The 141,777-nt window shown below is 38.0% G+C and overlaps 3 protein-coding genes across 4 annotated transcripts; all 3 read right to left on the bottom strand.

The window, feature by feature from the left end:
* Positions 1-22,306: 22,306 nt before the first annotated feature.
* Positions 22,307-49,550, bottom strand: dpysl2a (dihydropyrimidinase like 2a). The gene is made up of 14 exons (XM_081348266.1): positions 49,372-49,550; positions 34,948-35,042; positions 34,660-34,844; positions 32,787-32,951; positions 32,296-32,357; positions 31,960-32,040; positions 31,436-31,504; positions 30,872-30,992; positions 28,404-28,560; positions 26,704-26,845; positions 25,715-25,885; positions 23,627-23,806; positions 23,344-23,509; positions 22,307-22,413 (listed from the first exon to the last, which is right to left on the bottom strand). Exons 1-14 carry the CDS (start codon positions 49,411-49,413, stop codon positions 22,322-22,324), a joined length of 1,728 nt encoding a protein of 575 aa, XP_081204392.1. The 5' UTR covers positions 49,414-49,550; the 3' UTR covers positions 22,307-22,321.
* Positions 49,551-54,571: 5,021 nt separating this feature from the next.
* Positions 54,572-65,572, bottom strand: bnip3la (BCL2 interacting protein 3 like a). The gene is made up of 6 exons (XM_081348098.1): positions 65,490-65,572; positions 61,220-61,478; positions 59,792-59,873; positions 59,570-59,676; positions 58,272-58,427; positions 54,572-57,179 (listed from the first exon to the last, which is right to left on the bottom strand). Exons 1-6 carry the CDS (start codon positions 65,542-65,544, stop codon positions 57,131-57,133), a joined length of 708 nt encoding a protein of 235 aa, XP_081204224.1. The 5' UTR covers positions 65,545-65,572; the 3' UTR covers positions 54,572-57,130.
* Positions 65,573-68,000: 2,428 nt separating this feature from the next.
* On the bottom strand, positions 68,001-86,267 carry ppp2r2aa (protein phosphatase 2, regulatory subunit B, alpha a; the record flags this gene model as incomplete). 2 transcript variants are annotated; one of them, XM_081350073.1, is made up of 10 exons in its annotated part: positions 68,001-69,302; positions 70,339-70,430; positions 72,758-72,927; positions 73,010-73,174; positions 74,289-74,466; positions 74,548-74,660; positions 75,010-75,175; positions 84,081-84,178; positions 85,462-85,533; positions 85,983-86,267. In XM_081350073.1, the coding sequence occupies 10 exons, from the start codon at positions 85,987-85,989 to the stop codon at positions 69,023-69,025; spliced, it is 1,341 nt and encodes a 446-aa protein (XP_081206199.1). In that variant the 3' UTR covers positions 68,001-69,022. The 2 variants fall into 2 exon arrangements, with proteins under 2 accessions (XP_081206199.1, XP_081206198.1); XM_081350072.1 differs by lacking the exon at positions 85,983-86,267 and having other exon boundaries at positions 85,462-85,582.
* Between the last annotated feature and the right edge of the window lie 55,510 nt (positions 86,268-141,777).

The following is a 141,777-nucleotide window of genomic DNA, read 5'->3' on the forward strand; positions in this document are numbered from 1 at the left end:
GTTTATATGCCTGTGAAAGTACACGAGAAATGAGATGATTGGGATGTTCGGGAAACGATGCAGTCTGGGTTCAAACCTGGATCTCATGGGACGCTACAGCCTTATATCAAGACCATGTGTTTTACAGTTATGACTGTACTTTTTGTGTTTGTTTTTTTCACAATATGTATTTTTTCCCTTAAGTCCACATATAATTTTAGCAAGCATGTGATTTTTCCATGTGTATACACATTTATTTCCTGAGTCATTTATAATGAGTATTTGGAAACGTGACACACACAAAATGTGTGATGAAAACAGTTTGTAAATATTTTGTCGTTGCAATTTTTTACCAAAATAAAAGCTGTATGATTTAATGTTTGAAGGCAAAGAAATTAAGACAGTTATAAATATCAGTATTGTAATTTTACTGTTGATTTGTAAAATAAGATTCAAATAAATAATTTTTATTTTACGATGTTACAATTATTTTTAATTGAATTTGTACATTTGTTTTGCAAATTTAATTAGTTTTTTTATACACTGTAAAACCCAACAAGTTAACTCAACTCAAACCGATTGAGGAATCTGATTGTGGCAAACCATTTAAGTTTAAAAATAAATACATATGAGTATTGTGAACTTATATTGAGTCATCAATATATATAAGTTCACAATACAAATATGTATTTATTTTTAAACTTAAATGGTTTGCCGCAATCAGTTTCCTCAATCGGTTTGAGTTGAGTTAACTTGTTGGGTTTTACAGTGAATTCAATTAATTTAAAATAATATAAATATTTGAATAATTATTATTATTAATAATAATCATTATTATTAAATACTAATTTTTATTTTACAGAACAACTAAGATTTTATTAAATAAAAAACATATTTTGATTATTATTATTATTATTATTATAGTATAGTCAACAGGAAGTACAGGTCTTGCTTCTTTTTTTGGTCTTTAGCTGAAAACATGCCTGATTAGTCAAGGATTGTTGCATCAAAAACATCTGTAATTTAGTGTTTTTTTTAGTCAAATTCTAAATCAGCATAATATGTATTCTTTACAAACACAATACCGTAGATTTTGTGGTTGTTAAGGTCTTCTGGGTGGTTGCTATGTGGTTATTTAGTCAAAAGTCCATCCACAAGTCAGTTTGATATTCTGGTCGATAGATATGGCTCGGGTCCTTGCCGTTTCATTTTATTGTTAGCCAGCTTTATTGTCTGAAAATCACAAGTAAGCCTTGAGATGTAATATACTTCTCAACAAGCTGCACAATTTGAAGTGTCATTCATGTCTGAATTCAGGACGAACTCTGATTTTCAGCGATAGCAATCATGAGGCTTGTCTCAGCACTAATATGGTGAGCACATTGTGGTCTTGTGGCATCTCAGAATGGCTGTTTTTGATTTATGGCAGTGCTCAAAAAAAGCCTGTCTACGGAAGCATAAACCGAGTCAGGCTATTTTTGTAGAAGTATAATTGTGACTAGTTCAAACACCCCTATCTTCAACATCTTATCAGCACCGTTTACAGCATTTCTAAAGATGAAGAGACACAGAGAGCATCTCAGATCACTTCGAGTGGTGTCTCGTACTGCTAATGGCGCCTCATATTTGACCACTTACTCTCAAGCAGACGTTTATTGTACTATTCACCGTCTCCCGAGCTCTTTATCCCTGTGTTGCTATGTGGCATCAGGCCAACATTTAACGTCGGAATGTAAATTCAGTTTAGTTCACTCTAATATATTACCAAGGCATAAAAGGTCAAACGCAGTCGGGACGCTACTATTAATACAATCACTGTGGAACTCAGCATCAAATGTGAGAGCAGATTTATCAGACAAAATGTTCATACCTTGAACCTCTGTCATAGGAGATCTCAGTGTCTTAAAGAAATAATTCATGCTAAAATGAATCATTGTCAACTTCATGATATTAAAGGTCATATGACTTTCTTTCTTCCGTGAAATGAAAGAGAAGTTTTATAGAATTTCCAATTGTTTCTTTATTTTAATTGAGTTTTTTATAAAGCACATTTCTACTGCCTCGAGTGCAGCCCAAAGTGCTGTACAAAGCCATCGATAAAACCAAACACAGAGAATACAAAACACAACAACATAAAATGAATATTTAGTTCTCTCCTGGGTCAGAGTCAAACTCCAAGCTATAAAAGGCGCAATCACCTTTTCGCTTGAATCGGGACCGCGGTACCTGGAGCAATAATTTATCTGCCGATCTCATATTCTTTACTGGCTGGTGCGGAATACTAAGATCTGACAGATAGGAGGCCGTGAGACCATTTAAAATTTAAAAATGATTCGAAATCTGATAGGCAGCCATTGAATGGATGTTAGAATCAGGGTAATTCTGTCCCTCTTTCTCATACCGGTCAATAGTCTAGCAGCGGCATTTTGAACCAGCTGCAATCGATTCTAATGACTGAGAGAGTCCTAAATACACCACATTACAATAGTCCAGTCTGGATGATATAAAAGCATGGATGATCATCTCTAAATCTCTAAATGAGAGCATAGGTTTCATTTTAGCTATTAAAGGTGCTCTAAGGGATGCAACGCGTTTTTTAGGCCAAAACATTTTTTGTCACATACAGCAAACATCTCCTCACTATCCGCTAGCTGCCTGTCCCCTGAACACACTGTAAAAAAAGCGCGGTCTCTCTAGACACCACAGGCTCCACAAACGGCAACAAAAACAAACTGGGCTCACCCGCACCACGAAACATAATAAACAGAATTCCAGCCAATCACCGACAAGAAGTATTGGAGGGTGGGGTTTGGTGGGTTAGTGCGCGTGCATGTGAAGGGGGTGTGGAGGAGAGAGAACAGAGAAGCATGAAGAGGGAAGTTTGAATTATGGCGACAGCCGCGACACACGACCAAAGAGACGATGTTCCGATGAACAAATTGCAAAGAAGAGGGACAAGGATAAGGAACGCACGAAGTCCCGAATTTACATCGGAAAAACCTTCGAAAGGTGGCGAGAACTCCGCCGGCAGAAGGGCTTCCAATCCGACATAGTTGCTCTGTTTTTGCAGAATATGTAAATCCGTTTTTCTTTCTAAACTGACGTTCATGTTCGCCAAACCAACACAAGGATGTAATTAGCTAGATCTATGCAGTCAGCGTTAACTTTGGTGAATGCAACATGTATGTTTCTAGCAGCGATCAATCTCTATTGTAAATGAACAAGCAAATTCACAGTAGGACGGCAATTTGTGTGAATGATTGTTTTCACCCACTGTTTGAATTTGAATGTTCAAATAGGCTATTAACAACTTTGACTAAATTTGTTTACGCCGCCGCCGTTGTTTATGCTCACTGGGAAATGCGAAGCTAACGTTATCTTGCTATTATTGCGTCCTTGTATGGGAGCTATAGTTATAACCTCAGGTGGCGAGACGATTTTAAGATAATGTTTCTCTTTTTCTGCTTTCTGTTCTGCAATATATAAAAGCATTTATCTAACTTGGTGACATTACACATTGAATGAAGTATCAGTAAAACTAGTTTTGACCACAGCACTAACTTGTTTTACAAAATTCAATTCAGAGTCAAAAAATACACCCAGATTTTTTGTGCATGGGTGAAGTATCTAGAGATAAGTGGGGAAGAGCTAAGAGGACCAAAAACAACAACATCAGTTTTGCTCTCATTTAAGTGGAGAAAATTCTTAGCCATCCAGCACTTTACATCATCGAGACACTTAACAAGGTTGGAACAGGACTTATCAAGTGGATGGACCGTAGCATCTGGATGTGAAGAAGGCTTAGGGTTAACCACTTTATCCAAAGTATTAAACAGTACTTTTGGATTATGTGAATTTTTAGTTGAAATCTGAGAGATATTCAATTTTTGATAGGTAGACAGACGGTTCTTGAAAATCTCCAAGGAGACAGCCTATCTTTTTTCCATTTATGTTCTACTTTACGGCACTCCTGCCTGAGAGCCCGGGTATGGGGGTTGAACCATGGACGTGAGCTACGTTTAGAAACCTTTGATTTTAGTGGTGCAAGTGAGTCTAGAATATTTGTACGTCTCATTAAACAACATAGTAATTTCCTCAGTGTTGAGGCTATGCGATGGAGCTTCAAAAACAGACCTCGTTAAAGTGCATAGGCATTAGAAAACTCCTTTACAGTTGAGGGAATTATCACACGAGAATAATGCACATCCTTCTGATCGTTAGGACTGAGGTAGATATGGAACTATTATATTAAACATGACAGACATATGATCCGACAGGCAGCTTTGCTTAATATCAACGTTACATACTGAAAGGCCGTAAGTTAGAACAAAATCAATGGTATGTCCGTGTTCGTGTGTAGGGCCGTTGATATGTTTAAGGAGGTCAAATGAGTCAATGAGTTGTAGAAATTGCTTCACAAAGTGATGGCAAGGGCAACAGACATGGATATTAAAATCACCCTATTTATCCACAGTAGGGACTATATTAGACAGAAAAGTCCCGAATTCCTGCATAAAGTCCTTATTATATTTTTGTGGTCTATAAATAAGGGCACAAGTCACTGGGCCGGGCAGTTGAATTGTAAATAATTGTAATTCAAATGTACGATATTGTGTGGAAGGCAAGAGTCTACACTTAAAGCGTTTTTTGAAAACCGTAGCCACGCCTCCACCACGGCCCACTAATCTGGGAAAGTTGAAATAGTCACAATCAACTGGAGATAAGTCTGTCAATGAATCCAACTCACCAGCATTTAACCAGGTTTCCGTCAAAAATAAGAAGTCCAAGTCATGAGATGTAAAAAAATCCTTTTAAAACAAACGATTTGTTACAGATGGATCTCACGTTTACCAGCGCCAGTTTCACATGTCGTGGACCGGTGTCCGTGAGCATACACTGTAAAAATAAAAGGTGCCTGGAGGAACCTTTTGGGGTTCTTCACTTCGCCACACCGGCGGAACCGTCTGTAGATCCTCTAGGCACCCTTTAAAAAGGGCCGGTTCTCTGAGGAACCACACAGGTTTCCTGAGGAACTCTTATATTAGGCACTGTGTGGAACCACTTTGGGTGCCTCCAGGAACCAAATTTCATTTTTTTTTTTAATATTTAATTTCATGTTGTTACTATGGTTACCTTTGACTTCTATTATAATAAACAAATTGAACCAAATACAAAATAAGAATTGTTTATTACATATTTGATATTCATTTTTATACATACACTTCCATGCACATGGGGAAAAAAGCTAACTACAGATTAATATCAATGACTACACAAAAAAATAGTATAATACATAAGCAACATGAATAATCAACCATGTATATACAATAGATAAACAAGAAAAGACATCTCAACAAAATGCATGGAAACACATATGTTCCACTAAATAAATCAATGTAAAAAAATTACATTTGAACTAATTAAAAATGAACTAATTTAAAACATTTGTGTTTCAGTACGATGGTTAGTCTGACATCACTGTTTCCAAGTCCAAAAGCTCTATCAGATGCCAAAAACAAACAACAGTGCTAATATACACTCATTGTGCTGTAACCTTTATCTCTATACTGAAATCTCTGATGGTTAGTTATTCAGCTATTTTGAATCATAAAATGTTTAAGTCTGGGATGCCATTAGACTGGAGACTGTAATGTACACTATGGCTTTTGAAAAGCTTAAATGTGTGACTTGAATCAACAGTGTTCATAAATGGTTGTTGAGTATTCTCATGAAACAAGATAGAGGAAGTAGAAGTAGAGGCTTCGACCCGAAACAGAGTTAAGGTGCAGTAAAATGATCTGTTGTTCTGTGAATGTTCACTGGTGAATTCAGTCATTTCAATATGAATTCACACGATCAGCAATTTTGTTTGTGGTCAAAAATGTCACTATGGGACCAAGTTGGTGTGAGATACTTAATGAGTTAGAAAAGTGAAAAGGTACAGCATCGTTTTCCGTTTGTTTTTCCTCTTTTCTGGTGGATGGTCCAGGCACTTCGATGATTTTCAGGTCTACAGGAGGATTTTTATTCTTGGTCAAACTTGTATTTCAGCTTACCGAGATCCCTGCAAAGTACAAAATTTACTGTTAGTAATGTTATTAAAGTGATAGTTGTGAAATTTAAATAATTTCCTCAGCCTTGTGACGTTCCAAACCTGTTTGACTTTCTGTCTGTGGAACCCAAAAGCAGATCTCAGGCATAATGCAACCCCAGTCACCGATCGCTTACACTGCATGAAACACAAGCAGAAAACAAATGTGTAAATCATTCATGAAACCATTCTTATGTACTCTTGTCTAGTTCAATTCAATGCAACAATTTATATAAAAATGGTTAAGCTCCAAAAATGTCCCAGAAAAGATCCTAAAAATAATCAATGAGTTCACAACTCATGTGTTATGGGTTGTGTTGCAAGTCTTCTGAAGCCTAATTGCTTTTTCCTATTTATTTATTTTTTTGTCAAAAAAGACTAAACTTGAAGTTATAATTCAGAGTTAAAATGTCTATAGCATTTTTTGTGAATCAAACCTGTGATATTATTTTTCTGAGTAACATGAATGAGATTTGAGATCATGAGAAAAGATTTTCAGAGAATAACTGATTAAAAAACACAAGTACACAGTCAAACAATACAATTTCACACAGAGAAAGTTCATAGTAATAAAGTACTTGCATGTGGTGCAGGTAACTTACTGTAATTCAATGTTGCCACTGAAATGTTCAGATTATTTTAGAAATGTAATGGTTGTTCTGGGGAAACAAAAGAACAAAGCTGATTATTCACAACATAATATTTATTGACCAGTAAATGGCTTTAAAATGGTATTTGAGAGAATGAGGGCACCTGTAGTAAGTAAAGTTAGGCTAAACAAAAACAGAGCAAACTATAACCTGTTTTTGTTATTCATAACAAACGCCAAGAATCAGAGAATTTTCTAAATTAGTTAGGCTATATCAGCAATTTGAAGACACAGTTGTACAAAATATGTTGAATTGAATGACTAAATCAATCTAAGACAATAAGTCAATCATTTCCATTTGTTCATTAGATCAACATAAGTTAGTTAGCATCGCGGCTAAAACCTTCATACCAGATACTGTGCAATAAACGAGTGGTAAACACTGTAAAAACGTAGTAATGTATAATAAATTTAGTTTATATAACGTTATATGTGTGTTTAAATATATAGTGAGTAGACTCTGTATTTATATTTATTTGGCGAGTTTACAAACCTTGTAATGGAGAGCCGAATAAACGGCGGAAGCTTTGATGAGGAGAGCCGTTACTTTCCTGATGACGATCAGCTGAGCTTTGGTGCGCGCGAGCAGCGCGAGGATCACTGAAGTGACGACAGCAGAGGAATAGCAGCAGTTTTGTGACAGAATAATACTTTTCTCCTCCTGCTTTTTCTTCTTCATATAATATTATTATTATTTAGTGTTGTTGTTTAAGGTTTAAATGACTTAATAAAATAGGCCTATACTAAATATATGTAAGCTACCCAAGTGAAAAAGACTATAGTTACTGTTAAATGTATTAAAAATGCATTAAAGTATATTTGTATTGTAGGTCTACTAAAAACACACTCAAGTACATTTTTAATACATATAATAGTACATCTTTTTCACCTGGGTATGTATACTGAATCAAACTTGCCTATAATAATAATAATAATAATAATAAAAATGCATTAAAGTAGGCTATATTTGTATTGTAGGTCTACTAAAAACACACTCAAGTACATTTTTAATACATTTAATAGTACGTCTTTTTCACCTGGGTATACTGAATCAAACTTAAGTAGCCTATAATAATAATAGGATAATAATAATAATAATAGAATAATAATCTAATTCGGGCCTCACTGAACCATTGGGTTCCTCCAGATGCTGGCTTTAACATAAGAGATCTTCCAGGAACCACTTAAATGTTAAAAGATCTTCCAATAACCCTTTTATCGCATTTAAGTTCCTCTATTTTCCCCCAAAGCACTTCGAGGTCTCATGGTAATGAAAAGGTGACTCCAGAACCTCTGAAGTAAATACAAAGTGCTTAAAGGATCCCATAAGTTCCAGCAAGAACCTCAAAGATTGTCAATGCTCCTCCAGTAACCCTACTATAGGAAAAAGAGCTTTGAGGCACCAAAATTACATTTTGAAGTTCCTTGAGTATCCAACAGGATACTTGAGGCTCCTTTAGTTTTTACAGTGTAGCAGGTGGTTTGACGTATCCAAAGTGCAAAGGTTTCGAAAGTCGACATCTCTCTTGACGCAGCGTTGTCTTGATGATTGGCGAAAGGGGGTCGTCGAGTCTGGAAAGACTGGAACAAGACCGGTATAACTCCGACACATGGTTATGTTTAGGCAGCCAATAGCTTTCGGGCCAGGCGCGTATAAACCGTGGCAATGAAGCCCCGCATCTCTTTAGCCTAACAAGAAGTCCACTGCGCTTTCCTCATTTTCTGACACGCTTTTTACGTTGAAGACAGCAGCCCGTCGAGTAACAGTTGATCACAGGAAAGATAGAGGAAGCCTGTGAGTTAAAGAAGTGATCCTCAATAGGGATGCGTCTGCAGCAGTCCGCCGAAGAGAGACGTAAATCGAGAAGGGCTTGACGATCGTAGGCGAGTACAGCGGTGGTTTCTAACACCCCCCCCCTAAATCGCCCATATAGAACAAATGGCATGGATGAAATCCGACGGCCAGCCAGCAAACAGCCCGGCGCCATCTTGATTACAGACAGAGACTTTCTAATCCATGTCATACTATCCCTGTCAACTCCTCTTTCAGTGGTGGCCATCTATGATTACTCCATTGCATTCGATAAAAGTCCAAAGGCACCAAAGTCAACAATAAATGTCATTCGAGACCCTTTCAAATTCCTTAACAACTTATGAGTAAAACACAACATTCAATGAAAGGATATATAGGCCTACTCAGACAGCAACATAGTGTTGGCCCAGATCCGGCCCACATCTACACGTGGATTCCACAAGGCCTAGATGTGGGTTGGATCTGGGTCAACATGTTGCTGTCTGGGTATATTTTAAATTTGGAATAATGTGCATGGAAGATCCATCCACAATGAGACCAGAAATGTTTATTAAGAGTGTAAATTTGCTCATTTGACTTCTTGTTGACTTCAAGTTCAAGCATCATAAAAGTAGGTCTACAATCTTAAAAATAAAACTGCTTTTGGAAATTTTTTCATAGAGCTATTGCATCTCTGCAAAAAAAAAAAGTAGTTTTATTTTTAAGATTTATTTTTAAGATTAAAGCTTTTTAAGATTTTAAGATCAACCATTTTTACTTGCATAAAGAGAATTTCAGTTAAAGGGGTGGTATAATGCCCTTTTCACAAGATGTAAAATGTGTCTTTGATGTCCCCAGAGTGTGTATGTGAAGTTTTAGCTCAAAATACCCCACATATATTTTTACATAGCATGTTAAAGTTGTCACTTTTTTAGGGTGAGCAAAAACACACAGTTTTTGTGTCCCTTTAAATGCAAATGAGCTGCTGCTCCCGGCACAGGGGGCGGAGCTTCAACAGCTTGTGTCATTTTACCTCACACAGACATGCACTGAAAATTTCAAAAACTTTTAGCCTTATATGTTCAACCCGGAGTCAGATGATGTCAACGGAGTCAATGATGGAGAGACTCAAGAAGAAGTGACAACATGTAGAATGCAACAAGACATCTCTGAATGGTTAGTTGATGAATGTATGTAGCTGATGTATAACGTTAGTTATCTTAGTCACTGATTAGCATATTCTGTCTTGATAATCTATAAATCGTGTTCAGTTTCGCTGAACCCAATCGGGGTTTATGTAAATTCTAGGGTTGGTGATGTCACTAACCCGGGAGAAATGTCCTTAAAAAGCAATTTCTTTAAAAGCAAATATCTCCCTTTGCTTTGAACTTTGAGCATTGTAACTTTGCAGATGTTGTTTATGCTCAAACAGCAACATTACTAAAGTTAGGAAGTTTTCTTAGAGAGAAGAACAGTCTGAATAACCTTTTTATTTAATCACAAAGAACCTTCCAGGTTCCATAGACGTTAAAGAGGCTATATGTAAATGTTTTCATGTATTAATCTTTTTAGCCTATTGCCAATGTGCGAACAGCTTGTAAAGAACTTAAAAAACGAGACCTTCACCAACGTCCTATGTTGTCAATGAAAGCCTGTAGCACAACCTAAGAAGTTGTGGTATCAGGCCCTGTAGAACTCAGAACGTTTTTGCCGGGAAAATCAAAATATTGTGACAGTTGGGAGCGCTCCCGCGAGAATCAATTCCGTTCAATGGCGCGTGAAATGAATGTTGTTCATTATGACAAAAGAGCTGTGCTGTACTGTCATGTGTCGTGCAAAGAAAAAATATTCATTCAAACTGTAGTTTCACACAGCCAGATCTATATATTCTATTTATAATCAATCTATCATAACAGAGTAATTTTAATTACCTCATCTCTCGACATGATGCCGGTGCAGAGCTGGTGCAAACATCCACATCGCTACGATCAAATGTTTTCTTCACTGCTGTTATATTTGTCCTGTGATTATGTTATTGAGAGGAAAGCCTGTGCAGCACATTTACATATTCATCTAAACGTCACTGTCAGCAGCGCGGGCGCCGTCTGGATGTTCGTTAAATGTATATCGCCGCACAGGTAGGCTATTTATTTCCAACTTCTTTTTACTCTTAGCGAAAAAAAAAAAAGTCTTCACCGTGGACACGTTTCAGTCTCTTGTACGTTACGTGTGGACGAGTGCGAAACTGCGAGCACGCCACGAGTAGTGAGTTGTTGACTGCAGTTCACTTAACGGCCAACGGTGTCGCTAATAACAAGTGCATGGGACATACACATATGACTTATGGTCTTCTGAAATCTTTGTGTGATTTTTATTTATTTATTTATTTAATTATTATTTTTTAAAATCAGCACATTAACTAGTTCACGGAAAATCCACTTTGTATATGTGGACATGCAAAAGAAATTGAATTCTAATCTACGTGTTTTGGATTAATTAAATAAACGTTTTATAAAAATTAACCATGGCTTTATTATGGTAAAATTGTAGTAATCATGTTTTTTTTTTTTGGGGGGGGGGGGGGCAGATTGATTACCCACAGTTTTAATAGGTTAAACTATTGTTAATTTGTGGTTACCATGGTTAAACTCTGCCTTATGTTTTTGATTTGTTTTATTTGTAGTAAAACCGGTTAACTTTCGTAAGGGTAATAAAAAGTCTCTTAAGAAGGGGACCAATAAAACAGCCCAATATAAATCTGTCTGCATATCTTAAGGGAAAGCAGGGAATTTTTTTCTTATCTTTTCCCTCATGCAAGTCTGTCTTGAATTTGTCATTGGTCTGACACACCAAGGTTGCACATTTCCTGGGTCTGGGTAACGCGGCATTCTCACGGGACTGAGATACGCTTCATTCAGGCCTTCGTGAGATCCGCTCCAAACATAGAGCACATGAGAAAGCCATCGCCCACAGAAACATGGCAACATGACAATCTCTGCCTAAAATTCCAGCCCTCGCTCGAGGGATTGTGTGTTTAGACCCCAGAGCACCATTTACCTCCATGATGATGATCATGGGCTCTGCGAATGGTGTGATTTATGTGTAGGCTACAAATCTATGTTTGTATATATCAACCTCAACATGCACATTACTGAAGTCAAAGATTTATCCTTGCAAATGATTGTTCGGCCACACATGTGGTGGTTACCATACACCAGATTTCTTATGGAAAATGCAAATCTAAATCAGCGTTACTCTCTCTTCTCAGCTGTGGTCTATAGAAAATGTTGAACAATTATTATCATTATTTATCATTATAATGCATCTGCCTCACAACTAGCCTATATAAAACCCACTTACTAATATGGTGCATTATTATTTAAAATAGATAAAAAAAGTTTTGGATTTACTTTGAAACAATTTTCTCTTTCACAGCGCAAATAATTCCGAAATGTAGAACTTTTGAGTGAAAGTTTTTTTTTTTTTTTTAAGAACTACAATAAATACTACAAAAATCTTTGATTTATTTATATAATTCAGAAAAATCACAAATAATTACAAAGAAACAGCTAGTAGACTAACACACTAAATTAAACGTAAAAGTTTGAAGTAGAAAGACTTTTAGTTTGCAAAATATACTCCAATATAAAAATCTCTTTTATTTACAAATTTGATAAATCATTTACAGTGTAGGCTAATTAACAGTCAGACATGGTTCACATTCAGAATTTAATGAATTGCAATTCAGTATGAAATGGACAACATGAATGTTAGAAAAATGGCTCAAGGACAAAACGATCCTCATTAAAGGTAAAAAAAGCTCTTAAACATCAGTTCTGGGGGCAAACGCGGCCCCTCGTTTTGAAGAAAAGTTCCTGGCTTACACCCACCTCCACTGCTAATAAATGAGTATTGTATGCAGAAGATCAGACAATAGCCCATCATGTAATGATCTATAGCGGCTTTTGCCGCAGGACAGCGGAGGAGAATTTAAAGACCTGTCAGGGTCATTAGTGTTGTAGTCCTGGAGCTGCGGGGGAAGACAGCGCCTGCTCAACATCACCCGACAGGAACTTTAAATGGGAGCTCATGTACATTTGCATCACTTTTCTGATGCCCTCTTATGTGGGAGGCTGAAATCCCCTCGTGCCCCTTCACTCTCCCTTTGCAAAGTGCCTTCAATTGAGCACACAAGAGCAAAATGTACCAAAAGTACTCATTATCACAATTTTAAAGACAACTTTGTCTAACAAGTGGTCATTTTGTACATGTAGGCTACTATGTTAAAATCATAGCTTTTTGAACAATGGTAATATGTTATTTGGACATGTGCTGTGACAATGCAATGGTTTTTAGAAAATGATAATACCATATTCTTTGAAGTAGCATGTGAATATCATGATTTATGAATATGGTATTCATTTGATACATGCATTGTCAAAATTGGCAGCCTGTAATTGTTTCCTTCAAAGAGCTATTTCTACCTGATTTAATACAAATTAGTTTTGTAGGTGTAAATGTATTTAGGTTGAATTGATTTGACTATTTTTTAAGTGTTGATTGTTTATCCACTCATAATTGGTTGTGTATTTTTATAATGATCCACACGCCAGATGTGAAGGAAGTGTATGGCTCTTTTTCTGACATACCACACCTCCTACTGTTCTAATGCGAGTATAACACACAGAGTGTCAACACTTTGGCTGTCATTTTTTGTATTATATATGCTCTGAATATCCAGACTATAGAAGACATTGTAATGTTGACTTGACAGCATTGTCAGTGTGCTGTAGATCAGTATTCTCAACCCTGTTACAGGAGGCACACCAACACTACAGGTTCTCTTTCATCATCTCGTTTCGAGATCCACCTATGGGAAGGGCATCCGTACCTGACCTCTGCAGAAGCATCCAATTGCACCAAGTCTGGCTAGACAGACAGAAGCGCGCAGCCAATGCCCGGTAAGGCCACACCCCTTACCTAGGCATATAACTTCTCCGCGCGCTGCTATTCCTCAGTTGACATTTGCTTCTCGCGATCTCTGCACTGACACAGTTCGGTTGGATTAACGTTACGCTGCTCACTTTCGAGTCTTCAGGAGGACATATCGCCTGATCAGCCTCCGCCAGACGTGAGTGACAGTCGTTTCTTCAGCCTATCCGCTGTGTTTTTTTTTGCATCCGGAGCCGCCCGCGCTCTCGCTGTCCTTCACCTGCTCCTCCTTACATGGCTGCCCGCCACAGATTTTTCAGAGTTCTTCACCGCTGGCCCACCCATGGCTATGTGACCGTCTAACCGCCGCTTCTCCGGGGAACAGCCTATCACGACGAGCCTGCCTGGCCGCGTGTGGTTCTCTCATCGCCGCTAAGGACCCTCTCCTTCTGCGCCGTCTGCTTGGGCTTTACACGCTCAAGAAGCTTTGAAGAACCCGGAGAATTGCGGTCATTGTAATTGCTGTCCATGTAACGTTAGCTTTTACTAAGCCGGCTTTTAGTTGCACGACCCAGCGCGCCGTGCTCGGCCTTTCTGACTCGGATGGAGGACACGGTGATGATGACGCGCTACCGGGGGACTCCCGGAGCGCCACCTCTCTAATAAAATATTTGAGCTGACATCAGCCCAATCCGCATTCCCTGAAGAGGACATATTCGCGGGAAAACCTCACTCTCGTTGACGAACCGGCCGGTTCCGATGACGGGGATGACGCGGTCCTTTTAACGTTCACTAGGCTAGCGCTCACGCGGCTTTGCCTCAGTAAAGTTACATCCTCCTGTAGTTGTGAGCGAGTGGCCGTTCGTCTCAACATTGTGTGGCCAGCCCCAGAGGTGGAAACAACTCTTAAAAACGTTTTTTCCAGCGTTCGCGAAGCTCATAGCACGGCTGTTAACACGGTCTTACGGGCCTTTATGTGTTACGACTACGTGTTGAGGCTTTCAATTTATGCCTTCCTAGGAAGGCGGCCCCGAACGCAAGCGGCCTGCCTGTTGTTCGACCGTTGGGAGTATCGAGCCCGCTTTCACGGGCCACGAGCCCTCCGGATTCTCTCCCGGTCCCGGAACCCCTGTCCAAAAGACACAGGGTCTCCCGCGGACGGTCGGTTAATCCCGTCTCGTGGCTGCCCAGCCCGTGTGTTTAGTGATGCTGTCGTGAGGAAAGTACAGTGTAACCACACCGCACGCACTTGGTTCCCCTCACCCAGTTATTAAAGGCTTCGGCCCCAGTGTTTTCCCAACACAAAACACACACATTACTAAACAACATATTTAACAAACGAATCAAATGAAGTCGTGCAGATTTATATATCTGCCAACATAGAGAGCAAATCTCTCTGATCCCATGCATGTCGCCCTGAGTCTGTCCACAGGAGGGCGCCATTGCCTCACAAATCAACCAGCTCGGCTCACACAGCTCAGTTGTGGCTGCCCAGCTCATGTGTTTTAGTGGACGTTACGTGTGGAAGGCTTCTGCCCCTGTGTTACCCAACACAAAACACACACATTACTAAACAACACATTTAACAAACGAATCAAATGAATTCGTGCAGATTTATATATCTGCCAACATAGAGAACAAATCTCTCTGATCCCATGCATGTCGCCCTGAGTCTGTCCACAAGAGGGCGCCATTGCCTCACAAATCAACCAGCTCGGCTCACACAGCTCAGTTGTGGCTGCCCAGCTCATGTGTTTTTAGTGGGCGTTGTGTGTGGAAGGCTTCGGCCCCTGTGTTCCCCAACACAAAACACACACATAACTAAATAACACTTTAAAACAAACAAATTAAATAAATCCGTTACAGAGAGAGTATCTCTCTCCGCGGATATTATTTTTCTGCCTGCACTTGAGACTGCCCAGTTCATGTGTTCAGGTGATGTGTGTTTTCCCCCCACTTAAAAATCAGGGGGCACTTTGTGAGGGAAAGTTTAGCACAGTGGACACCACACTATGTCCCCTTCACTCTGTCAATAAAGGCTTTCAGCCCCAGTGTTTGCCCAACACAAAACACACAAAGTTACAAATCAAATGAATACGTTTTGGAAAGAAGACCTCTCTCTGCAGAGAAAACGTCTCACTGCAGAGAGAGGAAATCCCTCTAAACCCCTGCATGTCGCCTCTAGTGTGCCCACTAGATGGCGCCTTTGCATCACAAATGAACCAGCGGGGCCCATGCAGCCCCGCTCCGGTCCGAGCGGGGGCGCTCTCGAGTCACGAAGCGGCTTGGCAAGCCGCTTCAGCGCACAAGTGGGTTTTGCGTACCGTAACCCAGGGATACAGGCTGCAGTTTGCAATATAACCTCCGCTTTTCACCGGTGTTCTCTCTTCTCACACAGAAGAAAACGCCTCACACATTCTGAAAGAGGAAATTTCCTCCCTCCTAAACAAGGGAGCGATTCAGATGGTGCCACCCAATCTGATAAACCATGGTTTTTATTCCTGGTATTTTCATTATCTAAAAGGCGTGGCGCCCCCCGCCCTATATTGGACCTTCAAGTGTTGAACAAACATTTGTCTAAATACAATTTCAGAATGTGACACAAGGCTCTCTCGCCCGTGCCATAAAGCAGAACGACTGGTTCACATCAGTCGATCAGAAAGATGCTTTCTTTCACATAAGCATCTACCCTCCACACAGGAAATATCTTCGTTTCGCCTACCAAGGCATTTGTTACGAATTCACAGTTCTTCCGTTCGGGCGCAATTTGAGTCCCCGAACTTTCTGTCTGTGTGCGGAGGCGGGCGTGGCGCCCCTGAGACTATCAGGGCTGAGAATTCTGATTTACATATACGATTGGCTCATCATAGCCAAATCGAAGGAGAAGGTGTCGCTGGACACCGGCCGGGTGCTCGCGCACATCACATCCCTCGGGTTCAAGGTGAATGCGAGCAAAAGCAATCTGACTCCCAGTCAGAATGTCATTTTCCTGGGCTTGGAATTGAACTCAGTCTCCATGCGAGCGCGTCTCTCTCAAGAGTGCGTTCGCTCACTGATGGACTGTCTGTCTCAGTTCAGAGAAGGGGCGAGAGTACAATATCGCACATGCCTCAGGCTGCAGGGTCTCATGGCTTCATCTATCCAAGTTGTGCCAATGGGTCTCCTGAGAATGAGAGCGTTCACGAAATGGGTTTTGTCACTACATTTCAGCCCGATTCACAATCTCTGCCGCTCTGTAACGGTGAGCCGTGCCTGCTCGGCGGCCCTGCGCCATTGGGAGAGCGAGAACTTTTATGCACGGGGAACCCCCCTTGGGACAGTTACGATGCGTAAAGTTGTGACGACAGATAATACCTTAACAGGCTGGGGAACCACCCAGGATGGCAGAATGCTGAACGGTCTGTGGCTGAGCAGACTACGTTCAGCGCACATTTACTATTTAGAGCTTTTACCATTTGGAAAGCTCTGAATCATTTTCTGCCTCGCCTGCAGGGACATCCCGTTCTAGTACGGTGCGATAATACCATGGCAGTGGCTTATACCAACCGTCAGGGTGGCATGCGCTCGTCGAAACTCCACGCTCTAGCTTACAGGCTTTTGATGTGGAGCAGACGGGTTTTTCTGTCATTACGCGTGACTCATGTTCTGGGCATTCTGAACAGAGGCGCGGATCTGCTATAGAGGGGAAACCCAATCTACGGGATTGGCGTCTTCACCCGCAGATAGTGAAGATGCTATGGATGAGATTTGGACAGGCAGCCATAGATCTTTTCGCCTTGCGCGAAAACCACCATTGTCCTATGTGCTTCTCGCTAAAGGACATGGACGCGCCCCTCGGGGCAGACACACTGGCCCACCCATGGCCCAAAGTGCAGCTGTATACTTTTTCTCCCCTGTGCCTGATAATTTCACACTGGCCAGGGTGAGAGAGCACAGCCTGTCTCTCATTCTGATAGCACCCAGGTGGCCCAAAGCCCCGTGGCTGGCAGAGATAATCCCTCTGTTATACGCCGAGCCATGGCGCCTCCCCCCTCGCACGGACATACTGTCCCAAGCTAAAGGTGAGATTTACCACCCCCACCCGGATAGGGTGGCCCTCTGGGCCTGGCCCGTGAGAGGACGAACCTAAATGCACTGGGGCTCCCGCCTTGTGTAATCGCCACTACTCAGAATGCCAGGGCCGTTTCCACACGATCCCTAAATGGCTGTAAGTGGTAAGTGTTCAAAGGGTGGTGTGATGGGCGTGGTCTCACATTTTATCAGTGCTCGGTGCCTGATATTTTGTGTTTCATGCAAGACCTTATGGAAAGAGGCAGGTTCTTTTCCACCATTAAGGTCTACCTGGCTGCGATTTCAGCCTATCATGTGGGTTTTGTGGGCTCCACCGTCACACCCTCTAACCCGCAGTTTTATGAAGGGTGCACGCCGCTCTTTGCTGGTCATCAGGAGATCTGTTCCAGAGTGGGACCTCTCCATGGTGCTGGAAGCACGGCCTCTGTATTTTTTGAGCCTCTGGGGAGTATTTCCCTTAAGCTGCTGTCCCTCAAGACAGCTTTGCTCTTGGCCTTGGCATCTGCTAAACGGGTCAGTGAGCTATATGCACTCTTGGTTCACCCCTCGTGCCAAATTCTCCCTAAGTGGAGATAGGGTTTCCCTTAAGCCTAACCCGGCCGTCATGCCGAAATGCTTCCCTGCGTTCACTTCAGAGGTTTTGGAGCTATCCGCTTTTCACCCTCCACCTTTTTGCCTCCCCGGAGGATCAGGGGCTGAATGCTCTGTGTCTCGTCCGTGCTCTGCAAGCATATGACCAGGACCAGTGCTTTCCGCAAGAGCTCTTTGTTTCAAGGGCTCCCCCCGCACAAAGGGGAGTCCCATTTCAAAGCAGTGCCTCTAACATTGGCTTGTGGACGCTATACTATGGCTTATGAAGCAAAGGGAGTGCAGCCCCTAGGGGGCATCAGAGCTCATTCCACAAGGGGCTTAGCCCCCTCTTGGGCTTTGTTCAGGGGAGTGCCACTGCAGGACATCTGCTCCGCGGCCAGTTGGGCCTCTCCTCATACCTTTGAGCGTTACTACCGGTTGGATGTCACCAGAACCTCGGTGGCACACTCGGTCCTAGGGGTAGGGTCCTCTTAGCCCTTTCCCACAGCCCCGTTGGGTTAACCAACAAGGAGTGAATAGGCCGGCTGGCCATGTTCATTCCTGTTACCAAGCATTCGCATTCCTTCTTGGGTTTAGCCATGTGCATTGGTGGTGTGGGGGCCATTATCATGTATGTGTCTCATGCATGTTTCATGCCCTGCTTGTCCACAGCAGTTTAGCGTGGCATCACCCTTGCAGGGTCATGTTTGTGGGACGTGTCAGGCACTGCCTCTCTGAGGTGACCGTCCTTCTCTGGCCTTCAGAACCTCACTGTGAGTGTATTGGGCAATCGGGGAGCTGTCCATGTCTCTCCCATAGGTGGATCTCGAAACGAGATGATGAAAGAGAACAATAGGTTACTGTCGTAACCCCGGTTCTCTGAAACATCGAGTGGAGAGATCCACCAGCGTTGCCCCGCTTGCCGCACGAGAAGCGAATATACTTACTGAGGAATAGCAGCGCGCGGAGAAGTTATATGCCTAGGTAAGGGGTGTGGCCTTACCGGGCATTGGCTGCGCGCTTCTGTCTGTCTAGCCAGACTTGGTGCAATTGGATGCTTCTGCAGAGGTCAGGTACGGATGCCCTTCCCATAGGTGGATCTCTCCACTCGATGTTTCAGAGAACCGGGGTTACGACAGTAACCTATTGTTTTCCAACTCTTCCCAACCAAACACACCTGATTCAACTCATCAGATCGTTAGTAAAGAGTTCAAGACCAGAAATCGACGCATCCAAAATGTGCACTGTTGGTGAGCCTACGGGGTTGAGAAAGACTGTGAAAGTGGAGAAAAAGGTGAAACAAGACCAACTAAAGAGGCCTAATAATAAATAAAGTAAAATAAAAAATAAAATGACAGGAGAGTTGGTTATAGAGCTGCTGACTTGTTCCCTCGCTCGCTGCCTTATCAGGTAATGACTTTGCAGGCAGTGTTTGCGCACAGAGGTTCCTCTCGAAAATGATTGCAGAGTGTAATGGTTTAATATCTAGGCTACAGCAAAATAGAGCGAGCTGGTGAATGTTTAATTACTATAATTCATTTTGCGCAAATGACATCATAAGTGGAAAACGTTGATCAAAAATGTACTTACACACAAACCGACCACCAGCCGCAACTTTCAGACGCCATCTTTATTTTTCTAGCTAAACTCTAACAGAATGGAAAGCACTAGATCGTGGGATATCAAAGGCAGTGATGGAGACTTTGCTGCCTTCAAAAATCGATCAGATGAAGGCATCTCAGGAGACTGGAAGTGAAATGAACAGGTGAGTGATCAGGTGGCCAATAATGTCGATACTTGAAGGCTGCATTCAAAATCGCATACTTCCCTACTATATTGTAGGCGAAAAACAGTATGTGACAAAAGAAGTAAGAGTAGTCAAACAGCCCTCGGATGACCTACTACTTTGGCTAGATTCTGAAGTGCGCATAGCCTACAATGATTTGTGAATGGCACTGAAGTGACGCAACTGATGCTGGTAAATCACATGATAATGACAACATGGCGTATCTAGTAAACATTCATACTACATAGAACACTTTTTATTATCGGTCATGAAGGAACTACCTACTCAAGAGAGTATGCGATTTAACTGGTATCTATCTATCTATCTATCTATCTATCTATCTATCTATCTATCTATCTATCTATCTATCTATCATCTATCAGCATAATTGTAAAATATGGAGTGAAAACAGTATCAAAACATCTCACAAATGCGAGATCACAACATGACTTTTCTTAATTAAAACCCCAGGCACAGGGTAATTCATAAAAATCAGTATGCGTATGATATGAAAGCTGTCTCAAAACAAAGATTTAAAAAAACTGAAGTACAAATACTTCATGTATGTAAATAATGTGTTAGACAATGGACAAGCTGTACAGGTTTTGTTCAACAACTGCATTTTATTGTAACAATCAAAGACATGAAGAATGATGAATTCTGTACATATCTTCCATGAGAAATGTTCAGCTTGTCATAACACTCACAGACATTAATCAAGAACTGTATCACTTGGTGAATAGGCAGGCAAGACGATTTATAAAAACAAAGCAGAACTGCAACGTAAGAAAATCATTGTGACCAAACGTTTAACTCAGACTAACACTGATCAACCTTACGCATGCCGGACGATCCGTTTGAGAGACAGAGTCACTGCAACCTTCAAAATGTCCTCACGGTAAAGGGGTTGTGGCTGTGACGTCACAAGAAACGGGTACGAATTAAACCCCCGGTGAGAAGAGGCTACCAGGGCAATGCTCCAACACGGCATGGCTGTCGTATCGAATCAGCATCCATGCCGAGCGATCGGGACCATTGCTATGGTGACCGCCTTCATCCTAAACTCAAATGAAAGGGTGAAAAACAGCAGCTCTCTCTCGATCTACTGTTCGCCCAGGGGGTTTTCTATTATTTTCCACTTGTATTGTTGTAGGGCCTATTCTTTCTGGTGAGACCCCCTTTGTGTAAACAGTGGGACAAAGTAGGAACGGACAGTTTGACATTTACAGAGAAAAATGAGTGAATTCAAATCACACCAAAACCCCACATGACTGCGCACCACGGCCAAGAACACCACTGTTAGGCTTTTCTCTCTTTTTTTTTTTTTGTTTGTTGTTGCTCTAAAACGTCTCAAGAACTGCAGTTACATAACGAGAAAATAAAGAAGTGCAAAGAACGTGAGGAAGACAAACATCAGGGATTTCAGGGAGCGGTGTAACACTGACCTGAAACCAAATCATGACATACATACAAAAAGAATCAAACTATTGAGTTCATTTTAAAACAACATTTCTAAAAACGTTTAACAAATCAGGCTTTTGTGGAAAAGTTGACACTTTTGCAAAAAATGTAAAATACAAATGTGGTTTGCATCCTAAACAATAAATAACTCATCGACTCTTCCTACAAGGAAAAACAACAAATCATCAAAATGGCGACAGCACGTTTAATACTAAACGATACAGAGTTTTGTGCCGTTCTTTTCCAGAATGCAAACGAATAAAAACATTTAAGTATGGAGGCAAATGACGGATACAGTACTAGTTCCTGTTCTTTGAACGCAGCTTACTTGGTTAGCCGGAAAAGTTTCAGAAACACTTGGCAAAAAAAACACAAATTTTCTTTCTTCGAAGCATGCATTGCATGTTTACGTCATTTATCAAGGCGGAAATAAATAATTCATTTTGCATTTTAATCTAATTGCATGTAAAACAAAAAAAAAATCCTAATTTAGTCACTGATCAAAGAAGAAAATTACAAAACAAATGCTATTATTTCCAGTTCATTCGTCACATGTGAAATGGAAGGTTGCATTGCATTATGGGATACAGTACACAGTGCAATATGCTCTGTTGCATACTGCACATTTTGCAAAATGTAGTAGGTCGTTCGGCGCACACAGAAAACTCTCATACTATGAACAGTATACATACTGAAAAATTAGTATGCTAGTATAGTGTTTTCCGAACATTGCAACATATGCCAACTATTCCAGAGCATAAGGCCAAGTCATCCTGAAACGTATTCATCAAAGTAGCACACACTCAAAGAACAGGACGCTAGAATGATGAGGTTTGGGGGTGGATGAACGGAAGTGGAGGTGTGCTTGTTGGGACGCATGTCCAGATGACTGGATCAGTCCCGGAGAAAAAGCCCAAGTTTCTTTTACCCCCCCCCCCCCCCCCCCCCCCATCCCACCCCTTCTTTTTTTTCTCTGTGGAGTAAATGATTTTATCCCAGGTTGGTAATGTTGGCCCTGCCACCGGGGGGCGCCACTATGCGCTGAGTGGGACGACGAGGGACGTTGTCGTCAATTTGAGCCCCTGTGAAACAGAGCAAGAAAAAACACAGGGCTTAGATGGAGCACACATAAAACAAAGAGTATGCAACAATAAAAATTGAGTGTTGAACAGTTATCAAATGTCAATATTATTTGTATAGCGCTTTTCACAAAACATTGTTTCAAAGCAGCTTTACAGAAAATCATGATGTTAATGTATATAATGTCTTCATGCCTTACTGTTGCATTCAGCAGCTGGGCGGTAATATAGTTTACATTTTGTGACGGTACTGGCAATCAAGCATTTAAAATATACAGTATAGTACAGTATATATCACCCTACGTGAGTTTTCTGTATGCATGCGGATAAAGTTGGACGTACAGTACTTTTATATCCAACTTTATATAATGAGCCGGGCGATATTATAGTTGCATTTTGCAGTGAAATTAAAAAAATTGAGATTTTGAGTTGAGATTTGCTATATTGTACAAAATGCTTTATCTGACTGCACTGTGTTGGATCATATATATCCAACTTTATATATAGAGAGCTGGGCGATAATACAGTTTACATTTTGCAAGGATATAAACAATCAGAGATTTGCTATATAGTGCTTTATGTGAGCACACTAATTACTAAGTTTGTATCTTATAAATGAAAATAAGATGCATTTTTAATCTAATTTAATGTAAAAATGTCAAATTAATCGGCAGTGTGATCAAATATTGAGCCAAAAAGAAATGCAAAAAATCCTGACTACTAATGCTTTATTCGTCACACTGGAAATGAATGGAAGATCATGTTGAGCGCAATGCATTGTGGGATACAGTGTGATCTGGTTGTACTGTATATTGCACATGACAGGAAATGCTATATATACTGCACATTACAAAAATAGTAGTATGGCAGTATGCCATTATGAAAAGTCCCTTTGTTGTAAATTAAGTGTAGGACATTTAGTTGTATTCTCACCAGACAGGCTGAATCCAGACTGGTGCAGGTTGCGAACTGGTTGAGGAGCAGTTTTGATTGGAGAAGTCTTACCAGAAGTGACAGGGGTCATGACCTTAGGTGTCACAGTGACCTCACACACGGGGCCGTCATATAGACCTCGCGGGACTCCGCGCAGCTCAGCAAGCTGTGAAGAGAGACGCCTTAAATACTCCAAATCATGATCTCTAATCACTTGTGATGAGTTCATCTGGGAGTTTTATGTGTGTATATGCATCTCTCTTTATATATAATGTGTATGTACCCTGCTGCGGGCCTTTATCCTCTTGTAGACGTAGTCTGGGAAGGGTTTACGGGCGATGTAGCGTCCAGAACCCTCAGTAGTGTGCAGATTCCCGTCCTCTAGGACGATCTTCCCCTGGCTGATCACCACCAGAGGAGCTCCACGCACCTCAGTCCCCTCAAAGATGTTGTATTCCACCGCCTGAGAACGACAGAACACGGGTAAAGCGCTCAGATCTTTATCCACTACGTTCTACAAATGTCTGTCTAGTCTGTGTACTTTCAACAGAATCTGTAGCACACCCCTTAAGCAATTACATATTAAAACATTATGGGATTACACTTCATTTTAAGGTGTCATTGTTACAGTGTAATTATATATTTAAGTACTGAGAATTATTAATTAACTACATGTACTTACTTAGGATTAGGGTTTGGTTGAGGGTTAGCTGCATGTAATTATGCATACTTTACTGTTATTACTATGGTAAGTACATGTAAAATATGTAACAAGGACAGTGTAAAATAAAGTGTTGCTGCTGCATTTATTCTGTCTGGCATCATAACATTATATTTTCATGAATAAATCACACTCAACATGACAGAGTTTATCAAAATTATGTTCAAATTATATATAATGGATTATGTACTGTACATTTTCTCATTTCAGATATTTTCAAGTGATTTTTTTGAGCAAAACTATTTAAATGTTGTATAAAAACAATTATAAATGTAAAAACTACTTTTTCCTAAATCTGTAATATTGATTCATATTATATTGACCAATACTAAATATATTTTCAGTCACATTCAGTCATTTCTATAAAAAATTGGTTGGTTGGGTTGGTAAGATTTTTAAATGTTTTTGAAAGAAGTCTCTTCTGCTCACCAAAGCTGCTTTTATTTGATCAAAAATACAGTAAAAACAGTAATATTGTGAAATAACTATGTGAATATATTGTAAACTGTAATATATTCCTGTCATCAAAGCTGAATTTTCAGCATCATTACTCCAGTCTTCAGTGTCACATGATCCTTCAGAAATCATTCTAATATGATGATTTTGCGGCTCAAGAAACATTTTTGATTATTATCAATGTTGAAAATAGTTAATACGTTTGCGGAAACCGTGAACCATTTTGTTCAGGATTTTTTGATCGGTCGAATTTATTTTAATTTGAAATCCTTTGTAACATTTATTAATGTCGCTTTTGATCAATTTAATGCATCCTTGCTGAGTAAACGTATTCATTTCTTTCCAAAAATAATCCCACCGACCGTAAACTGTTCAGAGGTCACCAGCGCTCAGTGACAGCGAGTGTGACCTCATGATAGTTCACTCTCTCCATATTTGACCGCATCAGCATCCCATTCCAGTCAAATTAAATCAGTGTAGACCGCAGGATCGGCCTCGCTGACAAACATGAGCGGACAGAGCGAGCGAGTCAGCAGAATATTAAAACAGCTCAGAGCAGGGGATCATGGGAGTCAGAGCTGGTCCAGAACTAATGGTGTCGCCCACATTACGGTTCATTTAAAGAGCCCTCAGACAGACAAACAGCCTGTGATGATGTAACTAATGTAACATTCAGACAAGGGCTGCACAATATATCGAAATTTCGCAAATGTATATATCGCAATATGCATATCGCAACAGCTTACAATAATTTGGGTCATGAACAAAAGACAAAGAGAAAATCACTCGCTGCTCTTGGCTGAATACTTTTGTAGCTTTAATAAGAATCAGTATATATTTAATTCATACAGTGAAAACTAAGAAGTGTTTATTTTTACATTTGATTATTAAGTTTCTGTTGTTCTGTATAACCCTAATGTAGGCCAACCTGAAACCCTTAACGATGTGCTTTCAGAAGTTGTAGGGATGTTTGCTTGTCAAAAAAATAATGTGAAACACGTATGTAGGTTATATAATTTTAAATATATTTTAAAGATAATTTAAGTTTATTTTACACACTTTAAGCATTATCGTATCGCATTATTTAATGAGTTATCACATATCGCATTTTTCTTCAATATCGTGCAGCCCTAATTCAGACCCCAAAAGCTTTCTTCTCAGTCCACCAACATTATCCACCCAAACTCTTCTCACCAGGTGGTGACTCTTAGCAGAGATGATTTTGGTGGAGTCGGGGTCCCAGAGCACCAGATCGGCGTCAGAGCCCACGGCGATACGGCCCTTCCGTGGGTACAGGTTAAAGATCTTGGCAGCGTTGGTGCTCGTCACAGACACAAACTGGTTTTCATCCATCTTACCTGTCACCTGTGAAGCAGAACATTCATCTTAAGGACAAGGTCAGAAACGAGTTACGGGAATGATACAGTAATGAAAGTTACATTGATTTTTTTTTTTTTTTATAAAGTATAGGTATAGTGTGTTGTGCACGCCATGAAACAGAATATCACTTCAATAAATGCAATAAAAAGTACCTTTTATTAATATAAATAATGCTGACATGTATTATTGTTTATAATGATAATATTTATTTATACAAATAATAATTATAATAATCAAAATAATGCAACATGGCGCATCCAATCGGATTTTAGAGAATAAACTACTAATTGCTAAATAACTTTTTTTAAATGTACCATATAATAATAATAATGTATTATTTATAAAAATATTGATTATAATAATTTTTTAAATAATGTCACATGGCTTATCCAATCAGATTTTAGAGAATAAACTATTGATTGATAGGTAACATGAATACAAAAACAATTTATGTACCTTATAATAATAATAGTAATTTATTATTTATAAAAATATTGATTATAATAATGAAAAAATGCAACATGGCTTATCTTATCTAATTTTACAGATTAAACTATTGTAAATACCCTGCTACCTTATAATAATAACAATAATTATTATTATATTTATAATAATCAAAACAATGCAACATGGCTCATCTAATCAGATGAAACTATTGATTATTAAATACACATTTTGGCTGCAATAAATCAAAAAAGATAAGCCCATAAAAAGTAACAAATGATTTTGAACAGCAAATTCTCGTTTAATCTGGATCTGTAACAAACCATATGAGCACATAAAGCAGATAAAGCGTCTCTCACCACACACTTGTCCCAGATGATGGACATTCTCTCCTCAGTGCCGTTAGTTCCCTCTGGGATGAGGGTGAAATTATCCTTGCCGACGGCCCTTTGAGAGGTGTTGAAGGTGCAGTGGGCGCTGCCAGTCACCTGCAGATCCCCACTGCACAGAGAACAGCCGGTTAAAACAACCACAAACATGGCAATATAAGGTTTTTTTGACAATGTATTACCAAGGTATTCTTTGAAGAACCTTTGAATACCATGCAAATACTATGGTATTTAAAGGGGGGGTACAATAGTGTTTCATGTATTCAGAGTTGTTTACAGTGTTAAAGAGATGGATTCTCATGCTTAACATGGCCAAAGTTTTTTAAAAATATTTTGGACGAATAACGGAGAATTTCTGTGCCGAAAATCTTACTTCCGGGTTGGTACAAGTTTCGGCTGTTTTTTTTTTTTGACCGTGGATCTAATGACGTAGACCAGAGTGGAACTCCTTATATGAGCATTTCTCCCGGAAAAGCGCGACCGCGCACCTCAACGCGCTTCAACAGGAAATCATCGGCAGCGCTGCATAGTGTCTCCAAAGTGTTTTTGGTGAGGGAAAGCTTACCAAAGAACCCAGCGTTAGGAACAGTGGATGCAGAAACGAGTTGTGTAGACTGTTTGTTCCCTGCATTTCGACGATGAATGTTTTATAAACAAAGCCCAGATCGACGGATTCTCTCTATGGCTCTGGCTTCGCCCACACGGCCCGCCTCCAGACGCTCGTTTTTTTTCCGGAAAGACTCGGTACAGCCTATTTTCTCTTAGAAATATAATAAAACTAAAAGACTTTTTGGAGATATGAAGGATGCAATACTACTCTATAGGTACTCAAGATTAACAGGAGATTGAGTGAAAATGAGCATTTCACCCCCCCTTTAAATATGTTCTGTTGTGTGTTGCTAAACTCCATGTGAACTTTTGTTAGTAAAAAAACATGCATCAACTTATTTTATAATAATACATGCAATTTTATGACTGCATATTAATTGAGAAATATAATTTCCTGTCACAACACAACCGTTTAAAATGAACTAGTAAAGGCAACAAGTTGTTTAAGAAATACACTTTCCATTATAAATCATATACATTTGATTATATTTGTTAGTTAAAACACATCAGCGGAATTATATCGAAAACCCATTTGATTTAACCATCAGATACCTTTGCTGTACCATGTTATCCCGTGTTATTTTAATATAATTAAGATAATATTATAACTTTTTAATCATATTTTGAATTTAATTTGATTTTCATTTTAGTTTTTTTTTAAATGTCTATAAAATGTTTATACATTTTAATAACAATTTCTGTTTTAGTTATTTTAGTACATCAAGTTAAAATGAAGATAACTAGCTGAAATAAAATAAGTTTGTTTTTTATATGTACATTTTTTATTTGAGTTAACTTTTATTTTAATTAAAGACGATGCTTTTTGTGTTTTTTTTTTGCTTTAATTTTAGTTAACTACTCTGAAACTTCTCCCACAGTGTTTTTGTAAGGAAAGTAATTTCTTTCATAATCATTTGTATTTTATCTTCGTTTGTGTAGAGAAAAGCTCACAGTCGGCCGTTCTTTGTATAATGGTGCCCTCTAGAGATCAGCCTTCACACATTCACTGTGATCCAAATACCCCCTGTAATCTATGTCCCATAATGCACTAGGACACACACCAGGCCAGCAGGGAGTTGAGATAGTCCGGGGTGGTGGGGTCGGGGCTCAGGGGTGGAGATGTGATGTAGGCTGCAGCTTTGGCCCAGTTCTTGCTCCAGTAGTGAGTGCCGTCTGTCCCCAGGCTGGCTGAGATGGGCTCTCCGTACACCACGGTACCTGAGCAGGGAAAGCACAGGGTCAAGGTCGCTACAATGGTTTGAAGAGCTGTTTGCTGCTCAGTGAGCACACTAGATTTAAAGGTGCTCTAAGCGATGTTGGGTGATGCCACTTCTTGTTGACGTTCGAAGTATTGTCAGTCGTTGTCGTTGTCTAGGACATCTCTCCTCTAGCTAACTTCCCTCTTCAAGCTTCTCTCGCCAATACCCCCCCCCCCCCCTTCATGTTCACGCGCACTAACCCCCCCCCCCAAATAATTCTTGTCGGTTATTGGCTGGAACACTGTTTGTTATGTTTCGTGGTCCAGGCTTGGCCAGTTTGTTTTTCTTGCCGTGTGTGGAGCCTGGGCTGTCTACAGAGACCGTGTTTTTTTACAGTGTGTTCAGGGGACAGGCAGCTAGCAGATAGTGATGAGATGTTTGCTTTATGTGACAAAAAATGTTTCGGCCTTTAAGAGCTACTTCGTTCTTCATACTTAAGTGCTCATAAGCAGACGATGCTCTGTTTCAAAGTCTTAAGAGTTGTTTTGCTGTATAACGTCTGCTGGAAAAACAGCTAAAACCAGTCAATGCATGATGGCTGGACGTGGACGTAGCTGGTTTAAGCTCTTCTCTCTGGTTTTAGATGGTTGGTCAGCTAGTCACCCAGCCTTACCTGCTAAAGAAGTGTGAAAACCCCTTTAATACCAGCAATGACCAGACTGGAAAACCATCTTAGTCTGGTTTTAGCTGTTGTTGTTTTATTTTTCAGCATTGTCATTATCCCTTACTGGAAACCAAGTCAAAAAAGGCTAATAAAAACTCCCTTCTAACAGACATTAGCATAATGCTAAGCTAACAGTTAGTTTAACAGTTAATTGTTCATTGCACTTATTATAGATACTGATTAAAATATTTTTAAAGTCCCCGTGAACCGGAAGTTGCAAACGACTTTTCTCCAGTGTTATGACGTATTTCCCAGTGAAAAGGAATATTGAACAGAGGGCAGGGTTTTACTCTAGCGCTCCTCCTCTCCATCTCTGCTCATAGCAGACTAACGGTTTGAGGGGAGTGGTTAAGCGTTGCCCAAACCAATTCCTCAAACCTACGTCATCAGAGAAGGTCCTCCAATGCAGAGGGGAGGGCCATTTTCAGATTTTGATTAAAGATTACCATGGTAAAAAAATTTTTTTTAAAATATTTTCTTGCACGGATTAATTGTTCACCACAAGACTAGTAATATGCGCTAACAAAGTAAATAGGGTCAATTTTGCTTTCATGGGGACTTTAAAATGACATTTTCATTAAAAAAAAATATGTGAAAAGGTACATCATAAGGCAATGTACTTGCTCTGCTGAAAAAAACAAAAAAACAAAAAAAAAAAACTACAAAACCTAAAGCTAAAACGCTGGTTTAACAGGGTTATTTTAGAGGGGTTTTGGCCAATTAATTCAGACTGGGAGACCCTATCTAATCCCTAATGAAAAAAAACCTATAACAAAATGTATTTAAAATACATTTATTTCATACTAAGTAGGCCTATACTACAAATCCATTAACATATACTGACATATTGCTTGAGACTTACTGATGTAATTATAATTCAACTTTATGTGGAGTACTTCTTTATTGCACAATGCACATTTCTTAATATTAAGCCTAAAATGTGTTTTTTTTTAAATATCACTATGAGTAAGGATAGTATGATCTCTGTATAATATCAATCTTTAAATGCAAGATATTTAAAGTGTACCTAAAGTATACTCTCAATAGTTCCACTTTAGCACAATCAAATATACTTAAGTATATCTTTAGTTGGACCTCAGCACTATTTCCGGATAACTAAAGTGCATTAAGTTAAAATTAGTTGTTCCAATTCAGCAGACTTTTAAGTATATCAATTTAGTATACCGCAATTATAATTGCAGGGTATTTACAATAAGTACATAAATATTTAAATGTGTTTGTAGTATACATAGCATGAAATGAATGCATTTCAAATACATTTGAGTATATTTAAGGAAACCATCTAGATAGAGCTTAAACCAGCTAAGGCTAAGCTTAGGCTGATATATTATTCTGATATTTTTCAGGAGAGGCTTACTAGTATTACTATTTGGCACAGCATCTGTGTTGGAAATTGCTTAAAAATGTTGTCTGGGTTGGCAGGTCAATAGTGTTTGGAACATCGTCAGTGTCAAATGGCCTCTAGGTAGGAGTCTATTGATAATGTGAGAATAAAACCCATGTGACAGCTTTTTCCAAGCTCATCCAAGGGTTGAGTCGGATGTCGATCAATTCATAGGACTTTTATATTAAACATCTGATGTACCTTTTTTTCTAGCCTGGGCGATGACATCGGCAGCACTCTTGCTCATCACTTTGGTGATGTAGAGCGGGCAGTTGGTCTGGTTGGCGATGGTCACAGCCCGGTTGATGGCCTCGGCCTCCACCTATAAAACATCGGCCGACACTCACTGACCTTCAGCTGAAATTACAGACGCAGCCGAGGTAAAGTGCTGCTCAGCACCTCCTGAACGCTGACTGCACTTTATGTGCGCCAACGGACTCGGCTAAAGGTTTCTGGAAGGCTGATACCAATGATCAATGACTTTGGCAGCAAAAACTGTGGGAAAGTGGAAAGTCTGAACTCCCCTGATCCCTAAAGGGAAACAAACCATAAATGTGTTTTAGTGCAGCATGTTTGAAGGTTATTTTGGAAGCGTTTCTCGGGTCTCGATGTACGTGTAAGGCCAATGATGTGCTAAAAACCTCCATCCATGTGGTGCACAGCTGTAATTTTGTAGTATGAGTGTTCTGATGGTGTATTTGGTGTGGTGTGATGTGCTCTGGATTATAGCTAAACTATAGTCAAGGTGCATTTGAAGCGTTTTACCTCCTCTGGGCGGCTCAGAACGTGTCCCTCTGGACCAGTGATACCCAATCCCAGAATCCTCTTCTGCTCCTAAAAGCAAAAAGACAGTAAAAGAGATTTATATTGACTTCACGTCAAAAAACAAAACAAAAAATAAAACCCAATTTATCAATACAGCAATGCAGACCTTTTACTTTTTACAAATACTACATTTAATATTCTATAATCTCTTTTCATCTGCATGTGTGGAAGGGAGGATGATAAATGTCACAATTCAAAAAATCTTAATTATCCCAAAAATATACATATTTTTTCCTTCTTTTGAGGTGATATACAGTACTGTAGATCAAATTCAATATAAAAATCAGCATTGCCATCACAGGAATACATTACATTTTAAAAATATTCATATAGAAAACAGTCATTTAAAATAGTAATAATATTTCACAATATCACTGTTTTTACTCTATTTTTGATCGAATAAATGCAGCCTTGGTGAGCAGAAGTGACCGTTAGTATATTTCGTACATATATGTTGAGCTCACCTCAGCAATGATGTCACCGTTCTCTGCGTGCACCTGGGCGATGGCTCCAGTGTCCCTGATCCCACTGAGTACTTCATACATCTATAACAGACAGGAGAAACAACGTTCGGTGTGTTTTCTGTGTTTTTCGTCTGCTCTGGATCTACGGCTTCAGGAAACGTGGTGAACATGCTCTCTCAAATCACATCAGTGCATGTAAAACTCATCATTACTGCATTCTCAATGCACCGAAAACACAGAGATTTAGGCTTTATCAATTAAATAAACCGTGTTTAATCCAACATTATAAGCATAATTAAAGGCATATGCATGAGAGACCATGCTTTACAGTCATACCTGGGAGTCATTTAGCTGAAAAATATCCTTGTAAGCCAAGTAGACCAGGAAAGAGTTGACACCTGGGAGAAAAAAGACCAGGATGTTAGACATCATCAAACATGGACACACATGCAGAGTGGAGTCTTGTAATGATTCTTCCTTTCGAAAATGTGTGTAATTTGAGCCATAAAGTGCCTAAATCATCACTTACATGTGGGAATACTGTAGCCTACTAGGTGGATAAACCTAATCACTGATGTAACTGATGCATTATTTTCATAATTAACCCATTTGGGCCAAATGCAATAGGAGGGTTAATTGTCATGAAAATAATGGCAAAACATTTCCCAAAACATTGCAAATGGATTTACACTATCAAAAAGAACAACAACACCAACAACAAAACAAAACCCTCTCCCAACTCAAACAATCTCTTGGCAAAGTAACTGGTGTAGCTTCCGTGATTCAACCATAACGGGGAAAGCCTGATTTTTCAAATCTACACATACCGTGATCTTTGACCAGCGCCTCGACCTCCTCTTGCATACCCTTGTGCCACTCCGTGATGTCCACATGGAGAGAGTAATCACAGCAGGACTTGTGGTCGGCCCACTCCCTCCACTGGTTAAAGGCAGCGATCAGACTAACGCCCGGCTCCGGAACCACATGATCCACTGAAAATACACATCAAAATATAAATATATTGATCCTATATACTTAAAGCGAGGGAACTTGTGTATATACCATAGAGTTAAATGGAAGGATATTAAACTTCAACATTTAACTCGTCCCACACATTTTGGGGTTTAAAAGACTTAATACTCAGTGATATTATCAACTTGTCCAGACTGTACTGACACTATTGGATGAGAACAAAACTGGAGCTGGATAATGAGAACAGTCTTCAGTAGAGCTGCTTTATAGCTGAATCGAATTTGTTTCATAATTGAGGCAACTGACTGTTATTGAAATGAACTGAATCAACACTGAACTGACACTATTGGCTTTACACTATTCTGTAAAGGTGCTGTCTGTAATAATGACAGCTAGTGGTGGAAATAGGTACTGTAGTCCAAATTCAAAATATCAGAGATCGTTGTTTCCCCCGTCCCCTCCTCCTCAGACTCGACGATCACGCGGGTTGCCAGTTTGAGGACACGCAACAGGAACGAGCGTAACTGACAATGAATGATTTATCCGCATTTTAATATGCTCTCGTTCATAGAGATTCTTAAATGGATATCGAGGCTTTTTAGGTTGCGTGGAATCTGCAATCTCTGACTCAAAGTTGAGTTTGAGTTTGTTTGCTTGTTTCTAAGGCTGCAATGCACTGCGTTTCTGCCGACTGGGAACCAGGCGTGTCGAAATACTATTGGGTAAACTGGCAATGGGCGAGATCACACAGACCAAAACAAAAAACGACTGACAACACGGAACGAGTAAAATAATAAGTCAAATAACTGGCTGTAGAAGTGTTTTTCAGAAAAACGAGTATGTGAACTTAGCATGTTTCCTGAATATCTGCAAACATATTATGGCATTTTTATGCTTTAGTAGAGTAAAAAAGTTACATACAGCACCTTTAAAGCTGAATTAAGCATTTTTCATGATTTGATTATTTTTCATATTACTTTTCATAATTTAATGAACTTTGCATTGTAATTGAATCAGTTTATAAAGCAATATGATCAGTTTATAAAGCTGATATGTCTAATTTATTCATAAATAAAATCCAGATAAAATGTACATTCTTTATATGTAGAAATTTGACTATCATCCAAAACATATTAGATATGAATTATTTTGTGTTACATTTTGAAAATAAAACTATAATTATGGGCAAATTACTGAAATTAGAAAAAAAAAGAAAAAAAAAAGAAATTAATCCTATTAAATACAAAATATCATGAGATTACGATTCATAATTTTAATAACTAAATTGAATATAAATCATTATTTTATAATTATTTTTGTTATTATATATTTAAACAATTATATATAAATATATATAATATATTGTGTATATACAGTATATAAATATAATATTGTACACAATATTCTGTGCATATATTTATATATATATATATATATATATATATATATATATATATACATAAATGCAAACAATTTATATGTAATAATACAATTTCATATATTTTTTATAAATTGCATATTTACATTTATGCATTTGGCAGACGCTTTTATCCACAGCGACTTACATTGCATTTCAAGATACACATTTTAAATTCTTATCAGTTCTGGCTTTCTCTGGGAATCAAACCCATGACCTTGGCGTTGCAAGCGCAGGCACTCTACTGTTTGAGCTGCAGGAAAGCACATATAAATTATTTTATGGTCTTGTTATAATTTTTTTAGACGTACTGATCATAGTGGTGCCGCCAGCGAGAGCAGCTCGTGTGCCCTGGTAGAAGTCATCAGCCGCTGTCATGCCCCGGTCGGGCATCTGGAAGCGGGTATGAACGTCAATGCCACCTGGGATCAACATCCTGCCGTGGGCGTCGATGATCTTCACACCACCAGGAACTATGAGGTTTTCACCGATTTGCCTGGAGAGAGAAAATAAGCATCACAAAGGTCAACAGAGGTCATCTCTACTGTCAGTCAATACTTCAGACTAGAAAAACAATGACATTAAATAATAATTAAGACACTTGCTTGATGACTCCATCCTCCATATAGATGTCGGCGTGGAAAGACTGATCATCGTTCACTATCTTCGCACCTTTGATTAGAAGACGGTCACTCTGTGAGAAAGGGAGACAGAGAGTCATTTATTCCCAGCAGCTGTATGCTAACTATTTATACAATAATTTGACTGCAACTCAATAGGTCTCGCATGCTCTCAGTTTAAGCACAGAGACACTTTGTTTTTGCATAGTATGAACAATAAACCAAAAATGCATATGCATATTTCACAGTAACATCTCCTTCACTGGCGGTTCTTAAAGGCCACATACCCACTCATCTCTGTTTCACTCATTTACCGAGTTTAATATACAGTATATACAGTATATCTCAAAACAACTGTAAGTTCAGGAGTGACTCCTGCATTTCATACACACATGGATAACTTAGGGGATTCACCTTTGCATTTAAAGTGCCCCTATTATGTTATTTTAAAGGTTCCTCATTTTGTTTCAAAGGTCTCCTACAATAGGTTTACCTGCATCCAAGGTCAAAAAACACTTTAATTCTCTCATAATATACATTGCAGCTTCACCTCTTTTCTCACAGTGTCTGAAACCGTTCAATCAAGGATTCAGTCTCTCTAAACCCCGCCTATCTGAAATCCTGCTCTGTTCTGATTGGTCAGATGCCCAGTCTGTTGTGATTGGTCTACTCTGCTCTGATTGGTCAGATGTCCAGTCTGTTGTGATTGGTCAACTCTGCTCTGATTGGTCAAATGCACAGTCTGTTGTGATTGGTCGATTGCTTACAACGACTGGTCAAAGTAGACATTCACGCTGGCATTATGCAAATTTGTTACAAACCTATGTAGGTTTGAGTAGGAAGTAAGACTGGAGTTACCGACGACTTGTTTCAGGCAGTTCAGAATCGATTCTTTCTTTTGGAAGACAATAACTCCATTTATCTGCACTTTGATCTTTAAAACATTGCAGACCTTTTAGATTCACAAACAGCTCTATTACACACTATATGAAAGGTAATATTGGAAAAAGCATAATGGGTCACTTTAAGGCAATTGACTATAAACCTTGCAGGGTGTGTGTGGCTATAAAAAGTCACCACTGTTGTTGACAATGAAGTGATTTGATAAATGCTTTTGCATGACAAGGTCACTGTAGGAAAAATCCAAATGAGATGCAGATCTCTTCAACTGGAGACTATAGCTATGTTTCCATCCACACGTTTTTATCTGAATTGAGTGATATCGAATGAAAAATGCCTTGTGGAAACAGTAAAATTCGATTGAATTTCATGAATATCGACTCAAATGAAATACGGTCGGTCTCATCGGATTTTATCTTGATCGATATACGGCTTATGCGATAAACGCTGATGGAAGCGATAGATGACGCGATTCATTTTGTCTAGCAAAACTTTGTTCGCAAATGTATGCTTGAATGTTGTGCGATTCAGTGCGAAAATGAAATGGAAACACCTTAAAATGTCTCAAATCAATTCGATATACCAATTTGATCGCAAAACAGCATGTGACGTCATTACGCACAGGTTTTTATTCGCTTTAAAGCCGTTGGATGGAAACACACATTCACCAGCTTTATTCGCATGAGCTTTTTTACCGAACTTCAGATAATTCGATTGACAAGTGGATGGAAACATAGCTATAAACAATCCTGTTATAAACCACTCCGTGCACTAATTTATTTTACAGACAAGCACTGGACATTGGGTTCAATCACAGATGAAGCATAAAGATCGCTTAGGCACATCAGAAAAACACAGTGATTCTTATCATGCTAAATGGATTGTGACACGCGATCATGGGCACAAATGTTATTTAAGGACACCGTGATTGACTGCAGCCCACATGCTTTCCTTCTGTTCAGACACACAGTTCAATTATTTTTCAATCAATATTAAATGATTGAATGCCACAGTATTGCCACTTTAACCCATCGTGATGGTGACTTCCAAAGGCATGATGGGAACTGTAGGGGGTTTAAGAAGATCTCAGCTGCATTGTGCTCTGTAATTAATGACCTGAAGAGATAATTGTCATAGAAGTCCTATTCTGTAACTGGTTGACTGCTAATGAGTAGCTATCGTTGAGCCGTGGTTCAAGATTCTACTGTAAGAAAAGAGCCTGTGCTGTGGAGAACAAGACAATGCGGGAAAGACAGCTAAAAAGATAAGTATTTATAGATAAAATATATTTATGATTGACCACACTAAAAACTTAATATGCTTTACAATCATATCAGAATGATTTTATTTTACGAAACAAGCACAAATTAATGTTGACTTTACAATTTAGTACAGTATGTCACATTTTTAGTGCTGTTGATGACTAGCAATGAAGTTTGATAGAAAATACTACTTACTAACCAACTATTAGAGGTACAACAAACTACATTTCCCATCATTCTCTGTAGCAACACAGTTAAAATGATAAACAATAAAATACACAACATCTGGTTTAAGACATGCTTTTTTGGGGGCGTTAAATAATGGTGCAAATACCAGTAAATAGACTAGCGCAAACGTAAATCACCTCATGTGGTTCATTTAAATACTCTCCTCTCATACATTTTGCATCTGAAAGGGAAACTCCTACAAATGCATGCACGCCTTTTCAGCGCTTATTTTTCACTATGTGTCTTTAGTGAACCCTAACAGTAGTTTTTTAACACCAAAAGAGGGTTTGCGCTGGATCAAGCAGTGAGTAAATCTGGCCCATAATGTGCATCATTTGCTCTTATATGTTCCATTACGGGTGGTTGAAATGACCAAAATCTTATATCACGATATGAATAATTTTATTTCATTAAAACAATATATTATGAGAAAAGTGAAAGTAAGGGTTTTACAAGAAAAAAAAAATGCTGTAGAGTTTACTTTGAAACCTTTTTCACTCAGAAATTGCAAGTAAATTACACAAAAAACAAAGAAATGGGAAGTAAAATAAGACATTTTGAAGTTGAAAAACTGAAATAGTATTTTCTTGTAAAACATACTCTATATTAATTTGACAAAATAGATATCAGATATCATTGATATTTCACCACTTTTGACACCAATTTCTGTATCAAATGAAAAAATGAATACTAGCCTAATCTAAGTAAACAAGAAAAAAACTATTACTGAGATAAAAAATAATTAAAACGAATTACAAGCAACAGCACAAATAAATATAACAGAAAAAAAATTCAAAACCTCTACCGGATGACAAATCTCTTCCGGTTCATCCTGTCTACCGGTATATCGCCCAACCATTATTGCTAAAATATAGCCAATGTATTTTGGATTGTTGTTAGTAAGTGGAAAAGAGAGAATCGTTTTATTCAGACCAAAGTACCCTGAGCACACCTTGCAAATGCCCCCCCCCCAAAAGTTTTCCACATCAGCTATAGCTAACATAATCCATGTATACAGTATATCAACTACGGTTCGAGAAAGAATGATCATTTTACTTAAACATGTAAACGGAAATGAGGCCTCATCTGTCTCTGAGACAAAGCCTCTCTGTTCACGGCTTTACTATGACACACACAGTAGCTCAGACATGTATCCTCATAGTCGGCTGTGCCACAAAGCGCTCGCTCATGCTGTTAGCTGAAAACATCTCGCAGACATCAAAACAATCTTAACTTTGTTAGTCACAGTGGAAGGACTCCAGCGATCACGTGGGCTATTTGTGATGTTTACACAGAGCTTGAGATCAAGATGCACTCGTTTTATTCAACCGTGACAGGACTTGTGCTCTGTAGTTGTTTGTTGGTCACTCTTCTCTACACAAATCCATCACACTAGTGCTGTCTAGACAAACGCTGGCTCATTCTGCAGCCTAAAGGCTCATTAAAACAGACCTTTACACATCAGCTGACCTGCTGAGCTCTCGGCTTATTCAGCAGTAGTTTAATGTTCTAATGCATTCAGGAAAACTGACCAGTTACACGATTAAACACAAAATTTAAAGGCAGCATTTCAAATTTAACTAAATGGATGGTTATGCTCCTGGATTCTCAATCAAAAGATATAATTGGCACAGCTGAAGCATCAACAACATCAGGAAAACTTGAAATCCAGTGAAGCCCAGCTAACAAAAATATGTTCCAAGAACGTTTTGCTAAGGTTCACATTGTAATAAATGCGTTATTTATGAATGTTCTCTGAACGTTCAAAATGTTGTTTTTTTCTTGGTTATGTGAACGTTAAAGAAACGTTCCGTTTTATCATTCTTCAAACATTTTTTTAAATGTTACTTTTGAATGTTCTCTGAACATTCTAAAACAAGTAACATTTAAAAAATGTCAGACGAATGTCCAATTAAAACATTTCAGAAAAAAGAACACTCCATGTATAAATAATGTTTTGGGATCATTATTAAAGACCAGATAACTTTAAATGAACATTCTATTAATGTTACTGGAAGAACGCTTGCCTTTAACTTTGAGAGAACGTTGGCAGAACATTAGCTTAAGTTCTGAGAAGGTTCCCTGTCAGCTGGAGAGCTGCTGTCCATCCGGTTACCATGTCATGACCTTTATGACCCTAGATCTGATCTGGATAAGCCTTGTGTCCAAAATACCCTCCGCTGATACATATGACACACTGAACTGACTGCACCTTTACTAAAAAGAATCAGAGCTTTACATGAGTGAAATATGAAGCTATTTGCTTTTAATAGTAAAGTAGATCAGTAGGAACAAACAGACGTATAGTGTATAAACCAGACCCTGTGCTAGATGACTCGTCCATTGATTCTTTACTGTCAGGTTTCGACCTCACTAATGGCAGCTATTTCAGCTCTAATGACCATATTTGTGGCACAGTTTTAAAAACACAATTAAGTAAACATACACCTTACGTTTTGAGGTGCAAATTAATAGTATAAATATGTAAGAAGGAAAAATATGCATAATTGTAATATTGTAAAAAATTTTTTTTAATTATTCACCAATATTTTAGCCTCAGAGTTTTTCGAGGTGTAATGGAGGACAGATATAAATATTGTATTGTATAAATAATATCTGAAATACCATGCCTTAAGATTCGAGATGCTTAAAATGCTTTTAAATCATATCAGAATCTTGTATTTTAAGAGGCAAGCACACAACAATGACGTATTTACCATTGGATATGGTGTATTTAAGAGATATTAGTAAAAGAACAGTGGAAGAAACAAATTGTTATTGTTAATGTTGACTTTACAATTTAGTATGTACACATTTTGAGTACTGTTGATGACTAGCAATAAAGTTTGATAGAAAATATCACTTATTTATCAGGTTTATGAGGCGTCAGAATGGCATGACGATTTCCCAGCATTCTCTGTGGCAACAAATGCAAAGATGAAGCATCTTTATTATGATCCTTATTATGTTTCATTATATTGCCAAAATAAGTTTTGTTTTGTAGTAATTGGGAAAAATCTATTGAATAAAATATAAAAAACTACAGTTCACATATTAACCCTTAAAGGAGTAAATGGCTTGGGGAAGAATCAGATCATGCAATTATCATGAGGCATATCTGAGACAATCATCATCTCAATCAAACATTTTTTAAGGTATTCTTTCATGAAATGGAGGACAGATATAAATATTGTACAAATAAATAGATATGTAACTAAATAAAATGTCTACAACACAATATAGTTCTACCCATCTCTAATAATTTTTTTTTTAAAAACACAGTTATGGTAAGGCATGGACAGTGTACAATGTAGTGAAAAAATAGAAACATTAAAATACACACAGTATACGGCCGCTAGTTAATACGAGACTATGTGATCTTGTCTGTGTAAAATTCCAAAATTCCAAAGCCGCTAATCCTGATACATTTTGCATGAGGTCTGCGCAAGAATACCAAGAAGAAAGGTTACGCAACTTTGTTGTAAGAATGTTGTCTTGAATCCGCAGAAGAACGTAAACTCGTCTCTACATGTACTTACATGTTTATGACGTTTGACAACAAAAAAAACAGCCACAAAAAACAAAAGCTGACACCAATCTATACAGCAGACTCACCAAAAATAACTTTACAAGCTCAAATAACATTTTAATGCAAGTGCTCAAATTTCAATTCATAATTCCTGAGGATTCTGACACTGCTGACACTACTATAGTGTATTACTCAAACTGCAAAAATTTTCTGTGGTTAGAAATACTGTTGATGGCACTGAACTCGTCCTGAACCCAGAATATTCCTTTAATCCATTGTAAAGCCTGCGAATGGGCTTAATTGGTCATTATGTAACAGCAAAAAGATCCCTACTCTAGTAGATCAAGCAGTGCAAATAGTGCTTGTACTTAAAACGTTGAACTAAACGTTTGTTATGGTTATATTTCCGACAGCTAAGAGTGCATAGTGCCGCTCTGTTTAGAGTAAAGAGACAAATGCAGCACTTAGTCATTTTCTCTTCTTTTCCCCCACGTAGTGTGTAGTGCAGTGAGCGTGAGAGGTCGTTAATGATGGCTTCCAGAGAGCCCATCCATACCAGACCAAATCCCTGCGACCCACTTACAGCAAATCCAGTGCATACTTTTATCCTAAAGACACACTACTCAAATTGACAACCAGGGGGGCTCCCAGAAAAACTGCCTTTCCGAAAGTAATGTGCACTGAGAACTAAGAGAAGTGGGTCAAACACACTCAGATTGGTGAAGGTATACGGTCACATCTAGCAGTAGTGGAAGTGTTTACGTGGCTGATCAGGTTTGTGTTTCACACAAGACCATAGACATTGTAGAATTATTTTAGTAATGCCTCACAAATGTCCACTGACAAATGATTTAATCATGTTAAAGCTGGTTTGCCAATCATGCTCATATAATCATAACCTGAAAGCTGTATAAATAAGCTTTTCATTGATGTATGGTTTGTTATGACAGGACAATATTTGGCCAAGATACAACTATTTGAACATCTGGAATCTGAGGGTGCAAAAAATCAAAACATTGAGAAAATCTCCTTTAAAGTTGTCCATTTATGTTGGCGATTGTGCGGCATTCACTCACAAAAATAAATGTTTCACATATTTACAGTAGGAAATGTACAAAATATCTTCATGGAACATGATCTTTACTTAATATCCTAATGATTTCTGGCATAAAAGAAAAATCGCTAATTTTGACTCATACAATGTATTGTTGGCTATTGCCACAAATATAACCGTGCGACTCGTGACTGGTTTTGTGATCCAGAGTCACGTATGTGGTTGAAATTATATACAGTATTTTGAGTGGTAATAATCATACTTTACGCAATTACATGAATGCAGAACATTGTGTTTGAAATAACAAAACATATAACATAAAATGCAAGTATGCACTGCACTCTCAGCATTGTCACATTAGATAACGAGCAATAGTATAAACTGTTTTCTTCTACATTTGATGTTTATAGCTTGCACATATGGTTTAAAGGGGTCTCTATATCCTTATTCAGCACTGAGATGGCAAGAGCTTCATGCAAACAACAAAATTGACTCCATACGTGATTATTTACACTAGAAAAATGGTTAATGTGGCCTTTTTCTGTTCATCTCAGTCACAGAAAAAGAATATCACCCAAACTAGCCACGGCAGATTATTTCCAGGTCAAGAAGTTCTTCCTAAATAACAGCAAGTTGACTATCACTGTTGAATCACTGATTATTGGAGCACAGATTATTCAGTCTGTGCACTTTTAATTCAATGTGGAATTTGCAATTTCTTTGTAATTATTTGTGAAATGTACTTGCAATTTCACAGTTTGCTGTGTTCCAGGAGCTCAACTTCTCTGCGCTATAGCTGGAAATCTGGAGTCTTTCTGATCCAGAGGGTTAATCGTGAGTTCAGCTGCAAATCAGAATGACGTTCCCGGGTTCTGAACTAACAATCAGTGTAATCAGGATCAGCGTGCTGTCAGAGGTTAATTATCTTTATCATGACAATTGAGGCCATAACAATGTCACAGTTTTAACCAAACGCGTGTCAAATTAAAGCGAGCAGTTTGTCGACACCTGCCAGCAATCAAAAGCACATTGGTGTTGAAACCAAGTTTATTGGCACCGACATTGTTCTCAGGAAGACGTATCATTATGTGCTATTACTCAACAATTCACTTCAGTGATTTTTCTAACCACACATTTGAAGCACACACACCAGGGGCCCTATTTTAACGATCTGAAACGCAAGTATCAAGCGCGAAACGCAAGTAACTTTGTGGGCGGATCTCGGGCGCTGTTGCTATTATACCGGCGGGATAAATGACTCTTGCGCCCCACGCAAATCTAAAATGGGTTGGTCTGAAGTAGCTTCATTATTCATAGGTGTGGTTTGGGCATAACGTGAAATAAACCAATCAGAGCGACATCTCACATTCCCTTTAAAGGCACAATATGTAACTTTTTGGCTTTAAAAATAGCAAAAATCACTATATCTATGTTATATTTTTTTTTAGTTGTGTACTTACATTATCCCGACTGTTTCCAAAAACTTTCAAACCAGGAGAAATTTGTAATTTAATTCGAAGACACGTCCCGTTTCTTTATTTCCGTTTTGTCGCCGTCAATGACGTCATATCCGCGTTGTCCCTGGTTTCCGCTCGTGCTGCCATGGCAACCAGAGCTATGAACCAGAGCCGTCTGATAGTAACCAAAGCGACAGACGTGGACAAATGTGTAGTTCGCAATGTCTATCTGCACGCTGTTGTTGTTTCGTTCAAACATTATGGACCATGGCAAGCAGAAAAAAGGAGAACTAAAACGAGAATCAATATCAGCGCGGTGTTTTCGAGATGCCTAGAGCTCCCATAGACAGTATATAAACGAGAGCTCCACGTCCGAGACTTCGACCGCTCCTACATGTACTTTATTAAACAGGTGAGCACATTTACATAAAACTAATCAATGTTATATAGTTCAACAATGATAAAATGTTAGAATATGATCTGTATGTTATTCTAATGTTGATCTAGCTTACTGCTAGTCTCATACAGACAAACACATACATTTCAACACATTCAAATGCAGTTTAGTGTGATAGTGTAATGTTAGACCAAGTGAAACAGCGCTGCATTACCTCACAAGTTTAATTTGTCTAATAAACTGACCTGTGAGTAGTAATTCTGCGTGTAGTTCGGTAGAATGAAATGTCAATATTCCTTTTATATCCGCGGGACTCGCGTCGCGTTTGGAGCTGATAGCTGTCTCTTAGCAATCCCGAACTGCTTCATATCACAGTCATGATAAAAGCATCGATGTATTCAGTCATCCATAAACATTATTAGATCGGTCAGCTTGACGTTGACGACAAGATCCATAATTCTTAGCAAATGTTGCGTCATCAATCTATGCCTTTGTTATTGTAAATAGGTTAGCGACCCCTAGTGGCGAAAAATGCCATACTGTCCGTTTAAGAGCAGGCGCGCTTGTTCCATGGCGGATTGCTATTATAACGGCGGATTTGCCAGGAGCACACCAGGAGCGGTTCACAGCCGAGGAGACCGACGTTCTCGTCAGGGCCGTAAAAGACAGAGAAGTGACACTGTATCGGGATGGAGAAACCCACCCAAATTAGCTTCGGTTAAACAGGCGTATAATAATTTGGGTAAATGTGTAAGCTAGATTTATGCCTATTTTTTCACATCTTCGTGGACACAACAATGATTTCCCTCATGTGGAATATTTTTCCTTGTAATTATGTATAGTTTACAAAAATGGGAACTGCTGCGTCTGTGTAGATGAGAGAAGCAAAGTGTATGCGCGTTGTGCACACGCTACATTATGGCCAAGCATGCGCCCTTAAAATAGCATCTGAATAACGCGCCACTGACTTTAGACGAGGTTTTTCCTGGTCAGTGGCGGAATTGTTTTCTGAAACTGCAAAATAGCACCAGGGAACGTTTGCTCCGGAACACGCCTCCTCTTTTCGCTGAACAATTTCCTAATTTCCTAAGTTCATTTCCTAATTTACCAACGCGTGTCTGTGGAGGGAAAATGCCATGTCATGATTACCGTCATTTCGAGATGACAACACATGATGTTCTACTGTTTAGCTTTTTTATGACAACACATCAACGCCTAAATGAATCTGCAGCAGTCAGGTGGTACAGCGGTCACATGGTACAAGTAGGAGCTCTCTGAATATTCCCAGCTTACAAGTTGTAAATACTAGGGCGTGAATGCTTTAACCTGATTGAAATCTCGAAATTACGACATGGTGTGAATGCACCTAAAGTTTCAGAGCATCTGTCATGATGGGTTGATGACACACATCTGAGTTTTTTAAGGTGAGCTTCACTGCTGTCACCAGTTCAAACGGGGGTCAAAGGGAATGAACGACTGCACTTTTATCAAATCAATGAGAGCATGAGAGAGAACAACATAAAACCAGCGGCAGGGTTCTCAAGTCTCACGCATTGGCCGTGAGACACACGCAATTAAACCAGTTCACACTCTCACACGCCACACCGTGTATTTCTCACGCTGAAAAGGCAATGCCAACCAAGTTGTCCTACAAGCTTTATATATAACGTTGTATACGAGGCGCAGGCACACAAAGTGAAGGTTCCTGCCGCCAGCACGTATCTCGGCCAGATTGCGTTCGTTAATAGGCAACATAGATGCGCGAACACACGGAAGTTGACGGAACATTCTCGGCCACCGTACGTTCATTACTAGGTAACCAACAACATCGCGCAAACACACGTCGTGATGATGGAGAAGGTAAGTTGGAAGAAAGCTCGTCTAACATTTTAAGGCTAGAACATCTAATATATAGCCCATCGTATACATTATTATTGATGCAGTCAAAAACTCTACAACTACTTTGCAACCAGGCCAGAAGCTTTGGCTCAGTTTGGCTAGCTTACGTTATCTGAAACTAAGGGAAATGTTAGTGGGTATGGGAAGGAATGAAGATGTATTTCTTTTTATTTCATTTTATTTTAAATCAATTTAAATGTATTTATTTTATTTTATTTTAAATTATATATTATACTGTATTAATAGTATTTCTAGTTACATTAAGGCTACATACGTATTAAAGCAGAGTGCTCTGGGTAATATATATCCTGTCAAAACATACATTAATCATTGCCATTGCATTTGTATTTTTCAAACACTTACAACACAAAACACATTTCATAAGCTGGAGTGTGTACTCTTGTGTACACACACACACACACACACACACACACGCACACACACACACACACACACACACACACACACACACACACACACCTTAATAATACACTAATATGTAATTTGTTCACAATGTCCCACCACACAATAAATCATTATGCCGTTTCAACAAGACACATTCAAAATGCAAAAATATTTGTTTTTCCAAACTGTTTGGAGCAATTTGTTATATTTTTTGTAATTTTTGTATAACTTATTTGTAATTTTGAAATATAACATTAAGGAGTATATTTGATGTGATGAATTGCTCTGTCATTTATTAGATTTACCAATTGTTATAATTTCAATTTGTGCTGGTTGATTATGAACAATGGGTAAAATTGGGGGGCGGGGACAGGTGGGGGCAGGGCTCCATTAGGCTCCTCCCCCAACCACATGTGATCTCACTCCAAGCTTTTGATAAAACTTCAGAACCCTGCAGCGGATCTCTCAGACATTCGATATGCTGCGGATGATGAAGTCAGGCGAAGCAGAACATTGTCTGGGGTGTGGGAATGTGATTACTGCAGAAAACATGCCTAGAAAGTGGGCCGTGTGTGTGTGTGTGTGTGTGTGTGTGTGTGTGTGTTTCAGAGGGAAAGGATCGAGTGCTCAGGCCATGTTTGTCATGAGTGATGTGGCGATGTGACACTGTAAAACAATGATAAAATGAGAAAGAAGAATAAGATGTATAATTTTAGTATAATTGTAAAAACGTCCCTCTTCAGCCCTTGTCTTTTTGCTTTGAAATCATTTTTTATAGAGGAAACATAAGAATAACTTTTAAATAGTAAGTAATATTTCAGGATAAACACTGGACAGAAGCAACTGAGGTTTACTTGATTATACATCTTTTTTTTTTTTGAAAAATCATGTGAGTATCAAACATGATCCAACAGGCTTTTAATGAAGGTTTATTTGTTCATCTCTCAATCATCTTTATATTGTATTGCATTATTTGTTCAAAACTACAGAGCGTTGATCATAAAACTAAGCATTTAAATATCATCTTACAAAGACTGGCAGATATAGAGTGAGATCTGATATATGCATTTTATGTAAGTATCTGCTGTACTGTTATAAATATCTCACTGATTTACATTACAAGCATCAGAATGTCATCTTATTTTTTGCCCTTATAAATATCAGCAGCATTTGCACCAAATTGCATATTTTTGCTCAGTTAGGGCCAACACAATTTATGTGTTTTTTACTCCTCGAGTATGAGCTTCATATTTCCACTATATCATCATATATGACCCATAAAAGCCTGATGTATCAGATATGACACAAAACATAAAACACATATGCAAACTTTTTATATATAGATATATTGTCTAAAGGTTCACTAAAGTTCTCTGTTTCAAAACATTTGATTTTTCTCTGCCTATTATTTCATAAATCAGGCTTTACATGATTAAGAATCTTCATGCAGATCGTTCCCATACAATCTCATTCACATTTCCACATATATTAACTGGGGTGCCATTCACATTCGGCTTTAATTTACAATAGCGCATTGCAGCTTTTGATTCTAAACACATGGATGCAAATGAGATTTAAAATCTTTGCGAAGAAAAAATGTGAGTCTGTTCCTCATCAAACTTGATAAACAATATCATAAGATATAGTACATCAGTCATATGGACTAGTTGTAGGTTATTGTATTGTGCTTTTTTGCTCCTGTTAGAGCTTGACAGTTGATTTCAGTATAAACTGTCATTGTATGCAAAAGAGCTGTATTAATATTCAAACACTCCGCAGAAAACGAACAGCATACAGATTTGGAACAATGACATAACGTGATCTTGATCTAGTCCTTTAAGTCTTTGAGTGTGTAGTATAGTGCAGTATAGTATCAGCGTTTGCCACCCACTGGCAGTCTTATCACCATCCCTTAAGATGGCTGAAGCTTAGCTGACGTTTAAGAGCTAAAGGCAAGATCTACCGGCAAAGGCAGAGTTTTCCTCTTTCTCCCTCCTGTCCCAGATCTGTCCGTTCCTGCAGGCCTTCTGCAACCAGATCACCGCCTCTAAAACAATCCCAGAGAATATCGAATGCAGTGCACACAGTCTTTGCACGGTGATAGGCCAGTGGTGGACGGATCATGTATTACAGGCAAGTGTCACCACATACCATGACATACACTTTACATTCACTGACCTACTTTTCAGAAGAGGATTTTCATCCATTTCCTCTGGAGACGGTTTTCTGCATTTGCCACGGCCGTCAAACCAGCGGGGGTGTACGAGGAGGCCATTGCTTCGGCATTTAAACCGAAGCTGCTTTTTACATTAATGAATTGCACTTTTGAAGGTGGATTTTGTCAAAGCCATCATTCACTGAAGATATAGCCTGTCTTGTAAGATACATTTCTGCAATAGATATATACATTTGAAGGCTCAGTTGGAATAGTGAATAATTCTTGATTGGATTCTCTGATTTGAGGCTATGATATATCCTGAAGGATGTATGCATGCTTTTCACAAGCTAGTTTTTCAAGTTTTCAGTGCATGCGAAACCATAATTCACAAAGATTTCCAAAGAACTGCAATGATGCAACGCTTCACTGAAGACAAGATATTCCTAGGAAGATGAGACATATTCCTAGGATCTTAAAATAATACATGTATGCATGAATGCTGAACAGCTTTCCATACAGTCGTTTTTAATGTTGAAAAAAATACTTTTGATGGCGGATGATTTCAATGCATACAGAGACACTAGTCACAAAAAATCACCAGTGATGAATTACTGTATATTCATTTGTGACATGATATAGCAACATTATAAGACACAATTTAGCAACAAAATAGGATGGAATGTAATAAATTGTAGCATTGCAATGTTTATGGCTAGGAATAATGCATTAAATTCTATTTAAACGAGGCTGTTTTATAATGCATGCACGACAGCTTTCCATAAGGTAAAATATTCATCCAGTGGGACCCAGCGGAGCTTCAATGGATCTGACCCACAAAGAACCCCGTTTGATAAGTGGGTCTGAATGTGTGTGTGACACTGAAATGAGAGGTGACAGTAATCCAACATCTGATGTAAAGGTATTGGCATAACTGGACCACCGTGAAAGCACAAAACCGCACACTGCATATATAAGGCTTAACTTGATCGTTTCAGCACTGAAATGCCATTATAGGAATCTCCGCTCCTGTTAGGAGTCGCTGTCATCATTTCATCACCTCACATTCATAATCGCGAGTGCTTTCAGACCATCATTCGTGTTGATCTGTACTCACAGTGATGCGAGGGATGTTCTTTTTGCCCTGGTATCCGGACATCTCTGCGCTGATGGCTGGAGATCCTCACGCGTAATGGTTCCCGATGCGCGTTTGGAGAAGCTCAATGACACCCGCCGCTGTCGGCACTAAACAACCCGGATGCGATGGTGGGATGTTTCCAGACAATCCTGCAGAGATTCTAAAGGCGGATGATGAAGTTTCCCCTCGGTTTCAGGAGACGGGCTCTTCTCTCTTGTTCCGGCGCAGCGGCAGGACGTTCCAGACAGACACTGATGGAGATTTACGCGGCCAAAGCCACCGTGCATGCGCAGCGCAACACCCCACCCTGATCCACGCACGCACACACGCGCACGCACGCACACACACGCACGTTAAGGAATCAATTCTATTTCTATAGATTTTCTATGTATTCCTATACAATCACAAACTTATTTTTGATGATACACTTGTGTGTGAAACAAAAGCATTCAGAAGTGTTACATTTTCTGTATAAAATGAACTGATAAAAATGTAGTCTTTTTTGGTATCTTTTTTTGGGGGATAATAGCCTATACATTTTGTATAAAAACTATACAAATTTTGTATAGTTTTGTTTGCTGTTCAGATAAACAATTCAAGACAATTTCAAAGTAAAATAAAATAAAACTATTAGCATTTATACAAATCAGTCTCCTTGCCTGGTCTATCCCTAATTACCTAATTAAATTTATGAAATAAAATAAAAGCTTTTGGGAAATATATTGTGTCGACAAGTTTTAATATAGCTGTTTTTTTATGTTTAGCAGCTTAATTTATTGATTTATTTATGAATATAGTGGGATAAAGTAAGTTATGGGTCTGATGTTTTAAATGATGAAACCATTGAACAATATAATATTTTTGATTAGGACTAATAATAATATTATTGTATAATACAGATGAAGATTATTTCATTTTTTTGTGACTTGTTGTATTAAACACAATGTGACTTTATATGTCAATGAAAATAAATTGAGGAATTTGAAAGTGTCAGGCCTGCTGGTCAATAAGTCAGATTTTTAAGGATTTCTCTTTTGAGAGATCTCATATTTAAATAGCCTATAATGGGGAAAATGATAACAAGGGAATATGTTGACAAATAATGAATTACTGGAAAGCATTTCTCCTTCACACACACTCAGCCCCTCCACTTCAGCATATGCAACCTCAGAACACCTGCCAGCAGCCAATCACGTGAATGGAAGCCCACAGGCTCCTCCCACTGAGTTTCTATGGTTGCCGTGGGTAACTGGGCATAGGCTGGCCCTCTACGCCTGTCATCCATAAATGAAGACCACCGGCAGCACAATGGATCCTGCTCTTGTGTGAGATCATTTGGTATTTCATGGCCTGGTTCTCACTGCATGGCTAATCGTTCTTTATTAATGTGAGCAAAAGGAGTGTTCACACTATTTGGAAGCATCTCATATTGTTGAATAGAATAAGACAATGTGATTGTGTATTAGGAACAACCAGTGAGCTGCTTTACAAGCTGAAACCAGCTCCAGCATGCAAACTACAAGCATGTTAGAAACCTCCACTTGCTCTTCTGAGTGTCTAAAATCACAGTGTGCATCTTGTAGTATCTGTGGATCTGGAAGGATGTTTGTTTACTGCCAATGGCAGTTGTCAGGCATTAGGAGGCAGTAATGTGCAAATTATCACTGACTAAATTTAGAATAGCATACTAACATACTGTTCCTGCACTATGTATACAAGGCACAATTTATCTAAATTATGCACCTCTAGTTTAAAAAAATCCAGTATAAATTTCATTTTATCCAATAGAATCTTTTATACTAATTAAATATTTGATTCCTAGAATCAGTGTAAATAATGTTCATTATTTACTCTTCTTTATTGATTTATCATACGATTAGGCGACAATTCAGATTAAAAATACAAAATAACTTTTTATTTTATGGGCGTGATTCAAATTAAATAGCCTATGCATGTCATGTGACCAGTTCTTGGGGTAACGCAAGTTACGTAATCTGATTACTTTTTCAAGTAACGTGTAAAGTAATGCATTACTGATACATTTACAACAAAATATCAGAGTTGCTTTTTCAAAATAAGTAACGCAAGTTACTCATCATTCATTTCACTTTTGTTGTGAAATGGCCTTTACATAAGCCAAAAACAGAACTGTTTTTTTGTTTTGTTTTGCTTACACTTTATTTTAAGGTGATGTAGTTACATTGTACTTACTCAAATAAGTATTGAGTAATATTAATTAACTACATGCACTTAATATAGAGTTAGGGTTAGGGGTTGGTTTAGGGTTATTTACTTGTAATTATGCATAATTCACTGTTATTACTATAAGTACATGCAGTAACGTGTATCTATGTCACCTTAGAATTATTTTTATTTATTTATTAAAAAACAAACAAGCAAACCCAGCCTAGGAGAGAAAAAGTAATGCAAAAGTAACATAATATAACTTTTTACAAAAAGTAGCCTAAGTAACGCAATTAGTTACTTTTTAGGGAGCAACGCAATAATGTAACACATTCTTTTAAAAGTACCTTTCCCCAACACTGCATGTGACAATGTAGCCCACTAAGTTCATTGTTACATAGTGTATAATATGCATTATTCTAATATTCCATATCAGACATGTTACACAAATGTTAAAGTGAGAATAAATTACTTCGAAATGCTCTTTTAGCAGATGAGATTCAGTTGCATTTTAAGAAATATAAACACGTTCGGAAATCACATGAAACTCTGTTCATCATTTTTTTATCTACTTTTAATGCAAACAAAACACGAGACATGATATACACAAGTGTCGTGAATTTATATTTTACAAAGGCAGGCAAAAATGCTTTGGCAAAAGAAAGCTTACAGCTCTGTCCATCTATGAACAGATTTTAGGAGAAAAAAAAAACAGGTTCAGAACACATGGAAAGATCACAGTAATCACTAAACAGACTTAAGTAAAGCTAATCAGCAGATACAGATCTAAATGTTACTGAATCTGTTGTGAAAATGATTCACAGTGAGTGACTTGAGTGACCAACTAACTAACTAACGCTGGTTGTGTTTTGACCAACCATCCAAATAAACAAAATAAAAGTTCAGCATGCATCAATTAAGGCAAGTGAAGGAAACATGGGGGAGAGGTTTTCTTTTGGCAGTGGCATAAAAGAGAACCATAAAAATAAGACAAAAATGAGCTAAATTCAGATTTTTCTGTAGGCTAATTTTTGTGAGGAACAGACCCACATTTAAACCATCTTCGCTTTAATTATTATTTTTATTTTTTTGCATGTGGTCACTGAGCTGTCTTATAGAAAAGAGCTTTGTGAAGACTTTAATGTTTCACAGAAGAAAGTCAAACAATTCTCAAAGTCATGAGAGCGAGTGACAGATTTCTCATTTTTGGGTGCACTATCTCTTTAAAAATAACGCCATTTTGATTGCATCTCTCACTGAAGCATTTGTTAACTTTTCATATTTAAAGTTTGCACATAACAGTATACCATGCGGTTTTCTGTACCTGTAACACATGCATCAGGACAGGAGAGACCACCAATCAGAGCGCAGGTCGCATGCTTGCCTGTCTGTGGAGACTTTTCACCAAATAAGACACAAAACCCCACATTCATAGTGCTCAACAATCGCATGCATTCACAGTTCACGCGCGAGTCATTCCATCAAACACACACACTCGTGCACCAGTAAATTAGCTCTCAGTCCATCGAGAACTTTCATGATGGCGGTAGCCTACTATCTTACCTTCAGAAATGGCAAGAAATATGGATGAATATAAACGTCAGATGAATGGAATATGCTTGAATGTGTTGATTTATTAAGAATTGCATGCAGGGACAAATGCATCAATGCCACATGTTGAGTGGATTGGTTACAGCCCTCCAAGTTGTAACATAGTTATAGGAAAAGTAGTTCAAAGGCCAAGTGTAGATTTTCAATTATTAACAACTTTATAGCATTTGACAAGAACTCAGAACTGTAATCAAATTAATTACTAGGACACCATTTCTGATACTTCCTAATTTGCCGTTTTGTGCCTTCACCGACAAATTCATTAAGGTGTTTTTTGGAGAATCGTACTGAACACCTAACGTTAATTTGGTGTCTTTTATGAGGCTTGATCTGAACAGGATTTGAGCCAATTTTGGCATAGATTGGGCAAATTTAGAAGGGTTATCCGTGAACAAAAAGGTGCAAAAATCCATTTAATAGCCAAGGGTGAAATCTGAGAAATTGTTCACCATAGTCTTCAAATTTGACTTGTATGCATCAAGTCATTGATCCATTACATGGTTTGACCAACATGCAAAGTTGTCGAGAGACAACTAAAATCTAGAAAATCTGGAAAATCTAGTTTGGCGGAAATTAAACCACTAGGATAAGTTCTTCTGGGCCATTAGGTTTAAATGATAAAGCTAAAGACACATGCTGGTCTTTCACATTTATCTATTTGGCAGATGCTTTTATATACATTGCATTTAAGGTACATTTTATTAGTGCATGTGTTCCCAGGAAATCAAACCCATGATCGCCATGGTTTACTGTTTGAACTGTAGAAATCCTGGAACAGCATTCTAACAAACCAATCACAATTTAAGAAAAAAAAAGAGTGTGTTTCAGTTAGGGGGCAATCATCATTTTCCCTTTTGATTTGAATGGTATTTGGTTAGAATTTGGACTACAGTACATGAAGCTTTTGAGACTGTCAACAATTCCTGGTTTATTAAAGCACTCTTAAGGTGAAACTGGTAGTTAAGAAACCGCAGAGGTTTCGTGAATTGATATAAAGCTAAAAATGAATTAAATCCTAGAAGTTTAAAATTAAAATAACATAAAAAATAAAAACAAACAATTACTATAAAAGAATAAATATTTAGTTTACTTGCATTTTACGAGAACATTTACTGATATCAGAGAACTGCGGTCATGCAAATGTGTTGTTACATTATTGAAATATTAACAAAAAAAAAAAAGTTGGGAATCTCTGCAGTATCAAACTGACTATTTGTTTAGTTCCACATGTAGATTAGTGCAAGAATTTTTGATGAATGAATATTGTAGGAAAAGTTAATGGGTTTCATATCACTTCCTAACTTGTCACATGGCAAAAGCAAAACAAATGAGAAATGTTCAACATGGACACAAACCAACAATGGAGAGACAACAAAAGAAAATATGAATGTCAGGGTTATATTTTAATATCAGTTCAGTTTTCCTCCAATACCAGCGAAATACAAGAAACTACATGTTCTTTGCTTCATCACTTCAGTCACGATTGGAATTCAAACGAAACACATTGTAGAGCTGTCAATCACGAGGGCCCCGCCCTCCAGTATCCATACTCATGATTAAAGCAAAAATTCAAAACAACAAGAGAAATAACAGAGAAAGAAAACATAATAATGTGCGTAAAACATCTCGTATGGTGATCCCACCCAACAGACCAGGCAGGGCTAGCTTATGGTATCTGACATGAGCTACATGAGCTATTCCATTCACAGTCGTCATGTCCGCCCCACGCAGGGGAAAACTAACTTGACCTCCGCCGCTGGTCCTGATGTGGATTCTCTGAACACACGCATGCAATGGGGCTCAGAAAAGGTGCAAACAACAAAACTCGAGGCACGGCTGAAGTGACACTAAATTGGCCTCTTGTGTTTCCACTCCCCCTCCGAGACAGCATGAAAAGCATGAAAACAGAGTAAAGAAGTAAAGTGTGGCACAATGACACAGACGGCCTCAATGCAAAGGGTGAGCTGTTATCTGGTTAAAGTAGCAGAGCTCTCACTGGACTATTCAACTATGAGGTTTCAAGGTCTTTTAAACACACTTTGCTTAGTAGAAGTGCTACTAGATAATGTGAGGGTGAAAAAAAATGTCCAGGTTATCTTTTTCCCCTAATTGGGGATAAATATATATATATATATATGTGTGTGATTATTATTATTGTTTTAATTATGACATTATTTCCATGACATTTTACTGTATTACAATAAATTAGTGTAATACATAGTTATGTATTTTATTAAAACAGCATTAATTTAAGGGCATAAATGTGTATAAATATTTTACAATTTTTTTTATTCACAATATGATAATGAGAACATTTGCTTAATTGTCATGCAAATAATACCTCAATATCTTAAACCTGGCTTAGGTCTCTTTATAAATTAGAACATAATCATGGGATGAAATATGAGCCGGACGTGTTCACAACAGATTTCATCTGTATATCGGCAAGTAAGTCTTCTAAACGAGTGGTTTCATCTGTAAAACGACACCACGTCACTTAAAAATATGTAGACGGAGTGTGGATCTGTTGTTTTGATATAAGTACGTAGAACAGCGTATTATACACAACCTTAAAAACACTATGACTAATATCAACAGGGTGTTCACAGTAAAATCAAAGGCCTTGTAAGGTGTTGTCAAAATGAAGACAAATAATCCACTCAAACCAGGCAGAGTCTGCGAGAAGTGCGAGGGACTCGTGTTGGGTTTGGCGGCGGAAACCCTTTGGCACGGAGATACACAGTCAGAAACTGCTGCGAGAAGGATCAAGGCAAAGAAGAGAGTGTAAGTGTGTGTAGCTTTCCTAGAAACTCTAAAAACAACTATAACCGGACCAGTTTGGCTCTTAAACAGATGTACGTCCATGCTGATCTCTTTAGCTTAAGGTCTTTTGATTAGAAAAACATGTAAATTTGTGATTTTCTTATGTTTTTATACTCTGCTGGGCTACACTTTATTTTAAGGTGTCCGTGTTACACTGTAATTATACATTGAAGTACTGAGTATTAATAATTAACCACATGTACTTACTATAGGGTTAGAAATAGGGGTTGGTTTAAGGTTAGTTGCATGTAATTGTGCATAATTTATAGTTATTACAACAGTAACTACATGTAACGAGTAACAATGACACTGTGAAATAAAGTCTGCTTGAGTTTTGTATCTGTCATACTGGATCTTAACTGAATATTCAGAAACTCCCAAAAACAGAACTGAGAGAAACCTATAAAGGTTTACATTCTACATAAAATAAGTCTTGAAAATAACTGTAACAGTCCAACATAATGCAGCAAGCGCACATTATGTAAAGAATGACTTCAAACAGTCTCATGAAGCGGTCGTTCTCCTATAGAAGTCATCGAAATGACTCTAACATGTGTTTATGATTCTGTCGCACATGAAGGGAAGTAATTCAAATGCACAGAAGTATCTCTCTAGAATGATTTCTCTAGTGTGAAACCTCACTACATTTCCTATTAGGAGTCAATGAACTCGATATAAAGATGGCACTATACTGTGTATCAGTCCAGTGGTACCTACAATTTCCCAAGATTCCTGGCCACACACCGGAGCACACAGAGACTCCATATTAGTTGCATATGTAATGCGTCATGCAGAAATAAAAGATAATATGCCGTGGTTTTAGTGATGGAGTAACAACTGGGGCTCTAGCTTGCGTCAGTGAATAAATCAGAACATGTCCAAATAAAAACATATAAAACATGTCAGTAAGCCACGGCGTTAGAGGGCAAGGAATTGCGACACTGATAAAGGTCAGAGGGGGTGATGGGAAACCAGGGAGAGAGAGAGAGAGAGAGATAGAGAGAGAGAGAGAGAGAGAGAGAGAGAGAGAGAGAGAGAGAGAGGAATCATCACGCGATTGGCCACCGCTGTGCCACGACTGCTCATGATGGGGCGTCCAGGCACTGGGGTCTGATCCGGTTTAAAATGAGCTGGTGGAGGGCGTAGTCAACCTCTTCCCAATGTAGACCCTAGAAAAAGAACATAATATTTGTATAATATAATATCAATACAGTAAATATTTAATACAAACAAACTAATGTTCAAAAGTTGGAGGTCGGTAAGATTTCTGCTCACCAAAGCTGCATTTATTTAATCAGAAATACAGTAAAAACAAACATTTTGTGAAATATTATTGCACTTTTAAATAGCTGTTTTCTATTTGAATATATTATAAAATGTAATTTATTCCTTTGATGCAAAGCTGAATTTTCAGCATCATTTATTCCAGTCTTCAGTGCCAAGTAATATTGTTAATTCATCAGCTTTTAGTTGGATATAAATGTATTGTACATGTATAGTTATACATACTGGAATAAATATAATAGATACATATACTAAATATATTACTATGAAGCAGCACAATTGTTTTCACCATTGATAATAATATGATATGTTTTTTTAGATGAGCAAATTAGAATCACATTAGAATGATTTCTGAAGGATCATGTGACACGGAAGACTGGAGTAATGATGCTGAAAATACACAGGAATAAATTACATTATAAAAAGAAAAAGTTATTTTAAATTGTAATAATATTTCAAAATATTTCTAATTTTTACTGTATTTTTTTTTAATCAAATAAATACAATCTTGGTAAGCAGAAGAGGCTTCTTTGAAAAACATCTTACCGCCCCAAACTTTTGAAAGGTAGTGTATGCCCACCTACATTTACATAATAACGCATATTCAATATTTGGCATCTTGGTGGGGATGTTGTTGCTCGTTTCAGATTGGTTTACAAGTAAAAGTCATACAGGTGCAGTAGCCGAAACAGAGGGTCAGGGCATGTAAAACTAAATTACGACTTTCTGGTGCAGGAAACCTTGATTAACATTATAAGTGCAATATACAAATGCACAAATAAATACATTTTACCTGCCAAAACGGTTTTAGTCCTTAAATTACTTGTACATGTAAGACCATGTCATTATATCATTTCTTAATAGTCTCAGCATGCATCAACTTCACTGCAGCTATGTTCATATGTTGCTCTGAAGTGATTATTGTGAGACGCACAGGTTGAGCTGGTACAGTATATGGTGTTTGTGTTAGCACTCACCCCAGTCCCAGAGCCAGGATGTGGGTGAGCAGCAGCGAGGGCATAAACATTTTGAGGAACTCAGCGGAGAACACGCCCCCTTTCTTCATAGCACCCGTCTTTCTCATGCTCAGAGACACCGATCCAGAACGCTTCGGGTGGCGGAAGTGGAATTCCCTGTGAGCGGATAAAGAGAACCATTATGCTAATGTCTCACTTAAACTGCAGAACACTTTTGTTAGCACCTTACTGAGGGCTAATAATTTTTTTTATAAAATAAAAATCTAAATAAAAACATAAATAATTCAAAAAATTACTTTAATTAAATATCAAAATAAAATATAATACATTTTAAATAAGTAAAAACAATTATTTTAATTAATATATAATATAAAACAAATAATATAAAAAAATTAAGAAAATAAGAAAAAGGTTGAATTCCCTTTGAGCGGTCAATCTAAACTGCAGAAAACTTCTGTTGTGAGCTTGGTACATTACTGAGGGAATAAAATAAAATAAATAAATGTAAAAAAAAAAAAAAAAAAAAAAAAATATATATTATATATATATATATATATATATATATATATATATATATATATATATATATATATATATATATATATATATTTTTTTTTTTTACATTTATTTATTTTATTTTATTCCCTCCAATAATATTTAAAATAAAAAATAAATAAAATAAAAAATATTTTTCTGAATTAAAAATATGTTTAAAATAAATAACAAATATTTAAATATATAATATATATAACATTATAATATTATAATATTTAACATTATGTTTAAAATAAATAAAATAAAACTAAATATTTATTGAGAATTTTTTTAAGTCATCATGAAATCAAAATTGACCCTATTTAATTCTTAGCGCACATTATTAGTCTTGAGGTGAACAATTAATCCATGCAAGATACACATAAAATTTTTTTTGTTGTGATAATCATTAATCAAAGTCTGAAAATTTGCTTCCAAGTAAAACCCCGGCCTCTATTCAATACTCTGTTTCACTTGGAGATACGTCACAAAACGGAAGTTTTCTGGTTCACGGGGACTTACGGGGGCTATTTTTAAGAAATACATAATATTTAAAATCAATCAATCAATCAAATATTTTAAATTGAAAATGATCAAATAAAAGAGAAAAAAACATTTCATTTTCAAAGAAAATAGAATGTTTTATGAATATAAAATAAGTATATTGGATTTGTTTAGAAATGAATACATTTTCCATGTGGCAATATGTCACATATGATGAAACTGTGAACATACACACAAAATGGTTTAATATTAGTTCTTACTTCGGGGGAATGTTCTCTGGTCGACTGGACCAGTCTGCCACCCAACTCTCCCCTTTATTCATGAGGATATCATCCTCCTTGTCCCTCTCCAGACTATCATCATCTGACTGAAAGAGATGAGAAAAGACGGCACTCGTTAAGGTGTGCTCCTTAAATAACAGTACTATGACGCTAGATCACTGTTAAACAGTAGTTCAGTAATGACTCTAGATTACGGAGTACCTGACAGTCTCTCTCGCTGGGCATCTCCACATCAAACATGATCTGCCCCTCATCCTGGTCAGGACTGTGTGGTCGTGGTGGGCTGTAAACACACATCAAAGAAAACTAAAATACAGATCAGAGAAAACAAACCAAATCAGACGTCTGAATCATGTGTGGAGTGAATTACACCGTATTGAAAGCTGCAGATCTAAGAATAAAAGTGCTCAATCAAACCTCTGCACATGTGGAAACTCACAGACCTTTTAAAAATATATATATTTTAGTTTTAGTGAACTATAATAAAGTGCAAAAAGTCCGGTTTCAGAAATAAAAATTTCATTAATTTTCTTCATAGGGAAATGGATTTTGAATGATAACTTCTAAACCTTCAAAGACAGCCCTACTGTGAGCGAAGGGGTTGTTAATCGATAGCATTTGCTTCAGAAGAAGACGTCAGCCTGCATTATTTCAACTTAGTTTTAAAATCATTGCGTTTAACAGCAGAATTCGTGGTTGGTCTCCCAACACTCTCAAAATATTTAAATATTTCAATATATATGCATATTTTGCATGTATATTATGGCTTATAACGCTTTAACAAAGACTCTATAAAATCCCTATGGGAGAAATGAATGGAAAAAAAACTTCCGGAACCAGAGCTGCTAAAAAGGGGGCGGGTGCTATTGCACTATAGAGCTGGTAAGTCCCGCCCCTTCCGTAAAACCCCGCTGGACCTCAAAGTTGAAAAATCGTCAATGCACGTGAATGGGAGAAAATAATTATTTTCTGGTCCCGTTTGAATTGTGCCATGAATGTGAACATATGTTGTCTGTTGTCTTTCATGCTACAATTTAGTGGGTAGAAGTTTGATACGGTTAGACTTCGTGTGAGAGCACTTTGTGGACTACAACTCTTCGCTGCTTTCGATGCGTTTGAAACGTCAACACCACTAGCACACGGACACTAGCTCATGGATCCCGCTAAACATGGCTGTGTCTTTGGTGCACTTCACCGCCTTCTTTCAGGGAGAGGATAAAATCGTTGAGGTTGGCGAAAACCCCGGGTAAGTCAACTTTATGGGGTGACGTCACATAGGCAACATGTAGTCTTTCTCGTTGTGTCTCTTCCACAACTGCTAGCCGAAGAATCATACCATATACTGTCAAACTCGTAACATGAAAGATTATATAAAAAATTCACAGACAACATGTTCACATTCATGACACAATTCAAACGGGACCAGAAAATAATTATTTTCTCCCATTCACTTGCATTGACGGTTTTTCAACCTAGAGGCCCAGCGGGGTTTTACGGAAGGGGCGGGACTTACCAGCTATATAATAACCCTGGTTTGGTGAGTAGCCCACTCATTTTTAGCCAATCAGAAACATTCTCTTCCTGTCAATCATTTTGAGTGTTTGAGTTTGAAGAGCAAACCTGTCATACCTATTGCAGGATGAACTGCTGGGGCTGGACTCGTGTTGGGCATCCAGCAGGATTTTCTCCATGTCTCCGTTATGGATGGAGGAGGAGGAAGGCACGTGCTCCAGTCCTCCTGTTAGGACCTCCTCTTCCTCCTGTACGGCCTCCAGGGCCTGTGGAGCCTGGGACTCGCCTTGGTTCCCATTCCCCAGCAGAAGCAGCGAGGGCAAGCTGGCGTTCTGCTGCTGAGTGTTTCCGTTCATCTCCAGCTCCACCCAGGACCCTAAAAAGACAAAACAGTCATTAGCATCAGCTCCTGCTCCTCCACAGTTCCTGCATTTAAATGGGCGTAGTTTGATTTTAATCCAGTGAAATAATTGAGTCTTTCATGAGAGTTTCTAACCTCTCTCTAACCCTTAGTGTACGTGTTCGCTGGTGTGGAGCTGAGCGGGCGTTTTCAATTCATTCTCTAGGCAGACTCATTCAGGGGATTGTGGGATTGACATCAGTACGCTATGAGAGAATGCCTTCATTTTAAGCAAATGGGAGCCAAAAACACACACATTTTGCTCAAAAGTGAATATGAGACTGGCTTCTAAGAACACACATCCTCTGTTGACCTGGTGCAAACATGAGACACGTATGCGTCCCACTTGAACCCCACTGTTGCTAGGCAACACAGAGATCCACAGACGGGTCCCATGATGCTTTAATAACATGATGGAGTGATGGGATGTTGCTAGGCATTGTTTTGTGGCTGCTATGGTGTTCTGGGTGGTTGGTTTCAAGTTTCTGCTGTTGCCCCAAACAAAATAGGTGTTTTTAAGTAAACTCTATTAAAGGGATAGTTCACCTACTCACCCTCATGTTGTTACAAACCCGTAAGACTTTCGTTCATCTTTGGAACACAAATTAAGATATTTTTAATGAAATCTGAGAGATTTCTGTCCCTCCATTGACAGCGCAAGTCAAGCCCCAAAAATGTAGTAAAACCATCATAAAAGTAATTCATGTGACTCCAGTGGATTAACACCAATTTTATGAAGTGACGCGAGTGCTTTGTTTGCACAAAAAACATAATTTATTAAAACCACATTAAACCACTTTATTTACAAAATATTTACTTACAATATGATGTTTTTTTACTATGTCTCTTTACATCCTGATAGCAATCACTAAGTTAAGTGGTCTAAATGTATTCATAAGTATATATAGCCTATAATTTGTGGAAGGCAAATGACCATAAAATGGTCGTCTAAATTGAATGGTATGATGTCGTTTCATGCTATGCAAAGTTAGACAGACGTCAGTCACCGAGTGCCACAAACGAAACAGCAGCCGCCTTATACAGTTCCTCCAGACAACCAGCTTATGCTGCGTTCACGGCGTCAATATAGAAATGAACATCAACATCGAAATGAATCTGCAGCAGTCAGGTGGTACAGGCCAGTGCTCTTTAAGTTGTTTATGTTTATCATTATTGTAATGTTATGTGCTTTGAGGCATGAGGTAGTTTAACACCGTCTCTCGTCTCATGACGCTTTGCAAACTCTGCTGTGCGCGTTCATGTTTTGAAGGAGGCATGGTTTATGCTTTCTTGTGCTTTCAAAGCTATTGCTAGCCTCTCCGAAAATTGCCTAGATGCCTACCCTACCTTTAAAAAGGTCTTAATTTGTGTTTCGAAGATGAACGAAAGTCTTACGGGTTTGGATGACATGAGGGTGAGCAATTAATGACAGAATGTTAATTTTTAGGTGAACTAACCCTTTAATTTAATCATTATCACAACTAGCCTTTTAAAACATCAAGGGAAATAATCAACAACATTGCAGCACTAATAAGCCAGCATCCTGTTTAAATGAGCATGTCTGATCATCTTATTATGGCAAAATCCTTCACTAGAGGCCAGCCCGCAACAATGAACTCTCGTATTTGCCCACAGTTATGGGCACATTGCCATGGGAGGCTATTTTCCACCGGCTCTTGTTGTCACACTGCATCACAACAAACCTCAGACTTCCCACAGACTTGCATTGAAGAAGGGACCCAAGCCATATCTGGAACCACGTAGTAACCACCATAACAACTGCATAGCAACACCTTGACAACATGCTGACGAGTTCCAACTCACATTCTAAAAAAAATATATAAAAAGGCCACTAACTTGGCCACATCCTAGGCCAAAACGTGATGAATGACTGACTATCGATGTGGTAAAATATTCAAATGAATGCACAGATATTATAACACACCAGCTCTAGTTGCACTGATCCTGGAGCAGCTCTAATGGAATTCACTGCAGGGCAGGAGCGGGAGGAAGGGAGGGATTATGTAATCTCTGGCACATCAAACCACTCGCTGCTTTTCCTCTCCCATCCCCCCGCTGTGTCTGTAACCCAGATCTGTCTGTGTGCCACAGACGCTGAGAAACCTACTATTCACCACCACTGAATGATAACTAGTAAACAGAAGGACTCATTTTAATGAGTTTGCACCATCTGAAAGCTCTCTAGAAGACAGAGTGCACCTCAAAAGCTATCTGATTGCCTATCTAGACAGCATTTTGGGCATCATAGGATGTATACATGCTGTTTAGGTAGGCAGGCAAAACACTAGGTTTATGATTGTAAACCGGGTAGGTAAACAAAGCCAGAATCATTTTACCACTGTAATGTGACAAATTTCCGAGTGCAATAGAATATTCAAGAATGATTGTAGGATGGGACTTGATTTTATACATCAGGAATTGATTGGATGGTGAAAAGTGAGATTTTATATGAGGAGCTGAAAAATAAGAGGGCTTGATGAGACAAGCTGAAAAGAAAAAGCTGAAAAGATCACAAAATATATATATATTTTTCTTCAGAATAACGTGCATTGGTGAATTTACACGACAAGAACATGAAGGTGTATTAAAGGTGTAATAAAATTGCATTTTCTTTTTTTTTTTTTTTTTTTACACATCATGTTGACTTGTTTGGACATGTTCCTTGGGGCTTCTTGAAAGATTCCAGATGGTTTCAGAGATACTGTCACCTGTCAAATCACATGATGGACCTTAAATTACTTACGTCACTTTACAACTAGTGCAACCAGTATATGCATTAAATATGAATTTGAATATGCGTTCGTTCAGCTAACTAATAGCATCTAACAATAGCATTCTTCCAAAGAAATTACCCCAAAAATAAGCACTTAAGCCTGAGCACACTTATACATTCTCCACGTTCTATAACATTTGCAGAAATATGCATAAATGCATTATGAAGATTCATCTACTTTATATTAAAATCTACAATGCTTGTGCAAGAATTAAGAGTAATAGTTAATATTTGATTCTAGAGGATGCAACTATATGCACTCCAAACCATATATTGTTATGCACAAACAAACAAAATAAGGAAATATGGGTTGCACTTCACTTCGTATGTGCAAGTGCAACCAATGCAATTGTTCAGAGGTACAGAATGAATGCGAAAAATGAAGAAAATGTGCTGAGGTTTGAGGTCATCTGACCAGTAAATCTGGCCGCTTTGAATACACAAAGATGAAAAAAGAGGGGGAAACAACACAGGAAAATGTCTCAATATAAGACTGCCATTTTCAGGACAGGGCGGGCAAACACAACATTTACTAAATTATTTCAAATTAACCTTTGTGTTGACTTAATTGTGGTATTCTGATAAAATAAACCAACTAATGAGATTTCAGTTTTTAAAAAAGATAAAAATATAATTTATTCAATATGGGGGGGGGGGGGGGGGGGTTGCTGGGTATGAAGTAATGCTTAACTGGAATAACCCAGCTACTAAAACAGAATGGAGCATACAATGAACAGTAAAATATTAAGGCCATAGCCAGTTAAATTAAGCCGAAATAAATTAAGCTCTCCTACAGTTTCATTAGTTATTTACACGCCCCCGCCTCCATTTTTCTCAGTACCCCTCTTCGCTTTGTTTTGATATCAACGTAGCCCCGCCTCCACGGCGCTCGAACTTAAAATCAACCTAACGGTTGGCTAACGTTCCATCAATCATTAAGAGTCGCCAAGCAACGCCAAATCATTAATTCTCATTCGCTCTCGCGTTATGACGCCATCTTAATCTCCCGCCCTTTAACCCCTCCCCTAAGAGAAAGGAGGAAATTCCAGCCATTGAGCCAAGTGAGACAATAGATGTTGCATAACAGCGTTTTAAAGCTCCATAGAAAAATAAAACGTGCACATACAACAGATTTAAAGCGACATTAGGATCCCTCCCGACTTTTCCCTGCAGAAACATGGACGGGGTTTTACCGTTGAGTCCCTGTTCTTCATTGTTGTTGAGCTGCGCGGCGGCTGTGGTGGACATGTTGCCTCTCCAGTCACTCGCGTCCCCTGCTCGTGAACGCGCGCGTGCTCATTCATCTGCGGCCCCTGAATGGCTCCACCTGAACGCAGGCGCGACGTCATCATTCAGAACATTAATTTCAATAACATTTACTAAATAAATTAAAAATGCACAAAACAGAAGTATAGGCAACAGAAAATTATACTTCTGTTTTGTGCATTTTTAATTTATTTAGTAGATGTAGACATAGATGGACAGACAGATAAATATAAAAGATAGATACATAAATAGACAGAGAGATCAATACAGTTAAATAGACAGACAGACAGATTCAAATATAATGATGGATACAGACAGACATATATAGTTTAACAAATATATACAGTGAGGAAAATAAGTATTTGAACACCCTGCTATTTTGCACGTTCTCCCACTTAGAAATCATGGAGGGGTCTGAAATTGTCATCGTAGGTTCATGTCCACTGTGAGAGACATAATCTAAAAAAAAAAATCCAGAAATCACAATGTATGATTTTTTAACTATTTATTTGTATGATACAGCTGCAAATAAGTATTTGAACACCTGAGAAAATCAATGTTAATATTTGGTACAGTAGCCTCTGTTTGCAATTACAGAGGTCAAACGTTTCCTGTAGTTTTTCACCAGGTTTGCACACACTGCAGGAGGGATTTTGGCCCACTCCTCCACACAGATCTTCTCTAGATCAGTCAGGTTTCTGGGCTGTCGCTGAGAAACACAGAGTTTGAGCTCCCTCCAAAGATTCTCTATTGGGTTTAGGTCTGGAGACTGGCTAGGCCACGCCAGAACCTTGATATGCTTCTTACAGCGCCACTCCTTGGTTATCCTGGCTGTGTGTTTCGGGTCATTAAGACCCAGCCTCGACCCATCTTCAATGCTCTAACTGAGGGAAGGAGGTTGTTCCCCAAAATCTCGCAATACATGGCCCCGGTCATCCTCTCCTTAATACAGTGCAGTCGCCCTGTCCCATGTGCAGAAAAACACCCCCAAAGCATGATGCTACCACCCCCATGCTTCACAGTAGGGATGGTGTTCTTGGGATGGTACTCATCATTCTTCTTCCTCCAAACACGTTTAGTGGAATTATGACCAAAAAGTTCTATTTTGGTCTCATCTGACCACATGACTTTCTCCCATGATCATCCAAATGGTCATTGGCAAACTTAAGACGGGCCTTGACATGTGCTGGTTTAAGCAGGGGAACCTTCAGTGCCATGCATGATTTCAAACCATGACGTCTTAGTGTATTACCAACAGTAACCTTGGAAACGGTGGTCCCAGCTCTTTTCAGGTCATTGACCAGCTCCTCCCGTGTAGTTCTGGGCTGATTTCTCACCTTTCTTAGGATCATTGAGACCCCACGAGGTGAGATCTTGCATGGAGCCCCAGTCCGAGGGAGACTGACAGTCACGTTTAGCTTCTTCCATTTTCTAATGATTGTTCCAACAGTGGACCTTTTTTCACCAAGCTGCTTGGCAATTTTCCCGTAGCCTTTTCCAGCCTTGTGGAGGTGTACAATTTTGTCTCTAGTGTCTTTGGACAGCTCTTTGGTCTTGGCCATGTTAGTAGTTGGATTCTTACTGATTGTATGGGGTGGACAGGTGTCTTTATGCAGCTAACGACCTCAAACAGGTGCATCTAATTTAGGATAATAAATGGAGTGGAGGTGGACATTTTAAAGGCAGAATAACAGGTCTTTGAGGGTCAGAATTCTAGCTGATAGACAGGTGTTCAAATACTTATTTGCAGCTGTATCATACAAATAAATAGTTAAAAAATCATATATTGTGATCTCTGGATTTTTTTTTTTTAGATTATGTCTCTCACAGTGGACATGCACCTACGATGACAATTTCAGACCCCTCCATGATTTCCAAGTGGGAGAACTTGCAAAATAGCAGGGTGTTCAAATACTTATTTTCCTCACTGTAGATACAGACAGGACAGATTTACATACACACACATAAATATATAGACAGACAGACTGACACAGAAAGACAGATAGATAGATACAGACATATAGAGATAGACAGCCAGACAGATAGAGATAGACAGATGGAGATAAATGTACAATGCTGATATAAACGTGCTGAAATCCTGAAAATAATGTTATTTACTTTCAATGACAGTCTATATTTTTACATGCGTATTACGGATGTTGCCCCTAAATTGAAAGACAACACACAATGTCTATATGTACTGTAATAATGACAACCTAAAAACCCACTAGTACGGTTCACAGATCACCAAAACCTAAAATAGCTCTGGCACAGATTCATTTGTGGATGTCCTATTTGTTCCTGCTAACCTAAATACGGGGCAGATGTTTAACGAAAAGTGATTCTACTCTGTATAATCTTCTCTTACCTGCTTTATAATAAAATTACATCTTAATGGATTCTCCTTTGCTGGAAAAATGACCCCAAGAAGTTTAGTTTTTCAGTCTTAAAATTAAGTTTTATTTTTACATTTGGGTTTTACAACTATTAAGATAAAGGGAACATAGTTCTGGGTTTGTTCATATACAGCAGGCCTGATTTCCATGTAAACGCACTCCATTATACAGAATCATTCTGCACCAATCAATCAACAGCTCAAAGACAGTCACATGACTGCATTAACACACTGAATACTGTCAAGGACATGATTTTTACATTTTCGAAAATTTATATAAAAATATCTAGAGCATTCTTTACCTCATAGGAACCATTCTGTATTAAAAAGCCGCAAATAAAACGACACACATCATAAGATGCCGAAAATCATAAGACATTATAAAACATGCACATCTGCACAAACAATTACTTAAGACTTAAAATATTTGTGTGTCCCTATTAAAAGAGATAAAAAGTCTCCCTTCCCACAAAGACTAATATATTGCATAAAATTAATGCCACAATTAGTTGTACCCATTAGGGACTTAATGTAGGGAATAATGTAGCTATTCGGGAACCCTGCAACTTCAAGTCAATTGCACTTGTGGATAAATGTCAGGCATTAGACTGAGCGTTAGGTGAAGGAAACGTCCTGTTGCACCAGGCCAGAAGGGAGCGATCAGAGCATGAGGTTTTGCACAACTGATTCAGTGTTAATCATGATTATGCAAACTTATTAAACAGGATTTTGTGGGTTGCTTGAGGGTCGTTTTGGTTGCGTGTTCGAGACGTGGAAAAATAACCCAGCAGTGCATGGGGTTTCTGATTAAAGCTAAAACGGACAGATCAAAATGTGCAAAATAAAAAAAACCCAAAACAAATACAGTAATACAACTAAAAATCCCTTCTCCGGCCTACAGTGTATCAATTAACGTAATAGAATAATCCAAAGGTTTTTCGTGTACTACAGTGGTTAATATTAAGACTATGAGTTTCAGGAGAGAGGTTGTGCATGGATACCAGATTAGCATGTATCCCGCCTTACTCCTGGAGCTAGGAATGAGGACGAAGCAGTTTGAAATTCCTAATTCAGTTTCTCCTGGAATATGTAAAGGTTATTGACTGTCGCCAGTGCAACAATGTTATCCTGAGGATGCCAGGAGGTGTAGAGGATCTTTCTGCTGAAGTCCAGGCAGTCCACGCCGATCTCGTTCCTCTTGCGTCTGCTCCCCGCACACACACGCCAGGTCTTGAGCGGGAGGCCGGGGGAGCCGCTCTCCCACGAGGCCTCGAGGGTCGCGTCGCGCTGGGCGTCCCGATCGAACATCCGGAAGAAGTTGTTATAGGACCCCGTCATGACCTCACTGAGAATGGAGATGGAAAATAAGAGAGTAATTAGGCAGATAAAAATAAGAGAGTAATTAGGCAGATATATATATATATATATGTGTGTGTATATGTGTGTATAGCTCAGCCAAAAAGCCATTGCTGCACAGTACAGTACAGTGAACATTTTTGTTAAAAAAATCCAGCCATGTTTTTCGATAACTAAGCTAAGGTAAGAATTTTATAACAATTTTTGTTTTCAAATGTGAATTGAATAAATGTGTAAAATAAAGTGTTTAATTTCATTCACTCCATTTCAGCAGTTTTTACTGACATTGAATGTTTGGGTCGATAAGATTTTTAAATGTTTTTTGAAAGTCTCTTTATCCCACCATTTATTTGATAAAAAAATACAGAAAAAAAAAAGTTAAATTGTGAAATATTATTTAAATTTAAAATAACTTGTTTTTAAATGTAATTTATTCCTGTGATCAAAGCTGAATTTTCAGCATCATTACTCCAGTCTTCAGTGTCACATCTTTTTTTTTTTTTTAAGATTAAGATTCTAAAGCATTTACTTGAAATACATTTTTTTGTAACATTATAAATGTCGTTACAGTCACTTTTTTTGATCAATTTAATACATCATCGCTGAATAAAAGTATACATTTCTTTCAACCAAAAACAACCTCTTACTGACCCCAAACGTTTCAATGCTAGTAATACGTTTATAAATATAAAATTGTTATATTTAATATCTGACCCCCAAATTATCATAAATATTCTATATAATGAAGTTTCATGTACTTAAGCTCAAAATCAGGACGTTTCTGAAACAGTATTGTGTGTGTCTGTATTTGTTAGTCAAAGATAAAAGCTCGAGTCTGATAAACTGTTCACAGTGATCTGGCAGGGAAGACCCCGCAGTGAGAACACACAGCTCATGCCTATTCAAGGTTTGTTTTGCATTTGCTTTTATCATAAACTGAAGATGCTTTAGTCATTAAAGAATGTGTGGGAGCGTCATAATGATGCAGCACACGAGTCACGTCTCATCTCAGAGCATCTCCTCACCTGTCGTCGCCCCCCCAGCAGCATTCAAACTTATCAAAGATGCAGTCGTTCTCGTACAGAGAGCACAGCTTACTCCTGAGATAACCATGAACCTGATGAGAGAGAGAGATCAAAGTCACGCAACACGCTGATGGCACTTCAGTGCTTCTGATTTAAGGACTTGACAGCAAAGAAAGCTTGATTATGATTCAGGCCCTGTTTACACCTGGTATCAAGATGCGTTTTGGTCGATCGGATCACAAGTGGACGACGCCCAATACAGTTGTAAAACGTTTTGAGCTTGTCCACTTTCAACCACTTCCAGAGGTAGTCGAAAACACAATCGACCGGATTGCTTTCGTAGTGTAAACGCTCATGTCAATTGAATTCAGTTTAAAAATAAGCCAACGACACAAAATGACTTAACATCAAAGTCGACCATGCATTCAATTTGGAAACATGACTACTGACGTGCAGACTAATTACTTCTAAAACAATCTGCAAGAGCTCAGAATTTACAATAACTAAGTGAAATAATATATCATTAATGTAGAGCATCATAAGCCAACTTTTCATAATCTAATTGCATCCTGATGGCTTCTCCTTTATTTACTGCTGAATATTTGAGCCAAAAGACTTGCATTTTGGAAAAATTATATTTTCAAGGAATGCAAAATCACCACATTAAAATTTGAACAAGAAGTAAATTCCTGATGCCACCTAGTGGTCAATGTTGCTAAATCAGTATTTTGTTTAGAGGAGTAATTCACACAAAAAGAAAATGATCATTTACTAGTTTCAAGCCTCTTTCATGGAAAAGGTGAAACTTTAAAGAATGTCTTGGTTGTTTTTTCCCCATTTAATTACAATTAATGTAGAGTCAAGGTTAAAAAGAACACAAACATATTATTATATTATAGTCTGGATCGGCACGATGCGAGAACGAATCACTCTCAGACTGAAGTCTTGTGAACTGGATCAACCCATGTAATCTTTTACAAAGATCCAATTTAACAGAACGACTGGTTCACAAACTGGGCATTGCAACATTTTATTAAGATGCCAAAGATGAATTTAAAGATAATGAGGGAATATTTAAATACTCAAACAAGGTATGACTTCTAAAAACATGACATTTTGGGGGTTTTTAAACCATTTTTACCATAAGCGACTTTAATAGTGCTTTTCTAAATTTAAAATCCCTAGTCCAAAATTAATTGCATGAATAAAAGCAGGACATTCTTTAATTTCTCATTTAGTGTTGCACAGAATATTTGGAACATGATCATTTTTAGGTGAACTATTCCTATTATAAGTATATGACTGCTTTGGTACATCAAAGCGATATGGATTATTACAACAATTGTTTTACAAAAAAAAAAAAAAACCCCAGTGACAGAAACATCACTGGGTAAATGGACCGGTCATGATTATTGATAAATCATTGGATCGTGGTTATTCGATCTAATCCCAACTATTTGGAGATAATTGTGCAGTTTAAATTTCAAATCACATTTTGCCAAAGGACATAATAAAAAAAAACTGTTGTTAAGTACCAAAGATAGTCAAAAGTCTGCCTTTATACAAAATTAAGGTTTGTGGGTTTCATCAGACTGCATTATATTATATTAATTTTCAGAGAATTATACATGTATAATCTGTACTAAATTTGTATAAAGATGATTCTCAACTATGTTATGAAAGATATAACGGAATGAATTGATACACCATTTCACTTTATGCAATATGTGGGTAAAATGGCCATAAATTAATATTTCCATTCAATGCAAAGTATCTATACACTGTATCTAATTTGCACATTAATGTGCTTGGAGCAACATTTAATGAAAAAAGAAGTGTAATAATTGGCAACATTTTAATAATAATAATATCTAATATTTTATAGGAATATTTATGTATAATTTATTTCCATATTCTCTTGTTGTGTCTCCCAAAATGCCTGATAAACATGATGTAAGTCCTGATGTCCTCTACAGTGGAGTCATTTTTTGAATTGAAACCCCATATGGTTTTCCTGAGATGTTGGTTTATGAAATACAATTTGAAAAGTACAATTACAATATATTGTAATATATTGAGTGCTACATTTGATCACTAAATTAATGTCAGACATTTTTAAAGACCAAAGAGAAGTTGTTTTCATGGTGAAACCTCCAAACATGTGCTATCTCTGAAAAGTCCTGAATGTGCTCTTTACAAGACACCCAGGTTGTGACATGTGACATGTATGACGTCAGAGAAATTCACTAAAATATAATGTCCACTACAGTGGACAAAGGTCTATTCCTGGGTCCCAGGAGGATATAATGTGTTAGGCTTACACTGTGACGTACACTAAACATATTTAAATCATTAATCACAATTTTTTTGGTACGGCAATTAATCGACAGCACAAAATTCGTGATCTCTACAGGCCTACCTGGTATATTTCCACCGGCCGACTCTCCATGTGAAGGTCCCAGATCTTGAGGGTCAGATAATCTCTGGTCATCATGTATCGGCCGCTGTGACTGAACTTGACGTCTGAGATGGATGAGATGATTTCAGAGAAGAAGGACCGTGTGCTGGGGTCCTCGGGTTCCTCAAACACTACACAGAAACACACGATACATGAGTTCTGAAGGGTTTACTGCTCGATCAGTGAAAGGCAAGTGAAATTTCAGAGACTAACATTTTGAGTGTTGGTCACACAGAGCGGACGCCCGCATGTCACACAGGCGCACTGAGCCCTTGCTGCTGCCGTACACAAACGTGTTGCACTGGAGCGGGTGAAACTCTGAAGCCGTGATCACCTCCGTCAGCTCCTCCATGTTGGCCGGCTTGATGTCAACAATGTCTGAGTCAGTGGTTAAGGGCTAAACTTCAGTAAGACAGTGTATAATATGAGGAAAAAACATGAAAACAATTCAAAGGAAGAGGTAAATCACCCAATCACCAGTGCTTTGCTAACTACTATGAAACATTCATCAAGTTACAATTACTGGAGATGCAAAATGACATGAAATATGAAGTCTTGTTTTCTGTGAAATTGATCAAAATGAAATGAGTTTTGCTTAAAAGAAGAACAAATATTTGCAGAAAAATCAACTTAGTTCAAAGGGAAACTTTTGATCATTTGTTCTTGTTTTAAGCATAAACTCACTTCATTTTTTTCAATTGTTCAAGACTTAATTTTACATGCATCTCAAGTAAATGCATCAAAGATGTTAAGACATATATATATATATATATATATATATATATATATATATATATATATATATATATATATATAAAAACAGAACAAAAATACTGAGGAAGACAAACATTATTTGCATTTCATGCAACATTTCATGCCATACCTTTGTGAATTTAAGATTTTCAGCTCTGATTTAATAACTTTTTAAGACCCGCAGAAAATGTTGTTCACAGCGAATGTCACTATAATTTATGTTTGTTTTATACTTTATATTTTTCATTCCTGTTCTGTTCTGAATATCATTACATTTATAGTATTTGTTGTTGAGTGAGGGGAACTAGAATGTTTACAGTGTTTATAATGTTTGTATTATTATTTTATATACCAGTATTTTACATTATTTCGGAATGTAATAATAAAGTGTGACTTACACACCGACGCAACTTATCTATGCTTTTTTTCTCTCAAAGATGGTGCGACTTATCTTTCGGGATTTTTTTTTAATGATTTCTGAAGGATCATGTGACACTGAATGTAATGGTGCTGAAAATTCAGCTTTGATCACAAGGAATAAATTACATTTTAAAATATATTCAAATAGAATAAGTGCTATTTTAAATTGTAATAATATTTCAGAATATTACAGTTTTTACTGTATTTTTGATGAAAAAAAAATACAGCCTTGGTGAGCAGAAGAGACTTTCAAAAACATAAAAAACTAAATCTTACTGACAGTAGTACAGGAATAAACAAAAATGTATGAACAGGATACTGAAGCTTCGGTCGGTGAAGTCCAGGTGCCATAGGTTGACCCTGAGGTCATCGGCGGACAGATACGTCTCGTTGTCGCTGTTGACTGAGATGGAGTTGATGTGGTAGGTGTGAGCGTTGGCGTAGACCCGCCGTGGACTCGCCTCCACCATCAGATCCATCGGCTGGAACACGGGAACCTGTGCGGAGCAAAGCGTGTTACTCCAATGGGTTTGTTAACGCATTAACATAATCCTGAGAGTGTGTGAGTCTGAACACACCCGTAGTGTTGTGAGTGATGACGGATGCCTGTAGCGGCCGTCCTCTTCTTTGAGGTTATACCCCTCTGGTCTCTTGTCTCGTTCACTGATTTTCCAGAGCTTGATGGTTTTATCTGCATGCAATAAAATAATGAAGCATTGGCTACATGTATAAATGCGCCAGTGTTAAACTAAAACAATTTTCAGTAATTGAACTAAAGCTCAAATAAAATATAAATATTGGATGAAAAACCTAAAAGAAAATGAGAGTTGTTATCTTGGGAAATGAACTTTAAGTTCAACCTGAAGGACTAAAATGACTTTAAAACTAAATAGAATTATAAAAACAGAATAAAAATGACAAATACATGTAACAAAATTATTACAACTTTTGAAATTAAAATAAAAGTTAATTCAAAATATTAATAAATAATAGTATTGAAGTAATACTAAAATAACACTTCATTTCATCGGTTAGCTCACCGTTTGTTGACAACAGGAAGTGTGCAGCATTTTTCTGAGGAAGCCAGCGGATCTTGTTGATCTTTTCCTCGATTTCCAGACTCTTCAGATAGTCGAACTCTGGCTCGTGACTCTGGAACGTGCTGTAGACGTTATACTCCGCATGGCACTGTGGCAGGTTCTTACTCTGACAGGACACAGAAATACCACATGTAAGAGATAAAACACACCATTACATGATTTTAATGCACAGCCGCTGATTTTCCTGCTTATACCAAGGTTAAGGGCCGAGTCCACTTCATTTTCTGTGTTTCTCGAACGTGATTGAGCTTCAGCAGGAACCAATGAGGTTCATTCTCGTGTTACGCCGCACGTTTGAGCTTCAGCAGGAACCAATGAGGTTCATTCTCGTGTTACGCAGCACGTTTGAGCTTCAGCACGAACCAATGAGCTTCATTCTCGTGTTACGCAGCACGTTTGAGTTTCAGTAATAACCAATGAGGTTCATTCTCATGTTACGCAGCACGTTTGAGCTTCAGCACGAACCAATGAGCTTCATTCTCGTGTTACGCCGCACGTTTGAGCTTCAGCACGAACCAATGAGGTTCATTCTCGTGTTACGCAGCACGTTTAAGTTTCAGTAATAACCAATGAGGTTCATTCTCATGTTACGCAGCACGTTTGAGCTTCAGCACGAACCAATGAGGTTCATTCTCGTGTTACGCCGCACGTTTAAGTTTCAGTAATAACCAATGAGGTTCATTCTCATGTTACGCAGCACGTTTGAGCTTCAGCACGAACCAATGAGCTTCATTCTCGTGTTACGCAGCACGTTTGAGCTTCAGCACGAACCAATGAGGTTCATTCTCGTGTTACGCAGCACGTTTGAGTTTCAGTAATAACCAATGAGCTTCATTCTCGTGTTACGCCGCACGTTTGAGCTTCAGCAGGAACCAATGAGGTTCATTCTCGTGTTACGCAGCACGTTTAAGTTTCAGTAATAACCAATGAGGTTCATTCTCATGTTACGCAGCACGTTTGAGCTTCAGCACGAACCAATGAGCTTCATTCTCGTGTTACGCAGCACGTTTGAGCTTCAGCACGAACCAATGAGGTTCATTCTCGTGTTACGCAGCACGTTTAAGTTTCAGTAATAACCAATGAGGTTCATTCTCGTGTTACGCAGCACGTTTGAGTTTCAGTAATAACCAATGAGCTTCATTCTCGTGTTACGCCGCACGTTTGAGCTTCAGCAGGAACCAATGAGGTTCATTCTCGTGTTACGCAGCACGTTTAAGTTTCAGTAATAACCAATGAGGTTCATTCTCATGTTACGCAGCACGTTTGAGCTTCAGCACGAACCAATGAGCTTCATTCTCGTGTTACGCAGCACGTTTGAGCTTCAGCAGGAACCAATGAGGTTCATTCTCGTGTTACGCAGCACGTTTAAGTTTCAGTAATAACCAATGAGGTTCATTCTCATGTTACGCAGCACGTTTGAGCTTCAGCACGAACCAATGAGCTTCATTCTCGTGTTACGCAGCACGTTTGAGCTTCAGCACGAACCAATGAGGTTCATTCTCGTGTTACGCAGCACGTTTAAGTTTCAGTAATAACCAATGAGGTTCATTCTCATGTTACGCAGCACGTTTGAGCTTCAGCAGGAACCAATGAGGTTCATTCTCGTGTTACGCCGCACGTTTGAGCTTCAGTAATAACCAATGAGGTTCATTCTCGTGTTACGCAGCACGTTTGAGTTTCAGTAATAACCAATGAGCTTCATTCTCGTGTTACGCAGCACGTTTGAGCTTCAGTAATAACCAATGAGCTTCATTCTCGTGTTACGCAGCACGTTTGAGTTTCAGTAATAACCAATGAGGTTCATTCTCGTGTTACGCAGCACGTTTGAGTTTCAGTAATAACCAATGAGGTTCATTCTCGTGTTACGCAGCACGTTTGAGCTTCAGCAGGAACCAATGAGGTTCATTCTCGTGTTACGCAGCACGTTTGAGTTTCAGTAATAACCAATGAGGTTCATTCTCGTGTTACGCAGCACGTTTGAGTTTCAGTAATAACCAATGAGCTTCATTCTCGTGTTACGCAGCACGTTTGAGCTTCAGTAATAACCAATGAGCTTCATTCTCGTGTTACGCAGCACGTTTGAGCTTCAGTAATAACCAATGAGCTTCATTCTCGTGTTACGCCGCACGTTTGAGCTTCAGCAGGAACCAATGAGGTTCATTCTCGTGTTACGCAGCACGTTTGAGTTTCAGTAATAACCAATGAGGTTCATTCTCGTGTTATGCAGCACGTTTGAGTTTCAGTAATAACCAATGAGGTTCATTCTCGTGTTACGCAGCACGTTTGAGCTTCAGTAATAACCAATGAGCTTCATTCTCGTGTTACGCAGCACGTTTGAGTTTCAGTAATAACCAATGAGCTTCATTCTCGTGTTACGCAGCACGTTTGAGCTTCCGCAGGAACCAATGAGCTTCATTCTCGTGTTACGCAGCACGTTTGAGCTTCAGCAAGAACCAATGAGCTTCATTCTCGTGTTACGCAGCACGTTTGAGCTTCCGCAGGAACCAATGAGCTTCATTCTCGTGTTACGCAGCACGTTTGAGCTTCAGCAAGAACCAATGAGCTTCATTCTCGTGTTACGCAGCACGTTTGAGCTTCAGTAATAACCAATGAGCTTCATTCTCGTGTTACGCAGCACGTTTGAGCTTCCGCAGGAACCAATGAGCTTCATTCTCGTGTTACGCAGCACGTTTGAGCTTCAGCAAGAACCAATGAGCTTCATTCTCGTGTTACGCAGCACGTTTGAGCTTCCGCAGGAACCAATGAGCTTCATTCTCGTGTTACGCAGCACGTTTGAGTTTCAGTAATAACCAATGAGCTTCATTCTCGTGTTACGCAGCACGTTTGAGCTTCAGTAATAACCAATGAGCTTCATTCTCGTGTTACGCAGCACGTTTGAGCTTCAGCAAGAACCAATGAGCTTCATTCTCATGTTACGCAGTACGTTTGAGCTTCCGCAGGAACCAATGAGCTTCATTCTCGTGTTACGCAGCACGTTTGAGTTTCAGTAATAACCAATGAGCTTCATTCTCGTGTTACGCAGCACCATTGAGCTTCAGTAATAACCAATGAGCTTCATTCTCGTGTTACGCAGCACGTTTGAGCTTCAGTAATAACCAATGAGCTTCATTCTCGTGTTACGCAGCACGTTTGAGCTTCAGCAAGAACCAATGAGCTTCATTCTCGTGTTACGCAGCACGTTTGAGCTTCCGCAGGAACCAATGAGCTTCATTCTCGTGTTACGCAGCACGTTTGAGCTTCCGCAGGAACCAATGAGCTTCATTCTCGTGTTACGCAGCACGTTTGAGCTTCAGCAAGAACCAATGAGCTTCATTCTCGTGTTACGCAGCACGTTTGAGCTTCCGCAGGAACCAATGAGCTTCATTCTCGTGTTACGCAGCACGTTTGAGCTTCCGCAGGAACCAATGAGCTTCATTCTCGTGTTACGCAGCACGTTTGAGCTTCCGCAGGAACCAATGAGCTTCATTCTCGTGTTACGCAGCACGTTTGAGCTTCAGCAAGAACCAATGAGCTTCATTCTCGTGTTACGCAGCACGTTTGAGCTTCAGTAATAACCAATGAGCTTCATTCTCGTGTTACGCAGCACGTTTGAGCTTCCGCAGGAACCAATGAGCTTCATTCTCGTGTTACGCAGCACGTTTGAGCTTCAGCAAGAACCAATGAGCTTCATTCTCGTGTTACGCAGCACGTTTGAGCTTCCGCAGGAACCAATGAGCTTCATTCTCGTGTTACGCAGCACGTTTGAGCTTCAGTAATAGGGTAAACGTACCTATTAAGCTCAAGTACCCATTAAGCACACTACCATCTTGGAGCTCAGATTATAAAAAGAAACAGCAATGTATTATCCTATTTGATGTATTAACCAATTGATGTGTTTGTTACTATATACCTCCTGTAATTTTAAACCAATCAGACCATTGCACACTGAGATATGTGTGTCCATGTGTTCACACTGTCTGGCGGCTATTTTCAAAGCTGTCTGAAAACTTTCACCAGAAGAGGAGCCCCTCAAATGTGCATTTTTTATATGTTTAAGCCTTTATTTTGAAGAAGTACATCTTCTTATTGCAAAATTAAGAGATTAATGTTTAGACTTTTGAATATTATAACCTGGAACCTGGATGTGGGAAATAATTACAGTTAGATCTAAAAGATAGTTTTAGCAACATAGCCCAGATGCTACGAACATAGCTAGCTTACTAGCTGTATAAGATTGTGTGCTACATTAATATATTACTTCACAGGAATTAATGGCTTGTACTTTTAAATCCATAATATTATAATTTTACATTTTATTGATAGTCTGTGGTTTTAAACTGCTGTAATTTTTAAAGAATTCATATTATTGTTAGGTGAGCTTAAAGGGTGCACTACTATGACAATCACACAGCTTCAGTGTGACATCAATTAGAAAAAGCATAATTTCATAGATATTGTCTATAATAGTTGTTCATATTAAAATTGGTATAAACTTAATACATTACCTAGATTATTAATTTAGCTAAATATTTTCCTTTAAATTTTAATTTAATATTTATTAATTAAAAAATGTTTTTGCTCCAATTAAGCACAGTGTGTGCTCCCTTTAAGCTCACCCACATTAAACGTCTATGTAAATACTTAATAATCAGAATTTAAATATTAACTGATGGTTGTCACTATGTTAATCTTCAAAAAAAATGATTAATAAACTTATTTTCACAGTCTTAAGATGACAAAAGCTAGACGAAACTATAGTGTATGCCCAAAGATGAAAGAGGCATGTCATACAAAGAAGGAGCCATCAGAAACCTGTCGTATCTGTCCAAGAAGTTTGGAGTAGACAGGAAAGCTCTGACCCAGAGAGTTAAAGGGATACTCCACTTTTTTTGGAAATAAGCTCATTTTACAACTCCCCCAGAGTTAAACAGTTGAGTTTTACCGTTTTCGAATCCATTCAGCCGATCTCCGGGTCTGGCGGTACCACTTTTAGCATAGCTTAGCAAATGAATTGAACCGGACAAGACCATTAGCATCTCTCTCAAAAAAATTACCAAAGAGTTTCGATATTTTTCCTATTTAAAACTTGACTCTTCTGTAGTTACATCGTGTACTAAGACGGACGGAAAATGAAAAGGTGCGATTTTGAGAGTATAGTTCCTAGCCATATCAGCCTAGAAAATTTAAACTTTACATTTTCTGTTGGTCTTATTACACGATGTAACTACAGAAGAGTCGAGTTTTAAATAGGAAAAATATCGAAACTCTTTGGTCATTTTTTTGAGAGAGATGCTAATGGTCTTGTCCGGTTCAATTCATTATGCTAAGCTATGCTAAAAGTGGTACCGCCAGACCCGGAGATCGGCTGAATGGATTCGAAAACGGTAAAACTCAACTGTTTAACTCTGGGGGAGTTGTAAAATGAGCCAATTTCCAAAAAAAGTGGAGTATCCCTTTAAGGAGCACATTGGTTTGTTTTGTTATTTGATTTTTCAATATGGGTTACATAGCTGAACGTGGACTAGTCTAGATGTTGCAATGAGTTTGAATGACACGTCACTATGAATAGGATAGGCTACCTGATCAAATTGAATGCCTTGTTGCTTGATTTTAGTGTTCTGTTTTTTTGTGATTGACTCTGTACCTTCAAATAAAACTTTTTTCAATTATTCCTTAAAAAGGTTGTTTAAAATAAACAAGATTTTTTAATAAAACTTGTTGTGAGCTTATTGGGAACAGGGGTGTGCTTAAAGGGTACAAAATGTACCCATTAAGCACAGCCAGACTTTTTATATTTAATGATGTACATCTTAATTGAAATACTTTTGTCATTTAAAATAAAATGAAATATTATAGTGTGAGAGATTAATATTTTATTTTAAAATAACTTCTTGTACTAAAACCAATATCTTGTGCACTAAAAATGTCTCAATGTAGATTTTGGTGAGCTTAATAGGTACGTTTACCCTAACCAATGAGCTTCATTCTCGTGTTACGCAGCACGTTTGAGCTTCAGCAAGAACCAATGAGCTTCATTCTCATGTTACGCAGTACGTTTGAGCTTCCGCAGGAACCAATGAGCTTCATTCTCGTGTTACGCAGCACGTTTGAGTTTCAGTAATAACCAATGAGCTTCATTCTCGTGTTACGCAGCACCATTGAGCTTCAGTAATAACCAATGAGCTTCATTCTCGTGTTACGCAGCACGTTTGAGCTTCAGTAATAACCAATGAGCTTCATTCTCGTGTTACGCAGCACGTTTGAGCTTCAGCAAGAACCAATGAGCTTCATTCTCGTGTTACGCAGCACGTTTGAGCTTCCGCAGGAACCAATGAGCTTCATTCTCGTGTTACGCAGCACGTTTGAGCTTCAGCAAGAACCAATGAGCTTCATTCTCGTGTTACGCAGCACGTTTGAGCTTCCGCAGGAACCAATGAGCTTCATTCTCGTGTTACGCAGCACGTTTGAGCTTCAGTAATAACCAATGAGCTTCATTCTCGTGTTACGCAGCACGTTTGAGTTTCAGTAATAACCAATGAGCTTCATTCTCGTGTTACGCAGCACGTTTGAGCTTCCGCAGGAACCAATGAGCTTCATTCTCGTGTTACGCAGCACGTTTGAGCTTCAGTAATAACCAATGAGCTTCATTCTCGTGTTACGCAGCCCGTTTGAGCTTCCGCAGGAACCAATGAGCTTCATTCTCGTGTTACGCAGCACGTTTGAGTTTCAGTAATAACCAATGAGCTTCATTCTCGTGTTACGCAGCACGTTTGAGTTTCAGTAATAACCAATGAGCTTCATTCTCGTGTTACGCAGCACGTTTGAGCTTCAGTAATAACCAATGAGCTTCATTCTCGTGTTACGCAGCACGTTTGAGCTTCAGCAAGAACCAATGAGGTTCATTCTCGTGTTACGCAGCACGTTTGAGCTTCAGTAATAACCAATGAGGTTCATTCTCGTGTTACGCCGCACGTTTGAGCTTCAGTAATAACCAATGAGGTTCATTCTCGTGTTACGCAGCACGTTTGAGCTTCAGTAATAACCAATGAGGTTCATTCTCGTGTTACGCCGCACGTTTGAGCTTCAGTAATAACCAATGAGCTTCATTCTCGTGTTACGCAGCACGTTTGAGTTTCAGTAATAACCAATGAGCTTCATTCTCGTGTTACGCAGCACGTTTGAGCTTCAGTAATAACCAATGAGCTTCATTCTTGTGTTACGCAGCACGTTTGAGCTTCAGCAAGAACCAATGAGCTTCATTCTCGTGTTACGCAGCACGCTTGAGTTTCAGTAATAACCAATGAGGTTCATTCTCGTGTTACGCCGCACGTTTGAGCTTCAGCAGGAACCAATGAGGTTCATTCTCGTGTTACGCAGCACGTTTGAGCTTCAGTAATAACCAATGAGGTTCATTCTCGTGTTACGCAGCACGTTTGAGCTTCAGTAATAACCAATGAGGTTCATTCTCGTGTTACGCAGCACGTTTGAGTTTCAGTAATAACCAATGAGGTTCATTCTCGTGTTACGCAGCACGTTTCAGCTTCAGCAGGAACCAATGAGCTTCATTCTCGTGTTATGCAGCACGTTTGAGCTTCAGCAGGAACCAATGAGGTTCTTTCTCTTGTTACGCAGCACGTTTGAGCTTCCGCAGGAACCAATGAGGTTCATTCTCGTGTTACGCAGCACGTTTGAGCTTCAGCAAGAACCAATGAGGTTCATTCTCGTGTTACGCAGCGCGTTTGAGCTTCCGCAGGAACCAATGAGCTTCATTCTCGTGTTACGCAGCACGTTTGAGTTTCAGTAATAACCAATGAGGTTCATTCTCGCGTTACGCAGCACGTTTGAGCTTCAGTAATAACCAATGAGGTTCATTCTCGTGTTACGCAGCACGTTTGAGCTTCCGCAGGAACCAATGAGCTTCATTCTCGTGTTACGCAGCACGTTTGAGCTTCAGCAGGAACCAATGAGCTTCATTCTCGTGTTACGCAGCACGTTTGAGCTTCAGTAATAACCAATGAGCTTCATTCTCGTGTTACGCAGCACGTTTGAGCTTCAGCAGGAACCAATGAGCTTCATTCTCGTGTTACGCAGCACGTTTAAATTAATCAAAAAGATCTTCATTTGTGTTTCAAAGATGAACTAAAATTTTACGGGTTTGGAACGACATGAAGGTAAATCATTCATTTTTGGATGAACTATGCCTTTAGGGTTAATACTAGACAGAAATTCAGGTGATACTTATTAAAAAAAATCAGTTAAACAGCCTCTGAATAAAACCGTTTCCCTATGAATAAAAAATATTGACCTGAGTTGAAATATATTATTAGCTCTTTAAACACAGCTTCCATGCAAAAAGCAGTTGCTAGCAAGCGGCAAGCTCAAACTAGACAGACATTTAAGGAATATGGTACATTCATTCAACTTATTACAAGGTATTTCACCACATAAATAATTATGAGGGTAAGATATATTGATTTGAGATGAAACAGTTTTAAAATCGTACTTGTTTGTAATATTATAATCCATTACAGTGTACAAAACAATCGTAAGAAAGAGTGAATCCGCAATACCGGATGACATAATTAAATAACTGTACACAAAATATTGATTTGAATTTTAATATTTTATTAGCTCACCAAACGCAAAACTTCCACGAGGAACAACTGTTCCTAGCAACTTCAGTTACCCAGTTATTATTACTGTTTACCGGTTATTATAGGGGGATAAAATATTCCTGGATGGTGCAATTAACCAATCAGAATCAAGTATTCCACAGAGCCGTGTAATAATGGTACACGAGTAACGCTAAAATATCACTGTGTTGCAAATAATCCATCCATAAATGAAGCTTTTAATATTGCATATTCAAACCTGGCGTGTCGGCACGTGAGAACCAATAACATTCTGTATGTTGCCAGGGTTGATATGGCCTTCTTTTGCATTTTGAATAACAATTTAATTTATGCTCCACCCTTTAACTGTTCTGCGTAATGACCAGTAATCCATCTCACCTCTTGCTCTTGCTGGAAGATCACTATTCTTCCGCCCCGGTCTCCTGTGGCCAAAAGCTCCCCAGAATGATTGAACTCCACCGCAGAAATGATGTCAGCTGCAACACACACACACAAAGACACAATAATGAATAATTGACAAGATCAACTATGAGACCATATTGTTTCTCTGAATGTTTCTGAGAATATAAGTGACTCTTGTATTTGTGCGTGTGTGGGCGGGCGCACGCAGAGCCTGGCATTAAAAGCATCTCAGGCATCTGCACACGCAGTGCCATCCAGCAACCCCCCATCCCAGCATTCCCCAAGAATAACAATCTCTCTCTCTTTCTGCCTGTCTGTCGTATTATTGTGACGGGCAACAGTGTGGTGCTGGGCTGTGCCATGTTCTGACTCAACCCAGAGAACAAATCCTTTATGTTTACAACAATTTAACCTCATATATAAATATTAATAAACATAACGAAAAACATTTTGACACGAACGGTCCGAATTCACAACTGAAACGCCACTAAATTTCCAAAACTGTTACAAAACATCGTTCTCAGAGCTCTTGAAGTTACTTTCTAAATTATTTGATAAATATAGCACTCAAAAGGGCACTTTGTAGCTGATAGAATATTTTATAGTAAATAAATTATATACAAATCTCTCTCTGTATATATATTATTTCCACTTGTCATGTTACATTTCATTGTAAATGTCAAGTTTTTACAGATTTCCATAAATATTTCATTGATATGAATTACTCTTTTACAATTTGCTCATGTGTTTCCATGACCATTATTTGACCGTTTGCATCTAACATAAACGTTTTTGTTTACACAATATATGCGTGCGTATATATATTATGTATATATATATATTAGTGTGTGTGTGTGCATGACATGTGTCTGTATATATATATATATATATATATATATATATACACACACACACATATATACATATATATATATATATATATATATATATATATATATATATATATATATATATATATATATATATATATATGCACACGCATAGATTATTGTAAACAAAAACTTTTATGTTAGATGTGATTAATCGATTTGAAAGCACTAATAAATTCGTTATTACTTTTCCTTTTACTGTCTTCGGTCGTGAAGTTTATGATATAATATGATGTGATATATCATATTTCTTTTAATAAAATTCAGGACCAAAGATGTTAAAAGACAGAAAAATAATAACAACTTCATTACAATACTACAGATTTGTTAACTGGGATAATATCCATCACTGTCACAAAAAAATGATACTCAGAAGAAGTTCCTATGTTAATTTATTATTGTTTTACAGCAGTACCTGTGGTGTTTTGGGGTTGTGGTTTTCTTGTGGTGTCAGGGATGTGTCTTACCTTCAGCTACATCATCATCTACGGCTCCTTTGACCTGGGACAGACACCAGCGGCTCTGGCCGTCTCCATCTCCTGGAACCGAAGACAAATTCACACTGTATGTCCAACACGAGGACCACATTAAAACCCCCCTTATCTGTGTCCACTTCAACAAACAGTTCTGATCGAGAAATCTTCATGAAACACAGATATATCCAGTGAGTTCACATGGATTTGAGAACGAGCTGTTGATCGGGACTGTGTCCAGCAGTGTGTGCCAAACATCTGAGCACATCTGACGATCTACACATGCATCAGACACAGAGGTGGGACCTTATTTCTGCTTCACCATGACTCGCAATTCAAGAGCAGATTTAAATCACAATCAACATACACACATTTAACAATCTCCAAAGCATTGCAGACCACAAAATGTGTCGGAATATCAGCTTTACATTCTAAGCGACGCAATACACCGCATAACATTACGTGACTGCATGAATCATATTTAATATAGCGAAATTAAAGTTGCTCATATATACCGTCCATGCTGGGCTGGATCTGAATCAGTCCTGGGCCTGTTTATTTTTCGATGTTGATTTCAAGCGTCTTTTCCTCTGACTCGGTTACTTCATAAAGATATTTTCACAAGAGAATGTTTGTTTTCTTAACACAGTGCTGGAATACGGTTTGATTTCATAATTCCCTCCGTACAGAAGCGTGTTTAGCTCTTCTATCATTCCGCACACACGCGCTGGTAGTGCGTGATCCGGTGACGTCACGACTCACGCAAAGAAGGCGAAGCCCGACAGCGACCTCGCGCGGCCACCATCCAAAAACACATTGTTTTTTTTAGATAAATACTTAAAGGGATCGTTCACCCTAAATGAAAAGTCTGTCATCATAGATATAGATAATAATATTGAGTTGTTCCAAACCTGTATGAATTTCTTTCTTCTGCTGAACATTGACTTCCATTGTAGGGGGTAAAATACTATGGAAATCTATATGGCCCCCACAGCTGTTTGGATCAGGGGGGCAGTGTTTCGGAAAACATTGAAGCTTCCCAGGCGCCACCATTGATTAGCGATTAGCATTCCATTGACTCCCATTCATTTGATGTAAATAACTTTACATCTGAGGCGTTTAAAGAAACACGAAAATGTATAAAAGGCTCCATTACCTTGTATCTTACGTTATGGCCCCGTAGAAGCCGTTTTTGTAAAAATAGGCTAACGATTGCATCATAACCACGAGACTCTCTGTCGCACAGTAGAGAGATTACCGTATGGACAGGAGGAGAAGTTTGCGGGCAGTCGGGGGGACGTGGAGGCAAAATGACAAAATAATTAATCAGAATACTTAGCAAGAGTTTCTCCTGCTCCTAGCTCATGGACACCTCCTACTCACACTCTCCGTCTCTGCAAGATTCGGAAGGGAATGATTCAGATTTCTCTCGGCACAGCTACTAGAAGACAGACGTCACATCTACGTCGTCAAGCTCAGTTTGAGTCTGCGCAGTCGCTCAACCATCAGGAAGTGAGTGCTTTTGATTTACTTCACTTTTCTCTGTTGAATCCAATGGGGTCGCTGTGCCCATTTCTTTTACTGTCTATGGTTTGGATGAACTGGACCTTCAAGTCGTGATGACATTTTGTAGGCCAAAACGGAAGGTTTTACGATATACTAATAGTTGAGTTAAAAAGAAATTAATAATAAGAATTATTTATGTGGGAATCTTTTGGTATCTCACGATTCGATTCCCGAGGTCATGAATAGAGCTCTCAGATTTCATCAAAAAATATCTTAATTTGTGTTCTGAAGATGAGCAAAGGTCTTACGGGTTTGGAACTAAATGAGGGTGAGTAATAATGACAGAATTTTCATTTTTGGGTGAAACGGATGGCAACAGTTTATGAGGCTGCTGTCCCTTTAAGAACAAATGCACGGACCTAATATACTGTTACACATCCGATTTGCTCCTAACGGTTTACTTTTCGCGTAGGTCATAACAGACTGACATGAAAACTCCACACAATGTGCATTTTGACATAATTGTGTGTGTATTTGACCATTCAAGAGCAATAAACTGTGAAAGAGAACTTAATTCGGAACCCTGTGCATCTGAGAGGCGGCATCTAATCTGTGCGCACGCTTCCGCTGTGTCCATCAGTGCGAACACCGCATTTTCACGGCTTATTGTGATTAATAACGTGTCAATAACTTTAAACAAAACAGTACAGCGAAATTTAACAAATGTAACACTTTAGAATATCGATTTAAAAAAAAAATGTTAATCGATGCGAATTGGCAGAAAATAGAATCGCGATTGGTATGTGAATTGATTTCTCCACCCCTAATAATAATGATAACCAGTTCCCTCTGGAATTTAGTATTCATGTGTGTAATTTATGCTAGATCCAAACGCAAAAGTCTCTTTGGTGTGATGATAGGTCCAGAAATTTAATTATAACGTGAACTGAAACACTTTAAAGTATGAATTTAGATTTTCGACTGTTTTGGCAGATTGTCTCTGGGTGCTGCATTTCTGAGATGAAACATATTGGTTATTTATTAAGACATATTCCAGTAAGTTTATTTTTATTTTTAGTAATGTTTGTATCTTTAACTCGTATCTTTTGTAAAATCCTTTCAGCTAAGAAAACCAGTTAGCCTACTTGATGACATCATCTTCCAGGAAGTGACATTATTTTTGTGGGAAATCAACAGCACCAACATTAGTAAGTATTAGCAATGGATTAGATGAATTCTGTGTTGTTTTGTGCCATTAGTTGGTTTATGTCACCAATCCTGTTTGGTAAAATCACACAAATGGATTTGATATCAACATTTTCAAACTATTTTAAAATCAAAATGACCTTGATGTCCACATGGAAACTGTCAATCCCTCATTAACCTCTCATGATCTTTATTTACATCCAGTTTATTTTCTTGCTGTAGTGTACATAATTAAGTTATAATTAAAATGTTTTAAGTTGAAGTTTATTTTCACCACAGCTGCATTTATTGAATAAAAAAATATGAAGCTGTTTTCAACACTGATAATCAGAAATGTTTATTGAGCATCAAATCATCATATTAGAATGATTTCTAAAGGATCATGTGACACTGAAGACTGGAGTAATGATGCTGAAAATTTAGCTTTGATCACAGGAATAATTTTAATATATATTAAGATAGAAAACATGTATTTTAAATTGTAATAATATTTCACAATATTACTGTTTTACAGTATTTTTAATCAAATAAATGCAGCCTTAAGAACAGAAGAGATTTCTTTTAAAAAAAGCTCTCTCTCTCTCTCTCTCTCTCTCTCTCTCTCTCTCTCTCTCTCTCTCTCTCTCTCTCTCTCTCTCTCTCTCTCTCTCTCTCTCTCTCTCTCTCTCTCTCTCTCTCTCTCTCTCTCTCTCTCTCTCTCTCTCTATATATATATGAAGAGTTCAGATGCAAAAGCCTCTAAGAGCCATCTGAAATTTTCTTCTATATTCTATAATGATCATTTTTATCTAGCTTGTATATTTAAGTTCAATAATTTCACTTAAATGGCAATGCAAATTACCTATTAATTGTCATTTAAGTGAAATTACTTAACTTAAATATACAAAATGATCATTCTAGAAGAAAATTTCAGATGGCGCTTAGAGGCTTTTGCATCTGAACTCTTCATATAATACAGTACCAGTCAAAAGTTTGGAAACATTACTATTTTTAATGTTTTTGAAAGAAGTCTCTTATGCTAATCAAGCCTGAAGTAAAAAAAACAACAACAACAAAAAAAAAAAACAGTAATATTATGAAATATTATTACATTTTAAAATAATGGTTCTCTTTTTTAATATACTTTAAAATGTAATTTATTTTTGTGATGCAAAGCTGAATTTTCATCAGCAAGTACTCCAGTCTTTGGTGTCTTATGATCCTTCAGAAATCATTCTAATATGCTGATTTATGATCAATGTTGGAAACAGTTGTGCTGCTTAATATTTTTTTTATAACCTGAGATACTTTTTCAGGATTATTTGATGAATAAAAAGTTAAAAAGAACTGTATTTATTTAGAATAGAAATCTTTTGTAACAATATACACTACCGTTCAAAAGTTTGGGAACAATAACTATTTTTTTTTAAAGAAATTAGTACTTTAATTCAACAAGGATGCGTTAATTGATAAAAGGTGATGGTAACGATTTATATTGTTAGAAATGTTTTTATTTTGAATAAATGCTGTTTTTATGAATAAATGCTGTTAACGTTTTACTCATCAATGAATCCTGAAAAAAGTATTCCAAAAAAATATATTAAACAGCACAACTGTTTCCATCATTGATAATAACTGAGTATCAAATCATCATATTAGAATGATTTCTGAAGGATCATAAGACACCAAAGACTGGAGTACTTGCTGATGAAAATTCAGCTTTGCATCACAAACATAAATTACATTTTAAAATATATTAAAAAAGAGAACCATTATTTTAAATTGTAACAATATTTCATAATATTACTGTTTTTTTTTTTTTTTTACTGCAGGCTTGATGAGCATAAGAGACTTCTTTCAAAAACATTAAAAATAGTAATGTTTCCAAACTTTTGACTGGTACTATATATATATATAGATATACATTATGTCAGATTATTGTGGTTTTCCATAAATCTGGTCCACATGATACGGTTTTGAGAACAAGCAATAAGAAAGAGATGAGAAATCACAGTCTGGCTATTGATTAACCAATAATGCATTATTTTTTGCAATAGTGCATTAACTGAAATTGTATCTCTAAAACAAATTAGTATCAAGCTGTAAAAGCTGAATAAACAGAATTTAATGTGTGCTAGGTAGTGCAGCCCAGAGGCCTTATTTGTATGACATGGCCCATAAAGATCAATTTCTCCTATTAAACAGAACACATGGCATGTCTTGGATCTGGATCCCCAGGTCTTTTTAGCAAGTGAATTGATTTAGACCAAAACAAAAGCTTTATGAGCCTTTTGATTTTCATTGCAATTCCCTTGATCCTAATTAGCACAACTATGCAAGTTGAACGATTTCAAACAAAGGCTTTCACTGTGTAACTTTTGTGTACTGCATATTTCACAGTTTCTACTGCATATTTGTGACTACTTTTAGAAAAGCCTGAAATCTAAGCCTTCATTTCAGATGGTGGTATCCCACATTGTTGTCACATGATCTCACTATGTTGTTTAATTTTTACGGCCTGCGAAGGGAGCATTTATCAGGTTGCGAATGCCATCATAGTTTGCTTTGGTTGTATACTGAACTTTTTGGCAAATGTAGTGGGTCAGCTGTGTATTTTATGCAGAAAATGTGGGAAAACCACTATTAAAAAAAAATTATAATAATTCCAAACATAAGATTCCAGCCAAACTTTCGCTTCTAGGGCTAAAAATGCAACATGAGATTTATTACTTTGTCCAAATATATCTATCATAATGATAGCTCTATTTATATATTTTGATAGTAAAATAGCTATAGATGGTCTAGTTCTATTCGAAGAACTGTATCTTGAAATTTGTCAACATTAATCACCTGTTAGATACATGTCATTATATTTCCTGCCGGCAGGTGGCAGTGTGTTCCTACTTATTGATCAAGACCAGACTGAATTCCTTCTGGCAGCTAAACCACTTTAACTCATCAATAATTGAAGTTTATTGAGATAACCAAAATGTAACACCCCTGAGAGGATTTAGTTAATGATTACTGTAGATTTCTGAATTAATGTCCAAGAAATATTGCCATTTCTCACATTAAGCCTGTTGAAATATTAATGCAATAACTAGCATGAATACATAAACATGTTTGATAGGTGAAAACGTAACTGTTTTTCAGTAATGAGATGATTTTCTTAGGGGGTTTAAAGACAACATCAGACCTATTTTATTTTTAATACACATTCATGGTATTACTGTACACGACTAATCAGCTCACATAATTCCAAGAGAATCAGAATAAATATATATATATATATATATATATCATGAAGATAACTGTAAATAACAAAATAAATAATAAATAATAAAAGTACATTAAAATAGATAGGCAGACAGACAGACAGACAGATAGATAGATAGATAGATGATATATAGCTATTGTTAAATGAAATTACTTCATGCAACATCTGTTATACATGTGTTACAGACTAAACTGATTTACGCTACGATGATAGTCATTACTATTATCTTGTAAGAATATTGTTTACATGATTAAAGATATTGTTTACAGATCATTTGAAGAAGCCTAATATTAGATTAGATCCTGTTAAGTATGTAATTTTTCTGCCATTGAATTGCAAAACACAATAATGATTGTTTCTAAACAGATTTCCCATCTGCTGTTTCATCGATACATCACGCCATTGGACGAGCCAGAAGTTGATGTGTCGGGACACAGAATCAAAAAGGTCAGTGTTTTGAAAGCACCACATATTCACAGACTTACTTTTAGCTGTCTTTGCATATCAAGTCATGCTATTAGTTTTTAAAGCAATCAGATTTTACACCGTAAGATTTCATCTGTCAGATGATAAAACAGTTGAAAATTCTGTATCTGAGCCATTGAGAATGAGCAACCACTGAAAACACCTTTATACCTGTATCGTTGCTGTAGGTTTTGCAGAGGTAATGTTATGTTTTGTATAAAAATCTGGTTCAGCATCTGTACTCCTTTGCTCAGGTGTCCTTGCAGAAGTGTGTTTTAGGCCCTGCATCCCACAGTCACACAGGATCAGCAGATGGAGAGAGTGAAAGTGAACACATGACCAAACAAAAGAAGAAACGGCTGTGGTTTTACCTCTGCCCTGGTATATAAGATCACAAACATGGCCTTCTGCCAGTGGCTACCCATATGTCACGCACTCCCTCCACATAAATTCACCAGGCTTTACTTTGATTAAAATATAAATCATAATTTATGTACTGCCCAGGGCCGCCATTTCATCAAATGCTGATAAAAACAGGAAAACATGGAATGATGAGTAAAGAAAACCCCTGGAACTCTTCAGGCCCCTTTACATGATTCATATCAGGGTTCGAGGACCCCTCACGTGCCGCTTTGACCTCAGCATGAAACACATTGCTGACAGCTGACAGGACTATAACGAGGTTGCTAGGAAGCAAGAAAGTAGAAGGTGAACACGGGGAAAATAATAGCGAGGCAATTGGAACATGCATTTGAGATAAGAATAGAGAAAGTCCTGGCGATTGCTTTAATGCATCAGTTTATGATTTTTTGCCCCAAGCACTGCTCACTTAAAACATAAGTCATGTTCAGTGTCATGTATGTCAAAGTATGTAAGGCTATGTCAAATGTATATATGTCGAAGTTGAAACTTTACATCACTTTATATTATAAAATTTTGACGTTATACATTTATTTCTTATTCAAACAAAGTCCTGTCATCCAGCCATCTCCTCCCTTCCTCTTTCATCCTCATCCTTTTCACCAAAAATGTATTTTAGGTGGACTGACAGATCAATACAGTACAAAGAACATAAAACATTTTTTTTTTTCTGTTTACCAAATGCTTTGTGCCGTTATGTGTTGCGTAGTGACGTACATGTTCAAGTAGTGCGCAGATTCTGCGCAATACGCTGTATTTAATATATCATGATGAAGTTGAATAGGCTATTTGGGCTAAATCTGCGCAGATTTGGCTTACACGAACTTCCCCAGCAAAGTGAGTAAACATAATAACACACCAAATTGGCTAGTGATTTGACAGCATTACGTGCTACAGTTGATTTTTGCCCACATTTGTCGGGTTGGCGGGTGTTAATTTCAAACCCTATATAGGCCTACTGTATATATCGATCGGTCGTGGGCCATGTGTCACATCTGGTTGCCCATTGACGGCAACATTGCCCAGCAACATTGCTCAAAAAGCTGTGTATCATCACCTTAAGCAACGGCATTGTGGCGTTATATTGCGCATGCGCAACTTTAAATGCTACTTCGTGACGTTCTACGAGGTTAGGTAAATAGATTATGTTTTATGGCATATGACATTGTAATTGCATCAGTTTATGATTGTACTACTAAGTTAGTCTTTTATATAATCTGTATTGAAATGTTTTAAACTTAAGATAATTGTAACATTTTTTTCCGTTTGTACAAAGATATGTCTGCTGTTAGCAACAACGCCTCAGATAGCATTGAGATTAGAGATGATGTGTAGCGAACAATGTAAGTATTGCATTAACATCCTTTTCAAAATCCATGTTAAATGTATTACTATGCTATTCAAATATTTTTCATATTGCGTAAACTTAAAGTAGATTAACAGACTAGAAATAGATTAATGGATTAGTTATTATAATTAGTTATCTATCAAGACCGTTAATTATACTTAGGCTACTTTAAAAACATTTCATGTTTCTTGGTGATTGATGTAGGGGAGAGCAGGGGCGAAAGTACCATTTTTCAGAAAAACATAATTTGACAAGATGATGTTTTAGACAGAGATATATTTTTGCTGTGGTCAGTCACTCACAAGTGTGGTCTATCAATACCAGGAGGTATTTTGAACGACTTAATTTCACTTTTAACTTAAGACTGCTCATGTTACTTTCGACCCGTCAGTTGGGACGAAAGTAACACACAGATGGGTCAAAAGTAACACAACAATAGACAAGCTAGATTTTTTTGTGTTACTCTTGTTGTTTTTTTATTAGCCTAAATATACCTGAGTATGACCTTGCAAACATATTTTGGCCTTTATCTTTGCAAAAAAAAAAGTATTTACATTTTCTTTTAAAATTTCAGTTTCATCAGTGTTTCAAAAGTAACCCAACAGTACAAACTTGAATTGTTTAGAATATTATTATTGGCAATGTCAATCTATTTTATAAAATGTTTTTTTTTTTTCAACATGAAAAACATGAAAATTAAATTAGCATAATATAAATTCTCAACATAATGTAACAATAGTCATGTTTCCATCCAGCTGTTTTTATGCATACATTTAAAATGTGCATACAAATTCTGGATGCAAACCCTGCAAATTCATAGGTGGAGGTGGAAAAGCTATAAGGTATGGCTAAAACCTAAATGTGACTAGGGTAAATGGAAACAGATTGAGGGGAAAAATGGTGACACAGAAATCAGTGGATTTAAATGTGACTTAAGCTTTAAATGCCCTCTCATAAACATCTGGCTGAATCAGACCTCCATCTGTCTTTCTGACCCTCACTCTTGCCATATTCTGTTGGTATAATATGACATTAACATGTTTTAATAAATGCTGCAACACACAGAAAGTCACCACATTTGCAGCGGGACAAAAGAAACACTTGTTTTCACTATAGCGGGACAAAAGTAACAAGTGTTACTTTCGTCCCGACAGGAACTCCTGACATTTAAACCCTATTTACTTTCATACTGGCAAACTTCAGTGTGTCACAGCACTTTGATTGATCATTATGTGTGACACATGAAACGAAAGACTCAACTTGTAATTAGAAAAAAGTACCGCTTCAGTAATTTACTTATCGTACTCGAAAACTGCTTTCCGGACCTAACCGTGGGAAACGATGACGAAATCACGTGATATTTGGCAGCTCCGTCAAGGGTTGCGTACTGAACGTGCTTTTCATAGCTTGAAATGCCAATATAGTCAGGGCTCTGAGAAAATCGCTTTGTTACTTTCGGCCCGCGTTACTTTCGGCCCGGTTCTCCCCTACTTCTGAAATCCTGCTCACAGAACCATACAGGTACAAGAAGGGCAGTGTTGACAAGGGCAAGGCCTGGTCTACAATAGCAGACACACTGAATTGCTCTCAAGATCTTAAATTCAGGGTTATGCAGAGGTCAGTGAGGGAGAGATTCAGCTTGATTCAGGCAAAATACTAGGCCAGAAACAACAAAGAAAAGAAGAGCAGTGGCACATCGGCAGAAATAACGGAGAAAGAAAGAGTCGATGAGGAAATTACAGTTTCATATCACTTCGCCAAATGTTTTCAGTTATTTCAAAGGTCCTCACAGCCTACAGCAAAATAACCAAAACCTACTATGACACTGAACAAATAAATAAATATAGTAAACAATATTTATTTCCATATTTTTTGCTAAAAAATTACGTTTTAGTATACGGAAAGCTTACAGTTTTGCTATTCGTAGAAACGCTGCTGTCGAACACAGTTGAGAGACGCTCAGACTCAGGTAATTCACACATGCCTAATCTCTTTCTCTTTCTCATTAATAACTGTATTAGACTGCTATCAGTGGCTCAAGCTTCCGTTATAAGCACCGGAGGCTTGAGATTAGATGCGTCAGAAATTAGTCCTACACACGAGAGCGTTTTAAGGACTTGTCTTGAAATACAACATCTGAACAATGTCTTGAGGTGTGGTAACAGAAGTATAAGCAGAATAATTGATTCTGGTCCGTTGAATTATTATATAATCTTATATATGATTCACACCCGAGGTTCGTTTCGCGGTGTGTCCGCATTACCATCTGGGGTGTGCATTATTTCCGAATAATTCAACGGCCCGTCGTCAATTATTCCTTACATATATACTGTATATGTGATCCAGGAGCATTGGAGGTCAAGGCCATGTCCTAGTACAAAGCATTTGCTCTGCCAACATGAATAGCAAATAGAGAAATTCGCTTTACTCAGCAAAGCAGTTTCATCATTCGTGTAATCCAAAGCCTGACACAGCTAAAGAGTTTCAGTGTGCTGGAGTGTGTTTGCTTGTGTACCAGATATACAGAAATGCACTGAAGCTTTAGACAAGATATTGTCCTGTTATTGTAAGACTTTGCATGCGGATAAAATCATAACCCAGTCAGAAAAACCAAGGCACATCAACTTAAAGTAAACATTAACCCACTTTACTTCTTTAATCAATTTATTATTAAAGGAAACAGGATTATGAAAAAGCAAAAACTTCAGGAATGGACTTAATGTTTCAATGTTTTTGTTAAAGATTTTATGTCAAGGAATATATAATATTTCACCAAAAATGTGTATTTAGCAAGTATAAGGTTTTGAAACATGATTAACCAGCTCAAACTGTTCCCAACCAGCATATCCAAGGTATTCTACCAGTTTCAGCCAGGTTGACTCATTTGAACTCATTTAATTTGATGATTTAGCTCATTTCATATCTAATGATCTTTACACCGTTATTGAACGAAACTGAATCAACACTAAACCGACTTCAGCTGAACAATGACACTAATTTATTTATTGAACTGTTTGCATCATTGAATCATTATTTTCATGTTTATCCCTGTAAAACAATCTTATAACGCACCATATAAATAAAGTTGGAGGGAACCTGAGATCAAGGTTACAGATGCCTGTAGTCATAAATTGAACCCTGTGATTTCTATTTTTTCTAGGCTCTCTGTGCTGAACTCAAACAGAAGGTCTGTTGAACTTGTCTCACCAAGCGCTCATGAGAGATCAGCCATGTTGGCAGAGCCAAATCTGTAATAGCTGTGACAACCACCTGCATCATATGAGTCAGATATGATATCAGCACAAACACGGAGCCACTTAAGCTGCGCAGAGACGCCTCTGGATGAAGAGGAATCCACGGAGGCCTGCGAAGACTCAACGCAACCCGCATAAGAAGCTGGCGAGGTGAGTCAAAGGGCTCGAGGGCAGGTGTTAGTAATTATCCACGAACAAACTGATTATGGTGTGAGTTCCAGGTTAGAGGACTCTCAAGACAGTCAATTACTGAAACAAATCAATGGAAAGCCAGGATATACAACAGACCTGAGGCTGTTGGTCTGAAAGGCTGCGCATGCATTTCTCAATGTCACTGGTTTGTTTTTATATCTTTAAGGAATCGTTTTAGACTAGTAAATCATAAAGGGTTAATCTGCTTCCTTACAGTCTGTCATTGGTAAATACTGGTAAGTACAAGAATATCCAATTCCTCTGTTTGAAGTCAGGGGAAAATCAAAGTGTTTACTTTCTTAATGCACGTAAAAAATAAAAAATAAAAATAAAAGAAGGATTTGTAATCTAACTTGCTGTGCTTCTTAAGCTGTAAAAAGTGCGCTAAGGAACTTTAGCCTCTTTATCTGCCTTCTGTGGTTGAAAAGCAAAAAATATTTTTTTCCCCCAACAAATCTTCTGTAATGCATCTTCAATATTTTCTTTTTGGCCGACATTATCAAGGCAGATTTATGTTATTTAATCACTGCTTAAGGATACTGTTGTAGGTAATGCAGTCTAAAAATAATCTTTAAATATCATCTCACTTACACCTGCACTAGAAATCCTCTGGGTTTGTCTTAATGAACCTTTAGAGACTTGTAGATATTTTTCTGGCAGCAACCAAACATGCGTTAGTTGGAACCATTTGCAGTCATTGTGGGTGTTCTGTTATCAGGAGAAGATAATAAAATGTTAGGCAAAAAAAAATCTCTAAACCTAGATTTTTGTCAGTTTTTAGTCAAAGCTATTTACCGGTATTTACATGTCTGTTTAGGTGTTGACATCAAAAGCAGAGTTTTTTTTGTGATAGTTATCATTATTAACATATTTTTGTCCATGAATTCATTGTTTTCTTAACTTTTTCTGCTTTTTTTAAGGCTTGGCTTAGCATGCATTTGTATGCTGAATTAATCTACTTCTCTAGCTTGTTTCATAATCTAGTTGTTTAGTAACACACACACACACACACACACACACACACACACACACACACACACACACACACACACACACACACACACACACACACACACACACACACACACACACACATTACAGACAGACAGTAAACCTTCCATTGTATATTATGAATATTGTTGGCTCTTTGAAAATTTGCTTTTGTTCCTCCTTCGGAAAGATAAAAGCTTGGAAGCTTGTTTCCGCCACGGAATAAAAACATTTAAAAGATAATTGCAACTTTTTATCTCACAATTATGACTTTTTATCTCACAATTATGACTTTTTTTCTCACAATTGCGAGATATACTGTAACTTCTGAGAAAAGAAGTCAGAATTGCGGGATATAAACTTGCAATTGTGAGGAATAGGCTAAAGTTTTTATCTCGCAGTTGCAAGTTTATATCTTGCGATTCTAACTGCTTTTCTCAGAATTGTGAGATATAATTTTGCAATTGAGATTTATAAAGTCCAATTCTGAGGGAAAAAAAAGTCAGCTGACCTTTTCTTACAATTGTGGGTTTATATCTCACAATTCTGACTTTATAACATGCAATTGCGAGTTTATATCACGCCATTCTGACTTTATAACTCACAATTGTCATGCAATTCTTATCACGCAATTCTGACTTAATATCACAATTGTGAGTTTTATATCATGCAAAAAAAAAGTCAGAATTGTGAGATAAAAAGTCAGAATTACTTTTTTTATTTTTTATTCAGTGGTGGAAACAAGCTTTCATATAAAAGCATCTGCTAAATGCATAAATGTAAATATTTTATAGTTATAGTAACGTTTACTTTAGTGCAGGTTACATGAGATGCAAAGTAAAGACTAGTTGTCTTTATCTGTCAGTTAGTGTTGTTTACTAAGAGAATCATACTCTAATACCGCGTCTACACAGGACGTGAGCAGCATGACGCGACAAAAGCTATTATAATCAGTCATGCCGTCTACACTGGATAAAAGTAAAAAATTAGACAATAAACTGAAGCCACGTTCTATTTCTAATGTACTTAAAGCGCTCACGCTACTTCTGACACGAAGAACAAAAGGATTTGCAATGGTCGGGTCTAGTGTAGACAGCCTCGAGCTGTTGCGGCGCAGTGTAGAAAATGCAGTTACTTGATTGATATTATATTGATATGCTTTATGAAATGATGTTTTTTTTTGTGTAAATTTAAATATAATAGATTTTTAAAGGGTTTCTGGATGTGGAAGTTTGGCAGATCAGACGCCCTTGATGTATAGAAGAAGTTGTGATTTTACCACAGCAGTTGTCCAATAGCATTTAGTTGTTTAGTAACGCACTCGGCGGATATAATCGTTCTTAAGTTCTTGCATAACACCATCCAGCATCTCTGAGAACATGTTTCAAATGCCAGCCTGTTTTCTCTTTTGTCCTGTGATTGTGTCATGCTTTTCAGGGCTGACAGCTTTTAACATTTTACTCATGTGGGCTGAATTCAAAACAAGCCAGGTTTGAGAGAAAGACGAGTATCATCTGAATCCCTCCGTTCTGGTGTTTGCTTCTCTAGATTGATGCTTGAACAGATTGTCTGAGTGTCTTATTTGACCTGATGACATCATAATGGGCATCACTTTACCCCGTCTTGATTGGTGGAAGAGGGTAACAAACCGTCCAATTGGCCTCTTTCCCTTTTTCATCGCTGCTCCTCATTAAACAAGCAGAATTCATGACTGATACAAGCCATTAACTGCCCTGAACAGCAGTGGGGGAGATGGAAGATTACGACATTATGCAATATCATTGTCCGATTTGATTAGTCGGCACTGCTGTTACCTCCGCAAAGTGAATTAGTTAATTCGGGAGATATGTCAGTGGGTGATATAAAATGGAAATTAAATGGCTGAGATGTCTCTCACGTTCGGTCTTTCCGGTTCCACCAAATCACGCCGTTGGCTGGCGGTGAGGCCATATGATGGTTGGAATATGCGAGCGTTTGCACTGGCCGGTTGGTATTTCCACAGGCATCTGCTGTTCCCTCTATTGAGTTACTGTACAGACTGCCAGGCGCTGCGGTCCGGGCCCATGAATACCGTAAGAGCCAGTGAAATGAATGATGTCAGTGTCGCAGTTTTTGGCCACTACGGTTCCAAACTTCATTGTGGAATCTTTATAGGCCGTCATATTTAATTAAACCTAATAGGCCTCAGATGTAAAAAGTTAATAAATGTTTCATTGAAAAATCAAATTAAAAAACCTGCGGCCTGAACTGGACAGAGCGGCCAGGCTTTAAACCCGCCTCTGTGATTGCTGGTAAATGTTTCATTTCTGTATTAAAATCTTATGAGTCAAGATGGTCTGAATAATGAGGCCTGAATTTGATTTCAAATAAAATCATCAAAATTGGGATTTCAATAATTCAGGTTGTGAATTTGTATTTTTTTTTTTTTGTTTTGTAGAGGAAAAGTTTTCATCTTGTCAAGAATTTTTCTCATATCAATATTTATATTAAATGGAAAAAAATAACAAAACTATACACACACACACACACACACACACACACACACACACACACACACACACACACACACACACACACACACACACACACACATATATATCTATATATATATCTACATATATATATATATATATATATATATATATGTATATATATATGTATATATATGTATATATATATATATATATGTATATATATATATATATGTGTATATATATATATGTGTATATATATATATAGTTTTGTTATTTTTTAATCTAAATTTAATTTAAATAAAATAAATTTAATACACAATTTTATTTAATATAAAATATAATATAAAATAACAATAACTAACTGGGAAACAAGATGTCAAATATGTAAATCAAGAATTTTTCTCATCAATATTTGTATTAAAAAAAAAACTACACACACACACACACACACACACACACACACATATATATATATATATATAAAGTTCTAGTTTTTTATCTAAATTTAATATACAATTTTATTTAATATAAAATATAATATAAAATAACAATAACTATTATATATATTAAAACATTATAGTTATATTTTCATATACTACATATATACTATATATAATATTTTAGATTTTTTTATTGCTATTTGTTTTTTTTATTTTTGCTGGTTTGTTTAGTGTGTAAAAGATCAGAAACTACTATCTATTTAAGCATCTAGTTCAACTTGAACTTTACAGGGGTAATTTCTTGTTTGTTTTTTTAAACCACAGAGCCGTTTGATCGCCTTAATGAATTCATTGACTTTTTCCTAAACCGTGAAAGCTAATTTCAATTACAGTTCTGAGAAAAGCGATCCCTCCAGAGGCAATGTTTTGGGGTTGCATCTGCCAATCTTACATCTCTTTAACCGCTGTCAGAAGCTGGAGGCCTTCCATCTCTCCTCAAACATCTTCTGTTCATCAATGTGATTCTAGTAGTCCATCTTTAAGCAAGCACAATTAAGTCCTCTCATTTCTTTAATTGAAATGAATGAGATGAAAAAGCTCGCTAGATTGCAAAATGAAAGCTGAAGCAAACAATCCCTGACATCAGACGAGGTTGTTATACTCTTAATGACATTACCGACATGACGAGCACAATAACAACAACAGCCAGACGAAAGAAAACTCAATAACGCGCCTGACGATATCAAGCTGGTATATGAAAAGCACCTGAAATAATTGTTTTTCCACCTCATTATAATGCCACTAATCTCTCAAGGGGACGCCCGCATTAGAGCCAAAGGGTTCTTGTGGACTCTGGTTTAATTTCTGCTAGATTCAATATTAACTGTTTAATTAACACAGCTGAAGAGCATTATTGAACTGGAAATGAAGATCTACGCAAGGTAACCTCGTTGGTCCGTCGCAGATGAATGCAGGCCGAGCATAAATGAACTAAATTAAGAACCAAGAAGACACAGCTGTTGTCTTGGAAGACGCTCTCTCAGGAGACCCGAGGCACCTTTCAGGAGCAAAGGAGCAGAAAGGAGAAGTTTTCTTGTCCGGAAAGATGAGTCTGCCGTGTGTTCATAAAACTGCCCTATTTCTTCCAAAACAGTCTGGGAAAAAAGCTGAGATTGTGCCTTTTTTTTCCACACACACACACAAACACACACACACACACACCACTCCTGCGAAACCCAAAATGTCGTCTTCAGCACTGTTGTGGTTTATTTAGAGGTGTAGGATGATGAAAAAGCTCGCTAGATTGCAAAATGAAAGCTGAAGCAAACAATGTCTGACATCAGACGAGGTTGTTATACTCCTAATGACATTACTGACACGACGAGCACATTGTGGGTCAATTGTGTTTAAATGTTAATATTAATGAATCAAATTAATGTCTAATGGAACCACGCACGCACGCACGCATGCACGCACGCACGCACGCACGCACGCACGCACACGCACACACACACACACACACACACAGAACTAGTAAAAACTATATGTAAATGAGTTATTTTTATTAGAAAGATATATGTAATAAGTAAATCATATATGCAGTAAGCAATTTTTTGTGTCTGTGTGCAATAATATATTATTAATATATAATGTATTAATTATAATATTAATATATTAATTATATATAAAGTAACAGTAAAACAGAACAAATTACTAAAAAAATTTACATAGTAATTAGTAAAAAAATTAGTATTTACTATGTAAAACAATATGCTAATTTGTAATTATTTTACTGTAATACTTTTTTTTATACATTTAGTAAAAATATGCATAAATATATATAGTTTTTAATTCTACATTTGAGTTAGAATTCAGTATTTTTTTACTCAAAGTTGCATCTTTTTCAGAACACACTTCTGTGAGACATTCTACAATAGAAGTTTTTCCCAACATTGTTGCAGAAGTTCTCACATTTGCACTTAGTTTCTTTGCTTGCACTCTTCTGTCTAGTTCTTCTCAAAGCAGCCCAATGGAGTTTAAATCTGTAGCCTGTGCTGGACGCTCCAACTTGGTTGTTTCTTCACAGCGTGAAGGAATGTTTCGGGTCATTATCTTGCTGTAGGATGAACCCCTGACCAGCGAGGCGTATACCAGAGGGCATTGCATGGCTCTGCAAAATGCTTTGGTCATGCTTTTGGCTTAGGGTGGTACTCACTCATTCTCAGACTCTGTGTACAGCAAAAGAGCCCCAGTCCATCACGCTTCCACCTCCGTGTTTGACAGGTTCCTCCTCCGTCCCTTCACCTCCTCGAGCCCTGCATGACGAACCGAAGATTTTCACATTTTGATTCATCGGTCAAGCCCTTCTTCCAGTCTTCAGCAGTCCACTGACGGTGCCCAGGTAAACCTCTTCTTCTGATTCATCTCTCCGATTCTTTGCAATGTGTTGATATATCTGTATATGTGTTGTGTTTTTTCTGGCTCACTAGCTTAGTAGGTGTATGGCAATATTATATAATTAATAATTATAATGCATTTATATATATATATATATATATATATATATATATATATATATATATATATATATATATATATATATATATATATATTAATTGTAAATGTTTCTCTAACATTTAAGTATTAGTAAAAAATCAAGGTTTGTAAAAATATATAAAATATATAAAATATTTTATATATATATATAATATATATATATATATATATATATATATATATATATATATATATATATATATATATATATATATATATATAATAAATGTTAATAGAATATTTTACAGAAAATATAGTGTATAGCAGGGATCAGCAACTCCGGTCCTGGAGGGCCACTGTCCTGCAGAGTTTAGCTCCAACCCTAATTAAACACACCTGAACAAGGCAATCAGTGTTTTCAGGATTACTAGATAGATACAGGCAGGTGAGTTTTTATCAGGGCTGAAGCTAAACTCTGCAGGACAGTGGCCCTCCAGGACCGGAGTTGCTGATCCCTGGTGTATAGTGTGTGAGTGTGTATATATATATATATATATATATATATATATATATATATATATATATATACAGTATATATATATATATATATTGTATTGTATATATATATATATATATATATATATATTGTATTGTATATATATATATATATATTGTACTATATATATATATATATATATATATATATATATATATATATATATATATATTGTATGGAACAAAAAACTTAAAAATAATATAATTATTTACAGAAAATATTTTAATTATTTTTTTCTGTAACATATTTCGATATGGTTTAATTTGTTAACATTATTTGACTAAATTAGTTAAAGGGGTCATATAATGGTACATGCACTTTTGCAAGTTGATTGTACTGAAATGTGTGTTGGCAGTGCCTGTATACAACCATCATAAAATGATAAAAATCCATCCAGTGTTTTTTTTTTTAATCTTCTTATATGTTTTCCCCCATCTCAAATCAAGCCGTTAGATTTTGTGACGTCACAAAATCGACGCCCCTCCCACTATTGTTGATTGACAGCAGCGTTTGAACACAGACCCGCCCTCGCTCGTGAGCGAGCTGTCAATCATAGCCATGCGGACCGGCGCGGTCATTGTTGATAGATATGGCAAGCCAAGTGGTTCAGAATTACGCTATAGATTCGAGTTTACAGCCAACCGCCGTCAAATACGGCGTTTTAAACCACATTTAACGGTGCAAAATACGCCGTTGTAATTACAAACGCCGTAAAAAACGCGCGAAATATGTCAATAACGTCGTATTCGACGAAAAAACAGGATAAAAATTAACTCTATACTCTATCCATAACTCTATCGATAATACTGATACAGTGTTTCTCAACTGGTTTTGCTTCAAGATCTTTTCTCCCCCCTTTTAAAATGTGAAAATCCTATTAATTTTGCTTTATTGATTTGAATGGTCTTTAATATTTTCTTTAATTTCAGTTTATTATTTAGCTTGGATTATTTTAATCCATAACTTCCTTTAATTTCAGTTATTATTTAGCTTGGATTATTTTAATCCATAAAATTAATAACTCCTTAGGAGCATAAGAATTGGATTAAATGATCCGTGCTGAATTCGTCTGGTCTGACTCAGTTCATCATTGATTGGGAGAGAACAGTTCAAACTTACTGGCTGTGGAAATCAGCGGGCGTGTCTCATTATACTATAAGCAAAATGCCGTAAAATAACGCGCGCTCTGTGAAACCAAAACGTCGTTTTTTACGGCGTCATACGGCGAGATGAACGGCGTAAAAAGCGGCGCTTTCGATGCACACTAAAACGGCGTCAAATATGGCGTCATTGACGTATTTCGCGTGTTTTTTTACGGCGTTTTTAATTACAACGGTGTATTTTGCGCTGTCAAATGCGGTTTAAAACGCCGTATTTGACGGCGTTTGGCTGTAAACGCGATTAATCTATAGCGTAATTCTGAACCACTTGGCTTGCCATGGACTGCTTTACAAACGAGGGTCAATATAAAGCTGGTTTTGCTAAGAAGCTGCTCCTGAAAAAAGGATTGGTACCAACTATTCGTGTTCCTTCTGCACCTCCAGAAGAAGTGAGTGTAACGTTTTATTGACCTTTATATTAATCTTTATATTAATATTTATATTAATCTTTGCAAATCGCTTGCTGCACGCTTCACGATGAATGCGGCTAAGGTTTACACTCAGGGTACATTACGGCATGTTTTCTATGTACGACGTTCTCAATATAATTCATAATCCCACGTTTATACTGAACAACGCGTTATGGTTATTGTGTTATTATTAAAAACAGTGTACGCACAGAACAGAGGGGCGGGGTGAGCAAAGCTCATTATCATTTAAAGACACATGCACTTTAACGGCGTGCTGAAAACAGAGCTGTTTTTGACCAGGTAAAATGAGTGTTTTCTTACAACACTAATGAGAATTTTTAATTAAAGTATATTACAAACTTTTAATTTAGACCATAAAGAATCATATTAGCTTGTACAAAAATGTCATTATATGACCCCTTTAACATGGCCTAAGAAAATCAAAGTTGTATTTGTTAACCGTTAATGCACTGTGAACTTACATGATCAAACGACGAACATTTGTAAGATCTGTAACAAATGTATTGCTCAATGTTAGTTAATGCATTATGTTAACAAATCCTTATTGTAAAGTGTTACAATTTTTTCTTTATAGTTTAGGCAGGAGTTCATTTGCAAGGCGTTTATCATGTGTGTAAACCGTTGCACTACAAAAGTATTTACTTGCATAAATAACGTTCCACAAAACTCCATATGAGGTACCATCACATCATAACACGAGGGAATTGGAGCAGAAGGCCACCTAATTGCACTTGATTGTGCATGATCTGTCTGAACGAAGACAGCATAATTACATCTTCAGGTCTTTCAAACAGATGGCCCATGAAAATGAAGCTGCGTTTCCACAATAGAAACTTCACATCGCCTAACCTCATTCGGCAGCCGCTCGGAAAAGGTAGACCATGATCTCGGTGTTTCTTTCATTCATTTAAAAATCTGCACCTTTTTATCTTCTCCTACTCTCACAGTGAGGCTAAGTATGGAGAACAATGTCACCTTTCTTGTCTTCGAAGATTTGCGTCATTCTAACCTCTGCGGCCCCAGCCAATCATGCATGTCTGGTATTAGAATGCTTCCGCTTTAATTATCTAATCAAGATTCTCCATCCTTCATTATATTAGGAGGGCATTATACTCTTTGACCTTGACCAATGGAAGGCATTCTGTCCATATTTCTAGGTTGAGAAGACCAGTGTTGGGGAGTTATTAACTAAGTAACAATGCAGCTAATAAAAGTTACCAGTAGCATGGTATTTACTGTACCTTTTGTCATTTAGCATTTAGTCACTGTGGTTCAGTGTAGCTTTGCCAGTGATAAGCTATTTTTCCCGTCGTTAAACTAGCAAAAGTGGATTCGGACACGTCCTAAGTGAACTTGTGGTTTAGACCAAGCGCTTAGATTGGTAAAATAGGGCCCATGGAGTTTAGTGTTTTGCCTACTTTTATTACTTGCTCTCTGTAAAAATTATATGATCAATTAAGTTATGTTTTTTTACATTGCTTTGACTCATCAAAATAAGTTATAACTCAAGTAACTTCAACTCAAGTTTTTTTTATGTCAGTTTAATGTTATTTAAGTTGAAATAACTCAAACATCCGAGTTAATTGTACTAACAAATTTAAAGGCAACAACTGTTTTTACAGTACATTTTTCTGTTTACTAAGTTATGATATTATATTTTGATGCTAATTTAAATCCTCATTGCTTTTTTTGTGCCAGATAAATTAAAGAAATTATATATTATATAGTTATAATTAAGAAATTATATAGGGAGGCCTACATTTTTAAAATCCACCATGAAATAAAAAATGACAATTCTTGTTTTAAATGGAATATTGCAGTATTTCTTATAAGTGATTTATCTAGGCATTGTTTTTATTTCATGTGCTTCATAATCTTTAATCAAAATCACTTCCCCCTCTCTCTTGCAGCTTCTCTTCTCTGATGACGAGGGCGGGGCAACCTGTCACTCACATGAGATAGCCAGTAGCAAACCACAACCATCCAATCAATTTCCCTCTTACAAAATCAAGCCCCGGCCTACAATTATTCTTGTTCCGGAAGCCGTTTCACTCGGAAAAAAAGACTATCGCAACTTCTGTTTCATACCGACTCTAAAAGATAATTGCTTTTCTCTTGCAGTTTTAGTGTAGAATATCTTGACTGTAGTTGTAGACAAGACGTATCACGTCCACAGCAACATGCAAACGCTAATAAAGCTGTGTTTCAAATGCTGGCCAGTGTTTTTGTCACTTACGCTCTTGTATTTTGTGAATCTTCTGGATGTGTGTGAGGCCTGAAATGAGATTTATATTGCTGTGAGAGTTCCAACTAGGTACGACAAACAATATCAGCGCGCTAAAACTTTATTGCAGCTCACCTACGCTTTATTGCGTCTTGGAAATGCGGCCCCTAGTGTATACATGACAGCCAGAGTTAGGGATGTTTACAACTTTTTGTTTCAGGGACAGAAATAAAAAAAAGCGCAAATAAATAAATAAATGAATGAATACATAATGTATAATTTTGTCACCTGTAGCCCCGGGACAAAACTGGGAGGATTTCGATGAAATTGGAGTGTCAGGCAAATCCACTCTACTGGAATGACACACCCCGCAGCTACTGTCCCACAATGCAACCTGTTTGCCTCATAGGGGTGGTATTACCTATTCATCAGAGCAGCCAGGCTACTCGCTATGCAAATCGAATGCTAAAACATCCAGTCGGTCTCAGCGGCTCCCGGAACTTTTTATTTGCGCCGGCTCGACCTCCGAGGCTCCCTTTGAATTCCAAATCGTCGCGGCGTATTCCCCTCTGTTTAATGGTGCATACATTTCCCTACTCTGATGAATCAGCTCGGATGCTTTGTTTAAGCGTTTGAGCGCTGACATTAATAACAATAAGATTGTGCTAAACTTCTCATTTAGAAACGCCCCTGTCCTACTTTGCCCTTAATCTTGTCCTCAGGAATAGTGATCCCAGGGCTCCTGCCAGTGTTTACTTCCGGCGAATCCGAGTTTGTAAAGAGCGAGACTCAAGTATGCATTAATGTGAAAGGCTTCAAACACTTGGCAGAAATCTGAATCATTTTGATATCACCCTGGGAGAAAATTTGATGCTGTCACACCAGTCCAATTTAAGTGGGGGATTTGCAGCATGAAATGCCTTCCATTGCGGAGATTGCTACTTGACGGAGAGAGCCATTCTCGCTGCCATTTACTCAGGGAGTCTTTTTAAGGATGAGTTAATTTTTCCCTCTGAGATCAATGCTGATGCAGAGAGAGAGGTGAAACTTAGCTGATGTTCGCCTAAGAGCGCCGATTTCACACGGCTATGCTAATATTGTGATATTTTTTTCCCATTGTGGTGTTCCACGGCTTGTGTGGGAAACAAGTTATGAGAGGTCATTCTATATGGGGAGATGTATTATTTATGCTGTAGGTTAAAACACTCCGCTCTGTTGGCCGTCGATAGATATTCTGTTTGTAGTTCACATGGTTCAAAGAGCTGGAACGACCCAAAGCACTTTATTCAAGAGTTTTCGGTCCTGTCTTACGGTATCCTCGAAGCACCTTGTCTATACGAGCCTGCAAAACTTTTCCAAGACACATGCTTTCACAGATACTACAATGCACATCTATTATTAGAGCAGCTCAGAGTTATGAGACGGAACATAGATATGCAATATATGCAATTGTAATGGAGTGTTAATACAGATCCAGGTATTATGTTTGATACTGTACATATTTTTTGTGTATTTCATTTGTAAATTCTCTCTGAGGTTGCATGATGTATAAGTACCATATAGGATATTACTTAGATTTTTTTTTATCAGTAAAGTGCATATTGGACATACTCAACCTTGAAAAAAAATTTTTTGTAAAAAAATTCATACTTTTATTCAGGAAGGATGCATTAAATTGATCAAAAGTGACAGTAAAGATAATGATACAAAAGATTTATATTTCAAAAAGATGCTGTTCTTTTGAACTTTCATCAAAGAATCCTGAAAATATTGCGGTTTCCACAAACAAAACAATATTAAGCAGCACAACTGTTTTCAACATTGAAGTTGTTTGAGCAACAAATCTAGAATGATTTCTGAAGGATCATGTGACACTGAATGACTGGAGTAATGATGCTGAAAATTTAGTTTTGCCATAAATTACATTTTCAAATAGAAAACAGTTATTTTAAACTGTAATAATTCACAATATTACTGTTATTACTGTTTTATTTTTATTAAATAAATACACACAAATCAGCCCAAAACCTTTGAACAGTATAGTGTATATCAGCTGATACTGGATATTTAATTGTGTGCCCTGTTTTCAATCTATTTTTACATTTCGATTACCTTTGCCATCACATAGCATGATCATTACACTAATAATTGAATAACACTGATAAATGTGTTTGCTTTATTGTTAATTGTAAAGTTTCTGCTATATAGCAATCTTGTAGCATATAAAACCATTAATTTTATTTCTAGAGTATTTTATTTGAAATATATTTTGAGATTTATATAGTAGCCTATACAATTTTAATATTGGTCATTTAATAGTTATCAGGGCATTTTAATATTGGTGCATCCCTAACGGTCACTTAGTCTGTTGTTGCTCTTTGTTTCAGATTAACCCGTGATTAGAAGTTGATATATGACATCTAAATGTGTTTCTTTGTAACTTGTTTAGCGCTCATGAGGAAGCTTAAAGGGATAGTTCACCCAAAAAAGAAAATTCTGTCATCATTTACTCACCCTCAAGTTGTTCCAAACCTGTATGGATCTCTTTCTTCTGCCGAACACAAAACAGAAGATATTTAGAAGAATATGGGTAATCAAACAGTTGTGTTGAACCATTGACTTCCATAGAATGGAAAAAAATAAATACTATGGAAGTCACTGGGCATCGAAATTTGGTTACTGACATTCTTTAAAATATCTTCTTTTGTGTTCAGCAGAAGCAAGAGATTCATACAGGTTTGGAACAACTTTAGGGTGAATAAATGATGACGGAATTTTCTTATTTGGGTGAACTATCCCTTTAAGAACTCAAGCAAACTTTGTCCCCCCTGTCTGTTATGAAAGTGATTCAGCAAGGTGGAGATAATAGGAAGGGATTTACTGAATAATAAAGTTCGGTGTCTGATTGCGTTTCAGCATGTTGTCGTCGAGACGCTAGACAGTTTCCGTGTAGCTGCTCCGGCTCCTGTCGTGGACCGCTGCTAAAATGGATTAACATGTCAGCTGGACAGCACAGAGTCAGTGTGCTTTTAAATCCCTCGTCCGCCTCTCAGAGCAGCGCTGAGATACAAGTCTAACCTCATAAAAATAGGATTCACTCCAATCTAATTTCTAAGCTTTTCTTCTGCGGTTCACTGCCTGTGTGCCATTGCTCACACGCTGATATTAAAAGGTGGAGTAACGAGTTTAACACCTGAAGAAATGACTATTTGTACATTTTCTAAGTAGTTCCAGTTTCCAATTTCCAGGCCAATTCAATGCAATTTCTAATGTGTTTTGAATGGTTGTGTATTTCACTGGTAACTGACAATGTTTGCTTTTGCATGGTGTTCTATCCACACCTCTAGGTGTCATTGGCCAGACAAACCTAAATTTGCCTTGACGAATCTTTCGCGGTTTGCCGGAGCATTTGGTGCTGTGGTCTGTCTTTGGATCTGCACTTTTCCTCTTTTTCAGCTTCTTCCAAGGGTATCTGTCAGAGATATGCAGCGTTTCAACAGGAAATCCATAAGAGAAATCTTCCCGTATTGCACTCTTTCTCCTTTGTGTCAGTGAGGAATTCTGGGTATTTCTTCAGTCAGGGTGACTCACGGATGGTATTAAAGGCTCTTCTCAAAATAAGTCGACTCTCAACCTCAAAAATGTCATTTATAAATATCACCTCATTACGTGCAGCATCGGGAGCCCCATGAGAGTCTTGTAGTTTCTTCAGCGGAGGTTTGTAAAATCTAAAATCAGTATTAGTATTGCAGGTACTTATATTAGGGTTAGTGATTTGAACAACCCCCGGTTTCACAGACAATGTTTAAGTCTAGTCCAAGATTAAAATGCATGTTTGAGCTGTTTTAACTAAAAGCAACTTGCACTGATATATCTTAATATGTCAGTGCCATTGTTTTGTCTCAAAATGTTTTTTTTTTAAGGCAAAGCTACTTTTTATAAAAGCTACTTAAATGTCCTAATTGGACTGAGGCCTAATACTGGCTTAATCTAAGCCCTGTATGTGAAACCAAGCCTAAGTATTAAACTTTGATCATCTGAACTTATCCTCCAACTTTTTATGTTTTGCAATATCTGGCTTATTGAAGAGAGGTTAATTATTTATTTTCCTTTTTACATGGCAGATGTGACTTACATTGAACCAAGGACTCAAACCATATCTAAAGAGGTTGGAGTTGATTATTCTGATTTAGATCAGTGAGTAACCCCCTAGCAACCAGCCAGAGCACCCTAGCAACTGCATAGCAACGCCCTAGCAACCATTCAAAACATTTTGCGGGTCTTTTGCACTCTTTTTTTTTTTCCTTGAAAATGTGAAAATCTAGGTTCTTTCGTGTGTTAAATGTTCAAGTATTTCTTGAGCCGCTATCATTTTTCATCCTGCTGGCTTTTCCTTCATTGTCTCTTCCTTTACTCTTACTATGATGTCTAGCAGCCGCAGGGACTTTGAAATCTGTGGTACAGCTGTGCTTTAATTAGAAACCTCATCATTTATTAGTCAAAGAGAAGCACTGTGGAATTTTCTGACATTTGTTAAAGCCAGCCTAGATTGCTATCGATGTTTCTAGTTTTAATTATATATGCTGCTCTTTCTAGTTTCGATTAGCCTACTTTACCTATCTTGAAATAAACCCTTGAAAGACGTGCTATAGCATTGCAGGTGTCTCTCATTGCTCATCTTGCATTATTATAAAATGCCTTGTGGTGTGCAGCAAATGCATTAAAACACCCATTACCAGTGTTTTATTTACAAGGCAAACAGTGGCATGCATTTAAGCCATTGTGAGGTCAGAGGTGCATGCTGGATAATGCTGAATGAGGTTGACATGTAGTGGTCATGGCCTGGTGACTAATTCACATTACAGCACATGAGCCTGAGCCCGACCCAAACGGGTATCAATCCTGCCCCTTAATTATTTCAATTAAGCCATGGTTTGTTAACCAACCCACCCTGCACCTAGACTTTAGAGACAGAGGCCAGAAACATTTACTCTGTGCAAATGCACAAATGCAGAAGCCAAAACTGCTGTGCTATTGTGCACTAAACATGCATGTTTGCATTACTTTACAGTTAAAACCTCAGTAAAGATATTTATTTAAAAAGTTGTATATATAAGTTCATCCAACTTTATCCACGTAAACACAATATACACATATTTGGGCGATATAAACTATCATATCTGCTAAATTCGACTATAAGGCATGAAGATATTAAAATATTATAAACATTAACATCATGATTTTCTGTAAAGCTGCTTTGAAAAATGTATTGTGAAAAGCGCTATACAAATAAATTTGACTTGACTTGAATTGTATCATTTTTGTTATTTATCCCTTTTTATAATTTTTTAAAATTCATGTGCAATTAATTTTTTTGATGATTTTATTATTTTACAAAACTGTTTTAATATGACCTTCACAGAATAATAATAATTCTTATATTTTTAAGTTATTAACTATTGAGGCATAAAAGTGCACATAGTTTAAGAAAAAATCCGCTTGAGTTGCATTATGAATTGCAGTTTGGCACGTTTCGTATAATAGGCCTACATATATTAGATCAACCTTGTGTAGAAAACAATTTCGTTTACATTCTTTGTAAGTTTTGGCCTTTAGACGTCATTCTTGGCCTTTCAGTTTTTAGATATGATGGTGATAATTTGCAGTAATATTACCCTTGATGGCTTAATATATTGTCTGATAGTCTTGAATGAATTAGAGCAGGTGCAAAGATTCTATATGAATATGAATATCATATTATTATTAAATATTATATGACTTATAACCTGCAGACCAACCACCGTTGTACGTTGTATATGGCTGACCTACAGACCTCCACGCCTCTGTAGATTAGCAGCATTTGGAGAACATGAGATTTTTGCCCCTCTGGGAAATAGGATTCATGTAGACACAGCAGACCTGAAAGCCTGTTGTTGTTTGATGAATGAGTTACCCAGCAAAATAACCACTCCAGCAGCTAAAATTAATGAGAAATATGTTCCACTACTAGCACAGAGTTGAGCTGGAGACAGGCTTCTTTAGCAGCATTAAACACGCTCGACGCACAACTATAATATATGTAATATGAATCTCTCAGTGCCTTGTCTAAATGTGATATTGCATCATTGTGATGAGACTGCATTTAGTGACCAGAATAGATTAAATTAGTGCTTACAAACAAATGCTCAGCGGCGACACTTCTGGATGCTTCAGGCTGTCTTAGATTAGGGCTTTATTCAAATTGAGCTCTAAATGATTGAAAAATTACTTGGGGAACATGGGTTGAAGATAAGAGTCAAGGTTCCCTTTCAAGGGAACTCGCGTTGCGTCGAGTTTGACGCTATGGGAACGCTTTGCGTGATGATGTCTTGAAGCACATGTAAAATCAGTCCAATGGCGTGGCGGAGCGTCAGATGCGGGTGACGTCACGTACCAGGAAACTATAAAGCCTGCTTGAAAACAGAGAGCGACAGCTTCTGTGTCTTCAGTAGCGCTTTATGTGAAATCTGTCTCTGTCTATTTATTGTTGTCTGTCACATTATGCAATCCAGCGATCAGTTCAGAATGTGTGTGCATCCCTGCCCGCGTTTTTATTATGGGTAGGGTCGGGACACTCACGTTCTGTGTATTGTTTGTTTGGGAGAGGAGCATGCCCAGTCAGCACTCGAGGGTGCTGGCTTGTGTGCATTGTGAGGCGCTGTCCATGCGCTCGCTCCGATCCCGGCTGAGTTTCTTCCGGGAAGCTCGCGCTCCCCAGGGCTCGGGTCCCGCTGCTGCCGAGGCACAGCGGCGATCTCAGTCCTGGGGTTCGCAAATGGATCTATCAGCGGGGTCTGAGACGGGCTCTGCCTTATCTCAGCCCTTGCCTGATAGACCCGGTGTTTCTCATCAGGGTGCGGAAGCACGCGCGGCGGTTTCTTCCCCCCTGATGGTTACACAAACACTGCAATTGTCCAGTTCTGAGGAACTGGATGTTGTTAATGTTGAAGAATTGCTGGATGTAGTGACAAGAGCAGTTGATAGACTATGTATTGTGTGGCAATCTTATAAACAGGACGTTCGTTCAAATAAATAAATAAATAAATAATAAACTTGACGAACGCTTCCTGCCCTCACGTGCACAATCACAACGCCGAAATCTGCCGTTTTTCCCCGATCTCCATACTGAGGTGTCGAGATCGTGGGAGAAACCAGTGTCATATAGAGTGTTTAATTCCAAATATATCTGATTATTCCTCTATTTTCTGGTTAAAGAGACATGGTTATGAGGAGATGCCAAAGGTGGGAGAGACGCTCGCGAGCTATCTCTCTCTAGCAACAGCATCGTCCCTAAGTGTTTCGGCATTGCCTAAATAAGCCCCTCAGAGTGACATAAAAAATAAAAAATATATCTCTGGTGGGCAAGGCTTATTCCGCGTGTGTTTATACACGATGTCTTTGCCATTTATGCTAACCCTGCCACTTTGTGTGTTTCGGGGCGCAGTGGTCTCCGGCGAGCACATATCTCAGGGTCCACCCGGAAACGTAGTGGTCCTGGGATGCTTGCCCCCTCCGAGGAGGGTCCTAGAGCAGTCAGTTCAGTCGTTCCCTGCCGGTTCGCCATACAGGGCACTGAATTGGTCGCTCGAGTAACATCTACACCAGTCTTGAGAGGCTGGTTCTCTTAGTAAATTTTTTGTCCTGATGCTCGAGGGCTCAGGACAATGAGGGTAGTCCCCCCCCCGAAGTGCAGCGGTCAACACCTCTTTTCACGGTGCCCGTCTCTCTTCGGTACCCTTAGGGGACCGTTCTGCCAACCCTGCCACCTCTGGTGTTTCAGGGCACAGCGGTCTCCGGCGAGCACATATCTCAAGGTCCACCCGGAAACGTAGTGGCCTCGGGATGCCCGCCCCCTCTGAGGAGGGTGCTAGAGCAGTCTGTTTGGTCGTTCCCTGCCGGTGCGCCGTTACAGGGCGACGAACCGACTGCTCAACAGCAGGAGAAAAATACGGTGCCGTCTCTCTTCGGTGCCCTCAGGGGACCGTTCTGCCAACCCTGCCGCCTCCGGTGTTACAGGGCGCAGCGGTCTCCGGCGAGCACATATCTCAAGGTCCACCTGGAAACGTAGTGGCCTCGGGATGCCCGCCCCCTCTGAGGAGGGTGCTAGAGCAGTCTGTTTGGTCGTTCCCTGCCGGTGCGCCGTTACAGGGCGACGAACCGACTACTCAACAGCAACAAAATCCAGAAACCAGTCTCGAGAGACTGGTACCTCTAGTAGAATCTTTGACAGCATGGAAGCTACTGTCAAATGTTTCTCGTTGGGTCCTGCAGACCGTGGAAAAAGGGTATTAGATACAATTCTGGTAACGCCCACCGCGGTTTATGGGGATCCTGCCCACAATGGTGGGCCCCGAGCAGGTTCTGGTTATGGAACAGGAAGTAAACACTCTGTTAGAGAAAGGGGCCATAGAATATGTACCTCCCTCCAACAGGGAAACCGGGTTTTACAGCCGGTACTTCATAGTTCCAAAGTAGGACGGGGGATTGCGTCCCTTTTTAGGTCTTCGAGTTGTCATGCAGCTCAAGTTCAAAATGAAAAAAAACATTGAGACAATCGTGCCACAGATTAGTCCGAGGACTGGTTTGTCACGATAGACCTCAAGGACGCATATTTCCATCCGTCCGTGTCATTGGAAGTTCCTGAGGTTTGCTTTCGGGGGCAAAGCATACCAATATCGAGTTCTTCCATTCGGCCTGGCTTTATCACCCCGCACTTTCACCAAATGCGTGGATGCAGCTCTGGCGCCTCTGCGCCTCCGGGGTATTCGCATCACGAACTACATCGACGATTGGTTGATTTTAGCTCAGTCGCATTAGATGGCGGTTCAACATCGAGACGTTGTTCTCGCCCATATGAAAGAGTTGGGGTTACGGCTGAACGCCAAGAAGAGTGTGCTTCTCTATTTTTGAGGACCACTTTTTTAGGCGTGGTTTGGGATTCAGTGTCGATGCAGGCGCGCCTGTCATCGCCACGCTTCGATCCTGGCAGCTGTGAGAAGTGTAAAGCTAGGCCAGCTACTCACTGTCAAACAGTTCCAGAGACTGTTGGGTCTCATGGCAGCAGCTTCCAACGGGATACCTTTTGGACTGCTGTACATGAGGCCCCTGCAGTGGTGGCTCAGGACCAGAGGGTTTTTCCCCGAGGGGCAACCCATTTCGCACAATCAAGGTCACGCGGTGATGCCTACGTGCCTTGGTTATGTGGAAGAAACCTTGGTTCCTGTCCCAGGGCCCAGTGCTGGGAGCTCCTTGTCGTCGCAAACTGCTAACGACGGATGCTTCCCTCACGGGTTGGGGAGCGATCCTGAGGGTCGCTCATCTCAAGGTCTGTGGGAAGACCATCATCGTTCCTGGCATTCTATAGCCTAGAGATGTTAGCTGTCTTCCGGGCTCTGAGGAGCTTTATCACAGGTCTCAGGGGACACCATGTGTAGTACATACGGACAACACGTCGGTAGTCGCCTATATCAACCACCAGGGGGGTTTGCGCTCGCGCCCGTTATGCAACTTGGCACGCCATATCCTCTTGTGGTCCCAGGGAAAGCTGCTGTCTCTCAGGGCAGCGTACATCCCCGGGGTCCAGAATATAGGAGCAGACACTCTGTCGAGACAGGGGCTGAGGCCCGGGGAATGGAGGCTCCACCCCGAGGTGGTGGAGCTGATATGGAGGGAGTTTGGCAAGCACAAGTGGATCTGTTTGCGTCTCGAGAGACGTCTCACTGTCCACTTTGGTTCTCCCTCACGCATCCAGCTCCTCTGGGACTGGATGCTATGGTGCAGACGTGGCCGAGGCTACGTCTGTACGCTTTTCCCCCAGTTGCTCTGCTCCCGGGAGTTCTGGAAAGAGTTCGCAGGGACCGGGTTTGCCTGCTTCTGATAGCCCCGCACTGGCCGGGCAGAGTATGGTTTCCCGACCTCGTGTCTCTCCTCGACGGGCCTCCCCTGGAGCTACCCGTCAGGAGGGATCTTCTGTCCCAAGCGGAGGGCTCGATATTTCACCCCCGACCAGAACTGTGGAACCTGTGGGCTTGGCCTCTGAGGGGGCCCAGCGCATAGTGTCAGGTCTCTCAACTGAGGTTGTTGAGACCATTCTACAGTCCAGAGCTCCCTCCACGAGGAAACTTTATGCCCTGAAGTGGAGACTATTCACTTCTTGGTGTAGTGACTGTCGGTTGGACCCAGTTAACTGCCCACTTGGTACAGTGCTGGAGTTCCTGCAAGAACGGTTCACTGCAGGTCTAACCCCGTCCACTTTAAAGGTTTATGTGGCGGCCATAGGTGCTTACCACATGCTTTTGGGTGGAATCTCTGTGGGGAAAGACCCCTTGGTATCTCGTTTCCTTCGTGGCACTTGAGGCTGAGGCCTGCAGTTTGCTCTAGGGTCCCTCCATGGGGTTTGTCCTTTGCGCTGCAAGGCCTTTCCCTGGCCCCTTTTGAGCCTATTGAGGAGGCTCCAGAGAAGTTCTTGACACTGAAAGCTCTGTTCCTTCTAACTATTTTCTGCAGGCCTTCTGTCCTCTTCCTTTTCACGGACCAGGAAAGAACTATTTGCTTTGCCCAGTTCGGGCGTTAGACGCTATGTCCACAGAGCTGCCCTGTGGCTTAAAACTACCAATTATTTGGGTGTTTCGGGTCCCCTAACAAGGGATATCCAGTGTCTAAGCAAAGGATGAGCAAGTGGGTGGTTAGGCCATTTCGCTTGCTTATGAAGCAGCCGGACAGCCTTCTCCTATGGCTGTCCGGTCGCACTCTACTAGGAGTATGGCGGCCTCCAAGGCCCTTATATCAGGAGTTTCCTTACAGGACGTTTGTGATGCGGCAGGCTGGTCCTCACCGCACACATTCGTCAGGTTCTACTCTCTGGATTTGGACTCTACTCCAGGGTCTCATGTTCTGTCTTCCTAGTGCTGCTCACTTGATTTCACACAGGACAGACATTCGTAGCTATGGTGGCGTTGGTATAGACGTTCCCATAGCGTCAAACTCGACGCAACGCGAGTTCCCTTGAAAGGGAACGCCTCGGTTACGACTGTAACCTCGGTTCCCTGAAGAGGGAACGAGCGTTGCGTCACCTTGCCATATCTCCTTCATGCCTGTCAGCGGCTACTTCAGACTTTTTTACGAAGCTGTCGCTCTCTGTTTTCAAGCAGGCTTTATAGTTTCCTGGTACGTGACGTCACCCGCATCTGACGCTCCGCCACGCCATTGGACTGATTTTACATGTGCTTCAAGACATCATCACGCAAAGCGTTCCCATAGCGTCAAACTCGACGCAACGCTCGTTCCCTCTTCAGGGAACCGAGGTTACAGTCGTAACCGAGGCGTTTTGTTGGTTAGCCCCTGCTGGTAGATGCGGGAACTACGTCATTGTGGGGGGGAAATCATTATAGGCCATTTAAAAGTAGTTGAATTATTCTGATTAACTTTTTTGGAAGCAACATATACCGTTCAAAAATTTGGTGTCGGTGAGATTTTTACAAATATTTTTGAAAGGCTGGATTTATTTATATATCAAAAATACAATAAATTTTTTTTGTGAAATATTATTACCATTATTACTGTTTTCTATTTGAATATATGTATTAAAATATAATTTATTCCTGTGATCAAAGCTGAATTTTCAGCAACATTACTCCAGTCTTCAGTGTCACATGATCCTTCAGAAATCATTCTAATAATATGCTGATTTGCTGCTCAAACAACATTTCCTCTTATCATCAATGTTGAAAGTGTTTTTTTTTTTGATGATAATTATTTTCAAGATTCTTTGATGAATAGAAATTTCAAAAGAGCAACGTTTATTTGAAATAGAACTGTTGCATAACATTATAAATGCCTTTACTGTCATTTTGATCAATTTAATGCATTATTGCTGAATAAAATTATTAATTTCTTTAAAAAAATCTCACTGACGACTAATTTTTTGAATGGTAGTGTATAAATGGCAGATATTTCATCATATAGTAAATACTTTCTTTTTTTTCGAAGAATCCTAAAAGGCATGAAATATTCTACACAAATTGTGATTCTTTTAAATACCAAGAATTCATGAGCGCATGAAAATATGTGCATGTTTTTTTTTGTCATTAGTGGTGGTGATGGTTGAAGGGGAGGCTATACTGATCAAATTTAATTTTGCATTTCACAAAATTCAACTTGTAGGCCTACAATAAACTTGTCAGTATAAACTTACACCATATTTCCTCTCTTTGAACCATAGGTTAACTTTGAAATGAGCAAATATTATTACTTTACATAACGCTTAACAGATCATTAGACTGCAGTGCTGCTCAGAGTCATTACTATAATTTGTCCTATTTATAGTTTGTTTGATGCCGAGTCTTTGTGGGGTTCTGTAGCAGACAAAAAAATAAATAAATATTGATGTAAGTACACTAGCTTTTTTTCTGAGAAATATTTCATTACCGTAAAAAGACCATTGAAAAAATGTGTGGCAAACCCCAGGCATGCAGAGAGCGAGATGACACACATCATAACAATTACGCCCAAGAGCAAAGAGAGGGGAAGCATCTTCTCTGTTAAAGCTTCAGCACAGAGCTCACCGCTGGAGGGAAGATATCTGCTCGGTCAGTAACACAGAGGCTATAAGGAGACACAAAAAGTAAATAATTGCAAGCTCAGGTAACCCCATTCAGTCTGAAAGCAGGTGAAATAGGACGGTTGCCATGAGACAACATTATGGTTTGTTTCAGCTTGAGGTATCGCCATCTTTTATAAATATGGTACAAGAACATGGCCATAGTCCCCATGTTAGTTTTTTATAACAACCACCACATATTTAAAAAGCCATCAGGAATTAAAATCCTTGATTTTTGCATATTCTGAAGAAAATGTGTTGTGGGTGGTTGCCAAGGTGTTGCTATGCAGACATTAAGGTATTTTGACTGGTCTTTAACATGTTGCTTTATCATTGGTGTGGTCTTTGGGGTGGTTGCTAGGTCGTTAGGTTGCTTTCTGGTCCAATTTAAAAAAATATATTTTCTAGGGTATTCCGAGTGGTTGCTAGGGTGTTGCTAAGGTGTTTTGAATGGCCTTAAAGGAGAACTCCGGTCAATTTTAACATTGAGCTCATTTTTTTGTACATTTGGAGTGCTGTCAATACAGAGAACAACGACAAAAATTGGTGTTGCCTACACCGAGTTATTCTATTTTTAAAATTTGCACCCTGTTGACTTCAATGGGGCAAGTACTAAACCTGCTTTTAGGCTCTTAACATCCTTGATGTGTCATTACAAGTGCACAGAAAATGTGAGTGATTCCTTCAGAGTGAACACGAGTGGATCTGACTGCAGTAGATGTAAAAGATATGTATAAAAATGATGTTATTTAAGCCAGCGCAAATACCTGTTTACATCCTGTTTTTCGGTTGAAGTCCAAAGTAGTCGATTGCCGAGTTCACGCGCGTGATCATAGGTAACTAAACCTATGCGCGTGAACTCGGCAATCGACTTCAACCGAAAAACAGGATGTAAACAGGTATTTGCGCTGGCTTAAATAACATCATTTTTATACATATCTTTTACATCTACTGCAGTCAGATCCACTCGTGTTCACTCAGAAGGAATCACTCACATTTTCTGTGCACTTGTAATGACACATCAAGGATGTTAAGAGCCTAAAAGCAGGTTTAGTACTTGCCCCATTGAAGTCAACAGGGTGCAAATTTTAAAAATAGAATAACTCGGTGTAGGCAACACCGATTTTTGTAGTTGTTCTCTGTATTGACAGTACTCCAAATGTACAATAAAATGAGCTCAATGTTAAAATTGACCGGAGTTCTCCTTTAAGCATGTTGCTATGTCATTGGTGTGTTGCTGTGGGTGATTGCTAGCAGATAAGTTTGCTTACTGGTCCATTTTTTTTTTCAATAGCACTCACACTTTGTGGGTTCTAGGGTATTCTGAGTGGTTGCTAAGGTGTTGCTAAGGTGTTTTGAGTGGCCTTAAGCATCTTGCTATATCATGGTATGTTGTCCTGGCTGGTTGCTAGGAGATAAGTTTGCTTACTGGTCCAATTTTAAATAGCACTCACACTTAGTGGGGTCTAGGGTATTCTGAGTGGTTGCTAGGGTGTTGCTAAGTTGTTTTGAGGGGCTTTAAGCATGTTGGTATATCATTGGTGTGGTGTTTGGGGTGGTTGCTATAGGTCGTTAGGTTGCTTACAGGTCCAATTTTAAATAGGACTTAAACTTTGTGGTTACTAGGGTATTCTGAGTGGTTGGTAGGGTGTTGCTACACAGTTGCTAAGTGGCCTTTAAGCGCGTTGCTATATCATTGGTAGAGGTTTTTTTGTGGTTGCTATGTGATTAGTGTGCTTACTGGTAAAATTTCAAATATTACTCAAACTTTGCGATTTCTAGGCTATTATGAGTGATTTCTAGGGTTAAATGACCTCATATTGGTTACTAGATGACTTGGGCATCTATGAGACTTTGTTGTGTTTTATCATCTTCCATGCAAAAATGAATATATTTGAAGTTAGGGGTTTGTGCAAATAACTAACTGTAAACAGCAGTAAGTAATAGTAAACAGCACTAAAACATCAACAGCTTTACATTCATCGCCCAGCAGGAGACTTCAGATAATTATCACATTGCTTACGACGTGACCACAGTTAATCCCGCTTTCTCCTGCATCTCCTCCATTTCTCTTTCCATGACGTCAAAGAGCCTGTAGGGAACTTTAAAATATGCGGCGCAGCTAAGCCTTAATTAGAAAACCTCATAATTTAATCGTCAAAGAGAAGTTATTGTGCCTAGTTTAACTTCTGTGCAGAGATGCTCCGTCTTGTTTGTTTTGCTAAAGCAGGACCTAATAAGATCTTTTGGAATAGCTGCGAGCATCGAAGACTGGATGGGTTCAACTGGACGGGCAAAATGACAGTGCGTATAGAGCCCAACCTCTGCGCTCCTAACTCGCCGCTAAATGAGGGACTTGATCTTCTCAGACAAGGAAATGACTGCGGCTCAGCTGGCAGTTCTCAAAAACTGCTTAGAGAAGGCAACCGGGCAAATGTTTCCTGAATTTTAATGAGGTGGCATAGGCTATCTTGGCTCGGGGCTCATGCGAATCCCATGTTCTCTATCTGTGCTTTGCAGTTGTGCGGTAGATGATGGTGCGCTGCGTTGGATTGTCAGACTCTTTAATGTTGAATCCTTATCCAGTTGACTGTGGGCCATCTCTGGGATTTGATTTCTTCGGGGGCTTTGATGCAGTTTTTATTGCTAGTATAGAATACCTCCCTCTAGCCTACAAAGAGCCATAGAGCTTCGTAATGAAGATGTTAGCGTCTGAATTTTGCAGAAATTTGCATGGAAGCACGCCGAGATCAATGCAGCGTTGCCTGCAGCACATTGAAATTCAACTGCTGAGTTTGCCTGTGTTAAACTTCCTGGAAATATCTCTGAGGGATGGAGTTTTCCGCTCAAAACTAACAAACATCACACAACTGTCTAAACTCATTCATATACGCTTTTAGATATGTTTGGAATAACATTCTTACACACTACTCTTACTAATTTATGCATGTAGTGTTTAGGCTATACTGTGGACAGCAAGAAAATTATCTGTAAGACCCGCATTAACGTGTGTGTGTATATAAATATTTATAATACGTTTATAAATGCATTTTATTTCAAAAACCTCTAGGACACCATACAAACATAAGAACAATCATAAAAATACAAGACGGACAATACATAATAAGGATTAAAATTAATCAGCAAAAACCAATGAAAAAGTTTATATGTATGCCTTGCTGTTATATTTTTCTTTTTTATAGTTGTTTTCCCCTAAAAGTCCATCCATCCATCCATCCATCCATCCATCCAAACTTTAAATATCCAGCATTTAAGTTTATATGCAACTTAATATTTTTAAAAAATGTAGATTAAAAACAGCCGAAAATCCGTAGAAAGTCTGCGCCAAATACTGAAAAAGTATCTTTTTGCATTTGGACTCTTAATAAAGTATTTTTTTGTAAGATATCTTCAACTGTTACGTGTTCGAGCTCCTCTCCTTGTTGAACTTAAAAATGTAGATGTTAATGTACATTACTGTATGTGTGAAATAACTACTTACACTACAGGCTGCAACTTTTTCTTGAAACTCCCATGTGTGAACTGTTAGGAATGTTGCATTTTTCCATTAAATTACTTAAGGATGAACTTGTGTTTTCAGAGCTGTGAGCAGTTGTAGGATATTATGCACTCCGCTCATAAACTCATATTTGGGTAAATGGTTTACTCTTTAAAGGTCAGAATTGCTGCGTGTCATTGGGTTCTTTTGGAACTATTGAAGAATGTACTGAATGCAAGCAAACAACCTTTACAAACTTCATTAATATATTCTCCATCGGCCACAGGTTTTCAGGGAAGCATTGAAGGGGAACAAAATGACATTTTTTGTGACTAATTGTTATGACATGTCTCCCCAAAATGTCATAGTGTTTTTTTTTTTCAGTTTTGTTTTTTTGTACTTTTAATGGTGATTCTCATTACTTTAATCCAGAGATTATGCAACTAATTCTACCATGGTGTATAATTACTTTTCATGTATATAATATAAAATATATGTTGTAAATATGCTTATTATTAAAATAATGTCACAATGCAAACACTCATAAAAGTCTAAAAATAGACTTAATTATCTGTAAGCAAAAAACTTATGAATTGGGGATGAAATATGACTTAGACTTGTTCCTGATAAGTTTTGTGAGGTTCATCCTCGTTCTAACCAATTAATTTCATTTTTTGGACTAGTGGGAGTCAAAATCAGTGAGCCACTTTGCTTAAAAATTCATCATTCTCCCTGAAGCATCCTCATGTCGTTCTCATTCAAGACTCGGACAGATTGGACAGACATTTCAATTGCTGTTGAAACTGTAACTCTCTCAGCGGGGAGTGTGTTCTTCTGTGGAGGAACGCGGGTCTTGGAGAAAAGGTCGACAAAAGGCAGTGTGTGTAAGAGAAACGACGCCTGCGGACTCTAAATGTCGCTTTGTGTGTGCTTCATTGTTCCATTGAGCAGCATTGTAATAAATCAATGTCGAATGTGGCCTCCTGAGCGCTCCATATTATGGAAGATGTCTGACATAGTGTGTGTGTGTGTGTGTGTGTGTGTGTGTGTGTGTGTGTGTGTGTGTGTGACTTACTGTACAGGGGGAAAAAAACTTCTACAGGCTGGAGATTCAGGATGCTGGAATCTGCCAGGGTTTTGGACTACACAATATAGGTAACACTAGCCTTTTGACAATATTCTGTATGTCTCAATATTTATGTACTCGGAAATCATGTTTTCTCATGTTCTGGTAGAGAAAATATGTTCTAAAATTTGGGGTCAGTAAGATTTATTGTTTATTTTTCTATTCTATTCCTAGAAAATATTCTACTTTTAGCTCAACTGTTTTCAACTTTGATAATAATCATAAATGTTTCTTGAGCAGCAAGTCAGCATATCATAAGGATTTCTGAAGGATCATGTGACACTGAAGACTGGAGTAATGATGCTGAAAATTCATGCTCAATAAATTACACTTTAACATTTATTTAAATAGAAAAGTTATTTTTAATTGAAACAATCTTTTACAATATTAATTTTTACTGTATTTTTGATCAAATAAATTTACCTTGGTGAGCATCAGAGCATAAGCACATCTTTCAAAAACATTATAAAATCTTACTGACCCCAAACTTTTTTATGTATAAAACAAACAATAATTCAGCACGTTTACAATTTGATGGAGGATGTCAACTTCCCAAAATAATTTATTGTCTCAATGTAATCATTTTCATTTATATGCACCCATATAACAATCCATAACAATAAAAAAAATATTTAAATGCATAGAATTGCCTGCACAATATACAAAAATGCTGTAGACATGGTGACACATAAATTGTTGAATCCAGAGTTCTGAATCAATTCAGTTTGAACTGATTCACAAAATGAGTTAATACATTCACATGTATTCAACGTGTTGACGTAATTTCCAGTGAAACAGGGCGGGGCAAATCAAGCAGCTCCTCCCCTTTTTTAAAACAGCCAATAGCGTTTAGTTTATATCACAGCTCAGCCAGAGCAGTTGAGCTCAGTAAAGCTGCAGTTTCCTCCTAATCTCTAACCATTTCTCCTCCTGATCTCCTCCATATTGCTTTAAAATACAGTTTTCTGTCCAGAATTCAAACGGGTCTGATACAATTTCTTGTCTGTGTCGACTCACGCACATGATCTGCTTTATGTATCGTGTCTCTGGACCGGAGCTTTAGTGGTTCGCGTGACACTAACGTGACACCAGACTTCATTCGCCCCAATGGAAAGCATATTTACACTGTCTGAATCGTTCCCTATCCCCTATATAGTGCACTATGTGCCATTCGCCATGTGGAAAATAGTGAATGTGTGAAAAAGTGACCGATTTCTGCCGCAGCTTCAGCGTCTATTTCTAATGTAGGGGGTGGGGCTTCAGATTCTAGATAGCATTTGATTGGACAGAAAAAGCTGAAGTGCAGAGTGATGTCATCAAAATCGTCAATCCATATTGGTGGAAGGGGAGATTATAAGTTTTGAACGCTTATCATCTTAATGCATTTATAATTTTTTGGAGCAGACTAACAGTAAGGCTAACATATTCATACTAAAAGCTTCATTTTTCATTTCATATGGACTGCAACACCATTTTTGTTAAAGTAGGATTGCAAAACTAGTCAGATTGCAAGCGATATTCATGATGTTGCATCCTATCAAGGATATCATAATCAGCACAAGTACATTGCAAAGCTGTTTTCTCTGTATGTTTGGCCCACAAACACAATCATTCTGGCATAATGTCTTTAGCTAAAGCTACAGGGGACTGTGAAAGCAGGTGAACACTTTGTGGATCTGCTATATTCACAACATGTCCTTTAGAAGAGAATAGGACACACGACAGCGTTCTGTACAACAGTTCTGTTCTTTTCTGTGCCAAGAGGATTTTTCTCTCATTAGCACATCAATCCACATAATCTGCAGCTCTATACGGGTGCTAGTGCGCTGTCAGACTCGACAATACGAGGGAATCTCTGCTTTCCTAACATGGTTTCCTGTTTTGAAACAAATGGCAACAAGCTGAATGAGAAAGACGTTGCCATTTTAAGCCGCAACAACAGGCTTCAAACATGATCCATCCGTCAGTGCCACGCATTTGTTCACGTCTCTCTCCTGAACGCCTCTCAAACTTCTGTCAGTGTGCCGCAACTGTCAGTTACCTGTGGGGAAACGTCGAGACAAAGACGACGGGGACGAGTCAACTGGAATTCACCGGTCAATCAATCACGCATGGGAGTTTGGGAACGGCAGAGTTGATCTGGAGCGACTCGTTTAAAAAACCATTAGTGTACAGTGGTGGGTTGTCTGTCAGATGGGAGTGTAATTGATGTGAATGAGCAGGTGATTAGTGCAATGCTCATATATCATCCCATCTGGCTCCCGTCGCAGCACCCCACCAGTCAGCACGCGGGACACTGGGACATCGAGATTGTGGACTGGGTCATTAAGGTCTGCTGAGATAAGAGGACACACACATATACACACCCTAATAGCACTTTGATTCTTTCCACAGCTGGAAACTGCAGATCTTGCTCAGAACTGGTCGGACTTACCAGAGAGCTGAATGATGACAGAAGTTATTTTAATATATAATGATAATACTGTATGTGTACACTCTACTGTTCAAAAGTTTTTGAAAGAAGTTTCTTTTGCTCACCAAGGCTGCATTTATTTGATTCTGAAATACATTCAGAAATCATTCTAATATGCTGATTTTCTGCTCAAGAAACATTTCTGATTATTATCAATGTTAAAAACAGTTGTGCTGCTTAATATTTTTGTGTTAATAACCGTGATATTTTTATCAGGATTCTTTGATGAATAGAAAGTTCAAAAGAACAGTTTTTTTTAACTTTAGGACAGTCTTTGTCGTCACTTTAGATACATTTAATGCATCCTTGCTGAATAAAAGTTTCAATTTCTTAAAAAAAAAAATTACTGTATGTACATATATTTTTTAATAAAAAAATATAATCTTTCTTTATTAGTTAAATCTCACATTCATGACTATGAAATTTACCAATAAGAAGCCTATTTTTTTTTCAGTTTCTCTTTAAAGAGATTGATGAATATGATGAATTGGACCAATAAGCTATTCAAATATGTGAAGTTCTGCTCTGTTTTTCAGAGTTTTGTGAATTTAGACCTTGTATGCAAATGCTCAGCACAGGCATTGTGTATAAGGGATTCTGTGATCAGATATTTTTGATATGTTCCCCAAAAAATCACATAGATTTCTTGTTTTGAGTCGTGTTCAGCTCCACTTGGTCAGCAAGTCCTTCTGAACAACATCCAGTGTTGACAAAATCATGTTTTTTAGTCATTGTTTTGATTTCCTTTCTAACAAAACACTGCATTACCAATTATCTACTTGCAATTAACATAATTTTAATCATTTATGGTCTTCAGTCACATTTTTACACATTTGTAAACTGCACTCTTTTATTGAAGTGCCTCTGTTCTTTTTTTCTTATTGTTGAATGAGGAAACCTCATATTCTGTTCCTTCAGCTCTTTTACTCAGACACAAATCACCAATTTGATCACAGATTCTTAAAGGCATAATTCACCCAAAAAATTTAATTGTCATTAATTACTCACCCTCATATCGTTCCAAACCCGTAATAATTTCGTCCTTCTTCGGAAACACAAATGAAGATCTTTTTAACTCTTTTCCCGCCAGTGTTTTTGAAAAAAGTTGCCAGCCACCGCCAGCATTTTTGATCATTTTCACAAAAGTTTCATGGCCTACAGAATATTTTGTTTTTAATATGCAATATATTAAAAGAAAGAACAGATCCTCTGCTTTAAAAAACAACATCCATTCTTTTTTTTTTTATCAACACATGAATGTGGGTAAGTTTTATAAAAAAAAGCAACATATTGAGCAAAAAAATGAGAAAATCATGTTTTTGTCAAAAACTACGTCTGGATCGTATTCAGAACGATGATCAAAACAGATGGAGTAGATCAAGTCCATCAACACCCCCTAAGCTTCACAGTCCTGTAGCTCATCCTGGGTCGACATTTCATTCAGTAACATTAGACAGTTTTGATATATATGCTGTTTAATGTTGATGATCGCATTATTTTACATGTGCTTGCATATGATATCGCATGTTTCTGCTTCTTCTTCGCCTATGTTTTGATCAGGAGATTCAGTACTCTTTCAGAAGATGCATAATCCCTACCATATAACAGTGAAAACATGGAAAGCCGGAAATTTCCATCAATGGTGGGAAAGTTAATGAAATCTGAGAGATTTCTGTTCCTCCATTGACAGTCTACGCAACTACCACTTTCAAGCCCCAGAAGGATAAAAACATCCTAAAAGTAATCCAATGTGACTCCAGTGGTTAAACCTCCAACGTCTCCTCTCGCATCAGTACAACACACATACGTCGTCATGCTCTCATTTCATTTCATTTTTTATTTACTTGGATGGGACAGTGCATATTAATGAACGTACAATAGAAGTTGACGTAAAAAAACGCCGGATTTAGCACAATGCTAATTTCCATCCGTAGTCCCAGACATAGAAAAAAACAAAACAAAAAAAAACATACATAACTAATAGTCATATAAAGCTAAAAAACAAAAAAGGGGTCATATAATGCCATTTTTGTACAAGCTAATATAATTCTTTAGGGTCTAAATTAAAAGTTTGTAATATACTTTAATTAAAAACTCTCATTAGTATTGTAAGAAAACACTAATTTTACCTGGTCAAAAACAGCTCTGTTTTCAGCACGCCGTTTAAGTGCATGCAGGGCCGTGCAGAGACCTCTGGAGGGGCAGGTGCTCAAAGTATAAAAGGGGGCACATGGAACAAGGCTTTAAATAGGGCTGTGATCAAAATAAAGTAACAGGGTTTTTACAGCCTCAAAATGAGGCGGAGGTGGTAAAAATCCTAATAATGTATTTTAATAATAAGATAATTAAATTAGTATTTTTTTGTAGATCATCATATAGCCTAATGTGTTTCCCACATTATTTTTGTTGGTGGAGCTTGGTATCTCTAGGGGGGTCCGGGGGCATGCCCCCCCGTAAGAAAATTTTGTACATTTTAAAGATAAATTCATTAATCTGGTGCACTTTGAGTCACCCGAATCCACTGTTTAAAATAAATAATCCACCCGCAAACCGCCCATATTCTCTGATTTAGATATCTGCATCTGATCATCACATTACAATTATTCAAATTCTCAGTGTTAAGCATGATAATATGGTAACATATCACACTGAAGTCACACACACAAAATTACATTTCCTTAATAGCCTAAACAGAGGCTTTTCTCCCTTCAAATTTAAATTGTCAATGTTTCATTACATCACTTTGAAAACACTAATTTTTTGTACCTTTTAAAAAGGGCATTTTTCCACTAATTTTAATAAATGTTTGCTCCATCTTTCATTTCAAATTCTCAAATTTGATCAATATATTCAATTAAAATTATAAGACACTAGGCTGTTACCAATCAAATTAAATAATTAACATTGAACAATTATAACTGTATTAATTTGGATTATTTTAAATATTTTTGAATATACAAATAAGGAATGTTGAAAAGAATGATACTTTATAAAACTAAACCGCCAGTAGGAGGCGGCAGGCGACCGTCTTAATGAGCGAGTCATTGAGTCATTCATTCAAACGATTCATTCAAACGGCTGATTTATTCAGAATGAGGCAGTTTATGAATGGGTAATTGAATCTTTGACTCAACCGATTCGTTCAAAATGCTGAATCATTCAGTAATGCAACGAGTGTTGCTGTGGTTCTGCAGTGATCTTTGTTTGGAACTATTTTCGCTGCTGAAACAGAACAAAAATAGTCATTGCGTCTAAAATGTAAGTGACTTAATTTGAACTATTTGTTTATTGAACTGTTATGAAATCAGTCTCGGTTTCAATCTTGATGGCATTCACAGCAATATAAACAACATCTCTGCATGCTCTCTTCACGTCGTCCTTGTAAAATAATAATAAGTAAACGAACATCAAAATCACTTCGCTGAGAATGAAACGCCACTTACCAGCAGTCGCAGATTTGAAGACATCCTCTCTGGGAGTGCACATAGCCGCGCGAAATAAAAAAAATGTGCGTGCAGCGTGAGGAATGAGGTGAAAGGTCATCATGTGGGTCATTTTATTTACGGCTAAATTATTATTAATTAATTAAATAAATATATTTGTTTGACAGGGAAGCTGTGCGCAAACAGGAATATATATTATTTTTCAAAAATAGAAAAAAAGCACCCCCAAAAAAGGGCACTTTCTCTCCAGGAATAAAAAGGGCAGGTGCTCAAGCCCCCTTTGATGTCTATGTGTGCACGTGCCTGAGTCATGTGTCTTTAAATGATAATGAGCTTTGCTCACCCCGCCCCTCTGTTCTGTGCGTACACTGTTTGTTATAACCATAACACAATAACCATAACGCGTTGTTTATTATAAACGTGGGATTATGAATTATATTGAGAACGTCGTACATAGAAAACATGCTGTAATGTACCTGAGTGTAAAAATAGCTGCATTCATCGTGAAGCGTGCTAGCGATTTGCAAAGATTAATATAAATATTAATATAAAGGTTAATAAAATGTTACACTCACTTCTTTTTCTGGAGGTGCAGCAGGAACACGAATAGTTGGTACCGATCCTTTTTTCAGGAGCAGCTTCTTTAGAAAAAACAGGCAGCTATACTGACCCTCGACCCTTGTGTGAAATGATTCACGCAAACATGAAAGCATTGACATTGATCGTGGGGAATATTCCCTTCGAAAACAAACTCAGCCACTGCGTCTTCAGCGGTTCGTCAAAATGACTGTTGTGTGTTCCTTATTACACCCAAGAACAGAACACCACAATCGATTAGACGCCATTCAATGACGCGCGGAGTATGATGACAGACAGGCAGCTCGCTCACGAGCGGGGGTCTGTGTTGAAACGCTCCTGTCAATCACCAATCGTGGCAAGGGCGTCCGACCGTGTGACGTCACTAGGTCGAACGGCTTGATTTGAGATGGGGGAAACATATAAGGAGATTAAAAAAAATCACAAAGATGGATTTTTATCATTTTATGATGGTTGTGTACAGGCACTGCCAACACACATTTCAGTACAATCAACTTGTAAAAGTGCATGTATCATTATATGACCCCTTTAAAAGTACCTATACTATATAAAACACTTATTATAATAATTATTTAAGGTGCGTAAATGCCTGTGCATAGAGGCATTGGGGTATTTAAATCTACCTATCTGTCTACCTCTAGAAATCTACCTTCTTACCTAATGTTCACATTTTTGATTGTTATTCAGCCAAAGTGGGGCTACCTCTAATTTCCGTTGGCATTCTGTTCCAATTTGTGCAGCCTTTAATAGAGAGGACGTTTTGTGCAGAAGTAGACTTTCTAAATTGTACCCCCCCCCCCCCCCCCCCCCAGAGTAATTGACCTAGTACTAGTCTCGCTATTTCTCTTTTTGATAAAGTCCCCCAGGGTTGGTGGGGCCATTCCATTCATTGGTCTATATATAAGACAGCTACTTTTAAAAACTTTTAAGATTTTCAAAACTTAGGAGGTGATACTTCTCTAGAATTGAACAAATGTGAAACGACTGTGGTTTCCTATCAAATACCTTAATTGCTCTTTTGTAGAGTTGACCAATGGGTTTTAGTGCAGTAACACCAGCAAATGACCAGACTGTGAAGCAGTATTTTTTTATTTGTTTTGTGAAAGTGAGGTTCGAATCTAGCATTACCCCAAGGTACTTAAACTGGGCTACCAACTTCAATTCCTCAAACCACAGAAGATTTACTTGTTGGTGTTTTTTCAGTCAAATTCTATAGTATTTGGCTTCACAGGTGTTTTTTTTTTTTTTTTGTAAACATTGTAAGAAATTGTAGTCTGCCTCGACCCAGATGGTGTTTCTTCACCATTTGGGTTGATCACATCCTGAACAAATGGTCATCATCAATTGTAGAATGGGACTGGGTGTGGGACACAGAGAACCTTCTCAGACAATGGGATGTCACAACTTCATTAACATAAGAGCAACTTCAATTACATTAAGAGTGGTAAAACTGTAACAGGATAAAAGGTTTGCAATTTGGATGTTCTGGGTTCATTCTGACGCCGGTGAACCCAAGGTGCTTCATTTTAATAAACTTCATTTTTGAGATCTTCGACGTCCACATAATTTTTTCTTACAACATCATAACAACGGTCTTTTTGCTATTAAGAGTGAGACAAATTTGATTTAACCAGTTTTGAACTTTGGTTAGTGCATTTGTAAGGTTTGTAGCTCTCGTGAATGTGTATTGGAGATTCACAGTTTGTACCTAAAGTGGAAAATTAGTTTTTTCGTCACTTCATAAAATTGAGGTTAAACCACTGGAGTCGCATGGATGTCTTTCTGGAGCTTGAAAGTGGTAGTTGCATAGGCTATCAATGGAGGGACAGAAAGCTCTCAGATTTCATTAAAAAGATCTTCATTTGTGTTCAAAAGATGAAAGAAAGTCTTACAGCTTTGGAACGACATGAGGGTGAGTAACAAATGACAGAATTTAAATTTTTGGTTGAACTGACCCTTTAAGCCACCTCATTTATTGAATCGATAGGTCAAGGGTTCACGGTTAGAGTTAATGTTCCTTCAGGCTATTTGCTTATGGTACAGTCTTAAATGTTGAAAAAGCAGATGCTTGCTCACCAGTCTATTGTCAGTGATTTGTTTGGTGGGCGACTTCTCAAATGCCATCGTTGTTTAGCCTGTTAGTTAATTCAGCATTATTTTGCCTCATTAGAGGTTGAGCACTGATGTTTGGTGTAATAGCACTGAAGCGTCTCTCTCCTCAGCTCTAACATGAGAGTTTGCGAGTCGGATCATATCTGCAGTGCCAGCACTCTCCTCCTCATTCAACAACACGAGCCACACGAAATATTATCTAGCCCTCTCTTGATTAATTAATAGCAGCAAGTATGAATAATAATTAAAATGCAATGTCCAAAGGGTCATTACAAACCCAAGGATGGGCTTTAATTTACTGTGCAAACAACGTGAATTGCAAATGGCCTCTGATATAACGAAGTGTATGCGTGGTGTATAAAGTTATGTTTACTAATTACAAGCTGGATGCTTTTAGGATTCATGTCTGCTGAGACTGGGATGACTTTTTAAAAAATATGTTTCTGGTTTTATTGCGAACAATCCAGTGCTCATTATTCTAAAGAAAAATGTTTGTCTTCATAATTATTTGCAAGATTTATAAATGTGCAGAAAAGGAAAGTTGTTGCTGAGGCGATAAGATTAGTTAGTAAAAAGTAGTCGTGATAACTAATCTAATCACCTTGGGATCAACTTTTATTTTATGCGTCACTCAATTTCTGATGTGTAAAATCAAGTTCAAGAAGTAAAATGGCTTGTAAATGCGGTTTAATGTTGTAATTTTAAGCTGTAGGAGGAATGGTACGGTTTAGTTTTGTATTAATGAAAAACAAAATAGTTTGAAATTGCCTGAAATGTCCATTTTGTTCTGACCATTTTGTTCTACGTCATATGACTTTCAAACTAATAGAAACTTTCCGGGATGGTAAATGCATAATACAAATACAATACATACAAATGGGTATTTTCATGTAGGATGGTCTGACTTTAATATTTCTCAAGGTCAGAAACACAATCCAGACTCTGTGTACTATATTATTTTTCCTCTCTAATTTATGAGCTAATTTCTACAGGGGCTGAACAATGAAATATTTCTGCATGTATTACCCTCTTCTGCTGAGGCTTCAAGTCAAAATGAAAATGTTCTGTAATTTCTTATTCAGCAGACTTGAGGGTATATATTTAGAGGGATTCAGTCTTGGCTAGCCGCTCTCATTAAACAGAAGTGAGACAACCACACACACACGCACACACACACACACACACACACACACACACACACACACACACACACACACACACACACAAAATTACGATGAAATACAAGATAGTACATTGAGAACTGCCTTACATTTCATGTGGTGTGCTTAAATGTTGTTCATACATTCATCCATTTATCATTAATACATTTTTGTATACTTTTTTCTCTTACTAATGCTGTTTGCTAGATTAAAACATTACTATTGTTGTGCATACCCACTGTAAAAAAAAAAAGTTGGGTCAACTTAAAAAAATAAGGCAACTTATCGCAAGCTCTTTTTTGAGTAAACTCCACAAACAGGGACTGAAGTCCACGCAACTAAAAAGATTACGTTAAAATCATAAGTTGCTTCAACATAAATAGTCATGTTTAGCTAATGAATAACAGAACAAAGTATTTTTAGTTGGCTGAACACAAATGGGCCTATTATCTTATAGGCCTATATTGATTTATTATATATTATTATAATATTTTAATTAAATAAGAGACAGACCATAACACAAGTCAGATAACTTTTTTTATTTAAACAGTTAGTGTCTGATGCACAACAATGACATTATCATAGCAAGTCTTGAATTTGTTAACTCAATGCATGGTACTTAATAATGCATGTTACAGAACATTATCCTAAAGGTTCAGTTCACCCAAAAATGAAAAGTCGGTCATCACTGATTTACCCTTAAATTGAAATTGAAATTAAAATGAAGATATTCTGAAGAATGCTGGTAACTAAACAGTTGACAGTAGCCTTAAAATACTGCAGCAGTCAATGGCTACTATCAAATGTTTGGTAGTAACATTCTTCACAATATCATCTTTTGTGTTCAGCAGAAGAAATAAACTCATTCATGTTTCGAACAACATGAGGGTGAGTAAATGATGACAGAATTTTCATCTTTGGATGAACTATCCCTTTAAAGCTAAGGTTGAAACCAATTAATACTTAACATTAATCAATACATTGACAGAGCAGTATTTTTTTTATTTTTTTTAGTCATTAACTATAAAAGAACCAGTGTCCAGTGGAGGAATGTTACACAAATTTTCCCATGACATTTGCAAAATGGCTTTGTCTTGCAGAGAAGGTACCTCCAAGATCCATGAAAATCTTCTGAATTACTTTGAAAGTATACTTCAGTTCTTTTGGATAATCCATATTCAGTGCATTCACGAGTCCGAACAAGCGTACACTGCTGGTAGATCTGTAATGTCCTCAAGAACAATGGCCTCTTCCAGTATTAGTTGGTCAGAGTTGGTAGTGATGTCACAGCGGCATCTTTGGCCACAGTAAGGATTCCGATCTCTACATCTTTGGTGCCGTGGTCTAAAGGATCAGTATCCTGGGAGAATAATTCATGAGATAGGAGTATTAATTGAAGTGTAAATTTAAAAATAATAACAACAACATTATTATTATTTATGTTGTTGTGTAAATAACCCGAATACTTGTAAAACATAAATAGATTAAAAAATGATCAAGAAATGAAAATGAAAATTTACCAGACGCATCCTGGGTAAACTTGTAGAGTTTTCATGCTGGAAAAGTGGCAATCCCTCAAGATCTGTTGTTTTCTGACGTGTGGTAATGTCACTCACCTAAAAAGAAAGGAAAAAAAAAATATATATATATATATTTTTATCTGCAGATGCACTATGACCTTAACTCTTAATAATTTAACATAGGGATCTCTACTGCTTTGGGAGTTAAATGTATACAGCACACCCAAAAATGATAATTCTGTCATCTTTTACTCTTCCTCATGTAATTCCAAATCCATGACTTGGTCCATAACAAAGATTTTTTTTAAAGAATGTACAGATTTCTCTTTTACATACAGTGGAATCAAAAAAGATGTAAAATCATAAAATTTGTCAATAAAATATGCAGTTTCCCAATTGATAACTGCCTGAAAAACAGACTGATGTCATAATTAAGTTTATGATATTGATAACTGATATTATAAAGTTATTTACTTACTATTTTCCTCTCGATATATGTTCATTCAAAGTAGATTCTCATGGTCGACGTTACAGATACACAAAAACTCCATGGAGATCTGTAAAAAATGAGTCAGTTGGAATCACCACAAAGTTTTACTACTATAAGTATTCCCAAAATGTTCTAAAGAAATAATAATTAATAATAATCTTTAGAAATAATAATTAAAATAATAATTAATATTGACAGTATTAAATGGTTTACCTCATCCTTTAGAAAAAGTGCAGGTGGCAGGCCATCTCTCTCTGAACTCCTCAACTAGTGTAAATACATAATGAGCAAACATCTCATTTGATATGACAAAACATACAGTTGATTATAAAAATGATAAATACCAGACATGTTCAAGTCCCTAAAGGCCAAGTCAAGTCTTAGTTTGCACCTTTTTTTATATTTCTTTCAGCTAACCTAGTAATTGTAATTAACAGTGTTTTTAACTTTCAAAACGGATTTCTACTTCAAAAATGTCTAACATAGCACATCAATTATTACTTAAATCATTAATGAATTAGTTTAAAATAAAAAAAATTATTCACAATAAAAAATATATATATATATATTTTTAAAATACATAACATTATGCCATTTGGAATGCAGGGAGAGTCACCACGAGAGAGAAAAAAAAAACAAAAAAAACTAAACGTGCTGTGTATTTTGAGCTATTTGAGCTGCCGTAGTTTGCTGTAGTTCTAGGCAGTGATGGGGTAATGTAGTCATCCAGAGAGCGCCGGCGGTAACAACCCCCTTGTATAAACAAGCGATACAGTAAACAACACAAAGAGCAATATTCCCGTCAGTGTGTCGTTAATACATACCTGTGACTCTTTGGAAACGCTGGATTGAATAGGCAGGATAACCAGCATTGGCCTCTTCCAGTATTAGTTGGTCAGAGTTGGTAGTGATGTAACAGCGGCCTGTAACAGTGATGGTGAATTACATCAGGCCATCAGTTTGGGAAGAGCACAAAACATCATATATGACAAATAACATACAGTCGATCATAAAAAAGATTAATACATACCAGTGATTCTGCAGAAACGCTGAACTGAAGGCAGTACTTCGCTTCCGACCGTCTATGCTTCTCACCAGCTGCAGACAGAGACCTAACCGCCGAGTCTCAAACTGCGCATGCGTTCAGGGTTCAAACTGCGCACGCGCTAACAAAAAACGCGGACTTCAATGAAAACTAAAACGTTTTAGTTTGAACAACAAAACATTGTACGTTTTCATCATTTAAGTAACGAATTTGTTGAATCAACTTAGTATGATGCATGAACACTTCCAATAAAAATATCTCAGTTCATTTTACTGTTTTATGTTTATTTGGAGAACTTTCAGTAAGTTGGCTTTTTAGGTTAGTTCTAATCACTAACACAAAGTAATAAACTTTAGTATGTACTGTAACTGATGTGAATGAAACCTGCTGTTATTTAACTGTGAAACTCCCTGATTCCAGGCCTTCATTACAAATGAGGATTTTTTAAGCTACACTGTGTAACTTTTTAAGTTGATTCTTAGCAAAAAACACTTTGTTCTATCAAAAATATATGTGCTCATTCATGTGTAATTACTTCCACCAACTAATAAAGTATTTTCGTAAGCGTAAAATCTGCCGTTTAGAATACATACGAGCGAGTCGCTCGAATGGCGGCAGCCATGTTGTGCCTCCATCTTGAAAATACATTCGCCAAAGAGGGACATACCTGGAAATTCAAGCTTCGCCTTTCGCGTTTTACACTCAGTGACACCGTGACGAATGCGAGGGGGAGATTACTCGCGACTGCCGGCAGATTTGAAAGATTGCTGATGGAGGATCACACCTATTTTCAAGGACATGTAGCAGAGTCACCAAGGAAGCGCAAGAGAGAATTAAAACGTCAACGCGACAGGCAAATCAGCAAGACCAAAGTCAATACTGGAGTAACTATTCCCAGATGGAAAGAGCTCATGAGGAGCAAAGATTTTAAAACGGACGCCGAAGTTGCCTGCTTTCTTCTCGGCAGGTAATCCAGCCTATTTGTGTAAATTCAAAGTTTTATAGTTGCTTGTCTAACCATAGCATGGTTGTGCATAACGCCAGAACGACCTCTAGTATAACTTGCGTTACTTTTCCTCACGACAATGGTGAAAAAGTATTGTTTACCTTGTAACATAAATCTGTGCTGCGACGGATCACAGGTGATGAATACGTTTTAAAGGCACAATTGGACGAAGTCGAACTGGAAGCCATGTTAATCTTGGAATAATATGTCCACCATAGTTAAAACGCCCTCGAAATTGAAAGGAACAGAAACTAATATTCACTGGGCAGTCATATACAACTTCACCGCTAGATGGGGGAAAATATCACACACTGTTGCTTTAAAAATCATGTTATAGTTATCACAAAGAGCAATTTGTAGTGGATAAAACATTTTCCAGCTGAGTGTACTGATTTTTAATGATATTTACCATTAAAGGGGCTATAAGTAGAATTCACAAACCCTTGTAATTAGCGACACCGGTGGTCGACAATTGAACTGCAGCCAGCAACTTTTTGCTCTTGCTTGAACTCTTGGGAACGTGATAATAAAACGTGGCCACGAGATCATATGTTGGGGGAACGATATATTTTTCTCGTGGCCACTACTTCATATTTTGAGAGAACGACATCTATTTCTCGTGGCCACGAGTTATGTTGAGGGAACCACACCGGTCAATACTGTAACCATATACAGCAGTCGGAGATGGAGATGACTGATGAAATAACATTTTACTTTGAACTAGGAATGTCATATAAAGATATAGTGCGTTCTCTGGCATTAAGACATGGGTACGTAAGTGAAAGACACCTGACACGCATTCTTAAGTTGAATGGCCTTTTTTGTCGGAAATTTGCTGGCTTGATTTCCCGTTTAAGGCAATAAACAAAAACAAATTATGAGAAACTTAAATTAACAAATAACAAAGTAAATTATGTCCGGGGTAAAAGGAGGAGCCTGTATCCCATGTGAAGATTCGGTTCCCACATGTTATAAAACTGTAGCCACGAGAAACGGATGTCGTTCCATCAACATATTAAGTCGTGGCCACGAGAAACAGATGTTGTTCGCTCAACATACGATCTCGTGCCCACGTGAACCGAACATGTCCCCTCCCGGTCACCGTACTTATGAGACTAGTTTGAATGAATCCCATTTCTTTGCATGACACATTGACACAACAGTACAGAATGGCTCTTTCTGCATTATCCTGAACATTGTATAAGCATTAATTTAATGTGTAGAATGGAAGAGATGAAGCGTGTAAACATCGCATCCTATTTTCAGGCAAAACCGGCCGAGGTTCCGTTTACAGGCTTTCATATGGAAGTTTTCACACTTGAGTGTGAAACCTAGGAAGTCGGGGAAGGTCTCATTTTTTAAGTTTCGTTACAAGCTGTAACGAACATTGGCAATACATATATAAATATATATAGCCCTTTTAACAGTTTTACATTTCTCGACCTGGAAATCAGTTTTTTTAAAGTCATATATTTATTTTCAGGTTTTCGATTTTTTTTTTTTTTTTTTTTACTTTATTTAACCTTTATTTAACCAGGTTAGTCTCATTGAGATCTCTTTTTCAAGAGAGACCTGGCCAAGATAGCAGAAATAATTTTATTACACAATCACAAAACAAATACAAAAGAGGCAAAGACAACTCAAGTGCATTTCCACAACTCTGTCCGGGCTTGAGGTACATTCACTGAAATAGTTTTCTGGGACCGCAAACCATAAGTAGGCGAGTAAGCCGGCAATTTGACAGAGAGGGCAAATTCACTGTGTGGAGTAAAGCATACAGTGATAAGTGAGGGGTCTGCAATTTGAAATAAACCTTAAATCTCCATGAAACACAGCATCCAAACACTGATGATAGTGGAAACCCTGGACTTTCCAGATTTTCAGCTCCTGGATGAAAGAAAAAGGGGGAAAATCCTACAGACTTAAGGAGAGACCAGGATCACTGAGACCTGATTGTACAGGATTATTTTAATTTGAACCTGTTAATAACCACATAGACAGGGTTATTGTTAACAAAAAAAAAAAAAAAAATCCATTACTTGAAAAAAAAAATACATATATAAAATTCTGCTATTTGTCATGACAACATTTCTCATTTTCATTTTGTTTACGTTGAAGTACTAAAAACTAAAACTAAACTAAAACTTAATAAAACTATATAAACATATTTTTTTTTAAAACCTAATAAAAATTACAACAAAGCAAAATTATTTAAACTATTAACTAAAATTAAAGTGAAAACAAAGTATTAAATAGATATATTTTAAAAACTACAAAAGTATATCAATGATATTACAACACTGCCTATAAACCACCTATTCAGTTACTAAGTATTATTTCACAATTGAAACTGAACACTTTTATTCGATTACTAAAAACTAATTTCTTTTAGTACTTACAAGTGCAAATTGGCTGTCATGACTTAAGTAGCATATTTCTGTTTCTCTCACTGCGCTAACAAGGTACAGACAAACCTTAAGCGTGAACACGATCAGTGATCAGTATAAACAACGATCAAACCAGCTCTGGTTTCAGGATCTTGCTCTCGGTTGAACATCTGGTGTGTCCTAAAGCTTTACATAGTCAGGACATCATGACACACCAGTTGCTTTACATCCAAACGACTTTAATGAGAAAACCTCCTCCATCTCTTGCCATGATCAGTCAGTTAGAACTTTTTTTTAAAACACTTTTAGAACATTGATTGTGGCTTTTTAAATTTATTTGAACTCAAGTACGTTTTTGGCTGGACACTTTTAATTAAGTAAAATGTTGACAGAGCCT

Source organism: Scardinius erythrophthalmus, assembly GCF_964197995.2.
Source record: "Scardinius erythrophthalmus genome assembly, chromosome: 20".
Lineage (NCBI taxonomy): Eukaryota > Metazoa > Chordata > Actinopteri > Cypriniformes > Leuciscidae > Scardinius > Scardinius erythrophthalmus.

Bases quoted from the DNA above. Each gene is read 5' to 3' on its own strand.
- dpysl2a (XM_081348266.1), bottom strand. From the start codon at position 49,413: ATGTCCGGATACCAGGGCAAAAAGAACATCCCTCGCATCACT. The intron at 31,505-31,959 runs GTGAGCTCAACA...TTTTGCTTTTAG, and splicing joins ACGGTGACATCATTGCTGAG to GAGCAGAAGAGGATTCTGGG. The intron at 30,993-31,435 runs GTAAAACGCTTC...GATGTTTTATAG, and splicing joins TTCTGAGCCGCCCAGAGGAG to GTGGAGGCCGAGGCCATCAA.
- bnip3la (XM_081348098.1), bottom strand. From the start codon at position 65,544: ATGTCCACCACAGCCGCCGCGCAGCTCAACAACAATGAAGAACAGGGA. The intron at 59,677-59,791 runs GTACTCCGTAAT...CATCTCTTTCAG, and splicing joins CCAGCGAGAGAGACTGTCAG to TCAGATGATGATAGTCTGGA. The intron at 58,428-59,569 runs GTAAGAACTAAT...ATCCGCTCACAG, and splicing joins CCAGAGAACATTCCCCCGAA to GGAATTCCACTTCCGCCACC.